Source organism: Lynx rufus, unplaced genomic scaffold (genome assembly GCF_022079265.1).
Source record: "Lynx rufus isolate CCGP_SWC_20201006 ecotype Redwood Valley unplaced genomic scaffold, mLynRuf1.p SCAF_4, whole genome shotgun sequence".
In the NCBI taxonomy this organism is placed as follows: domain Eukaryota; kingdom Metazoa; phylum Chordata; class Mammalia; order Carnivora; family Felidae; genus Lynx; species Lynx rufus.
Genome location: NW_025814856.1, coordinates 5,461,907 through 5,600,931, shown reverse-complemented (window position 1 = coordinate 5,600,931; position 139,025 = coordinate 5,461,907). Strand labels below are relative to the sequence as shown.

The following is a 139,025-nucleotide window of genomic DNA, read 5'->3' as shown; positions in this document are numbered from 1 at the left end:
CTCCGGTTCTGAGCCCTGCAGTCACCTCCCGATCATCCATTTAACAAATGTTTATTGAGCATCTACTAGGTGCCAAGCTGAGTGTATCCACCTCCTACCTGCTACGGTGACAAATCACCATGAACTTGGTAGCTCAAAACAACACATTTATTATCATACGGTTCTGGGGGGTCGTAAGTCCAAAACTGTCTGGCTAAACAAAAATCAAGGTTCCTCTTCCTTCTGGAGGCTCTAGGAGAAAATCCTTTTCTTTGCCTTTCCGCTTCTAGAGGCCGCCTTATGCATCCCAGCAACGTCAAGCCAAGTCCTTCTCCCGCTGCCTTCTCTCTGGTTTTCTCTCCCCGGCCTCCCTCCTCCACATTTAAGGACACTTGTGATCACACTGGGATTACACAGATAATCCAGGATAATCTCCCCATCTCCGGGTCAGCCGATTAACAACCTTAATGCCCCTCGCCATGCAATCTCACATATTCAGAGTTCCAGGGATGAGGAAGGGAACATCTTTGGACGAGCTCTTATCTTGCCTGCTGCGTGGCGGATGTGGCCTTAAGTAAAACAAACAAGATCTCTGCCCTCGTTTAGAGAGGTGACAGTCGAGTGGTAGAAAACCAGCCATGAACACGCTGGGGGGGGGGGGGGGTGGGCGGCGGTTGGGCCGGGAGGGCGGGAGTTACCATAAAGATAATTGCAGGTAACAATGAGCGCTGTGAACAAAATCAAACAGCAGGATCTGATAGGAACGAAAATACTACACGCCGGAGAGTCGCGGAAGAGCCCCGTGTGCCACGCTCCGTCTGACCCGGCGTCGTCTTTGCCTTCTGGGCCAGTGGAGGCTTCTCCCTTCGCATTGCACAGGCCCAAATAATCCGGGGAGCCCCCTGCCACTCACCGCCAGGCCCGAGAAGATGCTCTCAGTTCTCCGTGCAGCCTCCATCCGGCAACTGAACACTTCTCCCCAAGTCCTCGGTCCCCATCCTAGTTCACTCTGTCATTGCTCAGCGGGACTAGCACAGTCCACCCTGGTACCCACACGGCCCCCCTTTCCCCCTGCACCCTCCATCCCCCTTCTTGAACCCCACGGGTTGCCCTCCCTGAAGACGCCACCAGAGGGCGCCGGTGAGCACCCAAGTCAGGTCCCCCAGGGCTCCCACCTTGGGAGTGGGGGGGAAGGGGTCTGAGTCCTCTGGCTCACTCCGTTCCAAACACACACACACACACACACACACACGCACACCTTCCTCCCTGTTCCTCCAACACACCAGACCCAGCGCTGCCCCAGGGCCTTTGCACAGGGCTGTGCCCTCTGCCTAGAACACTCTTCCCACAGATACCCACCTGGCCCCCTCCCTTCTGACCTCTGCTCAAACGTTCACTTCGGCGACAACTTCTCTGACCACCCTGTTTTAAAATCTGCATCACACCCTCACCCCCAGGGATCTCTGTCACCCTCTCTCTCTCTCTCTCTCCCCCCTGTAGTTATCACCACCTGAGTTTGCTATCGGTTGTGTCTTTACATCATTTGCTGCCTGGATTTCAACCATAAACTACAGGAAGGCCGGTGTCCTGTGCCGGGCACCGCTAATCCCAGAGCCTAGTAGGTGAGTTGGAGTATTTGTGCCTGGGGGATGGACGGTTTCTGTCCTAAGACCAGGCTGGCTGTTGGTGGAGAATGCACTACGGGGCAAGAGTGGAATGGTGGGTCAAATGGTGTAGCCGCCGTGGAAAACAGTCTGGACGCTCCTCAGAACTTAAACACAGAGGTAACGTAGGATCCACAGCAATCCACTTCTGGGATCCAGAAGGATCGAGGATTTATCTGCACACCCATGTTCATAGCAGGCGTCAAATGTCTGTCAGGAGGTGAACGGACAAACAAAACGTGGCCCATTCATACAATGGAATATTTTGTTAATGTTTATTTTATTTTTGAGAGAGAGAGAGAGAGAGAGAGGGAGTGCAAGCAGGGAAGGGTCAGGCAGGGAGGGAGACGCAGAATCCGAAGCAGGCTCCAGGCTCCGAGCTGTCAGCAGAGAGCCCGACGCGGGGCTCGAACTCACGAGCTGTGAGATCGTGACCTGAGCCGAAGTCGGACGCTCCACCGACTGGGCCACCCAGGCGCCCGTCATGCGATGGAATATCAATCAGCCTTGAAAAGGAAGCTCGTTCTGACACCTTATACAGCAGGGTGAACCTGGAGGAGGACATTGGGCTCAGTGAAACAAGCCCGTCACAGAAGGACAGAGACCACAGGCTTCCGCTCCCAGCAGGTCCCTGAGGAGTCCCGTCCACAGACGCAGAGAGTAGATGGTGGGAGCCAGGGGCCGGGGGGGAAGGGGTGGAGGGCCAGTGTTCCGTGGGGGCAGAGTCTCAGTTGGCGGAGACGAGAAAGTTCTGGGGACGGATGGCGGTGACCTTTGCACCGCCGTGTGAACGTGCACAGTTGAAACGTGCACAGAACCACACAGTTGAAAAGGGTTTGAATGGTGACTTTTCTGTTACGTATATTTTACTGCAAGGCAAAGATGGGAGTAAGCGTAAGTAATTCAAGTGAGGAAAGCATCACTGGGTAAATAAGGGTATGGTGGCAGACCACACGGGGACAGTCGAGGAGGGAAGGGTCCCTAACAAGTACTCTCCCGGAGTTTATAGTGCCCAGGTGCCAGAACCTTGACTCCTCACGAACAGCATCCTACTGTTGGTCCTCTCTTACAGATGGGGAAACCGAGGCACAGAGGTGCAGCCCACAGAGCCGGCCAGTGAGCGAGTGTGGAGGGTAGGTGCCGAACCACCATACCCTGGTCCTTCTTCCCCTTCTCTTCTCCTGCTACTTTCGTTCTAAAATTATCGGAGGCTGGGGTGCCTGGGTGGCTCGGTCCGTTAAGCGTCCGACTTCGGCTCAGGTCACGATCTCACGGTCTGTGAGTTCGAGCCCCGCGTCGGGCTCTGTGCTGACAGCTCAGAGCCTGGAGCCTGCTTGGGATTCTGTGTCTCCCTCTCTCTCTGCCCCTCCCCTGTTCATGCTCTGTCTCTCTCTGTCTCAAAAATAAATAAACGTTAAAAAAAATTAAAATTATCGGAGGCTTCCTACATGCCATGCGTGGGATCAAACCCTTTGCCGGCATTAATATATATATTCCTGCCCATTTCCATATGTGGCGGATATTATCCCCAACCTGCAGATGAGTAAGCTGAGGCCATGGCCTCCCCTGCAGGGGTTCTGGCCTCCTCACCCCCCAGCTGGACACCTCCCGCGGTTCTCCGCTGCCCCCAGGCTGAAATCTGAGCACCCCGTTCAAGGCTCCTGGTAATCTCAGAATCTCATCTTTACCTCTCCCCCCATAGCACAGGCCCCCTTTGCTCTGGCCGTTCCCAACACTCTGCAGCAGGGGGGTGGGGGGGGGAACAGAACAAACTCTTCCAGCCTCAGAGCCTCTGCACGTGCTCTTTCTTCTACCTGCAAAGTTCTGTTTTTCAGCCCAACTCACTCTCCTTTGCCGACTAATGCTAACCTCTTGGGAGGAGACTTCCCCCACCATCCCCGGACCCACAGCTCAGTTTAGGGGACCCTCTTCGCTGTTCTTGCAACCCCAATGCTCCCCCTCCGTCCCGGCAACGTTGTGCACCTCCTTCATTAGCATATCCACTGGGATTGTAAACTAAGAGCAGAGGTGTGAGTGAATTCAGATACTATCAGGTGATAGAAACCCTATTTATTTAGAGAGAGAGTAAGAGAGGGGCAGAGAGAGAGAGAGAGAGAGAGAGAGAGAATTCAAAGCAGGCCCCTCACTGCCAGTGCGGAGCCCGATGCGGGGCTCGAACCCACGAACCGTGAGCTCGTGACCTGAGCTGAAACCAAGAGCCGGATGCTTAACCGATTGAGCCACCCGGGTGCCCCAAAAGGTTGCTTAAATCTTAAGGGATAAGTGCTGTATGATCTCCCTCAGATGTGGAATCAAAAAACAAACAAACAAACTGTTAGAAACAGAATAGAATGGTGATTGCCGGGGGCTGGGTGGGGAAATTGGGAGGGTAACACTGAAGGGCACAACCTTGCAACTCGGTGGATAAACAAGTTCTGGAGATCAGATCAACACGTTGTACACCTTAAATTTACACAATTATGCTTCATTAAAAAGGAAAGGCTTAAGGGGACACAACGTGTCTTGGAACGAGGAAGTTTTGAATACCGGGTGGCTCCAGGGCTCCTAAATTCCGTAGAATCGGAATTCAGATTCTTGCCGTGTTTCCCCCCGTCCGTCCGCAGCCTGTCCAGCGAATGACGATGTTGGGCTCAGTTTGGGGATGTGCTGGGTCTGGGGTGGGGGGGGGGGGGGATACCCAGGAGGAATATCCAGGAGGCAGCTAGATATTAGAGCCCAGGGTGAGGCAGGAGAGTCCGTACGCCACGACAGAGGATGAGCGGCCCCCGGGAGGGTGTGTGGAGTGAGAAGCTGGCTCTGCCTTGGGAGCAGCTTGGTCACTTGCGTTCGTGAAACACCGACCGCAAGGCAGCACTAACTGGGCTCTGGTGATCCGGGTCCCGTGGGGTGGGTTCCAGGCCAAGGATTTGGATGCAAAGATATATTAAAGAGGAGCTCCCATTCTGTGGGGAGCACAGCGCGTGAATCGTGTCTCAGACTTTGTCCTATCTCCACGGAAGGGAGCTGAGCCCTGGACGTCTGTAGCCGTCGGTCGTTAGCTGTGGGCCGTGACGGGTAAGGAGGCGGGGAGGCTTCCAGGCGCTTCGAGCTCTCCTCTGGGGGAGCCAGCGCAGGGCGAAGGGCAGCACTGAAATCCACAGACTTTTTTTTTTTTTTAATTTTTTTTTTCAACGTTTATTTATTTTTGGGACAGAGAGAGACAGAGCATGAACGGGGGAGGGGCAGAGAGAGAGGGAGACACAGAATCGGAAACAGGCTCCAGGCTCTGAGCCATCAGCCCAGAGCCTGACGCGGGGCTCGAACTCACGGACCGCGAGATCGTGACCTGGCTGAAGTCGGACGCTTAACCGACTGCGCCACCCAGGCGCCCCATGAAATCCACAGACGTTTAAAACATCTTTAAAACAGCACCCACCTTGCTGTTTCTGCAAATATTCATTTGCAGAATGAATATTTCTGCAAATATTACTGAGTCTATCGGGTGCTGATGTTGGGTGGGGGGGGGGGGTCCAGAGGTGAACAGAGCGGTTAAAACTTCCTTTTCTCACGCGGCCGTGGAGGGAGACACCCAATAAACAAAATGAGTAATTGACATATACAAAGTCCATTGGGCTGGGATGTACACCATGGAGAAAAATAAAACAGGAATACAGACGTTGCCAGGGAGGTGGTTTAAAGAGTGAAACTTTAAACAGAAAGATCCAGGGTCGCCTGGATGGCTCAGTTCGTTAAGCGTCGGACTTTGGCTCAGGTCTCGATCTCACGGTTCGTGAGTCTGAGCCCCACATCGGGCTCTGTGCTGACAGCTCAGAGCCTGGAGCCTGCTTCGGATTCTGTCTGTCTGTCTGTCTGTCCCTCTCTCTCTCTCTCTCCCCATCCTATGCTCACGCTCTGTCTTTCAAAAAATAAATAAACATAAAAAAAATTTAAATAAGAAGACCCAGAGAGCCTCTGTGATGTGGCCACATCAGTGCAGAGATCGGAAAGGAGTGAGAGAGGGAGCGATGTGGGCATCTAGAGCAAGGGCATTCTAGCAAGAGGGGGCAGTGCAAAGGTCCTGAAGTAGGATGACGCCTGGCTTGTTGGAAGAATGGCAGGAGGCTGGTGTGGCTGAAGCAGGGCCAGAGGCGGCTAAGTTCAGACAGGTAAGAGGTGATGCTCCCAGCCCCTTGTAAGAACTTCACATCTGACTCCTGGGTCTGTGGATTCATTTAATGCGGATTAAATGAGACGAGGCAGGCTATGCACTTAACATACAGCAAATGTCCAGGAAAGATTAGCCGACGACTATTTCTTGAGACCATCAACAGAAAAGAAAGTGGAACCTTCTGTGAATTGCATCGAAAAATGGAACGCATCAACAGTCCCGCTAAAAAATAATTGCCTCCCACCATCACCACCAGGCTATCAACAGCCAACAAAATCCTTAGAACTCAGCCTCAGCCTGACAGTTCTGTGTGGCCTGACCTCTGGTCCAAGGAATGACGCTCTGTCTGAGACCTCAGAGCCCAGTCCCAGCCCAGGAGAACCCAAGGTCAGTATTGAAGTCACATCCTCTGCCCACCCATCAGGCAAGGCCAAAACAAGCAGGCGCCGATTAAACGACTCTATTCTGAGCAGGTTCCTACACCCAGCCTGCCTGGCCCCCCTTCTCTCTCCTCGGCTGAAAAGTGGGAACGTGCTGAATGGCACAGGGGGAAAAAAGGAATAAAATGATCCCAAGTGAGGAATTCGGTCAGTTAGGATAGTCAAGATAAATGCCAAGGCTCCAGTCCCTTCTCACTCATTGATGTCTCTGGACCTCAGTTTCCACATCCGTGAAATGGGCGCTCTGAGTTGATGAAGGATGATTCGGAGACAGCTTCTTCCATCGTGTGTCTCTGCCATCCCAGGAATGTCTGCCCATGTTTGCTGCTGCAATCCTTGAAGAGGGGGAGGAAACAGCCCCACTGTCCATCTGCAGGGGACCAAGTAAATAAGTACTAGAGAACTTTCACGCCGTAGAACAAGGGTTGGTTTTTGTAAATAAAGTTTTTTTGGCACAGAGACCATTGGATCTACAAAAGGTAAATATTTACTCTCTGGCCCTTTAAGAAAAAGTTTGCCAAACACTGCCATAGAATATTATAGAATATAGAATATTATACCACCATGCTACTTTAAAAAATTTTTTTTAATGTTTTTATTTATTTTTGAGACAGAGAGAGACAGAGCATGAACGGGGGAGGGTCAGAGAGAGGGAGACACAGAATCTGAAACAGGCTCCAGGCTCTGAGCTGTCAGCACAGAGCCCGATGCGGGGCTCGAACTCACGGACCTCGAGATCATGACCTGAGCCGAAGTCGGACGCTCAACCGACTGAGCCACCCAGGCGCCCCCCACCATGCTACTTTTGAGTAGCATGCGAGGTCTTGTTTTTCAGATAATGACCTAGAAGGGTGAACATGATCTATTATTATAGCAAAAAAAAAAGTTGCAGAAAATTATGCATAGTATAATTCCATTTTGGCAAAGTACATGGGTATTATTTATTTATTGGAGTATATAAGAAATTATATATACGGATGTGTATGTGTGTTTATTACATTCTGGGAGGCCATACAAATGGTAATTATTGTGGTTGGAATCACTACAGGGACTTCCACATTCTCTATTTTTGTGTTGTTTTTGTTTTGGTTTACAATACGTACTGCTCTTTTCCAATTAAGCAATTAAAAAAAGTTGAGTCGTGTTGTGGCAAAATACACACAACAAAAATGTGCCATCTTGACCATTTTTTTAAATTTTTTTTAACGTTTATTTATTTCTGAGACAGAGAGAGACAGAGAGTGAGTGGGGAAGGGGCAGAGAGAGGGGGAGACACAGAATCCGAAGCAGGCTCCAGGCTCCGAGGTGTCAGCACAGAGCCCGACAAGGGGCTCGAACTCACGAACCACGAGATCACAACCTGAGCCGAAGTCGGACGCTTAACCGACTGAGCCACCCAGACACCCTCTGTTTATTTTTTTTTAATGATTTTTATTTATTTTGGAGAGAGAGAGAGAGAGAGAGAGAGAGCATGCACAAGCAGGGATGGGCAGAGAGAGAGACAGGGGATCCAAAGCGGGTTCTGTGCTGAGAGCTGAGAGCCCGAACCAAGACTCGAACTCATGAATCATGAGATCATGACCTGAGCCAAAGTTGGATCCTTTTTTGTTTTATAATTTTTTATAATGTTTATTTATTTATTTTTGAGCGAGAGAGAGACAGAGCACGAGTGAGATGCCACTCCTCATCTACCAGAATGGCCCAAATTAAAACCAATGACCAGGCCAGGTGCCATCAAGATGCTGGAGGAACTAGAATTCGATACCGCTGACGGGGGCGTGAAATGATAGCGACACCGGGGAAGCAGTTTGGTGGTTTCCTGAGAAATCGCAGGTGCACTTCCCATACCAGCCAGCCTTTGCATTCCTGAGTATTCGCCCAGAAGACGGGAACGCCCGCGCCCACGTCCACGTGCAGATCTGAACGGAACGTCCACCGCTCTTTCTGTAACCTCCAGAAAACGGAAACAAACCCAACGCCCATTCTCAGGAGGGCAAATAACGAAGTTATGCTATATCCGCCTGCTGGTGAAACGGAGAACAAACTCTGCACGCACAGGACGACCTGAATGAATCTCAAAATCATCATGTCGAGGGAGATCACATGCTCAGACCAACAAGCAACAACAAAACGAAAAGAAAACGTATCAGTTTTTTTTTAATTGGTGATGTGGGGGCAGGGGTGAGACAGAAGGGAACAATATCAGGGGACAGTAGGAAATTATTTTTTTTTAACATTTATTCATTTTCGAGAGACAGAGAGAGAGCACAGGCAAGGGAAGAACAGAGAGAGAGAGAGGGAGACACAGAATCCGAAGCAGGCTCCAGGCTCTGAGCTGTCAGCACAGAGCCCGACGTGGGGCTGGAACTCACAGTGAGTTCATGAGATCATGACCTGAGCCTAAGTCGAACACTTAACCAACTGAGCCACCGAGACGCCCCATTTATTTATTATTTTGAGAAACAGAGACAGAGCACAAGTGGGGGAGGAGCAGAGAGAGAGAGAGGGAGACAAAATCTGAAGCAGCCTCCAGGCTCTGAGCTGTCAGCACAGAGCCCAACGAGGGGCTCGAATCTACAAACCGCAAGATTATGACCTGAGCCTAAGTCGGACACTTAACCCACTGAGCCACCCATGCACCCCATAAATTTAGGGGTGCATGGGTGCATGATCCTTTTTTTAAATTTTTTTTTAACATTTATTTATTTTTGAGACAGAGAGAGAGAGAGAGAGAGAGCATGAACGGGGGAGGGGCAGAGAGAGAGGGAGACACAGAATCGGAAGCAGGCTCCAGGCTCTGAGCCATCAGCCCAGAGCCTGACGCGGGGCTCGAACTCACCGACCGCGAGATCGTGACCTGAGCCGAAGTCGGACGCTCAACCGACTGAGCCACCCAGGCGCCCCCATACATGATCTTAATTATGATGATGGTCTTACAGGTGTATGAAACGTTAGAACTCATCAGATGTTTTACTTTAAATATGTGCAACGTATCGGGTGTCAGTTTGGCTCTAGGTACTTTTGCCATAAACGTCTTCGCCGCGGACGTTTTCATTGCAAACACTTTCGCCCCTTAACTAATTGGCCATAAGGCAATTTCGCCATAAAAGATTAAAAAAATAACTGGTTAACAGTTTGGTTTCATTTCACCGTTGACACAGCACTCTCATATTCACACTGTATGAATCTTGGCCCTCACAACGGTCTATACAGTGGCACAGTGTTGAGCCCCTGTAACCCACAGAGCTTTGCAACATCTACCAACGGATGGCCGTGTGAAATATGGCAGAAACAAACAACAGTGGAGAAGGCTCTCACGGGGCAATAAAAATCTGTTACAAATATGCAGACAGTATTTGGAAACGGATACATTTCTTTTTTTTTTTTTTTTTAAGGAATCTCTACACCCCACGTGGGACTCGAACCCCAGATCCTGAGATCAACAGTCAGATGCTCTGGCGACTGAGCACAGGACACCTTTCTTAATGAAAGAAGGAATGTTCACGAAAAGAAAGAAAAAGCGGGACACCAAATGAAGAGAAGAATCCACAAGTACGTGCACAACACTATGAACAAAAGGCTTCGGAGACAAGGCCTTAGGTACCGCCCACAAAAGGAAGTCAGTTACTCTCCCAAGTAACTGATTCATTTATTTGCCCACGAATCTACACGGCACGTGTGGAATGCATTCCAATATGTTGTATTTCGCAATAAAGTCTTTCTAATTTTGTTATTCATTTTTCATGTTTCATTATGTCCTTTTCACTGTCCCCTTTCGATTGTTTGTGGTTTTACGGCAAAATTGCCTCGAGGTCAATTAGTCAAGGGGCAGAAATCTTTGCAGCAAAGATGCTTCCAACGAAAATATCGGCCACGATCACTTACACCTCAACAAAGCCACCGAAGATAAAAGCGATGCGGTCCCTTTGAGTCCAAAGTCGTTCTAGGACACACGCACCTGCCGGGTCCCATTCAGGCTCTGCAGACCCTTCCCCTCCCACCTGTGTCCCGCGCGGCGCCTCCTCCCGGACCTCCCAGCTTCCACTCCTGCCCCCTAGAGTCCATTCTCAGCACTGCAGCCCTGGGGCTTTTCTTATCTTCAATACAATACAGTTCACCTGGTGTCCAGGGCTCAGTGGACTGGCAAGGCCCCTCATAGTTGCCCCTGCTGACCTCCCACCACACTCTCTGGCTCCCTATGTTTCAGCCAAATGAAATCTTTCAGCACCACCCATCAGAAAGGCTCTCTTCACTACTGTGTCCCCAGTCCCTGGAACAGGGCTCGGGTCCCTGCAGGCATCTTGGGAATTTATTGTTTCTTCAATAAATATTCATGGAGCCCCCTCTTTTTAAAAAAATTTTTAAATGTTTATTTTTGAGAGAGACAGAGACAGAGACAGAGTGCGAGCTGGGGTGGGGCAGAGAGAGAAGGAGACACAGAATCCCAGGCAGGCTCCAGGCTCTGAGCTGTCAGCACAGAGCCCGGGGCGGGGCTCGAACCCACGAACCGTGAGATCACGACCTGAGCGGAAGTCGGACGCTTAACCGACTGAGCCACCCAGGCACCCCTGGAGCGCCCTCTTTGGGCCAGGTCCTGGAATTGGCACCAGAAAACAGTGGTCTCTGTAAGCCTCCTGGAGCTTACAGTTGAATCAAACAATCCCACAAACGTATTAATATATTACATCATAATACATTATAAATACAATAGATCAATATATTGCTACAAATGTCACTCATCTGTTTGTTCAACTGCGCGTGCCAATAATTACCGCCAATAATCGTTTCTAGCAAACACAGGAGTTTCATCCCTCTGTGGCCGCTGTCTCAACTGGAAAGGACTTCTCCACCCAGAAAACTTCTGTCCATCCATCAAAACACAGCTTAAAGTTTACTTCCTCTGACCCCTCTCCCTCCTACATTTCATGACATGAACACCTCTCTCTACTGTGCTACTGTAGAAATAAACTTCTGAAGCATGCAACTCAAGCGGTCAGTAAAAAAGCAACAAAAGCTGAGAAAGGAATTTGTAATGAGTTTCAAAGACCTTCATCAATTAGAACACACACAAGAAAACACACACACACACACACACACACACACACACACAAAAGGGATTTGGGAACTGAATAGCCAGTTTGTCCAAGAAATAGAAAACAAGCAGTATTCTCTAAAACTAGATCTACTGGGGCTTTTTAAAAAATGTTTTTATTTATTTTTGAGACACAGAGAGAGGGAGAGAGACAGAGCGTGAGTGGGGGCGGAGCAAAGAGAGAGGGAGACACAGAATCCAAAGCAGGCTCCAGGCTCCGAGCTGTCAGCACAGAGCCCAACACAGGGCTCGAACTCACAAACTGTGAGATCATGACCTGAGCCAAAGTCGGTTGCTTAACCAACTGAGCCACCCAGGCAAACTGGGACTTTTTTACAATAAAAGAATACGGCATACAACACTATGCTGAAAAATTTGAAAATCTCCATGGAATTTGAGGTCCCTACACATATATACGTTACCAATATTAACTCAAGAAGGATTAAAACACCAGGGCACCCGGATGGCTCAGTCCCTAGAGCATACAACTCTTGATCTCATGGTTGTGAGTTCGAGCCCCATGTCGGGTGTTAGAGATCGCTTAAAAATAAAAAAAAATTTTTTTAATAAGAGTAGAACATCTGAATGAATCAATAAATAATGATGAAAAAACCGAAAGATATTATCAAAAATAGCCCCTCCAAAAAATGGTCAATTTCAAAGGCTATATCATTATTCCACCTTTAAAAGTTCAAGAAATAGGTAAAAATTTCCAAAATAGATGGAAAACTTTCCAATCATTCTATAAACAGCCCAAACCTGATCCAGCCCTGATGTGAAAATGTAGCAAGTTAGTAACAGAAGGAGGTTTTAATGGTCTAGGAGGGCGACCTAGCTGAGTTCAGTTACGCACGCAGGCTCAGAAGATCTATTACCTGTGTTTAAAATCCTGACTCTTCCATTGGCTGATTTTCTTTGAATTTTCTGAGCTGAAGCTTCTTCCTGAAGAAGGGGCTGTTGTTAGGAATTAAAAGAAACAATCCCTGGAAAAATGCTCAGAAAAGTACCCAGCACATATTAAGAACCCAGTCAATGGTAGCTGTTGCTATTAATTGCCAAATATGAAAAAATAAAGTACTTTCCTAAACTGAAATTGTTTTGTCTCAACAACTCCATCACATTTAATAGGGAAACACAAGCTTTCTTGTTACAGTTAAAGGAAAGAATATGTTGCCATTATTAGTATTCTGATGCCCTAACCATCACAGTAGAACAAGAAAAAATAAGGGGGGAAAATAAGCATCAAGAGAGAAGGAAATCAATTAATATTTCTCTACAGGAAATAACCTTATTCACCCTAGAAAATCTAGCCAAAAAACCATTAGCGTTAATAAGAATTCAGGAAGGCAACGGGGTACAAAATAAAAACATAAATGTGAAGTGACCAGTAAGTACCAGGAAACGTAATGGGTTTATACGGGGTTAACGGGAACAAATCATTAAACTTGTTTTTTCAAAATCGCTACATTTTTAAGGGATAAAAAAACCTAAACAAATAGATATTCCTGGGTGGGAAGAATATTATGAAGATGTCACTATGGTACAGATAACAAAAAAGATAGATCTCTAGAAAAGAACAGAAAATCCTTACACAGATCCAAATAAAGATAATTATTTGGTATTTATAAATGAGCAACTTCAAACCAGAATGCAAACAGCTACTTATTCAAGAAACGGACCTGGGACAAGTGAGTAATCGTTTGGGGGAAAAAAAAAAAAAGTCTGACCCGCACATCAACCCTCATAACCAAATAAATTCCAGATGGACAAAAGAGTAAAATGCAAAAACACTGTGGTAAAACACCACTAGAAGAAAACATGAGATGAATATTTACGAATGGCATAAATAACAAAGGAAAAGACTGGTACATTTGACTAGATAAAAAATTTAAACTTCTAGGGACTAAAAGCCACTTTTAAAGAATTAAAAGAGGGGCGCCTGGGTGGCTCAGTCAGTTGAGCATCCGACTCTTGTGTTTGGCTCAGGCTGTGATCTCATGGTTCATGAGATCAAGCCGCACATCGGGCTCCTGCTGACAGTGAAGAGCCTGCTTGGGATTCTCTGTCTCTCCCTCTCTCTCTGCCCCTCCCCTGCTCAGGCTAGCACCAGGCTGGCTGAGTCGGTGGAGTTTGGAAGCGTGTGACTCTTGATCTCAGGGTCATGAGTTCGAGCCCCATGTTGGGTGTAGAGGTTTTACTTAAATAAATAGGACTTAAAAAATGTTTTTAAATTTTTTTTTCAACGTTTATTTATTTTTGGGACAGAGAGAGACAGAGCATGAACGGGGGGGGGGGGGGCAGAGAGAGAGGGAGACACAGAATCGGAAACAGGCTCCAGGCTCTGAGCCATCAGCCCAGAGCCCGACGCGGGGCTCGAACTCCCGGACCGCGAGATCGTGACCTGGCCGAAGTCGGACGCTTAACCGACTGCGCCACCCAGGCGCCCCCAAAAATGTTTTTAACGTAAAAGAGAAAAGAAAACCTAGAAAAGAATATTTGAGGGGCACCTGGGTGGCTCAGTTGGTTAAGCGTCTGACTCCTGATTTCGGCTGAGGTCATGATCTCAGTTTGTGAGATCGAGCTCCACGTCAGACTCGGCTCTGACAGTTGGGAGCCTGCTTGGGATGCTCTCTCCACTCTCTCTTTCTGCCCATACCCCAGTCAAAAGAGCTCTCTCTCTCTCTCTCTCTCTCAAAATAAAAAACAAAAACTTTTTTTTTTAAATCCTTTAAAAAATATTTGAAACACATTTGCAAAAGGATACTTTTTTATTTTTTTTAATTTTTAAATTTATTTATTTATTTTGAGAGAGACAGAGACAGCACAAGTGAGGGAGGGGCAGAGAGAGAGAGGAAGAGAGAGAGTCCCAATCAGGCTCCTCACTGCCAATGCAGAGGGGGTCAAACCCACAAACCGTGAGATCATGACCTGAGCTGAAACCAAGAGTCAGATGCTTAACCAACTAAGCCACCCAGGTGCCCCACAAAAGATGACCTTTTATGTAAGAAATCTTAGAAATTGGGGCTCCTGGGTAGCTCAGTCGGTTAAGCATCCAACTTTGGCTCAGGTCATGATCTCACGGTTCATGAGTTTGAGCCCCAGGTCGGGCTCTGTGCTGACAGCTCAGAGCCTGGAGCCTGCTTCCGATTCTGTGTCCCCCTCTCTCTGCCCCTCCCCTGCTCAGGCTGTCTCTCTCTTTCCCTCAAAAATACATACATACATACTTACATAGGAAGGAAGGAAGGAAGGAAGGAAGGAAGGAAGGAAGGAAGGAAGGAAGGAAGGAATCCTAGAAATCAATATCGGAAATAAGAAAAACACAAGGCCAAGAGAGCCATGAAAAATTCACCTTTTTGGGTATCAGAAGTTTATAAATTCAAATGAGCTGCATTATTTGCCTGTAAGTTTGGCAAAATATCACATCCCATGCCAGTGAGGAGGTGGGGAAACAGAAACAACGAATAAACTCAAAAGAGTGTCATGAATGTAATAAAAAAAAAAAAAATGGAGCCAAGGGATGGAATAGTGAGGTTATGGGGGGGAGGGGGTTCCACTTCAGAGAGGAGATAACATTTGATCCAAGGCCTGGAGAATGAGAAGGTCCCCCACCGTGAAGGTCTCGGAGGGAAGAGACACCAGGCAGAAGTAACAGCAAGTGCAAAGGCCCTGAGGTTGGAGCGGTCTGTCGGAAGACCAGAAAGACAGCCCGTGGGGCGGGAGGGCGGTGAGCTGCAGACAGGAGCCCATTTCTTGGAAGGAGGATATAAAACGGCATTTGTAGCATCTCGGTACCTGGGCCCGGCCCATGCTCAATAAATGTAATAATTGTTATGATGGCTGCAAAGAGCGGGGGTTGGGGCACCTTTGCTGCCCCGGAGGCTGAACTTCCGGATGTGCCCTGGCCTTCAGACCTGGCCGCGGTACAAGTGTGGGCCGTGGGAACCTCGGCAGGGCCTCGCGCAGGAAGGCCCTGACCTGTCCGTGCGTCATCCTCCTTGGGTCCTCAGACACGGCCCTGCCGTCACCCACACCCACCTGCTGGGAACAGGCCTGGAGATTCGGCACCAAGTAACCCCTGTCAGATGCCAAGGACTCCTTTTTTTTTTTTTTTAATATTTTTTAATGTTTATTTATATTTGAGAGAGAGACAGGCGGGGCAGGGGCAGGGGCAGGGGCAGAGAGAGAAGGAGACACAGAATCCGAAACAGGCTCCAGCCTCCGAGCTGTCAGCACAGAGCCCGACGTGGGACTCGAACTCACGAACCGTGAGATCATGACCGGAGCCAAAGTCGGACGCCCAACCGACTGAGCCCCCCAGGTGCCCCAAGGACTCCTTTTTTTTTTTACACAGTAGCTATGCTCAGTGCAGGGTTCCCAAGAAGCCAAAGCCACTGACATTATACTGGATGTTTGTACCCACCAGGGACAGAAAATCCTGAATCATTTGAACTAGGTCCTTCTTCCCGTGGGAAGCACCATGAGCCCCAGGCCCCCTGGTCTTGAGCCTGGAAAGGGATCCTCTGCTCGATCAGATCCGGCCTGGAATCTGGGCTGGTCACGCGACTTCCCGCCCTGGTTTGACTCACAGAGCGTGGCTGGACCATCTGACATCCCACTGGCAATAGCAGAGAGTTCCAGGGGCTCCATAATTGTGCCAACACTTGGTATTGATTGAATTTTCCATTTCGGCCATTCTGGCTGGTGTGCAGTCGGGTCTCTCGCGGTGGTCCCGATTTGCGTTTTCCTGATGAGAAACGACGCTGAGCAGCTTTTCGTGGGCTCCCGGCTAGTCACCCGTTCTGATGTTCTGAAGCATCTGTCAGGTGTTTTTGCACCTGAGACACCTTTTATGTCTCTAAACGTCCAGATGCTTCAGGATCCTATCTGCTTCCCATGACGCTCTCAAAAAGCTTCGCAAGAGTTTCTCAGCCTCGTCTCTGTCGACATTTGGGGTCGTAGCCTCCTTTGCAGGGGGGCGGGGGGCCTTCTGTGCCTTGTAGGATGTAGTGCTGATATCCACGCACTGGATAACAGAAGCGCATCCCCCTGGCTGGTGTGGCAAACAAAAATATCTTCAGACACTGACAGATGTTCCCTAGCCGGGGGGGGGGGGGGGCAGGGGGACTGCCCCTCATTTCAGAGCCACAGGGGTAGAGTCACCCAGGCCTGGGGTCCGTCCTGCCCCTCTGCGTCCCTCTAGCTCAGAAAACGGGGGCCCGATCGATAGTGCCCCTCAAGGCACGCTGACAATTTGGTGCCATAATCTCCCAGACGCACTGCTGGGTACACACCAGCTGGCCAATAGATCAGGTTCATCATCCAGGTCTGTGTCTGGACTTGGCAGGGGAGGCACGGAGCTGGGTCCAGCTGGCAGAACCAGCCTCCGAACAACCCAGCACGTGCGGTCCCAGCCCCTGTCCACGCGCGGTCCCAGCCCCTGTCCGTGCGCGGTCCCAGCTCCTGTCCCTGGGAGCCACTCCGGACAGTTCTGGATTCCTCCCTGGGAATGGCCCAGAGGCCCAGAAGCTGCCAGAAGGAATTTCCTCCACTGCATCCTGGTTCTTTGAAGGCACATTTGGCTTACGGTGGGGAGGCTAGAGGGGCTGGGGTCAAGGCTAGGAGGAGAAGGGAGTCTCCGTGGGCCAAGCTGTTCTCTGGGTCTGACATAGAGCAGTGCTGGGCATCAGGAGATCCTGGGATCAGGCCTAGCCAGGTCTGAAGGCATCTCGGCACCATGCATGGACCCCCCCTTGGACACACCCGTGAGGTACGTACATTAGCAGGTGGGGGACACGCATGTATTCATATGGGCACCTGCACACACGTGTTCAAGCACACGTTTGCACGTCTCTAGCACACAGGCAAGAAGGCATTCAAATACACCCCTGCAAACACACACACAGACAAGCCTGGGTACACGTGGACACCCGCGGGATCCCGCAGTCACGGATATGCTCTAACACACCCCTGCAGGCACGCGCGTGCGCCCCCTGGGCAGACACACCCAGAGAGCCACGTGTGCACAGGCGTACCCGTGCGGGACGGCAAGCAGAGGTGTGCTCAGGACACACAGGGATTCACGTGGACGTGCACACTTAGCTGCAGGTACACGCACAGCCACGCTCAGCCCGCGGGAGCACACGTGTGACGCACACGGAGATGCGGTCGACCCACACACGCAGTGGCTGTGCGTCCTCTGTCTTCGGTATCCTCGGGTGCTCCCGCCTGTATCCCCAGCCCCCAGCGCCGCACACACTTAGCCCCGTGTCCGCCGACGTCTACGGAGCACCTCGTGTACGTGGGGGGCTCTGTGCTCGGCTCCGGGGATCCCACGGGAGCTACTAAAAGCCAGCCCGGGGGCGCCTGGGTGGCTCCGTCCGTTAAGCGCCCAGCTCTTGATTTCGGCTCAGGTCATGACCTCGCTGTTCGCGAGATCGAGCCCCGTGTCTGGGGGTTACTCTCTCTGCCTCGCTCTCTGCCTTTCCCCCCACACACCAGGGGGAACACCAGCTCCTCAAACCCCGCCAGCTGCTGACACAGACCTGAGGGAGAACAAGAGGCTGGCGGGGGAGGGACACCAGCGTGAGGGCGTGGGGCGGGGGTGGGGACTCAAACTCGGCCTAGGGAGTCAGAAAAGGTGGCCTCAGAGTGAGCCCTCCACAGACACCGGCACTCGAGCTCAGGGGCACACACACATTTGCACCCCCCCCTTCCCTTCCCCCCACACTTTCCCCACAAGGCGTTTACCCCCAAAGCAATGCGAAGAAGCCAGGACGACTCACCACGGGAGCTGATGCTTCCCCGGGGGCCACCTCCAGGTCCCTCCCTGGAACTGCAGCTCCAGCCATCTCCCCCACACAGGCGGTGACACCCAGCGTCTGACCTGCCCCTCCCCTCCCCCCGGGACCCCTCCACTTCTCCATCTTCTCCAACACCCTCGGGGCATCCTCACCCACAAGCTTTCTCTCGCCACACAGTCTGTCCAGTCTCCCACTCCACCCAATCTCAAATCTCACCACGTGGCCGGTCTGCAAAATACACCCCGCATTCAACCGCCTTCCCTCCTCCCGCTGCCTCATCTGGTCAGCCCCCTCATCTCCCGCCCCTTCCCCTGGTCCCCCTGCTCCCACCCGCATCCCTACCATCTGTCCTCCCCCCAGTGTCCTCCAAAGGGGAGCCAGGCCCCTCCCTCCTGCCCACGGCCGTCCCGGGCGCCCACCTCCCTCCTGGTAAAAGCCCAACTCATCTCAAGGCACACGAGATTGTGCAGGACCCCATCCTGTCCCCTCCTTGCCCTGGCCCTCTCCCATTCTGCCCTTCACTCACTCTGCTCCAGCCACAGGGGCCTCCTCCCTGCTCCTCCAACATGCCAGGCAGGGTACTACCCCAGGACCTTTGCACCTGCTATTCCATCTGTCCAAACTGCTCTTCCCCCTGATATGCCCACACCTCACTCCTTTGCCCCCTTCGGGTCTTTATTTTTATTTTCGATCCCCTGCCACTTGGAAAGGCCACCCCAAACAGGGACGTCTGTGAGCTTCATCCCCTGCTGGAGTCCCAGTTCCAAATGGCGCAGGCGCACAGTCGGTGTTCCCTTAATATTCCCTAAAGGTTGAGTAAATGTTAGACACTATTGCTGTTATTATCAGCCTATTATTTGTCCCTCGGTCCCCTGTGGTCTCTCTGGGGGCCAGGGCTTTCTCCTTCTGTCAACAAACGTTTATTGAGGACCTACTAGGTGCCTAGCAGCAAAGGAATAGACAAAAATCCCCACTCTCCCCAAATCTGCTTTCAAATGCAGGCTCCAAGTGTGTGAACCAAGAAACGATTTCAGACAACCGCAAGAAAGTACGGACAATAGAGAAAATAAAACGGGAGGTTTGCAGAGCGGCGGGGGTGAGGGCGAGTCCCCCCCCCCCCAAGCAGGTGCTGCTGGAGCAGAGGATGAAGGAGAAGGAGCCAAGCTGCAGGCAGGTGGGGCGGGTGCTTCAAGTTCAGCTCACACTGAAGCTCTCACCCTGCGGCCCTAAGAATAAATGAAGGAACACACAGACGCAGGCACACGTGACCAGATGACCCAGCCCCCCCCATCCCCGCGAGATTCTGAGCTGAGACCCCAGGTTCTGGAGGCTGTTTGGGATTCTGTGACCCCTTTCTCTCAGGTACAGGGATCGGCTTCAGCCATGGTGAGCCATGGTAAGCGACTCAGGGCCTGGAGGCCCGGGGCGAGCAGCACCTGGACCCGGGATTGCGTGACCCCTGAGTCCACGGGGGCATGGGAAGAGAGGCCCCCGTGGCCGAGACACCCTGCCCTTCCTCCGGGGTTCCCAGACGCCCTGACACAGGCTCCCCCGGAGGAAGAGGAAGAGCTTCAGCCGGGGGCAGCCTTGTGGGCCAGCTGCTGGGGTGGGGGGACTTCTTCCCCGCCCTCTTCCTTCCAGGTAACCCGAGAGGCCGCTGGAAAATTCCGGGCACAGGAAATGAAAATGGGCACATGGCGGGAAGCAGGCAGGGACGTCACACCCATAGGTGAGCAGACATTGAGGCCCTCTTGTCCCAAGTGCTGACCCTGGAGCCCCTCCTCCACCCAGGGCACCTCCCCCAGCACCTGTGGACCAGGGAACCGGGCCGAGAGCCAGGAGGCATCCTCGCGCTCGCCACCTCCCGTGTGGACCCAATCAAGCTCGTTCTCCTTCCGAATCCCCCTCAAAACCACCCACTGCTCTCCCTCCCCTGCCTGGGCTAGGCCACCACCCTCTGGCCCAGATAACAGCAGGACCCTTAACCAGCCTTCCGACCTCCAGGAGCGCAGCCCGTTTCCATTCTCTCCCCGCCCAGCCAGAGAGATCTTGCAGAAACAGAGCCCAGCCCTTGCCACCCCCCGCCCTCCCCATACAACCTCCCGTGGCTCCTCACGGAGCGAAACCTAAAGTTCTTTCTAAACCCAGGTCTTGGAACCCAACTCACACCGGCCTCCACCTCTGGCTTCCTCATTAGGGCCCCTCCCCACCCCCACCCGCGCCCCGCCCATTGGCTCTCCTTGCCCCAGACACGTGGAATCGCTTCCGGTCCCCCCTGCAGCCCAGGGCTTGCCACTGGGTGCCCCGGCCTCGCCCATCTTTCGGGCGTCTGCTGAGCCTCACTTCCTGGAAACCCTCCTGGACTCTCAGTCCAAGTTCACCCGGGCTCCCCCCAGGGAGCACAGGCCACACTGCTTCCTACGTACGATTTTGTCTGCCTCCCAAGAGACCCGAGCTCTGCAGTGGCTTCCCACGCCTGCCACGGTGCGTGGTCCCAAACAGATGCGCCGCAGACAGCAGGTGATGTCAGGTGCAGGGGGCGGGTTTCGCCTGACTGTGCCGGGCGGGCGGGGGCAGCGTGCTGTGCTAGGCTGTTCCGCGGCTGGCTGAGGGGGTGGGCGGTTACTTACCGACAGCCCTTCATGGCTCACACTGGGGGGTGGGCACAGCTGATCCCCTCTTCTGCGATCTCAGCCAAGACAAGACTCAGAGCCTGAGAAAGAAACCTTCTTGGGGCGCCCGGTGGCTCCGTCGATTAAGCCTCCGACTTCGGCTCAGGTCATGATCTCAAGCTTTCGTGGGTTCGAGTCCCACGACGGGCTCTGTGCTGACAGCTCAGAGCCTGGAGCCGGCTTCGGATTCTGTGTCTCCCCGTCTCTCAGCCCCTCCCCTGCTCACACTCTGTCTCTCTGTCTCTAAATAATAAATAAATGTTTAAAAAAAATTAAAAATAATAAAAAAAGAAAGCTCTGTGGGGGCCAGGGCAGAATTAGAGTCTAAAAGTTAAAAGCCTGGGCGCCTGGGTGGCTCAATTGGTTAAGCATCTGACTTCAGATTGGGTCATGGTCTTGGGGTTCGTGAGTTCAAGCCCCGCACCGATCCCGCTTCAGATCCTCTGTCCTCCTCTCTCTCTGCCCCTCCCCTGCTCATGCTCGCTTTCTCTCTCTCATTCTCAAAAATAAATAAACATTTAAAAAATAATTTTAGGGGCGCCTGGGTGGCGCAGTCGGTTAAGCGTCCGACTTCAGCCAGGTCACGATCTCGCGGTCCGGGAGTTCGAGCCCCGCGTCAGGCTCTGGGCTGATGGCTCAGAGCCTGGAGCCTGTTTCCGATTCTGTGTCTCCCTCTCTCTCTGCCCCTCCCCCGTTCATGCTCTGTCTCTCTCTGTCCCAAAAATAAATAAACGTTGAAAAAAAAATTTAAAAAAAAAAAATAATAATTTTAAAATAAAAAATAAATTAATTAAAGATAAAAGCCTGACTCTCCCCCGGGGCAGCTGGGTGGCTCACTCGGTTGGACGTCCGACTTCGGCTCAGGTCATGATCTCGTGGTTCATGGGCTCGAGCCCCGCATTGAGCTCTGTGCCAACAGCTCGGAGCCTGGAGCCTGCTTTGGATTCTGGGGTCTCCCTCTCTCTCTGCCCCTCCCCCACTTGCAGACGCACATGTGCACTCTCTCTCTCTCAAAAATAAATAAATGTTAAAAAAAATTTTTTTGAAGAAGAAAAAAAAGCCTGACTCTCCCTAACAGGAGCCTTGGATAACCCTGGTGTCGGGGTGCTCACTACCTCTCACTGGTGATTATCCTGATCATTAGAAGGCAGCATTTGGCTCCATCCATCTCCAGCCTCTGTGTGCCCCCCACCCAGCAGCTGAGAATGACCCCCTTTCCCACGCCAGGCAAGTCCCCAGAGGGAGCTTTGGCTGGAAGAAGAAGCTACCAGACTGGGGGCCAAGAGAGGGGAGACGCTGGTGAAGGACAACAGTGGCTCAGTGTTTTCCAGGAAGGCTGGAGTGCACGAAGAATGCAAAGGTGGGAAAGGAACTGCTGGGGGTGGCCCTGTGTCCCCTGACGTGTCTCCCTTGGGTGCGGTGGTGGGCGGGGGGGGGGCTGTCCACTCCACCAGCCACATGGGTCCCGGCCACCGGCAGAGACGGGCAGGGCCAGCCACAGAGGTGCACGGTCGGCACCTGGCTGCAGTGGCTTTCCAGGGTCTGTCCCTCTCGGCGTGTCCTTAACCAGGCAGACGTTCTAAAGGTTTCTGCACACCGCAGAAAGGGGGAGGGGGGCAGGGCCACGTGACACAGAGCCTCACCTCACTGAGCCCACAGCTTCCTCAGCTGCAAAATGGGACCAATGGAACCCATTTCCCTGGACGGCCGTGAAGGTTTCATGAGAGAAATAAGCCGTTTGGGAAGTTCTCAGAGAGCAGTGACCCCTCCCTTATGATTAACCAGCCCCGGGAGCCGCTTCAGGATGCATCTTGACAATTGGAAATATGGAAAGACACAAGGCTGTGCTGCTGTGGGCATCTCGTTATGAGAACGTTGGTTTCTTGGGTTATATTAAGATGTGGTTTTCCTGTTCAAGCCTCTGAAATCCCCTGTGGGTTCTCTGGGGGTTCAGCAGCAGGGGAAGAGGTAGGTCCCCAACAAGGAGTGGGCAGGAGAAGGAGGTCCGGCTTCCTGCACTTTGGTTGCTGCCTGAACTTGGGAAACCAGCCCCGGGTCCTTGGGGGTTGCCACAAAGGGTCCCTACGCCGGACTCCCACCATTAGCGCATAAAAACATAAGAGGTGCAGTTGTCTGTGTTTTCTCTGGCCATCCCGAGTCTCCGGGTGAGCTAAGGACCTTCTCCTGACAGAATAAATACTATCTCCTCCCTGCGTGTAGGTCTGTTTTGGCTAGGTGGGTAGGTGCTCTTTTGCTTTAAAAATACAAACCGATTGGGGGCCCCTGGGTGGCTCAGCCGGTGAAGCATCCCACTTCGGCTCAGGTCACGATCTCACGGTTCGTGGGTTCGAGCCCCGTGTCGGGCTCTGTGCCGACGGCTCTGAGCCTGGAGCCTGCTTTGGATTCTGTATCTCCCTCCCTCTCTGCCCCTCCCCTGCTCACACTCCGTCTCTATGTCGAAAAATAAATAAACATTAAAAATTTTTAAAGAGAATACAAACCGATTAGAGGCATTAATAAACTCCCCCTGCCTTTCTGCCCATACCCACCCACACACACACACACACACACACACACACGCACACATGCACACACACAGTTATGCAGTTGAAAGGGACCAGAAGAATATTCCAATCGAGGGCACCACAGGTGCCTTTCCCCATCCAGGGATAGCATAAGCCCCAGGGGCAATCAGCAGGGGTTTCTGATGTCATCAAGGGGCCCTAACACAATGAGTTACCCCTCTGCACTAAATAGAATAGCTAAAATGTGTCAATGACAGCCCTGAGTGCTGTCATTGCCGCAGGGAATGCATCGGGGTTTTTTTTCTTTAGCTGAGATAGCAGAGGAGGTGGTTTATGGGACACATGTTACATTCAGCCACAAACGCAAACAGAATTAGTCTCGAAAGTCGCAGGTCCAGGGCAAAGGACCAAAAGGGACTGTTTTGGTACAAGCCAGGTGGGTCTCTCAAAGGTGGTCATTGCCATCACGTGGCGATGGGTGTTCTAGATCCTGTGAGTCAAGTGCTAGAGAGTGGGCGTGCTGCCCAAGAGTTTGTACCAGCGTCCCGGGCCTCGGGCTTTCCTTATTTCTGCTCGTGTGGCCTCTGCAGGTGCACGGGCTAGCGGTTCACTCGGCCCTCTGCCTCATCTTTCTTCTTTTTCAAGAAATGGTACATTTTTAACACCATCTTGGAACGCTTCCCACAGGACCCAGTAAGCCGCTTCTAGATATTTTCCCGAGAAAAATAAAAAGTCGTGTTCCCACGAACGTTTACAGTGGTGTTGTTCGTAATCGCCAACAACTAGATACAGTCTTACATGACCGTCAGTGGGTGACTGGAAAACAGTAGCGGAATAACTTATAATGGAACGTTCCACAGTGATTCGAAGAAAGACACAGAGCAACGTGGATGAATCTGAAATGCATTATGCTGAGCGGAAGAAGTTCAGACTCGAAGGTTAAAAATCTGTATGGTTCCGGGGCGCCTTGGGTGGCTCAGTCGGTTAAGTATCCGACTCCAGCTTGGGTCACGATCTCACAGTCCGTGAGTTCGAGCCCCACGTCAGGCTCTGTGCTGACGGCTCAGAGCCTGGAGCCCGCTTTGGATTCTGTGTCTCCCTCTCTCTCTGCCCCTCCCCTGCTCATGCTCTGTCTCTCTCTGTCTCAAAAATAAATAAAAACATTAAAAAATCTTTTTTTAAAAAAAGAAGACACTGGGGGCTGTGAAGGCTGGGACCGTTTACGGCTTCCCCACGTTAGGGGAAGAGTTTCCAAATACAGACAGTCCCTCACTTAACAAGGGTTCCACTCACAGTTTTTCAACTTTGCAATATGGTGTGAAAGCGATATGCGTCTGGCAGAAACCATACTTCAAATTTTTAAATCAGATCTCAGTCAGCCATGAGATCACAAACTTAAACGATCAATACACTGGCAACCATTCTGGTTTTCATGTTCAATGCAGTATGGAATAAATTGTATGAGCTATTCAGTGTCTCATTATAAAATAGGTTTGTGTTAGATGATTTTGCCCGAGGGTAGGTGAATGGAAGTGTTCTGTGTATGTTCAAGGTAGGCTAAGCCAAGCCGTGATATTTGATAGGTTAGGTGTATTAAATGCACTTGGACTTATGATATTTTCAACTTATGATGTTGGTGTAACCCCTGGATGTAACCCCATCGTAAGTCAAGGAATATCTGTATATGACAATATGCACCACTATTCTTTTCTCTGCATCTCTGCTAGCAGTAAGTGTTATCATTTTTTAAATGTTTTTTATCACTTTTTTATGTGCTTTATGACAACAGCTTGAAATTTTTATTTTTTGATGTTTATTTCTGAGAGAGAGAGAGAGAGAGAGATTGTGAGCAGGGGAGGGGCAAGGAGAGAGGGAGACACAGAATCCGAAGCAGGGTCCAGGCTGTGAACTGTCGGCACAGAGCTCGACGCGGGGCTCGAACTCACGAACCGCGAGATCATGACCTGAGCCGAAGTCAGACGCTTAACTGACTGAGCCACCCGGGCATCCCTATGATAACAGCTTGAAATTTTTACTTCAGTTTTACAAAATACGGGAAGTCATAAATAAATTAAATATGCGGAATTTCACAAATTTTCTGATTTCCACTATAATTTCATCTGCAAAAAGATAGTAATCAGACATACTTTCTCACTCTTTTCTGTTTTTGTTGACACCCTCTTGGGTGTGAAGCAACAGCTCATTGTTACTGAAACTCACACTCTCTGGGTTCCTGAGGACTATATTTTCATATGTTCTTTGGCTTTTGGTTCCGAGAAGTACCTGTTCATGTGATTCCTCAGTTTTCTATTTATGTTGTTTGTCTTTTTTCTTATCCACGTGTAGAAATTCTCTGTATGTGAAGGTCCCAACCCTTCTCAGACAACTTACAGGTTTTGTTTATAACATTTCCCCCTAAATTTGTGTTTATGTATATATAATCAGATATTTCTGTCTTTTTTTTTTTTAATGATTTTATTCGCTTTTGAGAGACAGAGGACTAGCAAGGGAGGAGCAGAGAGAGAGAAAGACACAGAATCCGAAGCAGGCTCCAGGCTCTGAGCTGTCAGCACAGAGCCAGACGCGGGGCTCGAACCCACAAACCGTGAGCTCACGACCTGTGCCAAAGCCAGACGACCAACCGATTGAGCCACCCAGGGACCCCAGATATTTCTGTCTTTTTATTCAAGCCTTCTGAGCTTCCTTTCTTAGTTTAAAAAAAAAAATTTTTTAAAAAGCAGCTTTTCAGCCCAAAGTTGTAGAAATTGCCTTATAAGTTCCTTCTACAATTTCTATTACCTTGAGGTTTTTGTTTTTTTACACCTGCTCTCTAGCCCAGCTGGATTTTTTTTTTTCCTTGCAGCACAGAAACTATCTCAGTCAACCACGTCTCTATCAAAAGTGAGAGGAGGAAAGGGAGACAGCCACCTGTGTCCCAGACCCACGTCCCTCACTGGCTCAGGCTGGGGCCCCGCCCTTCGGTAGTGGGTGTTGAATTCCCAGCCTGGCGTTGGGGTTTTTTTCGGCTCGCTGTGGTCCCAGCTTGTCCAGAGGAGCCCTGGAGAAGCACTCTCCTCTGGTGGTCATTGCAGAGATAGCAGCTACCGTCTGAAGAAAGCCACCTCCTAAAGCTAAAAGCTGAATGGGTTCATTTCCCCCGGCCTAAAACTGGGGAATTCATCTCTTTGAGGGATCCAAACAGATATTTGCACACGCATGCTCATAGCATCATTATTCACGATGGCCAAGGGAAATAAACCAGCTACAAAAGGGGCACCTGGGTGGCTCAGCTGGTTAAGCGTCCGACTTCGCTCAGGTCATGATCTCACAGTCTGTGAGTTCGAGCCCCATGTTGGGCTCCGTGCTGACAGCTCGGAGCCTGGAGCCTGTTTTGGATTCTGTGTCTCCCCCTCTCTCTGCCCCTCACCCGATCACACTCTGTCTCTCTCTGTCTCTCAAAAATAAACATTAAAAAAAAAATTGGAAAAAAAAAAAAACAACCCAGCTACACACGGACAAGAAGTGTTTCGCTCCATTCACGAGGTACCCAGCCCAGGCAAATTCAGGGACACAGAAAGTCAAATACGAGACACCAGCGGCTGGGAAGGGGGTGGGGAGTTTGGTGTTTCATGGGGACAGAGTCTCAATTTGGGAAGGTGAGAAAATTCTGGAGGTGGATGGTGGGGGTGGTTGCAAAAGAATGAAAATGTGCTCGATGCCACCGAGCTGTGCACTTAGAGGTGGTTAGAATCGGCCACACATTTGTGGGTCCGTTTCTGGATTCTCTGTCCTGTTCCGTTGATCTCTGTGTCTTGTTTTGGTGCCGATACCATAGTAAATGTTACTTTATGTATATTTTACCAGCAGAGACAGCAGAAAAGGGTAGTGCAAGCAGAGGGGACCTCCCTGGAGGTGACACAGGGTAGTGGAGGGGCAGGAGAGCCAGGGACACACAGCTGAGGGGTCAGCGTCCAGGAGGCCACCAGGGACCTCAGCAGTGGGAGGAGGGCGGTGACGACGGTGGCCAGCGCAGGGGCGAGGGATCGAGCACTGAGAGTGGGGACAGCTTTCTCTAGCGATTGGACCCACACAGAGAGAGCAGGACAAGGAGGCTGGGAGGGAGAGAGGCCTGAGAGAAGAGCCCAGAAGAAGAAGCAGAGAGACAAGAAGAGAGACAGAGAGACAAGGAGGTGGGGAAGAGACAGGAGCGACAGGGAGACAAGAAGCGAGGCAGGGACAGAGAAAGCAGACCCCTCCCCTCCAGGCAAAGGACTGTAGACCCACCTTCCCTCCTAGGACCACCCAGTGACGGCGTCTGTGTGGGTCTCTGGGGCTCCTGCACCCTCTGAGCCGGCTTGTCCCCAAGCTCCTTTCCCTGCCCCTCCGATGATGCCCGTCCGTCATGCTTACGGTCTGGGGGGGGTCTGAGCACTGCCAGCCTGTGCCCCTCCGGCCCCACGTTGGCCACACAGACACTCGCGACACAGGAAGCTCAGTCCTGCCTCCTAGCCTTTGCCCCTGTGCCTCCTGCCTCGGGGAGTGTCCCTTCCCCAGATCTTCGTTTACATGCCTGGCCCCTTCTGGGCACTCAGGTCTCAGCTCCCGTGGCCTTCCAGACACACCCTGGCTCCTGCAGCCACCTCCGCCACCCACCCCCTGTCCCATCACAATGTCTGCTTCCTTCCACGGCAATCGATGCCATCTGCAATTACCCGGGGGGCAGGGGCGGGTGGGGGGTGTCTGTTTCCTGGTTCACAGTCTGCCTCCGGGGCTCCAGAGCAGAGGGTTGTGCCTGCCTCGTCCCCCGTAATCCCCCGCCTACAAAAAGACCCAGCATACAGTAGGCGCTCAATAAATGCGTGTTGCATTAAGTACACAGTCGATGGCGACAGAACGTGTTGTGCACGTGACTCTGTGTGCTTCCCCGCCTCCTCGTGTCCTGTGTGCGTCTCGTGTTTGTATGTTTCTGCGGACGGTGGCGTGCCGGGTGCGGGGCCCTGGGCCAGCCAGGGTTTGTGTGTTTGGGCTTTGGGGGACTCACCTGGCAACGGGTGTGTGAGTGTCTCCACGGGTGGCCCTCTCCGGCCGTGTCCCCGCAGCATCCACGCTTGTCACCGTGGCCCGGTTCCAGGTGCCAGCATGGCGAGCTCGGGCTTGGAAAGACGCGCACGAGGGCGCGCCACTCTCCAGCATTTTCCCCAGGGAGGCTCGGTCGCCACAAACGACCTCGACGGCCCCGGATGAGAGAGAATAACGAAGCGAGACAATTAGGGAGGGGCTGAATGTCTTCATTTTACTACAGCAAACCCACATGACGTAAAATTTAGCACTTTAACCTTTTTTTCAATGATTTATGTATGTATTTATTTTGAGAGAGGAAGAGCGCGTGAGCGGGGAGGGTCAGAGAGAGAGAGAGAGAATCCCAAGCAGGCTCCGAACTGTCAGCGTGGAGCTGGGTGTGGGGCTCGAACCCACAACCTGTGAGATCGTGACCAGAGCCAAAACCAAGAGTCGGACGCTCAGCCGCCTTCGGCCACCCAGGCGCCCCCACTTTAACCATTTCTAAGCACGCAGTCCAGTGGCCTCAGGCACACGGTACGGTACTGGGTTTGAGTGGTCGGTACTTTCATTCTTAACATGATTTCTGTTATCTGCAAGTTCATATAATTAAATGTTTTAGGATGACAGCAGTTAACAGGCAGCCCGCAAACTTCCAGAACACATAACAAGGGGCTCTGGGAGCCAGTCTCCTCACGGGCCCCTCTCCGGCCTCCGGGTGGGCGCTCCCGCGTGCCGGCACATGGTTCCGCGTGGCCCCTTTCATCATGTTGTGGTCACACCCGTGCATGTGCCCGTGGACCCCCCGGCGTCTGCGTGTAAGAGCCTGGGTGAGCCCTGCGTGCGCCCAGGGGTCTCTGCAGGTGCACTGCTCTCTCTCCACCCCCCACCGAGTCTCCCCGGACCTGCGGGTATCTACACACCCATGCGCGAGGAGGCCCGTGTCTCTGAGGACACCTCGTGCCCGAGTACCCACTCCAGTGACACTCTGGAGCCGTGTCTGAGCCTTTCCTCCCGATTGGACGCTCAGTGCATCAGGTCGGTGTTGAAATCAGCTACGGGGGGGGGGGGCGGTATTTACACCACAGGAGTCAGCACATGCTGCGTACGCATCAGGGCTTCTCTCTCTCCCTCTCTCTCTGCCGGAGAGGTGGTTGTTAAACATTTACCAGAACGCCACGGGGACCCAGGTCGCTCCGTGTGTCCATGTGGCCCCGTGGGTCCCCACGCACGAGCCAGTGCGGGTCCCTGGGGGTCGGAGCACCCGTGTCTCTGTGCACACACGATCCGTGTGCCCTGTGCACCTCTGTGCACCCGTGTGCCCGGGTGAGGCCCTGGCACCCCGTTCCTCTTCGGCAGTTGGTTCCACAGGAAGCCGCTGGGGTGGGGGCGAGGCTGCTGAGACTCCCCGCCCCGCTCCCCACCCCACTTCTCAGGGTGCTCCAGCTGTGCGGCCGGGGAGGCTCCCTGCTTCTAGAACCTGGCCTGGGCTGTCCTCAGACCCCTGCCTCCGCCCAAGGCTGGGGTCCACAGAGGCACCGGGCAGGCGGGCAGGCGGTTGAAAAGAGGAAGCTGAGACAGAGTTGGGTCACCCTGCGGTTCCCGAGGGCCCCGCCAGTGCTCCCCCTGGGCCGCCGGGAAGCCTCAGCCACGGGTCGTGGGGGCCACAGGAGCTGGTAGCCGGGCTGGGTACCCACGGCAGCGAGGACAAGCCTCTCTCTGGTGAGTGACCTTCACGGGGGCCTGGGGGACCGGTGACCAACAGAGACAGGGTGGCAGTGGCGGGGGCGGGGGGGAGGCAGGGTCCTGAGGGGCAGCAGAGACACCACAGGTCGTCTCCCTCCACCTTCCCGCCAGCCTGCTTCCTGAGTGGGCGGGGACGACCGTTTGACCCGCCTGTCTGTTCTGCAGAGGTCTGTGCCCCCGAAAGGTCACCCCCCCCCCGGGCCTGGGGTCCACGACACGTGCAGCCGACAAGACAAGAAGATAGAGCCCCCTTGTAGCCAAAGCCTGCTTAAGGGACACAGACAGGGGGTCAATGACGGTGCTCCCTGGGGCAGAGTCCCCACCCCGGGCGGACTTCGCTGCCTAAACCGGATCGCGGGGACCCCCACGGACCTCCCTGAAGCAGCATCCAAAGATTGGGGCTCCGGCGTCTGACTTTCAAAACAAACGCTGCCTCTTAAGGCCGATGGCAGTCGTTAGCTGGGCCCACCCCAGTCTTCCCGGGTCCTCTGAGGAGGAGGAGGACGCCGCTCCCCGGGACGCCCTCCAGGTCAGAGCTCTGACCCTGGGAGGCGCCCCCTGGCTCCCACCAAGGCCCACCTTGGGGAGCCTCACATCCGCCCGCCTCGGGGTGGGGCCGAGGGGGGAAGAGGGCTGCGGTTCGAGCAGGGCACACCCAGGCCTGCTTCCGCCCAGCCCCGGGGCCGCCCAGCCCGCAGGCGGCTTCAGTCTTCAGGCACCGTGGGGTCGGTCTGGTGGCCCAGGAGAACCGGGAGGGGGTGAACCTGGAGGGGAGAGCTGGGGCCAGGGAGGACGCAGCTGGTGAGTTAGGCTGAGGGCACAAGGGGAAGGCCTTGAATGCCACGCTCAGGGGGCGCATTCCCCAGGGTGTCCCGGGCCTTGCATGTGAATCTTAGCACGGTGCCGGGCGCACAGTAGGAGCTCAGCCTGCCGGACCCAGAGCCTTGTTTTCCTGAGCGGGGCCCGGACAGGTGTGCGTCTAGACACTTTCTAAGTCACGCCTAAAAGAGAGAGACTGATGGGGGACCCCAATGTCTGCCATCTCCGCAGGCTGGGCTCTGGTGAGAGAGGGCCAAGCAGAAATGGCAAACCCGGCCTTGGCCTCCGCCTGAGGCTGGCTGGCCCCTCGGGGGGGGGGGGGGGGGCGGGGCTTCAGCACCCACAGAAAGTCCTCCCACCTGCCCACCCCCCGGAGGTCGGGGAGCCCCGAGAGGCGTCCGCAGCCCGTGCAGGGAAACGTGTGTGGCGGGAGCCGGGGCATTCAAACCGCAGCACGACTCCACGGGCTATTCTCCGGGTTTCCACGGACGAGCCTGGCCGTCTGCGTATAACTGAGTGCGCGTGTGTCCGCCACTGTCCGCGTGTGCTGGAGGGCGCTGGGTGCTGCTGTGCAAAGTGTGGGTGTTTTTGTATCTTTCCGTGAGCGGAAGATGTGCGGTCACCTACTCACACTATGAGAGCTGACCTCCCGAGGGATGTGCAGATGGGGAGGAGGGCACGTGATGGCCAAGGACAGAGTTTAAAGGTCAGACGGAGAGGGGCGCCTGGGTGGCTCAGTCGGTTACGTGTCCGACTTTGGCGCAGGTCACGATCTCACGGTACACGGGTTCTGCACTGACCCTGAGGAACCTGCTTGGGAGTCTGTTTCTCCCCCTCTCTCTCTGCCTCTCCCCCACTTGCACTGTCTCTCTCTCTCTCTCTCTCTCTCTCAAAATAAATAAATAAACTTAAAAATAAAATTTAAAAAAAAGGCCAGACAGAGAAAGGAAGATGGCCAAGGCAGAAGGGAAACTGGAGGACAAACAGGAAGGAGAAGCTTGGGGCGTGGGGTGGGGGAGGGGCGTTCAAGAAAGAAGGGGTCAGGAAAGGTGAGGCTGGAAACTCTCCCATTGGAGTTAGCCCCCAGAGAGATCTAGAAGACTGGAGGGGGTGGAAATAAGACTACAAGGGCTGTGGGCTCAAGCGGGTGTCAGGAGGCAAAGGCAGGCGTGCAGATAACCCTTCGGGAAGGGAGGGGACAGAGGGTCACTGAAGAGAGGAGTGACAGACAGCCTTTTCCTCTGAGGGGGCGGCAGCGGGCCAGGACTCCAGAAAGAAGAAAGCCTTGGTCCTCTCACCAGTGACAGCGGTTTGGGGCTGGGAGGTCACAGAAAGGATCTGGGGAGCCGGGGGAGGGGGTCAGCAGGGAACAAAGGATTTTTCAGACGCAGGGAGCGAGGGTGCAGTAGGGAGGCCCCACCACCAGGGGGCAGCACCGGCACGGCCACGCGCGCTGACCGGAGCCCGCACACCTGACCTCGCACGCAAAGCCCACGCACCCGGCTCACACGTACACAACCGCGCGCGGACACGCAGGAACCCGGGCAGGGACCAGGTAACAGAAGCAGGTTTCCCCAGGTCCCAGGTGAGCCTTGTACATCCAACCCCACAGATACCATCCGGCCTTCAGGCACACACACCGGATCGCAGGGGTTTTTTTTTTTTTAAATATTCAGCTATAAAAAAGGAGGTCCTGCCACTTGGGACAACATGGATGGACTCCGAGGACACTGTGCTAAGTGAGTAAGTCAGACAGAGAAAGGCAAATGCTGTATGATCTCACTTAAACGTGGAATCTGAAAACGGCAACCAAACCCACAGAACAAGAGATTGGATTTCTGGCCTCCAGAGGCAGGGGGTGGGGGTGGGGGGGAGGAATTGGAGGAAGGGGCTCAAAAGGGACCAACTTCCAGTGACAAGATAAGTAAGTCCTGGGGATGTGATGCGCACAGCGTGGTGACCAGCGTTAACGCCGCCGCGTGGTGTGCTGGAAAAGTCGCTAAGAGAGTAGAAACTAAGAGTTCTCATCACAAGGAAAAAAAACTTTTTTTTTTTTTTTTGTATCTAAATGAGGTGATGGAAGTTAGCGACATGTGTTGTGGTCATTCCACAGTATATGAAAGTCCAGTCATTATCCCGTGTGCCTTAAAAGCACACGGTGCCGTGGGTCCATTATATCTCAATAAAACTGGGGGGAAGGGCGCCTGGGGGGCTCAGTCGCTTAAGTGCCCAACTCCTGATTTCGGCTCAGGTCATGATCTCATGGCTCAGGAGTTCAAGCCCCGAGTTGGGCTCTGAACTGATGGCACAGAGCCTGCTTGGGATTCTCTCTCTCTCTCTCTCTCTCTCCGCCCCCCCCCCCCCGACTCACACTCTCTCTCGCTTTCTCTCAAAATAAATAAATAAACTTAAAAAAACAAAACGCTGGGGGGAGAACCACCCAGATGTTCCTATTCACCCCCACATGGGCAACTTGACACCCAAGATTTGCCCTCAAACACACACTCACAGGGGCGCCTGGCTGGCTCGGCTGGAAGAGTGCGTGACTTTGATCTCAGGGTCATGGGTTCGAGCCCCACAGGGGGTGTACAGATTACTTAAATAAATAAAACTTAAACACACACACACACATGCACAGATGTGAAAATACACACTCTGTGTGCAGACTCACAAACGCAGGGTCAAAATCACAGCCAGTGGTGCACGCACACACACACACACACACACACACACGCAGACATTCACACACACCCAAGCTCACCTCAGGACCCAGTCTAAACTTGTCTTCTGAGGACCCCAGTGTCACCACCACTCACAGTGCCATTTTCTTCGGCCCGTCCTGGGAATGTCTAGTCCGGCCAGGGTGAGACGCCTATAGATGGAGGAGGGGTGAGGGGGGCTTGGCCTTCCCCCGCCCCAGGCTGGAGTCCCTGGCCCCCCAGCCCCCCTGCCCCCCTGCCCTGGCCCCAAGCTCCCATCAGCTGATGCATCTGGCCGCCCCTGGCGGCAGTCTCCGCCCCTCTTGCTGGCAGCCCCATCCTGGCAGGGCTTCCCGGCCAAACTCCTGCTTCAGTCCCTGCTGTGCACCCACCACTCTCGCGCGCGTGGGCCCCCATGGCTAACTCAGCGCTCAACCACTCCTGGCCAGCCCTCTCCAAGCGGTGGCTGAAGCGGTGGGCCTTCAAGAGAGGTAAGGGGGCGGGCAGTGGCCAGCAGGCATGTCCCCCCGCCCCCAGCAGGGCTCCCTTGACAGCCTGGAGCCTTTCCTCTGCCTGGGGCACAGGCTCTGCCTGATCCGGCCCCAAATTCCATGATCCCTAGTCCCCCGGGGCCCGACAGAGCATCACAGGCTTGTGGGGTCCTTGTCACTTCAGAGGAACCGTCTCCCCAGGCTCAGCCAGGACCTTGTGTCGGGAGGTAAATTTGCAGAACGAGAGTCCACCCCAGAACTCCCTTGGGGCACCCTGGGGACTGGCTGGGGGTTCCTGCTGCTGTTTGCTCCTGGGCGATGGCAAGATGGAAGCTAGGGAGGCGGCCAAAGAGAGGAGGTTTGAGACTCCGAGGGGTTCTGGGAGACACCTCCCTCAAACACAACACACGAAGGGGGTTGGTGGCGGTCCCCTCCCGGGTCCTGGGGCCTCAGTTTACTTCTGCGGGGGCTGGAGAGGCCCCTTGTATTATATCCCCCGAGGTCTGGGCGAATCGCTTTGGCAAAAAGACGCTTCTCCTTAAATCTCAGGATGAGTTTTCCCTTGAAGATAACCAGCCAGTATCAGGGGCCACAGGGTGTGGGGGACAGTGTGAGAGGAGCCTCCTGGATGTCCTTCCTCCCGTGCCTCCCACCTTTGCCCGACCCTCGCCCACTCCAGGCCACTGCTTAGCCTCCACTGTCACCTGCATGAGCCAAGTGCCTGTCCAGGGTGACCGTGAGTGTTCATGCAGGGGGGAAGCCAGGGAGAAGATTCATTAGCTCATTCATTCCACAGACTGGTTGAGGGCCTAATGTGTACCAGGCACCCTGCTTGGGTCAAGAAGGAGACGGGAGTATCAGAGGACCTGGAGGCTGGGCCCGGGGAGACAGAGGGAGGCCCGGACACTGGGACGCGAGAAAAGAATACCCAGAAAGGTAGAAGTTGCTCGCCGGTTGTTGAACCCTCGTGATGTTGAGAGAGGCTGAGTGACTTTTGCTCGAGGTCACGTAGCAAGCGCATGCTGGAGGGGCCAGGATCTGGAAACAGTTCTGTCCCAGAGCTACCGCTGTGCTGTGTTCTGACTGGTAAACGAAGCTGCCAGTGTGGGCAGCCGGAGGGTCTGGGGAGGGCTTTTAAATCCACCAGTGGATGGCAATACCAGAGAACAAGTGCATCAACCATGGACCCCCGAAGTCCCTGTCTGGGACCCAGATCCTTATGAAGTTCCACCCGCTCCTGGCCTCTCCGCCCAGCCCATCTTCCTGCCCAGGCACATTGAGACTGATTCATAGGCTGGCAGGTGGGGGAGTGAGCTGAGGAAACCAGCAGTCACTCTTACACCCTTTTATGGCTGGGGCTGCAGGGGCTAATGGTGGAACCTGAATCCAGGCTCCTTAGCGAGAAGCATGGTGCTGGGGAGTAGATAGAGTCTTTCCTCACAATGTCCTTCCAGGCTTTAGCCCTGGGAGGAGTAGGGAGATACATAGGAAGAGGGCTTTTTTGTGTGCCCCTCTCAAGCTCTGTAACTGGCCATCTGGACATCTAATGCGACTTCCTGGGAAAATGATAGGGTTGGATTTGGGGAATGAAACAAGGCTGGGGAAAGGGTAGTTAGGACCTGCAGGGAAGTTGCCTCACCGAATCCGTAATGAGTACATTCTGTGCCTTAACTGGGTTTCCCTCTTGCCTGGCTTCTCTGACTCTGTCCTGCCCCCCTTCTATCTACATCTTCCCCCTCCCCCACTCATCCCCTCAGAATGCCATTTCCTTAATGTAACGAATGCCTCACTGTCTCTGGACACTGCCACCCCATCTATCCCGACTATCCATCCATCCACATATCCATGCATCCATCCAACCAGCCAGCTAGCCAACTATCCATCCATGCAACTATGCATCCATCCATGCATACATTCATCTAACCAATGATCTATCCATCCATCTAATCATTCATCCATCCAATCAGCCAGCCACCCAACTACCCGCCCATGCATCCAGGTATTTGTGCATGCATGTATCCAGCCACCCAACCAGCCAGCTAAAAACTATCCATTCATGCCACCATGCATCTATCCATGGATGCATTCACCTAACCATCCACCCATTCGTCCATCCACCTTATCATCCATCCATTCAACTAGCCATCCATCCATCCATCCATCCATCCATCCAACCACATAACCATCCACCTATCTTACCATCTAACCACCCACCCAGCCAACCATCCAGCCAACCAACTATCCATTCATCCAGCTATCCAGCCAGCTAACCAACTATCTAACCATCCGTCCACCTATCCAACAATGTATTCACTCATCCATCCAACCATCCACCCTTCCAATCATTTATTCACTCATCCATACTTTCATCAGCTTACCACAGGATAGCCTGGTGGTTATAAACCCCTGCTTTGGAGGTGGAAATTCCTGGGTTCACATCCAACTCTGCCTCTTACCAGTATGGTATGACCTAGGACAAGTTCTCTAAGCCTCAGTTTCCTCTTTTGTGAAGGAAGCACTCGAGGGCTTATGAGGATAGAAGGACGCAAAATACCTGATAGGCTTAGCACTAGGCAAGGTATACAGGAGCTGATCAATACACATAAGATTTTACCACTTGGGGCTTGGGGATGTGAAAGCGGGTCAGATATAGTACCTGCCCTCATGAACCTCATGGGCTGCAGCAGGGGTCAGCAAGCTTTTTTTCTGAAGTGCCAGAGAGTAAATATTTTTGACTTTGCAGGTCACGTGGTCTCTGATGCAACTATTGAACTCTGCTGTTACAGCATGAAAGCAGTCGTAGATAATACATACACAAATGGGGGTGACTTGTGCTAATAAAACTTTATTTATAAAATCAGGTGTTGAACCAGATATAGCCCATGGAACTCCTGGCTTAGAAGGGAACAAGTAAATGGGGCACCTGGGTGGCTCAGTCGAGTAACCATCTGACTTCGGCTCAGGTCATGATCTCACGGTTTGTGGGTTCAAGCCCCGTGTCGGGCTCTGTGCTAACAGCTCAGAGCCTGGAGCCTGCTTCAGATTCTGTGTCTCCCTCTCTCTCTGCCATTCCCCCACTCACTCTCTGTCTCTCTGTCTCTCTCAAAAATAAACATTAAAAAAAGAGAGAAGGGAACAAGTAAACGAATTACAGTGCAATAGCGGGGTAGAAATTGTGATTGACCATTGTTTGCGTGAGAAAACCCCAACAAGAATTGTGGTTGGGCAGGGAGAGAACGGGGACTGAAATTCAAACAATGGCAGAGAAAAGAAAAGATGATAGAGTGGAGAAATGTCAAGGAGATGAAATTGACGGGGCTTGGTGTCCTGAGGGGTAGTGAGGAGGGAAGGCTGGTCTCCAGGTTTCTGGCCAGGTCACTGGGAAGATAGTACGGTCACCCTGCCACAGGGACATAGGAGGAGGAAAGAAAACAATGAGTTTGGTCTTGGCAGCTGGAGGTTGGAGTATGGATGGGAATACTAGGCAGCAATGACCAGAGGCCCCTGGAGACAATGTCTGGAGTCTGGGGGAAGAGAATCTGCCATCAAAATCAGAGTTCAGTGTGCAACATCAGAGTCAAGGCTCAGTCTGTAAGCAGGGTCAGGATTCAGCTTGTGGCACTAGGATGGAAACTCAGTCTATGACACCAGGATCAGGTCTCAGTCTATGATGTTGAGTGGGGGCTCAGTCCATGACACCAGGATGGGGCTCAGTCTATGATGTTGGGTGGGGGCTCAGTCCATGACACCAGGATGGGGCTCAGTCTATGATGTTGGGTGGGGGCTCAGTTCATGACACCAGGATGGGGCTCAGTCTATGACACCAGGATCAGGACTCAGTCTATGATGTTGGGTGGGGGCTCAGTCCATGATACCAGGATCGGGCTCAGTCTATGATGTTGGGTGGGGGCTCAGTCCATGACACCAGGATGGGGCTCAGTCTATGACACCAGGATCAGGTCTCAGTCTATGATGTTGGGTGGGGGCTCAGTCCATGACACCAGGATCGGACTCAGTCTATGATGTTGGGTGGGGGCTCAGTCCATGACACGAGGATGGGGCTCAGTCTATGATACCAGGATCAGGTCTCAGTCTATGATGTTGGGTGGGGGCTCAGTCCATGACACCAGGATTGGGTTCAGTCCATGACACCAGGATCAGGTCTCAGTCTATGATGTTGGGTGGGGGCTCAGTCCATGACACCAGGATGGGGCTCAGTCCATGACACCAGGATGGGGCTCAGTCTATGACACCAGGATCAGGTCTCAGTCTATGATGTTGGGTGGGGGCTCAGTCCATGACACCAGGATGGGGCTCAGTCTATGACACCAGGATCAGGTCTCAGTCTATGATGTTGGGTGGGGGCTCAGTCCATGACACCAGGATCGGACTCAGTCTATGATGTTGGGTGGGGGCTCAGTCCATGACACGAGGATGGGGCTCAGTCTATGATACCAGGATCAGGTCTCAGTCTATGATGTTGGGTGGGGGCTCAGTCCATGACACCAGGATTGGGTTCAGTCCATGACACCAGGATCAGGTCTCAGTCTATGATGTTGGGTGGGGGCTCAGTCCATGACACCAGGATGGGGCTCAGTCCATGACACCAGGATGGGGCTCAGTCTATGACACCAGGATCAGGTCTCAGTCTATGATGTTGGGTGGGGGCTCAGTCCATGACACCAGGATGGGGCTCAGTCTATGATGTTGGGTGGGGGCTCAGTCCATGACACCAGGATTGGGTTCAGTCCATGACACCAGGATCGGACTCAGTCTATGATGTTGGGTGGGGGCTCAGTCCATGACACCAGGATGGGGCTCAGTCCATGACACCAGGATGGGGCTCAGTCTATGACACCAGAATCAAAGTTCAGTCTATGACCTTTGGCATCAGGACTTATAGTCTGTGACACAAAGATTGGGGTTCAGCATGTTATACCAGGATCAGAGTTGAGTCTGTCATCAAAGTCAAGTCCAGCCTATTCTTGGCTCAGAAGCTTCCATAGAAAAGGTAAACTCATCCCTGGCCTTTCACTTTCGGCCTGTGGATCGCAGAACCCAACGTCTGAGGTTCTGCCTTTGGCCTCTACAGGCTGTCGAGGCCTCAGGCCTCCATGAGGCCCCTGCCCAGTGAAGCAGGCAGACCCTTCAGTCTTTCCTGAGGCCCCCTGGGCATGAGCAGGGGGTGGGACTGACCCCTGGGCCAGCTCCACCTTCCCTCCCAGACTCGCATCAGCCTCCCGGACCACCCCCCCCCACCGCCCCACATCTGGTTTTTCTCCCTCACAGCCTGCTTGTTTTATTCCGACATTTCTCTGAGTCATAGATGCGGCCCTGGCTTCAGGGTGGGGAAGGCGGGAGAGGCGAGACTTAAGGAGGACAGCAGAGCAGAGGCCCTCCGTCAGCCCCGGAGGGCGGCGGGAGCACAGGCGTGGTGGAAGCAGTGACGTCCTCACACACTGTGGCAGGCCCGGAGCATCAAAGGCTCATTCACCTTGAAGGAAATGAAGCAGCAGCCTGCGCGCACCTGCCCCATCAAAGTTCTACAAGGGGCCCCGGGAATGTCATGAGCAACAGTTTCATTGAGATGTAATTCACACACCAGCCGGTTTACCCATCTAACGTGTTTAGTTCGATAACTTTAACTACATCTGCAGTATTACGCAGCCATTGCGACAGCTTTAGAACACGTCCATCACCCCAACAGAAACCACATCTTTCAGCCATCACCCCATAACCCTCTGTTTCCCCCAAAGCCCTAGGCAACCACTAATCAGCCTTCTCTCTCTACAGATTTCACCTCTGCAGGCATTGTATATAAATGCACTCGCGTGGCATGTGGTCTTTGTCGACTGGCTTCTTCGCTTGTGAGGTCTTCAAGGTCAATCCCCACGTTGTAGCAGTGTCCAAACTCCCTTCCCTTTAGTGGCTGAATCCTACTGCTCCGTGCGCCTCTGTCACTCTTGTGTATCTATTCATCCACTGGTGCCTGTTTGGGTTAGGGACATCACCAGCCTTCCCCTGTGCCAGCAGCAATGGTCGCAGGCAAGGTGGCCACAAACGTATCACCCTAGCTAGACCCTTTGGAGAATGACAGCAGATGTTGGCTCGTAATTATCCTGGCTCAGCATTAACTAGGACGGTCCGTGGGGTCACCCAGCCACAGGGGACCCAAGCTGCGGACCTAACTCGGCACTTTCTAAAGGCATCTGACCTCCCACTCCCCACCCCGTCTCGGCCCCACCTGAGACCGCCATTGCTGTCACTTAGGACGCGCTGGTCTCCTCCCTGGTTTTGGCAGAGTCAGGGATGTCTTTGGAGGGGGGTTGGAGCAGGGACGATGTCGAGGCAATGCAAGGAAATGAAACACACATGAGAGAGACACCACAGGTCGGGGGCGGACAGAGATTTCTGGAAGGAACAGGGTGAGGTCTTCAAGCAGGCAGCCTCAGAGCAGGAACGGAAGGGGAGGGTCTCGAGCAGCAGGTCCCGCAGGGGCGGGGACCAGGCACAGAAGGGATATCCCGGTGGACATCAGTGGCCGGGCTAAGAGTCTCAATATTCCTCCTGCGAGCAATCAGGAGCCTCCGCGGGGATTCGAATAGGTAGGGGGACTGTGCTGGCTGCATTATAAAGGGCAGGGGGAGAGAAAAAGTGGGTACACCCCCCTTCCCACAGCAAGGGGCTCAGCCCAAGACCCGACGTCAAGGCAGGGCACCCTCCTGACCTAGAGGGCAAGGAAGGTGGCCAAGACTGGCCAAGTGCCCCAGGACTACGCTCCACACACTAGGGCCCCTGCATCCTCCCCACAGCTCTGAAAGGCAGGCATTGTCACGCCCACCTCCCAGGTGAGGAAACTGAGGCTCAAAGAGGTCCTTTCCCCAAAGGTGTGCAACCATTAGAGGCAAGTCCAGGCAAGGACACAGTCTGGTTGACCCTAAAGTCCTTGTTTTCTCCTCTCTGCCATGGCAACCAGAAAGCCCTGAAACTGCAAATACGACCCAAAGGCAGGGGTAGCCTGGGGTCCCCCCATCAGAGACCCTCCCAACGTGGGCGTTGGGCGCTTGCGCTCGGTCTTAAGGAGCCATTCTATTGAATGAGGGCTTTTGGCCAGAGCAGGTATGACAAATCAATTTCATCTCACGAGTCCGCCCTGAGGACCTCTAAGGAGCTGCTAGAAATGGTCCCGGGGCGGGGGGGTGGGAGTCCGAGGGGCTGAATGATCAGTCAGCAGGAAAGAGCCTCCTGTGTGAATACAAACGTCTGCCACAGTCTCAGGAGGCAGGATGGGGAGGTGACGGCCCGCGTCTTCGCTTCAAGATCTTTGAGACCGTCTCCTTCCACCAGCCCATCTTATAGATGAGGCAACCGAGGCCCCGGGAGAGCCGCAGCAGCTGCAGAACTCAAGAGTCCTCTCCCCTCAGCCCGTCGCACTTGGCCCTGACACCTCGTCCCTCGTTTCTCTACAGGTTCTGAGCCCAAGCCATGTGTCCAGCCCTTTGACTCCGAAGCAGCAGCAGCAGCCGCCGGGAGCAGCGGCGGCCCCTGGAGGCCTGGGCGCCCAGACTTTCCCGCCATGGAGGATGAGCAGGCAGGTGTCTGGTGGCTGAGACGGGCGGGAGCCGACGACAGCAGGGGCGGCACATACACTTTTAGGCGTGCTTTGTACCAGGCGCTCGGCGTGCATTATTTCCGAGAACTCTCATTGAAACCTGGCAAGGTAGCGACCGTCCCGTTTGACCGGCGACGAGGGGGCTGGAATCCTTGCTGGGGCAAGGAGAGGGAGGGAGGGATGTGGAGACGCATGGGTGCACGGAAGAAGGAGGGACGGACAGAGGGATGGGTACACGGGCGGACGGACGGATGGGAAGAAGGAAGGAAGGGTGGGTGGGTAGACAGATGGAGGGAAAAGGAGGAGAAAGCTTCCCCGGGGAGCTCTGGGCCAGAGCAGCCTTGCAGAGTGGTCCCCAGTCAGGCTGACCACACATCTGCTGTGTCCCCACATCAATCAGGCGTGGGCTGTGGGCGGCTCAGGAAGAGGTGTGGCTTCCTGGAAGGGGTCTGACAGCCGACAGTCACCTGCTGACATCCTTCCCAGCATCTGGGTTGACACGTCTTTGCTGCAGGGGGGGTCTGGGCGGCATTTTACACCACCCCCCACACTAAAGGAGGGTCCATCACAGTTAAAGCACACGAGGCGTCCTGTGTATCCGTCCTTTCATTTTGTAGGAGGAGAGACTAGGGCCCAGCAGGATAAGAATCGGCCCAAGTGGGGGGGGGCCTGGGTGGCTCAGTCAGTTAAGCGTCCCAAGTGTCTGAGTGTTGGTTTCGGCCCAGGTCATGTTCTCACGGTTCCTGGGTTCGAGCCCCACATCGGGCTTAGTGCTGCTGGCACGGAGCCTGCTTGCGATTCTCTCTCTCTCTCTCTCTCTCTCTCTCTCTCTCTCAGTCTCTCTCGTTCTCTAGAAAAAAAGACAAGAATCAGCCCAAGGGTCAGCAAGGATCCAGTGTGCACAAAGACAGGAGCAGGACCCAAGTGCAGTTCAGGGCTCTGGACCTCTTCCCATAGGAACTGTCAGCTGCAGGCAGTTGGGCAGATGAGGTGGTAATGGGGGCACCCCTCCCCCGCGTCCCTGTCATTGTCATCTACTTGGTCACCGGAGTTGGAGGCCAGTGGAAGGTACTTCCCTGTCCCTTCCCTCCTGCTCTCTCACCCGAGCCCTGTGAGCGCTGCACCTGCACCCCTGTCCGTGTTTCTCCTTTCTTCTCCGCTGCCCCGGTGGAGGCCACCAGGACCACTCACCCCCCCCCCAGGGGTCCTACTCACTCCACCAGGCTTCCCCTCCCCACTCCCCCCTCCCGGCCCATCTCAACTCTGCATCTTGCACACGATCTTTGATCTTTCCGATCTTTCCGAAGACAAACCACAGTCGCCCCCCACCCCCACCCTGCCTGAACTCCCTACCACCGCTATTTGGAACTTAGAGATTAAGTTCTTAGGTGATCTACCAGGCCTGCTGATCTGGCCCCATCTCCCCCCTCCACACCTCCAGACAGAAGGAACGCCCGTTGTTGGAAGGCAGCGGGATCCCTCAAACCTGCAGGCTGCTGAACATCCTGTCCTTTTGATGCCTGGAGTGACCTCACCTGCGGCCTCTGCCTCACCAACTCTTATTTGTTCCTTCGCTATCACCTCCTCCGGGAAGACCCCCTGATTTCTTTCTTTCTTTCTTTCTTTCTTTCTTTCTTTCTTTCTTTCTTTCTTCTTTCTTTCTCTTTCCTTCTTTCTTTCTTTCTTTCTTTCTTTTTTCTTTCTTTCTTTCTTTTTTCTTTCTTTCTTTCTTTTTCTTCTTCTATTTCTTCTTCTTCTTCTTCTTCTTCTTCTTCTTCTTCTCCTTCTTTTTTACATTTAATAGGACACTTCTTGAAAGTCTCCTGTCTACTAATTGGTAAGATGTAGACCTTTTTAAAATACATGAAACTTGACCAATATGTGAAACTTGACCAGTTCGAGAGATCATTTACATGTCATGTGGACACTATTTTATGTGGTTGGATATAGGGTTTTTTTTTTTTTTTTGGTTTGGAATGAGCTCTGGACAATCTATCTAAAGATTGTCTAAATTTTCCTAATTGGGTTGTACTTAATAGTTTTTTTTATTTTTATTTTTTTACTTTTATTTATTTTTTGAGAGACAGAGCGAGAGCAGAGGAGGGGGGAGACACAGAATCCAAAGCAGGCTCCAGGCTCTGAGCAAGTGTTCAGCACAGAGCCTGATGTGGGGCCTGAACCCACGAACCGTGAGATCATGACCTGAGCCCAAGTCGGACGCTCAACCGACTGAGCCACCCAGGCGCCCCAGGTTTTTTCCCCCCCTTTTTATTGATAACTTCCCAACAGCATCTGTAAACATCGGGTACAAAAATACTCCATTTAACTCTGTTTCCCAAGGTTTCAGCTTGCTCCAAGGAGGTCCTGGGAGGGGCCTGCTGGGCCCTGAGGGTTCACACCTCTGGTGAGGGAAACACAGACCTCATCAGGCTTGCAGCTGAATGGCCCGCCTCCCTCCATCTTGAGCCTTCTACAACTGTCTCAGAAGCCTCCTTGACATACCAACTGGAGACAGCATTCAATACTTTTGTTGGAGGAAAGGGCAGGGAGACCAGAATTAGTAGGTGCAGGGATGGGTTGGGGTGAACTCAGTCCCGACAGTGCTGATCACACACTTTGAGGTGGTCTTGACCAGGGCATCGGGGCAGGGGCCTTCTGGCTCCGGTCTCTGGGAGCCTTTATTTATTTATTTTTTTAATTTTTTTTTAACGTTTATTTATTTTTGAGACAGAGAGAGACAGAGCATGAACGGGGGAGGGTCACAGAGAGAGGGAGACACAGAATCCAAAGCAGGCTCCAGGCTCCGAGCTGTCAGCACAGAGCCCGACGCGGGGCTCGAACCCACGGACCGTGAGATCATGACCTGAGCCGAAGTCGGACGCTTAACCGACCGAGCCACCCAGGCGCCCCTCTGGGAGCCTTTAAATGTTTAGAGCAGACCTCGAGCCTGGCTCTGGAAAAGCTCCCTTATGCCCAGCCCATAACTCCAGCTGAGCTGGTCATCCCCTGGCCTAAAACAACCACTAACATGAGATCGCTTCCACTGATCCAGGGTTTGCGATGTGTCCGCACCACCTCGTACCCACACAGCAAGTAATCCTACAAGAAGGCAGCATTACACCCATTTCACAGAGGAGAGAACTGAGGCCACGAGAGGGGCTGGAACTTGCCCGAGGTCACGCTGAGCTAATACAAGTCATACCAGGGAGGCAACCCTTTGACTAAGGCTTTTCTACTCAGGAGCCATCTGCCCTGCCATTTATTTGCTACTTTGTTTGATGCCCGTCTCCTTTCCTACCTGATGAAATGGAACCGGAGAAACAACACGCTTAAAGTTGCTCTGGCGGGCCGTGGCTTACTAATGATACGAGATAAGGAACTATTCACATGTTGAAGTTTATCCGTGTACGATCCAAATCTGCACCTTGTAAGCCCTTCTGCAGAGTGGGCATTCCGGGGACATCTCGCCTCTGAGTCTGACTGGGGGAGCTCATCCCCCCCCCGACACCCCCCCCCCCCCCGGCGGCCGGAGGCCCAGGCTCCTCAGGGGCCACGAGCAAGAGCCTGGATTTATCGCCTCCTCTCTGGGGCGTCAGGCCCAGCATACACTGTTCAGTCGGATGCCTGGAAAGGCCCCCGTTGGGCTGGCTCCCACCTTTTCTCACCCGGGCAATGTTGGAGGAAAGAGGTTTCGAAGCAAAGGATGAGGCACCCCCCCTCCCCCCCGTCTCCCTCAGGGTACCTGCTGCTGGGAGCTAGGACAGCCTGTGCCACAACTGCCCATCACCCCTGCCACCCCCAGCCCTGGCCACAATCCCACTTCTGCCGCCGGTGAGGGAGGCCAGATGCAGAGGAGGGGGAGGGGGCCCGGCCCAGGCCAAGAGGCTGTCCTGACATGTTTCTGTTTACAGAAGGAGAAAAACCAGAGACACGAGGAAACCTTTCGGGCAGTGGCAGGGGAGATGGGAGTCCGTAGAGGTTGTCCAGCCACCAGGGATGGGACTGGAGTGATTTGGGGAAAGGGGAGACCCGCGAGGAGGTCGCAGGAAGGGGAGGGGCGCCCGGGGCCAGCCGCAGCCAGAGACGGGAGAAGCCGGAGAAGAAGAGGGAGCCTGGCGTATGAAGGACAGAGGGAGGAAGTGGGGGCAGAGAAGGAGCGGCCAGGGAGGGGAGGACAAAGATCAGTGGGTCCAAAGGGAAGGTTCAAGGAAAAGGGAGGCCGTGCGAGCTGTATGGAGGGTGTTCCAGAAGTCAAACCCAGGATACCTCCTGCTCCCAAAAGAATTAAAAGCGGGGAGAGGGGCTCCAACAGGTTCCCCCCCACCCGTGTTCCCAGCAGCATGCCTCACAACAGCCAGATGGTGGAGACAACCGGGTGTCCATCGCGGGATGAATGGGACACAACATGTGGTTTTGCCGATATCCATACAGGGCTGTCCTTCCAGACAATGGAAGGTTTTTGTTTTTTTTTTAAATTTCATTTATTTATTTTGAGAGAGAGAGAGAGAGAGTGCATGCCAGCAGGGGAGGGACAGAGAGAGAGGGAGAGAGAGAGAATCCCAAGCAGGCTCCACACTGTCGGCCCAGGGCCCGACACAGGGGCTCGAACTCACGAACCGTGAGATCACGACCTGAGCCGAAACCAAGAGCTGAATGTGTAACTGACTGAGCCACCCAGGTGCCCCAGACAACAGAATGTTATTCAGCCTTAAAAAGGAATGAAATTCTGATACATGCTAGAATACGGATACACTTGAAAACATTAGGCTAAGTGAAATAAACCAGACACGAAAGGACAAATATTGTACGATTCCACTTACTTGAGGTCCCCAGGCTAGGCAGATTCATAGACAGGCAGCAGATTAGAAGCTACCCGGTACCTTAGTGTCACCGAGCTGCACGCTTAAAAATGATGACAACGGCAAATTTTACGTCATGTCTACCTTACCACAAGAAAAAGAAGAAGGAAGGGGTCAAAACCGTGGAGAGCTCCAGGCAGGCGAGGTCGGCGGGAAAAGCCAGACCCTGCAAAGCTCCTCTTTCCAGGTATTTTCAATTTTGAATTGGAAGCTTCCCCGAAAATACCCCAAACCAGACAATAGCAGGGCCCCCCCTGCTCTCCCTCTCCTGGTAGAGGACTGGCCCTGCCTGACCAAATGGTCCAGAGTTAGGGTTGCAAGACTGAGGAAACCAAATCAGAGGACACCCAGTCAGATTTGAGTGTCAAACATTACGATGCTTTGGAATATACTTATCCTAAAAAAATAGTTGGGGTTTATCTGAGATTGAAATATAACTGAGTGCCTTGTATTTTATGTGGTAATACTATCCTTGGGGACCTCTTCTTTTTAAGCACATCTATTAACATCACCATCCATCTTTTTATTTATTTGTTTGTTTATTTATTTATTTATTTTAAAGTAATCTCTACGCCCAACCTGGGGCTCGAACTCACAACCCCGAGATCAAGAGGCACATGCTTTACCAACTGAGCCAGACGGGCGCCCTCCTGGGGGACTTGTGTGGAGTCCATGAAGGGGGCCGTGTTCCCTCGTGGCCCCTTCAGGCCACCAGCTGGGACAGTGTCTCACAGGCTGCCTGAGACCACATAGATGCCTGGGGCCATGCTCAGCATTGGCTTTGCAGGAGGCAGCGGGGAGAAGCCCACCCATCCACCCACCTACCCACCAAACCCGGTCTGAGGACACTCCTAACAAAAGTCTGGACAAGGAAAGTCTCTGTGCCACAGGTCCTGACAGCCCAGGGGAGAGACGTCTTACGTAGCCTTGAGGAGTCAGGAAGGCAGCCTGAGGACATGCCCAAGCTGGCTTTTGAAGGATGAATAGGAGTTTGCCAGGCCAACCGTAGGTGGGCTAGGAGAACAGGTTTTCCAAGGAGAGGAAAAGGCAAGCTCCCTGGCTGGGGGAAAAAAATGGCAGATAGAATGATTGGGAAGGAGAGAGAGAAGAGAAAAGGGACTGGGGCAAGGAGAGAGAAGCGTAAGAAAGAGCAGAGGGCTTGGATCCAAACAGACCTGAGTTTGACTCCGACTGTGCGTGATCCAGGGCGAGTCTTTGTTCCTCCCTGAGCCTCAGTCTCCTGATCTGGAAAGTGGGACAACAATGCCCCCTGGTGGAGCTGCTGTGGCATTAGTGACAAAGCAGGTTTAGTTCGGTTTGACTGTGTGGGGAGCACTGGCGGCTGGCACATCGTCGTCCACTTCTGTGTATCTTCTGCGTCTCACGGGGGCTGGCACACCGCTGCCTTGCGGGTGGGTGGGTGGCAGCTTGAGGCTGCCGAGGGGGCTGGCCCCAGAGCCTTTTGTAATGTGCCCCCTGGGCTTCTCCCTGTCAGAAAGGGGAAGGTGTTGGCTGGAGCACTCCAGACCCTGAGGGAGCAGGGCCAGAAATAGGGGACGGGAGTGAGGTGAGTCGTACAAGCACAGGGTCCATTACTGTCATGATTTAACATTTTGATCATCTGTTCATCGTGACTCTCTTTGCATGACTCTTGACATTTTATTTATTTTTATTATTTTTATTGTGTATTTATTTTTTGAGACACACACACACACACACACACCGAGTGTGAACAGAGGAGGGGCAGAGAGAGAGAGAGAGAGGGAGACACAGAATCCCAAGCAGGCTCCAGGCTCCGAGCTGTCAGCCCGGAGCCCAACATGGGGCTCGAACCCACGAACCGAGGGATCATGACCTGAGCCGAAGTCAGACGCTGAGCCACCCAGGCGCCCCTGACTCTTGACTTTAAAAATATATATATTATACTAACCTGATTTTTCTGGATTCCTGAGTTTGAGGGCCCCCCCCCGCTTTGATTTTGTGCCTGAGGCAAGGTTCTCACCTGCTGCACCCTAGTCTGGGCCTGGGACGGACACTTGGGGTCCAACAGACCTATGAGGAAATGTACCAAGCACCCCAGGGACAAGGCAGGGAGCCCCAGCGCTGCATGAAATTCTGCCCTTAGCGCCAAGGATGACTTATCTGTGTGCTGCCCTTTTACAAACTGCATTCGAAGACATTAAACAAGGTGGGGGGGGGGGGAGGCAGAGCAGAGATTATTACCCCCTTTTATAAGCCCATGGGAGGGAAACCCAGCGAGCAAGGTGGAGTCAGGGCTAGAGGTCCCGACTTCCAGCCCCCTTTTTGGGATGAGGCCCTGAAGGCCCAGGTTAGACAGATCGCCTGGGGGGACATTCCACCCCACCTGGGGGGGGGGTGATGGGCAGGGGCCTCTGGCACCCGCGGTCAACGCCCTCTTCCCCTCCCACACGGGTCTCCAGGAGGATGGCCTTCTAGGACAGCTCAGCGACAGCGCCGAGGACCTCAGCTTGGACTTGGGGGCCCTTCAGGGCAGCGAGTATCTCCAGGACCTGGGCCTTGGGGCCTTTTTCCACAGCCAGCCTGGGGAGGCCAGGGACAGCGGCCCCCCCAGTGAAGAGGCCGGAGGAGATTCGCCCTTCTCCAGCTCGGCAGAGTCCCAGGGCGGGCCTCGGAGACGCAGCTGGGAAAGGTCTCGGAGCTGCTCCGAGAGCTGGCAGAGGTCAGGCTTCCGTGACGCGCCCCCAGCACAGGGCGGGGCCTCGCCCCTGCAATCTGCAGGGGGGCGGGGCGGTGTCTGCAGTGTCGGAGGCAGCCCCAAAGACCCGCTCCCCGGACACACATGCGTCCCGCACACAGAGCCTGTGAGGGCGGACGAGCCCGCATGCCCGCTGAATAAACACGCACGACCCCGAGACGAAGACCGTAGGCTCGCGCGGCAGGTGCACACACGGGCCCGTGCGCACCGAGCGTACTCGCCTGCAGGCGTCCGTGCTCGCCCCGCTCCAGCCCCTACATAAAAGCCTAAATGTGTGACGTGCCACTGGTCGTGCACGTATGCACCAAGCCACGGATGCACTCGTGATTAGAACACAGACGTGTGCTTGACTCCACACACAGCAGCAGCCCCACACAGTGGAGGGGGGCTTTGACCGCCCCCCCACCCCGCACCTGCCTCCCTCAACCCCTCCCAAGTCACCGCAAACAGACATCCGGTCTGGGTAAACATGATGTGTCCTCGTGCAAAGGTGTGGACCTACCTGCAAAGTCCCCAGCAAGGCTCCCCGACCTCTCCTCCCATATGGGGAGACTGAACACCTTCCTATACCCTGACCACTCCTCCCTGCCCCCCCGGGAAGGATGGCCCACAGGTCCCCCCAAGCCCCTGGATGTGGAGCTGGGGAAACAGCCCTGTGGAGAAGACACACTGAAGCCCTGTCTTCCTCTCTTCTTCCGCCAGGCTCAGCCTCGAGGCCGCGGCTGTGAACGAGGGGCCCTGTCTCCCTCGGACGCTGGCTAGCCTTGCTCTGAACTTGCCGGGAGAGGATCTGCAGGCCTGGACCCAACAGTGTCTGTCTGGGGGTGGGACCCCAGCAGAGCACCCAGGCAAGGTGGGTGCAACCCATGACCACCCTCGGGACCACAGCTCGGGACCCAGGAGCCAGCGCGGCGGGTGGGAGGGAAGAGGTTCCTTACCTGCAGCTAGTGGGACTTACCTGTCACAGCGGGTTGTTCATGGGGCCGCCCATAACCGGCGAGTCACTGAGTCCTGAGATTCCAGCCCAGGCCTGAGCGTTCTTCATTGGGGTGGGGTCCACAGTAGGGGATCCTCGCTCACAAGTCTAACCCACGGTCTGGGAGGCTGGGGGGATGTCTCTGCATCTTTGCAGCTGGCAGGAAGCCCCGTCGGTGACCCGGTGGATCTCGTCTCAGGTCTGGGACTCCAGCCTCGGGGCTGTAGCCTGTGGCTGAGGCACCTTTGGCCAGGACCATGACCTGGGGAGAAATCCCTGATGGGCTGACATCTGGAGCTCAGAGTTCGGGGCTCCAGCCCTCGGCTGCTGCTGCAGGGATCTATCCCTGTGCCCGGTGGTGGAGGCAAGCCCCCGCCCATGGCTGGAGGATGGGGCTAGGGACCCTCCATCTGGGGAGCTGGCCTGCAGTCCGGGCTGCCTCCCTGGCTTATCGAGATGCCTATTCCCCACAGGAATGTGACAGCCCTGAGAAAAGAGTGAGGTCACGGTCGGTTCCCGTGTCCTTTGATGAGATCAGCTCCCTGGAAATCTCTCCGGCTTTGGAGGTGCCCACTCCTGCTGTTCAAGGTAGCCCAGCCTGGGGGGGTTCCCTCATTCAAACCAAGAAGGGTAGGGGGGTTCTGCTGGGGGACTCCCTGGATGGGACCCCAGTTGGGCCTGAGAGTTTGGGAAAGGGCTGCTGGTGGAGGGGGCTTAGGGGCAGGAACTGGGCCCTACTCCTTGTGGGGGGTGGGGCAGAGGGGGAGAGGCCTCCGGCATCTGCCCCATCCTTCTGGGCCTCCAGCCAGAGTGGACCGCACCACCTCAATGCCCTCGCTCACCTAGGGCTCTTCTGTCTCTGCCTCTGTCCCCTCCTTCGTCTCCCTCGTTATCTCTGAATCTCTGTCCTAAGAGCCTGTGTCTCTGGGCTGTCGGATATACCCAAAGCCCAAACCCAAAACTACCACTTTTCTTTTTTTTTAATTTTATTTTTTTTAATGTTTATTTATTTTGGGGAGAGAGACAGAGACAGAGACAGAGAGAGACAGAGCACAAGCAGGGGAGGGGCAGAGAGAGAGGGAGACACAGAAACCGAAGCGGGCTCCAGGCTCTGAGCTGGCAGCACAGAGCCCGACGCGGGGCTCGAACCCACAAACCGCAAGATCTACCGCTTGCTAGAAATCTCTGAGCCCTTGTGGCTTTCTCTGTAAGAAGGGAGCAATGAGCATATCTCCGGGGGGCTACCTGGGGCTTCACTGAGCATACCTGTGCACCGCACTTGGCATACAGTAAGCACTCCTGAGACACGGTGCGGTGCGGGGGCGGGGGGGGGGGGCGGGGAGGGAGGGACAGGGCTGTGCTTCCAACACTGGATCTCTGCCCCCTTGGTGCCTCCCCTCCCCGAGTGGCAAGCCCCCTCTGGACGGTCTCCAGTTCCGCAGGGATGGGTCAGAGGGGGTCCACACAGGGCCGGCCTGCCCCAGAGCCCCCTGACACCTATGCCTCCTGGGGTGGGGGCCGCTTCCAGGCCTGGAGCCGCCGGTGCTGGAGTGCATGGAAAAGGACCACGTGGAACCGGATCACGTGTGAGTGTCTGCCTCGCGGTGGGGAGGGGACCCCCAGGGGACCGCCAAGGGGCCAAGGCGGGGGTCCCTCCCAAGCCCCCCGCGACCTCGGTCTTCTCTCCCACCCCATCCCTCTCCCAGAGGAGAGACCCAGGCCCCTCGGAAAGGTTCTCACTATGGCATCAGGGAAGGAGCTGAGCCTCCCGGGCAGGGGCTGGATGGGGACCTGGGGACCGGCTGGGCAGTCACAGTGCATCTTGGGGGATGTGTCTACAACCAGGGCGACGGTGCGCTGTTTTTACACACTTCCCCCGCCCCCTACCCCAGGCTGATTGTCCAGAAGGTGCTTGAGGAACTTCGCCAGTACCACGGGTGAGTGGGAAGGGGGACACGCGTCAGGGAACGGGGCTGGGAAGACAGACCAGACGTGAAGGACAGCGTGGGGAGAAAGCCTGCAGGGACAGGTGTGGACAAGACGGGGAGATAGGGGAGAAAACAGGGATGGGAGAGGTGGGGGGAGGAATGCACGTGGGAAAGGACAGGGGACATGAGGGGGGCGGGGGGACCCAGCCCAGAAGGTACCTGTGCACAAATGAGAAACGATGCTTCTTTCCCAAGACACTGCCATTTGCTAGAAAGTCTTCCTGACGTGCTGATTTTGTTTGGCCGAGAGGTGTTACCCCCCCCCCCCTCTGCTGGGAAACCAGTCACAGTGACCGTGGATAGAGCCCACAGTGGGAGGGATGGTGGGGTCCTAGATGTGGCTCCAGGGCACCGGAAGGTGGGGGTGGGGGGAGAGGCAGGAGATGGGACATCTGGGGAAGGAGGGGCTGCCGACCCACGCGTCTGTCCCCTCTGACCCTGCAGGGCCCGACAGAGGGCTCGCTTGTCAGTGAGCCCCGGAGAAGCCCACTCAAACCTCACCTGGTTTGAGTTCCTGTCTGAGTAAGTTTGCAAGTGGGAGTCTCGGGCTGGGGCCCCGCCCTGGCTTTGCGCACGTCTACCAGTGGCCCTCTGTGCAGGACCCTAAGCTGGGGGCGGGAGGTGGGGTCCCCCCCGCATCCTCTCACTGGAACTGCCAGGGCAACGATGGAGGTAGGGGCTGGGGAGGCGCCTCATACACCTTGGAGGGCAGAGGAGGACTTCCTGGAGGAGGCGACGGCTTGAGCTGGCTTCCGATGGAAGAGTAGGGGTTCACCAACACATGGGGAGGAGGACGGGGGCAAGAAAGGGGTGCCTTCCCGGGGAACGGAAAGGCCTAAGGAATGGTGTCAGGGTGGGGCTGGGAAGAGGGAAGGTGAGGGAAGTCAGCAGGGGTCAGATCACCTCTGTGACTCTGGAGCACCGCTCTCTGGTGATTGGTAATGGCGAGCACAGACTGGGCTGGGGGGAGGGCAGGGTCTGCAGACTGGAGGTGTGGATCTCCCTCCAGTGGATAGATTCCGCAGGGGCTGGGTTTGTTTGCTGCCGACTCAATAAATAACGTTGATCCTTGAACAACACGGGTTTGAACTGCGCGGGTCCACTTATCTGTGGATTTTTTTCAATAAATACTTGTACAGGACCCTAAATGTATTTTCTCTTCCTTATGATTTTCTTTAAAAAAAAAAAAACGTTTATTTATTTTCGAGAGAGAGAAAGCGAGTGGGGAAGGGCAGAGATAGAGAGGGAGACGGGGAATCCGCGCAGAGCCCCACGCAGGGCTCGAACCCGCGAACCGCAAGATCATGACTTGAACTGAAATCAAGAGTCGGACGCTTAACCGACTGAGCCACCCAGGCGCCCCTCTTCCTTGTGATTTTTGTAGTAACATCTTCTTTTCTCTAGCTTGCCTTATTGTTAGCACACAGTACCTAATACCCATAACACATAAAAAATGTGTTAATTGACAGTTTACGTTTTCAGTAGCTAAGTTGTGGGGGAGTCAGAAGTTATATACGGATTTTTGACTGTGCAGGGGGTTGGCGCCCCAACCTCTGCGTTGTTCAAGGGTCAACTGTATTCATTAAATGAGGGGGTGCCGGTAATCCAGGAGAGGCTTGACAGTGAACTGGGGCTGGGATGTAAGGGGGAAGAGGAGAGCAGGATTTGAGAGATACCCCAAAGGAAGAATGGGCAGGATTTGTAGGCTGATCAGAAGGTGGGGTCGCGGGTGAATAGCAGGGAGGAGGCAGAAATGGACAGAGCCAAGATTTCCAGCCTGGGCCCGCTGAGGGACCCCAAGCTTGAGACCATGTCGCAGTCCCCTCTGTGAACCCGGTACCCCCATCTCCTGGAACTTGGTAACCATCTGTGTTTGTTGAGTGAATAAGTGATTGAGAGGAGGGAGGAGAGAGTGCGGGGACCACAGAAGAAGCGAAACAGGACGAGGGGGCCGCGGGGGACAAATTCCACGTGGGGTCCAGGAGCGACCTGGGCCTGCCGCCCCTCCCTGTTCATCTTTCCACCCCTTAGGAGCGAAGACAGCGCCAGAAGGATTGAGCGGAGTGACAGGAGCACCAGGGTGAAACGCAGACTGAGCTCCCTCCGCTGTAGAGTCACCAGACAGAAGGAGAAGGTCAGGGGGCGCCGGACCGGGGTGGGGGTGGGTACCCCGTCCACCTTCTCCACATTGTCAGGTTGCCCCTGGCCCTGGAACCCTGTGACGCCAGGGAGATCCGAATGCGCGGGGCGTTCTGAGGTTCGCTTCTGTCCCCCACAGGGGAAGAGCCCAGCACAACCAAAGGACAAGGGTCAGGATGCTAGAGAGAGGAAGGAATGCATCCATGGGCACCAGCTGGCCCAGGGGACGTTCGTCGGCCACTCCAGCTGTCCCCTGTGCGGCAAACCCTTCCTGAGCTCTGGTGAGTCCGGTGGCCCCGCCCAACCCTCCGGATGACAGCCGGTCTCTCAACTTTACTGCCTCTAAATCTCTCTCTCTCGTGGCCTCCTGTGCTGGTTACTCCCTCAGCCCACTTCACCCCTGCCAAGTGGAGGCTCCCTGGAGAGCACCGGGGCCCTAGGGGCAGGGACCCTGTGGTTACCTCGGTTTTTTGTCGTTGCAAAAATCCTCTGGCAAAATTCTGACTCAGGCGGTGGGTCAGCTAGGGCTGCCTGACAAAATACCACGATCTGGATGGTTCGAACAAACAGAATTGCACAGCAGACGCTTGAACAACGTGGGGGTTAGGGACGCTGACCATCCCACCCCACCCCCACTCTGCAGAGTCTATATACAACTCTTAGCAGTATTTTGGCACAACAAACTAACTCCTCCTACCCCTCCAGAGGGGGTGAGTAGCCCCCTTCCCCCCCCCCGGACTTTCAGTTTAATTTTCTATTAATTTTTAAACCTTCGTTTATTTTTGAGAGGGAGAGAGTGTGTGTGCGAGCGGGGGAGGATCAGAGAGGGGGACAGAGGATCCGAAGCGGGCTCCGCACTGTCAGCAGAGAGCCCGATGCGGGGCTCGAACTCACGAACCTCTAGATCATGACCTGAGCCTAAGTCCAACGCTCAAGCAACTGAGCCCTCCAGGTGTCCCTAGCCTTTTAATTTTAGAATCACAGAAAAGTGGAGACAGCAGAGAGGGTCGCTTTCTAACTTTTCTCCCGGTTCCTGCCATGTTAGCATCACCTGTGACCACAGTACATTTGTCATAACTTAGGAACCAACATTGGTGCAGTAAGTTTTTAAGTTTTTTTAAAAATGTTTATTTATTTTTGAAAGAGAGAGAGAGAGAGACAGAGCATGAGTGGGGGAGGGGTAGAGAGAGAGGGAGACACAGAATTAGAAGCAGGCTCCGGGCCCTGAGCTGTCAGCACAGAGCCGGATGTGGGGCCTGAACCCATGAACTAGGAGATCATGGCCTGAGCCGAAGTCGGAAGCTTAACCCACTGAGCCACCCGGGCTCCCGGGGGGCAGTATTATTCATCAAACTAGATTTTCCTCAGATTTCACCAGATTTCTTCTTCCACTCAGGTTCTCTCTGTTTCAGGACCCAACTCAGAATACTGTATTATCTTTAGTCATCCTGTCTCCCTAGTTTCTCTGGTCTGTGAAGTTTCCTCAGTCTTTCTGTATTGCTCGTGACCTTCACGGTCTTGAGAAGTATCAGCTGGGTTTCTAGTACGATGTCCCCCATCTGGGTGTGTCCCATGCTTTCTCATAATTAGGGTTATAGGCTCAGGAACCTTCTTGCCTCCTCCTATCAGGGGATAAGTGCTATCGACATAACACCCCTGAGGATATTAACCTTCACCCCCTGGTTAAGGTTACACCTGCCAGGTGACTGTCTTTTCCCTTTCCCTACTCTGTGCTTTGGCAACAAGTAACTCAATGCAACATACTCTCAGGATGGCGGGAATCAAGGTCTGCCTCCTGGAGACAATTTTCAGGACAGATCTTTGAGATCACAGAAGATTCGAGTTTGTGTAAAGGAAAATACGTGGGGTGCCCTTAGCATGGTGCCTGGTACGTAGGGGTACGTAGCGTCCATCATCATCACCCTCTATCGTCGAGTTAAAGCTAGCGTCGAAACCACAGACCCCCAACCATACCCCCATGCCTGTGTAAGGAGGCCTGTGGGGCCACAACGGCCGTGACTCACTCCCAGCAGGCTGAGAGTACCCGCCCCCCCAGGTTTAACGAGCCACAAACCTACCTACCGCTGGAGGCATTCAAAGCCAGATGTTACTATCTGTCCCTTAGAGGAAACAGCTCCACAGGAAGTTCCGCAGAACAGGGAATGAGTCACGCTCCAGGTAATTACGGAGGGCAGGTCGCCAGGGGTAAAGCGGAGATGCTTTCCCAGAGACCAGCCCCGCTGACAGAACACCATTCCGGACAGTCTTGTTAATGGCCTTGACCTCTGAGGTTCCCCATGGTCTGACCCCGCCTACCTCTCCACTTTTGCCCACATACACCACCTGCACCTTGCTCATTCAGTGCTGTTCCCGGAACTCCCTCGGCCGCATAACTCTTACTCACCCTTTAACCCAAAGCCACGGCCACGTCCCCCAGGAGGCCTGGATTGTGGATTAGGCGACTGTATCCGTGTCCGAGTGTCTCTTAGGGCAGTTGCTGTTAGCCGAGAGGACATTGGCAATATCGGGAGGCCTTTTTTTTTTGTCGTCGGAACTGGGGTGCTACTTGCATCTAGTGGATACAGGCCAGGGGTGCTGTTCAACATCCTCCAACACAGAACACCCCCCGACAACAGAGAACCATCCAGCCCCAATTGCCAATAGCTCCAAGACTGAGAAACACTGCCACATGTTCCCAACGTCTCCTTAGCTCTTAGCAGAGTCCCTGGCCCGTGACAGGGACTTAATAAATGCAGAGCGGTTGGATACATACAAGAAAGATAAGAGATACCTCTCCTTTTTGCCAGGCTCTTGAGAAAGTTGGTGTCTACGTTTAGGGGAGAATTGTATCAACCTGAAGGTTTCTATATCCAACGTAGCTATAGAAATAAGGAGCCTGCCACTTTTCCTGCTTAAAATCGTCAATCGCTCCCCATTGCCTTTGGAATAAAGTCCCAAAGTCATAGGAACTCTGAGAGTGAGCATTTACACATCCATTGAGACCTCAAAAGCACCTGTGTCAGGGCTTCTGACCTCTGAGGAAGCACGTCCCTGTGCTTCCGGAACCTCCAATTTCCTGGACGTGTTCCCTCTCTTGACCATGATGCAATGGACTTCAACTGCAGGCAGGTCGCTTGGGAACTCTGCTACCCTGTTTCTGAACTGAGGGCTCTCGACCACAGATTGTGGGTGTTTTGAAGTGGGTTTGGCTTGGAACGATCTCAGCTTGGTTGGCCAGCTTGAACCTTGGGCGAAAGAGGTGCTTGGCTCCTCTCCTGGTTACTGCCCCACTGCCACACCAGGGGTGGGCCTGGGAAGGGGTGGGGCAGCCTCAGAGCCCGGATGTCTGATGGTGCCCGAGGGAGTGCTGACACTGGGGGAGGGGAGGCATCTGGCATTTTTTTCTGTGTGTGTTGGGAGGTCTGGCATGTATTTTAGACTCTGGACACCTGTATGGGGGTATCTGACAGTATCTGTGTCAGAGGTATCTGGTATGTGTTTGGGGGGAGCCTCTAGAACTTTCTGAGTAGGGTTTTTGACACGTTTCTATCTGGGGGTGTCTGATGGCTCCTGGGTGAAGATGTCTGGTACTTTGGGGTAATTTGGCATGTTTTTCAGATTCTGGATCGTTTGGGGGGGGGGTAACTAACAGATCTAGGTAGGGTGTCTGACCTATTTGGGGTACCTGAAAGCATGTTTTGAGTATCTGATGGCACCTGCCTGGGTGTCTAGTATGAGTTTTGGGTATCTGGACAGACCCATGTAGGGGTGTCTGGAACGACTTGAGAGCCATATGACTTTTCCCCAGACTTGTCTAACTTCCTGCAATCCACGCTGCCCCTTCTTCGCAGGTGACAGACCTGTTCGGTCCATTTCTTGTACCCTGTCCTTAGACTCCTCGCCCTGGGCCTCGGTCCCCTGCGACGTCCGCCGGCGCCCGCCGATCCCCGGCTCCAGGCACCCCTGATTCCCTCAAGATATCCCCCCAGCCCCGCTGACCCGCCCCCACAAGGATCGCCCTCACCCTCACCGCAGGGACCCTCCCTGTTCGGTCCCGGGGTCCCCCCTCTCCCTGTTCGGTCCCGGGGTGCCGGCGGAGGACCCTCCCCGCAGCTCCAGGCTCAGCCTGAAGCAAAGCCCGCGCGAGCCACGCCCCCTTCCGGGCCCACGCCCTCTGACCCGCCCCCCGGGGCGGGCACGCGCGTGCGCAGCTCTCCCGCGCGGCTTCCCACTTCCGGCCCCGTGCGGCGGGCTGCGGTGGATCCTAGGAGGCCGGGCGGCGGCGGCGGCGGCGGCGGAGGCGGCGGCGAACGGCCTGCGGGGACCGGGCCAGGTGAGGGCAGCGGGCCGGGCCCGAGGAGAACGGAGCTCGGGAGGGAGGCCTCGGGCCCCGGGAACGCGCCGTCGAGCCCCGGGGGTGGCCTGGGGCTCCGGACCCCCGGGGCTGCTTCAGCCTCGGGTTGGGCCCCCCCGGAGTCTTCCAAACTGGAGGGCGGGTCCTGCCGTTCAGGCTGCCCCTTCAGTGCATGTGGGCTCCAGCTGGCGAAGGCAGAGGTGCAGACGGTGCCCGCCGGCGCCATCCGAGCTCCAGCCCTCGGGCGGTGCAGCCTCCCCCCAGCTCAGGTCTCCGGGGTCCAGGTTCTGGAGCGCCCGGGGCGGGACCGGGGATGTAGTGATAAGCATAAACAGTGACCAGCTCTGTGGTGCTTCAGGCCTCTGTGCAGAACTCCCTCCGTGGAGCGGACGCCCTCCGAGCTAGAGAGCGTCTGGGCAACAAAACTCTACCAAGAGTGTGTGCTTTGGATCATCCTCCAGTTCCTTATGGAAGAATTTTAGATGTTGCGGTGCTGCTTTCTTTGCAGGGATGAACGAGAGGCCCTTGATCTTTGCATGGTCTGTGGTCGTTACCGTCCCCGATCTTTTTTACCTGTTACTCTGTTGGGATGGAAGCCTTAGAAGAGATGGCTGGCGCAGAGCGTAAAAAGTTTTCTTGGTGGGCGGGGGGGGGTGGGGTTCTCTTTAAGTTTTACCTGGAAGTGAAGGACACAGCTCTACCCCCTTCGCTTCATTTGGGGAGAGTGGAACTCCATCCAGCCAAAAGCCTTAAAGGGCCTTTTTCTTGTCGACAAGAGACAGTTCAGGACCTCATGAACAGCCCCATGGCCTCGGGCGATTTGGAGATGATTTTACAGGTGATAACATTGCATATCTGGCTGGGTGAATGGTTAACCCTGAAATTGTGTGGAGAAGTGCCAAGAGCGCAGGCTTGAGTGTCGAGTCAGATCTGGGCTGTGGTCCCAGGGCCGTCACATTTTAGCGCCGTAACGTTGCTAAGCCTCAGTCTCCCCATCTTTAAAATGGGAATAGGGGCGCCTGGGTGGCGCAGTCGGTTAGGCGTCCGACTTCAGCCAGGTCACGATCTCGCGGTCCGGGAGTTCGAGCCCCGCGTCGGGCTCTGGGCTGATGGCTCGGAGCCTGGAGCCTGTTTCTGTTTCTGTGTCTCCCTCTCTCTCTGCCCCTCCCCCGTTCATGCTCTGTCTCTCTCTGTGCCAAAAAAAAATAAATAAACGTTGAAAAAAAAAAATTTTAAAATGGGAATAAGTATTGGTTAGCGATTCGTCCAGACGAGACGGGTAAAGTGCATAGCAGAGTGCCTTGCTTACAGTGAATACTCAGTAAATGTTATTTATGCCGTGTGTATGTGCATGCCCCCAGACTTGTATTTTGAGGTTGACAATAATAAAGAGCCTGGAAAACGCGAGCATCTCAGTTGTTGTTTGGACTGGGTCAAAGTGTACACTTTATCAGTAGTTGGCTATTCTCTGGGTCAAGCCCTTTTGAGAAAAAAGGTTGTTCTAAAGGGAATAGGAGCATAGTGCCAGAAGGCATAATAAATGCAGTTCTTGTAAACATAATTTGGGGGTTTGAATAGCTTATTTCATTTTTAAATGGCATGCACAGAGAAATGGAAAAAGCGATTCTTTGATTCTTTTCTTTCTCTCTCTCTCTCTCTCTTTTTTCCCTAAATTGACTTTACAATGCCCTCACTTTGAAGGCTGAAGTGGCATGTACATTGTTTCTGGTGTAAGCTGTGTTATAATTTTCATTCTTGTCACACAGTAGCAATTACCGCTGGCCGCAGGGCCATTACCCTTGTCACCAGCCCCTGGGACTAGGGCTGTGGTCACCAGCTGTGCCTCCCTGGGTGTTTACCTACCACATGTTTAGCATATTTCTGATCCTTGTGTCAAGGTCTCCTTCTTTCTTCCTCATTCATCCTAAGTCCCGTTTCCGTTTCTTCAAGACTTTGAAAACGTTTTCATCTCGGCTCTCTCAAGTAATTTAAAACTCAAAGACCTTTATGAAGTCCAAATAGTTTGTTTCTTTGTTATTTATTAGTTGGGTTTTACTTCTCCCCTGAAAGCGGTGGAGAGCTGCCTGCCGTGTTTTGAAAACCCTTTCTCCAGGTGCAGAACAATTCCGGTCACAGCTCCGCAGCTGCCCGTAGGAATTTTCTGGAGGAGGAATGTGACTGTTGGGGGGAGGGAGCAAAGTGATTAAAGTAATGTCCTCAGTGGAGGGACCCCTGCTACTGTGCTTCGTGTTTGTTGTTAAAATTGCCCGCGAGTGTAAAACTCAGCCCGCTGGCTTCTCTGCTTTTGCTTAGTTTTCAACTGAGTATAAAGTCGCAGTTGGTTATGTTCAAAGTAGCAAACACACCAGCTGATTTACATCATATCTTGAAACCAATATTCTAAAGATTTAACATACCCTGTGTGGTTACATTTTAAACTCCTATCACTCTTTTTTTTTTAATTTTTTAATGTTTATTTATTTTTTGAGAGAGAGATAACACGAGCAGGGGAGGGGCAGAGAGGGAGACACAAACTCTGAAGCAGGCTCCAGGCTCTGAGTTGTCAGCACAGAGCCTGATGCGGGGCTCGAACTCACACAACCTCGAGATCATGAATTGAGCCAAAGTCAGATGCTTAACTGACTGAGCCACCCTTTTTCTTTATGTAACAGCTTTATTGAGATAGAATTCACCTACCATAAAATTCACCCTTTTAATGTGTGGTAAATTATTTAGTGGTTGTTTTTTTTTTTTTTTTTTAAGTTTATTTTGAGAGAGAAAGAGAGAGTGCACGGGTGAGGGGCAGAGAGAGAGAGAGAGAGAGAGAATCCCAAGCAAGCTCTGCACCATCAGCGTGAAGCCCGTTGTGGGGCTCAAAATTGTGAACCTTGAGATCATGACCTGAGCAGAAATCCAGAGTCGGGTGCTTAACTGACCGAGCCACCCACCCAGGTGCCCCCTTCAGTGATTCTTAGGACTTTCCCAGAATTGTGCAACTGTCACCACTATCTAATTCAGACCGTTTTATCATCTGGTTATTCTTGTGGGTGAGTTTCAGGAGGAGAGAAAGGCAAAAGAAAGAGGTGGCCTACGCAGGGGCTCCGTGACTCCATTGCCACATGGGACAGAGGGAAGGAAGGACCACATCAAATTACTTGGCTGGAATCCAGCATGTTCCTGTGCATAAGGACAACTAGGCACTGTTTACGGATAACTCTTAGTTTGCCGAGATGACCTTGCAGAGCACAAGCGAATTTAGAAAGAATAATAAATCGTGAAGTCGTCCGCAGCAGGGGCCAGTGTGCTCACCGGTCCCCACACAAGACTGAAATGGATAGTAACTGACCGGACATATTGTAGAGCAAAAAAACAGTGGTGGACCGGTGGGTTACGAAGCAGTGAGGGAGTCAGCTCTGTGGCGCTCATGACCCCAGGATATGGTCAGTGACGGTCCTTGCGATCTTTTGCAGTGGCCATTTGGAGGCTTCTCATCAGAGAAATGAAAGAGAGATGAGGAGGTGGAAAAATTGAGACCCTCCTATGTACTGTTGACGGGGCTGTAGAATGGGGCAGCCACTGTGGAAAAACCGTCTAGCGGTTCCTCCAAAAGTCACACAGAGTTACCGTATGATCTCCAAATTCCACCCCTAGGGAATCTGCGCCTAAGGGAGGTGACTGTATAGGCCCGCACAGAACGGGCACACACACTCACAGGAGCGTTATTCACAACAGCCAACCCAAATGGCCGTCCCATGAACGGAAACGTGAAATGTGACCCGTCCATTCAGTGGAGTATTTTTCACCCACAACAAAAGAATGACATTCGGCTACAGGTGACAACACGGATGAGCCTTGAAAACGGCATGCTGAGGGAAAGAAGCCAGTCCCCAAAGGCTGCGTATCTCCTGGTTCCATTTATGTGAACTGTCCAGAATGGGCAACTCCGTAGAGACCAAAGATAGAGTAGTGGTTGCGGGGGGGGGGGGGGGGGGCGGCAAGAGGAGCACCGGGAGTGACAGCCAAGGGGCGCAGGGTTTCTTTCGGGGATGATGAGAATGTTCTAAAACCGTGGTGATAGACACACAATAAAAGGGTGAGTTGTGTGGTACATGAATTCCATCTCAGTAAAGCTGTGGCATAAGAGAAGAAGGAAAAGCCACGGGATGAGAACTAGAAGCACAGTGGAAATAGTCACGGGACAGAATTGTAAGGAGTGGTTTGAGAGTAGGTGGCTAGAAATCCAACGGGGCAGGATCAGAAAACCCTAAAGAAAAAGGGAACATCGCTCCAACACAAATAGCCTGGGTTGGATTGTTGGCGCTAATAGATTCTTGCTTTCCTGAAGTTGATTACAGACCGCTCCCTGTCACTGAGTCCCGTGTGCCATCCGTTGTGACGAGGGTTGAGGCAGAGATGTGGGGTCAGAACGGGCAGGAAAGTCCTCTCTCTCCTGAGGGGCGGGGGTTAGGCCGAGACTCAGCAGCAGTGACAGAGGGGGACGGCGTGTGTGAAAGGCAGAGTCGGGAAAGACGTGCTAGCCAGGAAGCGCTGAGATGGGCATTTTACGGGCTGGGGTGTTACCCTGGAGGACTTTATGGCCCTTGCTTGTCAGTGGGTGGAGGCTGGCTTGGAAGAGTCCAAGGCTGGAGACAGGGAGGCACGTTGGGAAATGACCTTGGCCTAAACAGGGACAGTGGGGAAGAGGTCAGACTTGGATCTGCTCAAAGGTGGGTGTGTCAGGGCTCATGTGGCGGTGTGGGAGAGAGTGTGATGTAGGTGACCAGGCGGGCAGCGGGCCCTGAGGTCATCAGCTAGGGGAACTCTTCTAACGCAGCCGGGGCACCCGAGGCTTGTAGGTGCTGTTGGTATGACAAGTCTGGCCCTCTCTCAAGTTTATCTTGTGCTGGAGAGGGGGAAGCCGTGTGCCCTGCCCTCCTATCAGAGCCTCTCCCCCCCCCCCCATCCACCCCATCCCAAGGCTTCCAGGGTCTAAGGACGGGAAGAAAAGTAGGCCTTGATGGGCATCAGGGGCCCTGAGGCTGCACTGCTGTGAGACGGAGTGGGGGCGGGGCGGGGCAGTACTCACTCCCTCCTCGAGGTTGGAGGTAAGAGGGAGAGAGGCAGACAGCCTGGCAGCTGAGTGATGCGAAACCCATCAGAGATCAAGTGTGACCGGAGAGCCGTGGTCTGGTTAGCGTGCTCGTGGGACCAGAGGTGGAAGCCCTGGGAATTCTGGGGCTTTTCTGTCCGCTCCGAGCAGGAATCAGCCGCCCTCAGCCTCCCCGCGGTACGTTCTGCGTGGAGAGTTGTGGCCTGGGGGACCGGAGGGCCGCCTGCGTCTCTCCTCTGTTAGGTGATTTATAGCCCACCTCTTCCCCCCACGCCGATGTCCCGAAAACGTCCTAGGTGCGGTAGGCAGGACGAGGGCCCCCGGGTCACCCCCGAGATGGCAAATATGTGACCCTCTGTGGCAAAAGGAACTTTGCAGGTGTGACTGAGGATCTGGAGATGGATGAGCCCGGGTTACCCAGGAGGGTCGGGGTGAGAGAAGGAGGTGTGACGGTGGAAGCAGGGGTCAGAGGGAGGTTGGAAGGGCCTCGCTGCTGCCCTGGAAGATGGAGGAGGGGCGGGAAGCCGGGTCGTGCAGGTGCCACTGGAAGCCGGGAACGGGTTCTCCCCTGGAGCCTCCAGAAGGCGGCCGCCCTCCGCCTTCTGCCCTCCAGCGCCCTCGGGGAATAGTTTGTGCTGATCTCCACCAGGCCAGGGTTCCTGGTCCTTTGCTACAGCAGCCGTGGGGGACCCCTACGCCCAGTGTCCATCTCCGTTGCTTGAGAGCCCAAGCTTCTCATTTGACTCGGGACCCGCCCCCAGCCCTTTCCAGCACTTCCTTCTACTATGGAAGTTTCTGGTGCTCCGGGCTTTACTCAGCGTTCTGCAGGCCTCCCTCAGGCCACTCTGGTTTCCACTTCACGTACGCACATGTACACACGTGAGCGCCCAGAGCAGGAGGGTGGCAGCAGAGGGCTCACGTCGGCTTCCGAGGCATCAGAGATGCTCCGTGAACACTCTGATCCTCAGCTCCCTGTCTGTAGAACTAGAAGCTTAACAGCCTCCTTAGTCTGTAGTGTCGGAACTGTCGTGAGGGGCTCCGCAGTGTCTGCGTGTGTTCGTCCGTTCATTCGGTACCAGCTTCCGGGGTGGCAAGAGTGAACACAACTTAGCTCTTTCCTCCTCCCCCTCCTCCCCCTTCTTAATCTTAGAAATATATACACTTCATTAACAGAGTGCAGAAAATACACATAAATAAACAAAAACAATTTTTAAACGTGGAGGGCAGCCACCGCGGCTGGCTCTGGAAGTTTGAGGGTTAATTATAAGTCACATCTTGTAAGTTAGTGCTTTCACTAGTGTCATTAGCTCCACCCGGCTTATTAGCAGGAAGCTAAAACCTCCCTCTTCTAGAATGTTCCCAAAGGTCTGATCCCAGGGAAGGCCCTCTGGTCCCCTGCTTGCTGGGACCTCCCTGCTGTTCACAGAGTCGTCCGTTCTGCTGGCTGCTTTTGAAAACAGGGATATTATAATTCACATACCATAACATACATCCCTTTAATGTGGATGATTCAGTGGTTTTCAGTATATTTACAGAATTGTGCAACCATCACCACTCAGCACCCCAAACATTCTCATCACCCCAAAAGGAAATCAAGTACCTATTAGCTGTCACTCCGCGTTTCCTTTTCCCAAGCCTCTGGCGACCTCGACTCTACTTCCTGTCTCTAGATTTGCCTGTTCTGGGCGTTTCGTATATAAATGTGGTTTTTTTTTCGGGGGGGGGGAGGTTCTTTAATGTTTATTTATTTTTGAGAGAGAAGCAGGGAGACACAGAATCCAAAGCAGCCTCCAGGCTCTGAGCTCTCAGCCCAGAGCCCGATGTGGGGCTCGAACCCACAGACTGCAAGATCACGCCCTGAGCCGAAGTCCCAACGCCCAACCGACTGAGCCACCCAGGCGCCCCTCATATATAAATGTTTTTAAGGCTCATCTATGTGGTAGCCTGAATCTGTTTTTTAATCTGTGGCAACATGAGCATTAGAAGAAGGGTGATATGGGCCACGCCACTGTGTACACAGACTGCCCCAGGGACACTGGCCTGTTTTAATCTGTTGACCTGATGGGAGTGTTTTCTGCCCTGTCTCTGGTGATGTGGTTGGCTCCATGCTCTGGGGGCTTCTTGGCCACTGCCTCCCCATCTGGATCGTCCTTACACTGTCCCATAAATACTTAAGTCAATTGAACAACTGATCTACAGTCAAAATAAGCAGAGACAAGAGGTAAAGTGAAATCTGACGGCCTTCTAGATGGTAAAACTAACCAAACACCGAGTAACTTTGTCCTTGAAGATTTGCCAAAATAGGTAGCTTTCCATTGGTCTAGAAGGTTCACCATGTAGATGGGCCCAAAGACAGGGGCTTCTGGGACTCTATAGTGTGTTTGGTTTTGACCACGACCACAATGAAAACTAACGTTTTACATTGTAACCTCGTAAGCATGTGTAAGCAAGCGCGCACACACACACACATATGTGCATGTGCGACGGGATCCAAAGTTTTACTAAATACTCATCTTTATTAGTCATGATAAACTGGCATATTCTGTTGTTTTATGTTTTTTTGTTTTTATTTCTTTTTACATTTTTTTAATGTTTGTTTATTTTTGAGAGGGAAAGAACAGGGGAGGGAGACACAGAACCCCAAGCAGGCTGTAGGCTCTGAGCTGTCAGCACAGAGCCCAACGCAGGGCTTGAACTCATGGACCATGAGATCATGACCTGAACTGAAGCCTGACGCTCAACCGACTGAGCCGCCCAGGCGCCCCTCCTGTTGTATTTTGCGGGAAGCTGTTTCCCCAGCTCGCTAAGGGGTCGTGATCCTCAGTGTCAGAACGCTGCCTTCAGATCCCAACACATACATACGGTAGGAAAATGTTCAGCAAAGGGTGTAGCACTTGGCGACACAATTAATGGCTGTGACTTTTAAGAACTGTACTAGTTTCTTAGGACCACTGTGACAGATTGCTACAACCTGACTGGCTTACAATAACAGAAGTATATTCTGTCACAGTTCTGGGGGCTAAAACTCTGAGGTCAAGGTGTCTGCAAGGCTGCACTCCCTCTGAAGGCTCTAGGGAAGGGTCCTAGAAGGCTGCCCAGGCGAGACATCCTTGGCTCACGGCTGCATCACACCAGTCTCTGCCTTTATATTCACTTGGCCTTCACCTCTGTGTGTGTTTCTGTGTCTGTGTCTCCCTCTGCATCCAAATCTCCCTCTTTGCCTTGTACAGACTCCAGTCTTTGGATGTAGGGTCCGCCCTTCATCCGGGCTGATGCCACCTCGAGGTCCTTAAGTTAATTACATTTGCAAAGACCCTCTTTCCAAGGGAGAGCACGTTCTGTGAGGTTCTGGGTGGCCATGCATTTTGAGGGGACCATATTCACCCCACCACAGGGCCTCCTATTTCTAGTGACTCGTAAATGAGAGCTACAGGTACTCATTTCTTAGATTCTTTACAACACAGTAACTTCAGGTATCGTAAAGTGAAAAGTTGAACTTCGGCCCACTCTTGGGAACCCAGTAAGTGAAGAGAGGAAATAGGAGATCTTAAGGGGAGCTAGTTTCTTGCTTGAAAAGCTTCCAAATCTGAATCTCCTGCGAATATCATTTGCTATACGGCATAAACAGGTGCCTGAGACTACATTATGTCCACTGTTTGCTTGTGTGCCTGTCTCCATATACCCTCGTCTTTCCCCATGCGTTCAAAAACCACCTGCATCAAATACAAAAGCCTTGTCAATTTGGAGAGGAAAAAACAGTTCCCTCTGCCTGGCCCTGCACCTGGCTGACATAAGTATGTGCGATTGCTTTCTTCCCGACCTTGAGACATGAAATACATTGAAATATATTCAAGCTCACACCGTTGCAGTTCTAAAAGGAATACTAATGAAGGTCTTTGCAAGGTTTTGGAGTTTTCCTAATACACCAGCAGGTTGCTGACTTAACGTTAATAGTTCTAGCCGGCGCTCTTAGCAGCGTGGAGATCTTGAGATGCTCAGAAACCAACCTCGTACCTGTTTGCTACCAGCATAGGCTGCTTCGGGGCTCTGGAATTCAGTAATGACTTCACGCAGTTAATCTGCTTCATTGCTTCCTTTATTCCGTTCCCTTCTGTGTGTCAGGGATTAAAAATGGGTGCTTCTTATGCCACATGAGTGAGCCCTGCTGGGTTGTTGGAATAGGCCTTCCCTTCCAGAACAATCCAAGCAGATAAGGTAGACCGGGGATCAGCAGACTTTAACTCTAAAGAGCCCAATAGTAAATATTTTCGACCGCACAGCTTCTGTCTCGACTGCTCCCGAGCAGCAGGGAGACAAGATGGGCATGGCTACGTTCCAATAAAACTTTATTCACAAACATAGGTGACTGGCCCTCAGGCTGGAGTTTGCCCACTACTGCAGAAGACTCGTGACTTTTACCATTCTGGTTCTAGGGTTGCGACTCTGATTTTGTACATTTGGTGAGGGACACAGGTGAAGGGGACAGGGCATCTTCTCAGCTGCAAGTTTGCACTGGGAACTCCTTCAACACCCCTGACACCATTTCTGTTGTCCTTTTTACAGAGATGCAGTGCCCTTGAATAATTCCCCAAGCCACTGAAAGCAAACAGGTTTTTTCTGGCATGGTATTTGCATGTTTTTCTTTCCTGCCTTCCGCCTTTAACAGAATGCTTTTTATCTGGTGAAAGAGAAACCCACTGGGCCCGGTCCAGTGTTTGATTTCCTCTGCCCTCCTTATAGGCACCTCTGCTAACATTTGTTCTTCATCCCCTGAATAAAAGTGTTTTTTTGTATTTAAATAGCTAATAATAATGTTAGTTATCCAGAAATCTTCTGGAAGATTTCAGAGGTGCAGTGGCAACACCTGAATTAATCTTTTCAAAATCCTTTGTTTTCATTGAAATGTTTTGCAGCCCACGTCATGTTGACTTCTGTACAGTCCGTTGAATTAACGTGATTGTTTAAAACGCCAAAGAGGAAACCAGGCTGCCCTTCCTGGCCAGGCCTGGGGGAGTGGGAGCCATTGTTTTGCTGGGGCCCCTACAGTTCAGCACCTGGCCTTGGACCCAGGTCACAAGAAACACTCACGTGGCACATGGCTTTTCAGGGTCTGAACAGTCACCCGTGGATGATGCCGAAGTTCCACCAAGCAAAGGGGAGCTGGGAGTCGCGCAGGGCATCCTCCCCACATCCTTGGTTTCGCACACTCTTTGTCAGATCTAGTTCTCTCTTTAAGCAGTCACCTTCCAGCCCTGACCCCTCTGTCCGTCTGACCAGATTGGCCCCTCCTCAACCCCACACCGCTCATGTCCAAGTCATCCTTTAGGAGTGATCCTTCCTAGTTCTCTCGTGGTGAAACGTTCCAGACCCACCTGCAGGCAGCTGGCCCCTGTGTACTGGCTAAACTTGTTCATCAGAATGAGTCAGAACACCCGGTGGAGAGGGTTTTTTGTTCCCGCATTTTCATTAACCATCCTCGTTAATTGCGAAGGGCGTTTTGAGGAGTGGGCGCTCAGAGGCAGAGGCGGGCCCCTCCCAGACCCCCCGGGGAGCGCTGCGGAGTCGCCTGCCTACTGGAGCCAGTCTCCTGATGAAGCTAGTAGGTCCTGTCGGGCCAGTAGTGAAAGAGGACAGAAGTTCCTGAGTGCTGCTTTGGGTTTATCTTCTGTCTCGGGGAATGCCAGGTTCCAGGGAGAAAATCTACATCCAGGAGGATTGAGTAGCAGCCGCTCTGAAAGTCAAGTCTTCTGCAGCCCTAGTTGTGCCTTTAAAAAACAAACAACAACAAAACATTTTAACCATTTTCAGTGTCCAGTTCAGTGGCATTCAATACATTCACGTCGTGTTACCATCCGTCTCCAGAACCTGTTCATCTTCCTGAACTGGAACTGTGTCCCTGTTAAACACTGACCCCCACACACGCTCCCAGCCCCTGGCTCCCACCATCTACTTTCTGTCTCTAGGGATGGATTTCTCTAGGGACCTCACAGAGGTGGAGTCAGACACAACCTGTCTCCTCGAGCCGGGTTTATCTCACTGAGCATAATGCCCTCAAGGTTCACCCACGTTGTAGCAGTTGTCGGCACAGCCTTCCTTTTTATTTTACTTTTTATTTGTGAAACCTTATTCATTTGTTTATTCAGTGAGAGGGTGGAGGGAGAGAGGGAGGGAGACAGAATCCCAAGCAGGCTCCACGCCGTCAGCGCAGAGCCCGACGCAAGGCTCGATCTCAGGAACCGTGAGATCATGACCTGAGCAGAAATCAAGAGTCAGACACTTAACCAACTGAACCACCCAGGTGTCCCTTGTTATTTCCTATTTTAAAAAATTAAATCGTCCTATTGCTTCTGAAGTGGCTGCTCGTCGTGGTTCTGATTTGCATGTCCCCGAGGATGAGTGCCGTTGCACATCTTCTCGGGTGACTGTCGACCATCCGCATTATCTTCTTTGGAGAAATGTCTATTCAAGTCCTTTGCTGACTTTTGAATTGGGGTGTTTCCTTCCTCGTTGAGTCTTGAGGGTCCTCTTTGCTCATTGCATCTGACACCGTGGAGCCTTGCACAAACTGAAAAGCCAGCTTCAGTTACCTAACCACCTTTGACATCCTGGGGCCCGCCACCAGAGGGCTGGCATCTGGGAAGGAGGCGGGAACACTGGCATCGCAGGGCCTGCCAGCCGCAGACCAGCCGACTCCCCATCTAAAGGGTGGGTTTATTAAAGAGGCAGCGTGAATCATTAGGAGGAGGTCGGGCCCCATCAACCTCCTTCCCTCTTCTGATGACAGATAGGTAGCCCGGTTGAGCAGGGAGATGAGGGGGAAGGTGTGGAAGCAGGAGGCATCTAAAGCAGGTCCCCCACGATGTTCTTGGGGCAGGATGAGAAGTGCTCGGGGGGGGGGGGGTCAGGGTAATTCTGAGCTAGCCGTCCTGCAGCCAGGCTCATAACTAGCGAGATGAAAGTTCCCAAAGGGTGTTAATTAGAGCACCGCGGTCAGCCTAGAGGGAGGCCACTCCTGGGTTCCATCCTCCGCTCTGCCCTGTCATTTACTGTGTCATTTAGAAAGATAAAGATGTGTAAGGTTTAGTTATCAAAGCTGGAGTTGACAGCTGGAGGGCGGGGGGTGGGGGGGGGCGTCATCACAGTGTCATGGAGTCAGGACCCAGAGATCTCAGCGACGGAAACGAGGTAAAACATGAGCGCGAAGAATGTTTCAGTTCCTGTGCCTGCCTCCTAACATCGCTTCCGGCCTCGGCACTGTGGACATTTGGGGCCCGGTGATTCTCTGTGGTGGGGCCATCCTGTGCTTGGGGGACTCGATGCGAGGAGCAGCCCCGCCATCGTGACCATCGAAAATATTTGCAGACAATGCCCAGTGTCCCCTGGGAAACAACCTCCACCCCACCCCCACCCCAGTTGAGCACCACCAGTCTAAATAAGCAACTACGGAAACAGAAACAGGGTGGGGAATTAGGGCTGAATGACAGCCTAGGTGGACAGCTCAGGGATTTCAGTGGATAGTAATCGTTTGGGCCAACGTTTGTGATACCGCAGTCCTACCTTCTTCTCCCCACCCCCCAAAGGAAACTAATGTAATTAAGTTAGGCCCTTCTGGTACCAAGACAGTCAAAGCCAGGGCCCTAAGACAGTTAATTCCGTGTCTTATCCAAGGAGCTCTGCGAAGCACTCTCCCTAAGCCTGCCTTCAGGTCTCACGCAGATTTCCCTTCCTTGTTCAGACCTCTGTCCTGAGCGCCAGCGTCCTGCGTCAGCTGCCACCTGCCATCACCTTGAGCCCTCGGGGCAGCTTGGGTGACTCCCCACAGAAGGCAAACCCATCACCTCTCCCCGCTCCCGGCCCCCATCTCTGCCCTTCCTGGGTCGCCCGTGTCCAGTCCCGACACCCTTCTCACCCGTCTCCCTGCATCCCCCACCACAGCCACTGCTTCCGGAGGCGAATGTGATGGAAGACTCTGTGCATAAAGCTGCCGGTGGCTTTAGTTTCCAAGATAAAGTATAAACCCCAAGGATCCCAAAGGCCTGGAATGGAACCCTCACACACGAGCCGTCCCCTCCACCTGCCTCTCTGCCTGTTCCATGTCTCATCTCTCCTCTGACCCGCCCCAGACCGTGTCTCCCTCTGCCCCTTCCTTCCGCAAATATTTACTGAGCATCCACCCTGTCCCGGGCCTTGTGCCAACGGTAAACAACAAATAGAGCTCCCCTGGTGTGTGGCGTTTCCTATCTAAGGAAACAGCACAGTTCACTGTTGGTACTGTTGGTGGATTCCATAGTTACAAAGTCACCCACTGACTGAAATTCACCCGTAACCCCCAAGTCGATACTCAGAGTGCTTTCTTGGACGTTAGACAGCACGGGGAGTGGCAAAACAAAGTGCGTATTCCCACGCCGCCTTCTTGTTTGAGCCCATTCTATAAACAGGTGTCCTCTTTACAGTGTATTCAGTGCCACGTTTAAGTGCATTTTTGTGCTTTCTGTTGAAATGGCCCCCAAGCATTGTGTCAAAGTGCCGTGTAGAGTTCCTGAGCACAGGAAGGCCGTGCTGAGCCTTACAGGAGAAAATACGCGTATCAGGCAGACTTCATCCAGACGATGTCTATGGTGCAGCAGTGTTTGTTAAATAAGGTGTCTTCCGACTGAAACACACAGAAGATAGGGTTCTGTATTGATGCGCTGATGAAAATAAAATCAGAATTCCCTAGAATTCTAACTCAGTGTCGACAGCCTTTCTAGATGTACCTGCCACAAATCCAGAGTGTCGGTTGTCCGTAACGCGCGAGACCCTAACGATGTTAGGACTGAGGTGATCTGATCCTTGTGGCTCCCAGGACATGGGAAGGAGAGGAAGTGGAGATCGTGGGGTGTGGGTCTTTTGTGCTTCCCCAAATACCTGTGTCTGGGGGCCTTTCCCAGCACTGGTGATAGACCCCTCAGCTTGGGCTCAGCCCAATTCCCATCACTTCTGCACTGCCCGTGTGTCCTCCCTCCAACCCACACTTGTCCCTGCCCCCCCCCCAATGGCAGCCCATGGAGCCCCATCCCTAGTAAAGGAACGGCCCGTCCCCAGCCTGTCTTGGGAGCACGCCCCAGGACTTCTCTGATCCACCCTCCCCTGAGCCCCTTTTCACTTGAGAACTCAGGGACAGGTTCTAGTCGTGTGTGAACGAGGCACACGGGCAGTCTGGGCAGCGCCCTCTTCTCTGGGTACAGGCTTTTCAACCTGGAGCCTGCCAGGTGGCTTTACCGAGTCAGCGGTTTTTGGACCACGCGTGCTCTAAGGCAGGTGGCTGTCTGCAGGAGTGAGCCCAGCCAGCCCCAGGCCCCGGCTGCAGTCTGTGCACGCTCCGAGATAGTCACCTGACCGAAAAAGGCCAGCAATTTTTAAGTTATAAGCCTTAAATACTTTATTTAACTTAAAGTAGATAAATGTGGTTTTTTTTGAGATTTTTTTTAATTTTTTTTTTAACGTTTATTTATTTTCGAGACAGAGAGAGACAGAGCATGAACGGGGGAGGGGCAGAGAGAGAGGGAGACACAGAATCCGAAGCAGGCTCCAGGCTCTGAGCCATCAGCCCAGAGCCCGACGCGGGGCTTGAACTCACAGACCACGAGATCGTGACCTGAGCTGAAGTCGGACGCTTAACGCTTAACCGACTGAGCCACCCAGGCGCCCCTTGAGATTTTTTAAAAGTTATCTCTCCACCCAACATGGGGCTCAAACTCACGACCATGAAATCAGGAGTCCCCCTACTGAGCCAGCCAGGCGCCCCAATAAATGTACTTTTATTTGTTAATCTTTTGGTGCCCGACAGCCTTTCCTTTGAGAATAGAAATCCCTGTCATCTTTCTTGCTTCAAACCAGGCCTGGAGAGGGATGTGACTGGCTCAGTCCACAGAGCGTGCAACTCTTGATCTCAGGACTGAGGTTCAAGCCCCACATTGGGTATAAAGATTACTTTAAAATCCAAAGAAAACCCGAAGCCTAGATTCTGTGATTGGTTTGATGGGTTTCCCCTCATTTGGGCTGGAGGGTGGCGGTTGTTAGAACGATCACCTTCTCATCAGATGGCATTTTGGTTTGCTTGTTTTTAAAGGACTTGCTTGTAAGTTTTAGGAACACTAATAACTCTTTTGCACTGGTGGTTCAAGAGTTTAAATAGCACTTTGTTGTTAAAGAATGCATCTGTAAAAGCTCCCAGGGGTGCTTGGGTGGCTCAGTTGGTTGAGCGTCCGACTTCTGCTCAGGTCATGGTCTCCCAGTGAGTTCAAGCCCCGCCTCGGGCTCTGTGCTGACAGCTCAGAGCCCAAAGCCTGCTGCGGATTCTGTGTCTCCCCCTCTCTCTGCCCCTCCCCTGCTCATGCTCTGTCTCTCTGTCTCTCAAAAATAAATAAATGTTAAAAAAAAAAAAAAAAACCCTCCGGAAACGACTAGAAATGGCTCTAGTTAAGCAGACATTTGCAGGCAGATGGCCGCAGAGCGTCCCGTCTGCCTCATTTGCCTCGTCCTGAGTTGTGTACCTGGATGGAGAAGAGGTTTCTGTTGTTAGGGTGGACCCGTTAAATGCAACTTGCTTAAGAGTGTTACCTGTTCACCCGGGACGAAGAGCAGACCGCTCGTAGCAAAACGTGGTTTTTACTGAATATCGTTCTTAAGAATCTCTGTCTTCAGCTACTCTCATCTTGTTTTCCCCTTGAACGTTCTGGCTATTTCTACACATGGATTGCCCCTGAGTCCATATTCCCAGGTTTGACTGTCACCCTGGATTTTCAGCTGCCTTCAGGACTCCTGACCTAGTGTCCTGGGGGCATTGACAGCTCCCGCCTTCCTCTCTGCTGCACCTGCTCCGTGGCTTCTTCCAGTCCCAGCCCATGAGGGCACCACCCAGTGGCCCAAACCAGGTGTCTCTGTCTTCCCAGGCTCCTACAGCCACCCCCTGCCCTGGCCTGCCTCCCACCCTCTGCCTGCTGTAAGGACATCGTCACTGGCACGCAGACCGCTGAACTGGTTCCATCCCTCTGCTTCCTCTGGTCGCCCACCATCCTCTCTAGGAATGCACGTCTCGTCCTGCATGTCTTTGAAATACCCTGTGATTCCCCTTCAGGAAGTCACGGGGCCCTGGAGGGACACAGGAAACACCACACGCTCTCATGCCCCCTGCCTGCCCACCCTGCACAGACCCCCACCGCCTCTCCTGCAGTGGCCTTCCCCTTCCCTTCTTTTCTCCTAACGACCTCCTACTCATCCTTCGAAACCCAGGGCAGATGACCCCATAATCTTCCTCCCCTCCCCGCCCCCACCGAGAAGAATGACTCATCTTCCTCTCTGGGACACTCTCAGCTCCCAGCACTAGACATCCCATAATTATTTGCTAACATGTCACCTCCTTGATCACCTGGGCTCCTTGGGGCTGGGGATCTGTCTCACTCAGACACCATTATTCCCGTGGAAAGCTGTGTTTTATGCTTTTTAAACAGATCTGCAAACTTTTTACTATTATTACTTTGTGGGGTGTGACTGTCTGGACAGCGCAGGGCTCTGTGGGAGGAGCCAAGCCCCAGTTTCCCCAGTTGCGGGTGTGTTAAGATTTCGTGCATTCTGGTATCGAGCCCCGTCCCACGGTGTTGTCTGTGTTCAGGAAGATGCTGTCAGTCTTTCTTTAATTAGGTGCTTGGACATTAGGGACAGGCATGAGGCAGCCACCAGCTGGCCTCCTTGCCAGCTACACTCTTCAGATGCATTTCCTCACCGAGTCCTCCCCAGAGCCCTGTGAGGTCGGCGCCATTTACCGTTCTGCACAGATGATCGAGCACCCTCAAGGGCGCTAAGTAATTAGCCAAGATCGCAGCAGCAGTAAGAGCAGGTGACAGAGTCCAGATTCAAACCCCCATTCTTCCTGACTCCAGAACTGATGTTTTGGAAGAGAACAGTCATGTCCCAGAATGTCCCTAATTCTGCAAGCCTACACTTGGGGAAAGAAACTAAAGTGGTGGATCTTACATAACCTAATAGAAGCAGGCGTCAGAAATTGTCACCATCTGCTTTGAGCTTTTTCTCAAACTTGCCTTTTGAAATAAATTTAGATTTATGGAAGAGTTTTAAAGAGAGTGTACAGAGAGTTCCTATATACACCCTGCACCCAGCTTCCTCCTAATGCTGACTTTTCTTTATTATTATGATAAAAGTCACGCGAGCATTGCAGCAAATTTGGAAGCTAGAGAAACGAGGGAAACACCCACACAACTACAGTAAGCCATCCTTCTGTCTCGTCGCCTTCCAGGATTTTCTGTCTCTGTCCGTGATGTCCCGCGAGGTTGTCCTCGGTGGTGCAGTCCTTTGGAAAAGCAGTTTAGTGATACCAATCTAACATCGCAAAACGTATCTAACCTTTGCCTCTTTGAGAACTCTTTGCTGTCTCTTTGAGACACACGTCCAAAATTGGGATGGGTCAAAGGTCTGACCACAGCAAAGTCGGAAAAGTAGAACTTATGAGAACCAGAGCAACATGAGAAAGTGACACGTGTGTCTGATTGCTGTGGTTAATGAACGTGAACGCCCACGTGATACAGGCCAGGGTGCGGAGACACTGGTGAGTGGTGGAGAGAATATTGATTCGTTTCCGTTTTAATTTCTCTCTCTTTTTTTTTTTTTTTTTAAACATTCAAGTTCACTTTCGTACTGTTCATTGAGAGGGATCACCTTCAGGTAACAGTGACATAGGTGACATTTTTCTCATGTGCCCTTATCAGTGTTTCGTGAGGACCGTTTCTCATCAGCCAGGAATCTTTGCAAGTGAAGAGTTCCTACGGCATTCTGTGCCTCCAGACCTTAACATGCAGCCGGCTGGATGTACGCCCCAGCATGTTCTCCTTTGTTCGCTTTTTTTCCTTCCCCTAAGATGACTCACCTGCCTTAGCTCTTATCTTTATTAAACAAGAACCATTTAGAGAAATGCCATCTCAGTATTAGACATTACTTTGCAGAAATGCCTTATTTACCAATAGAATAAATAAGCTGGCGGTTCCCCCCCCCAAAAAAAAAGCCTTTGAAATTAAGTTTATTAAGAATAAGAATTCACCCCCAGCCAATTAACATCTGGCTGTTTGGATCCTAAAACCTAGCTCTCTGCCTGCCTTTCCCGTCTCAGCCTCATTTTCCCTCTTATGCAAAATCAGAGTGACACTCTCCTGCACCTGTCGCAGAAATGATGCTAGACTGAGGGAGCATTAGAGCAGAACAGGCCACTTCTGCCGGGATAGAGGCCTCGCGTTAATATTTCTGGTAAGCGACATACCATGAAGCATCCCTGACTCTTAGACATTCCAGAAGGAGAAGCAGCTTAGACTTGTGGGGTTTCTTTACCATGGACCCTGAGATTTTCTTTAGTGTGCTGGCAAAACACTTTGATCATGGGTCACCTAGCGGTGTTGAAAGGTCCTGAAGAGCCTTCTGCGTCTCAGAGGAACGCAACTCAGAGAAATCCGGGGCTGGAGGAGGCCGAGGGAGATCGGGTCCTGCTTTTGGGGGATTGGGGATAAGAACACCAACCACCCTGCCCTCATTGATCCCTTGACAGGCTGGCGGCCACGAGGCCTGTAACCGTAACCCCGCCTCCAGGCAAATAATATTCTGCCTGGCCTTCCTGCAGACACACGACACGAAAACCCGACAGGAAAGCCCACGTGCTGGGGTCAGGGCCAGGCTCGCCTGTGCAGCACCCGAGGATGAGGACGCTCTGGGTGCCGGGAGGAGGCGGAAGACTGTCCTTGCGAAGTCCGCCAGGGAGCCAGAGTCCCATGGAGACCCAAGGAGAAGAGTGGGCAGGGAAAGGTCCGCTGCAGAGTGTGGGGGGCAGAGGCCCGTGTTGTCGGGGCGGGAGCTCGATCTGCCGAGGCGTCTCTGAGGGTGAAGCAGCACATGAAGTCCCGGAGGCAGAGGAGCCCATTAAGATATGAGCACCGTGGGGACAGTCACTCCCTTCCTGACCGTGTCCTTCCCACCCCTTCCAGCAGAATCCAGGCACCACGCAGCCTGTTATGTGGAGCTTTTTTAAAAATCCCATCAGAGGTAATATCCCGAAGGCAGCAGGCCGCCCTCACCGTGAGATAGCAGGCCTCGCCTTGGGGTGCCCTCCCCCTGCCTCTCCTCTGTCCACCCACTGCCCTCCCCACCTGCGTCCTTCCGGCAGCGATGAGGTCTGCGTACCTGTGCTGGGAGCGGCCTGTCCCAACACATAGATCAAAGCAGTGCTGGCATCCAGAGACAGGTAACACCTGACCCTTGCCCTCCAAGAGGTCAAGGTTCAGTGAGGCATGAGGCAGTGTGTTAAAAGGCATAACCAGCAGTGTGCACAGGGGTAGAGGAAGGGCACAGGAGGGCCTAGGCTGTTGGGGGAGCTGGGAAACGGGGAGGGCGACCCAGAGGGACTCTGGCTGGGCCCCAAAGGCGGCCAGGCTAAGGGGTGCCTGGGCCAAGCCACCCAGGGCTCTGAGGCTTTCCAGTGCCACGTGTCAGCATGGCTGAGGTACAGGAGCTGGCCAGCGGGTCCCAGCCAGGGCCGTGGAGATGCTAACCAGTGTGTGGTGAGACACGCAGCAGGGCGGACAGCGAGGGAGCGGACAGCCGGCCACCCAGAGGGGCTGCAGCTTGGGCCTACTGGTCAGGGAACAGGCATGAGGCCCATTACATAGAAGGCAGGACCAGGGACCCGTTGGACTTGGGGGGTGCAGGAGAAGGCTGTACTGCAGAGACCCCCCCCCCCACTCAGGAGCTGGTGCATGGAGGGAAGGTGTTATGGAGATGAAGGAGGTTCCAGACGAGCGTGGGCAGGGGCATCAGTGAAAATGGAGAGAATCACATACAGAGCAGGGAGGGCGCCTCTCCTGGGAAGTGAGCGTCCCGGTCAAGTTCCCTGGTGGGGCGGTGGGGGGGGGGGGTGACCTGTGCACCAGGAGTGCTCGGTAGGAATCCGTCAAACACATGCTGAAGGATCTGAGGATTGGACCCTCGGCCCCACTTGCAGAGCGCAATCCGGTGCGCTCTCCAGTAAGCTGGAGATACAGTGCTTGGCCAGGCAGACGCTGACTGGCCTGCTCTCAGGAAGCTTCCGGCTGGTGGGGAACACTGACCCCCTGTGCAGTGGCAGGGGTAATGAGACTGAGGAAACATGGGGCAGGGGACCCAGCTGCTAGTACGAATTTAGCCCAAGAACGTATCCAGTGCAGACGAAGTATTTCATGCATGCGTCCGTCAGTTTTAGTTATGAACTCGGTGAGACCTTGGAAGAAACCCAGGAATCGTGCCATTGGAGGAAGCTTGGAAGGAATCGTAAGCAGCTTCTGAAATGTACTTCGCAGTAGAGTGAAATGTTCATGGCATGACCTTGGGCGGAAAGGCAAGATGCAAAACTGTGTCTGCACCCATGTGTTAGGTGGACCCTTCCGTAGGCTGTGAATGGTTGATTATTAGCAAGGGTCCCATTAAACGGAACTAATAGAAATAAGAATGGGATGGAATGTGCTCAAACAGGAGTAGCGGTTTTCTCTGGTTTGTGAAATACTGGGTGGTTGCTCTTTCATTCGTACTTAAAGCTAGAAATTCCTCCCCGGCAGTAACCCCGCCCCTTGTGCTGTGAGCCTCGAGGGAGAGCCTGCTTGCTTCCGGGCCTGCCAGTAGGCCCGCCCTTCCAGAGGACCATCCTTGGGTCGTCTTCTCTGGCCAGTGTCCCCATTCTGACGCTCTTCCTCCCAGGTCGCAGCTGGGATCTCGGTTGTTCAGTCAGCCTCCGGGCGTGCCCCTCCTGGCCGGCGCTTGGCCCGGACGGGCTCCTTGGCCCTCCTGCCTCTGACCCTCCGCGGGACTTGTCAGAATACGGCTTTCCGGATGCCCTCCTGGCCGGCGTCACCACGAGCCACCCACGCACTGAGCTCGGCCTGGGCCTGAGATGAACCCCCCGGCAGGCGTGGCTGGCCAGTGGCTCGGCCCTCATGACTCTTGTCATGACACTGATGTTGATGCGGCCTAAGATGACCCAGCCCTGTGAGCACCACACTGCTGATTTTCTGAGCCTGCTGCTGCCCCCCACCCCAACCGCCTTTGCGGAGTCTCTTGATGTTTCCTTTACTGTAGCCCGTCCAGTTAGTTTTGTGTTAACTCCTCTCCCTGCCTTTGTTTCCACACGTAACTTGAAGCAACTCGTCTACTCCAGGCGACTTTGGTAAGCAAGCCGACTGCGTTCCCATCTCAGGCAAGACGGAGGACGGAGCCAGTGTGCGCTCCGCTGGCGATCCTCTTTCTACCTGAGGTGGGGCCGTTACCAAGCTCGGGTGTGCGTGCTCAGTAAGTTTCAAAGTCGCCCAACCTGTCCTCATCCGGTTCTTCCTTCTCCCTCAGATTTACACGGGCGTCCTGTGGGATCCAGCCGGCACCTTGCTGGTATCCCAGGAGCTGGTGTATGCTCCGTGCCCCTACCGCGGCCAGCACCTGCCAGGACAGGCCACCCACTCACTGTGATGGCTGTAAACACCTCTGTCTGCTCCACGCTTGGGCTGCCCGGATTCCTGGCCTGTTTCTCAGATTCACGGCTCACAGGCCTTTTTCTTTTTTCTTTTTTTTTTGGGGGGGGGCCACAGTTGAACATTGAGTTTTTAAGATTAATTTCTTCTTTTGCCATCCACGGTCGCTTTGCCCTCCTGCCACCTTCGTCGCTTCTGTCCTCCCCAGCTCCCCAGAGTTGCCACACACAGGCACACACAGTCCCACCGCGAACTGTCTTCATGTCTGAGATGAGGTGAACTTCTGATCCGGCGGCTTTAACTTGCGCAGTGTGGCGTTGAGCGGCTGGCATGGGCTGAGCACTGAGCAGCCAAGGTTAGCTACGCGTCCTTCTCTCCCTCCTTTTACCTTCCTTCCTGCCCTTCTACGCACACATCTCTGACCCTTCCCCGTGAAAGGTGGGGTGCTTACATAACAGAAACTCATTTCGCACAATCCTGGAGGCTGGTGGTTCAAGGTCAGGGTGCCAGCAAATTTGGTTTCTGGTGAGCGCTGTCTTTATGCCAAGAGAGGGGGTGGAAGGAGGGAGGCATCTGGCTCTCTGTGTCTCTTCTATGAGGACACTGATGCTACCAAATCGGGGCCTCACCCTTATGTCCCCCCTTTAACTGTGATTACTTTCTTGGAGACGCCGTCTCCAGACACAGCCACACTGGGGTTAGGGCTCCAACAGACACACTTTGGAGGGACACAAACACAAAACATTCAGTCCATAACATGGATGAACCTTGAAAACGTCGTGCTAAGTGAAATAAGCCAGATGCGGAAAGATGAACACTGTGTGATTCCACGTATGTGAGGACAGACCCGTAGAGAGAAGGGAGGAGGGTGGTTTGTTTAGCAGGTACAAGGTTTTTGTTGGGGACAAGTCTTGGCTAGAGACAGTGCCGGTGGTTACACACATTGTGAGTGTGTTTAGTGCTGCTGGATCGTACGCTTACAGATGGTCAAGAAGATAAGTGTTCTGTACGTTTTACCACAGTACAAAATAATGATAGTAATTAGTAAAGAAGAGAAGGAAAACGGGAGCGCCTACAGTCCCAGCCCCCTCGGTTCCAGGAGAGACCCCAAGGCTGGCAAAGGGCAGCACTGCTGTGAGAGGTCAGGTGGGCCCAGGGGTTCTTGGCCACAGGTGTCTTGCACCAGCAGGAGGGGACAGAAGGTGACAGCCCAGACCAAGGTCCTCGGTTGCGAGCCTACTGAGCCGAGCCCAGGCCATCTGGTAACTCTCTCGACCAGGGTCACTCCCTAGGTCCCCGCGTTTGCCGCTTTGTTTTACACGGTGGCCCCCTGGAGGGGCCGCTGCACAAAGTCCCCAGGTTCCCACCCAGGAGGCCTTGCCGGCTGGGCCCAGCTCTCTGTAGGGTGGCCCCACGTCCTGTGGATCACTGACTTTATCTTCTCATGTTTTCTCTTCGAGTTTTAGAACCCGTCACAGCACGTTTGTCTCCCCAGATTAAGGTAATTTGCCGTGAGGCCCTCTGGCCACGTCTCTTTTCCGCAGTAACCCTCTCTGAGTGTTTTGAAGCCGACCTTCTGCTTGGCCATCAGAACTGCTTTCTGAGGTCCTGGTTCCATGGTGTCCGGCACCTTCTCCAGTGATCCTGTCTGGGAGGCCATGCCCTCTGGCCTTCCCTCCGAGAGGTGAGGGGAAGGAAGAGACAGGTGCTTGTTCTTTCTGCCGAGGCATCCGGGGAGCAGTAGGACTTCTATATGTATTCATTGATTTTTATGTTTATTTATCTTTGAGAGAGACGGAGACAGAGAAAGACAGAGAGACAGTGCATGAGCAGGGGAGGGACAGACAGAGAGGGAGACAGAACCCGAAGCAGGCTCCAGGCTCCGAGCTGTCAGCCCAGAGCCCGACGCGGGGCTCGAACCCAGGAGCTGCGAGATCACAACCTGAGCCAAAGTCAGACGCTTTACCGACTGAGCCACCCAGGCGCCCCCAGAGTTCTACATCTAAATGCGTTCTTAGGAAACACGGTTTTATTCGTTGTTGGGTGCCCCGAGCCGCTGAATTGTGTCCCCCCTCAAATTCTCACGCTGAAGCCCTCGCCCCCATAGTGATGGGATCTGGAGGCGGAGCCTTTGGGAGGTAATTAGGTTCAGATGGGGTCACGAGGGTGGGGCCTCCAGGACGAGGTTAAGTCCGTGTAAGAGGAGGGAGGCCCAGAGAGCTTGCTCACCCTGTCCCCACCCCTGGAACACACACGGGAGACCTGGGCTGGCTGACTGCCAGCTGGAGAGAGCGCCCTCCCCCAGGACCTGCATCTCTCCCGTGGCTTGTGAGGAGGAGCACTTTTTCGTGTGCTTTTTTACCATCTGTATATTTTCTTCGATGACGTGCATCTTCAGCTCATTTGCTAATTTTCGAAATGGGTTGTTTGTGTTTTTACTGTGGAGTTTTGACAGCTCGTTATACATTCTGCATGCTAATGCTCCGTGAGCTGGTGGCTTGCGGGTATTTTCTCGCATTCTCTAGCTTAAGGAGCCAAAGTTTCCAACTAGGCTGAGGTCAATTTAGAGATTTTTTTTTCCCCCTGTCTTTTGTGGATCAGACTTTTGGTGTCTTATCAAAGAACTCTTCATGAACCAAGCCCTAGTTCCTGAAGATTGTATCCCTTGTTACCTGTGAAATGTTTCATAGTGTGACGTTTTCCGTTTCAGTCTGGTCCACTTGGAGTTCTTGGGTGTGAAAGTTCAGGTCAAGGTTCATTTTTATTCTCCTGGCACACATAGGCATTATTGTCCTGTTTTTAACTTCCTGAATGATCGACAGAGTAATACAGAATATTTTGTAGTATCATAACCCGCACGTCCTGTATGGTATTCATGCTAAAAGCATATATTTGATATTAACATTCTTTTGCTTTGTGGAAGGGATTTTTTTTAAACATGGATCTTAGGATCAGTTGCTTTTTTTTTTTTTTTTTAGAGAGAGAGAACATGAACAGGGCAAGGGGCAGAGAGAGAGAGACAGACGGACGGAGAGAGAGAATCTTCTCTCCACGCTCAGTGTGGAGCCCAACTTGGGGCTGGATCCCAGAACCCTGGGATCGTGACCGGAGCCAAAATCAAGAGTAGAACGCTTAACCGACTCAGCCACCCAGGCGCCCCATGATCTTACTCACTTTAAACATTATTTCTCAACCATTTTCTATCCAGGAGCAACTCACTGTGGGTGGTGGCATTATGGATTATTTCTACTTTTATGCCTTTTCGTGATTTCTAAGTTTTCTACACACGTAGTCAAGAAGATACCCACAATTTGTTTTAATAGTGTTTGCTAGGTTTGACGTAATTTGGGAGTAGAGGGTTGTGAATTATTTTCATCGGGTAATAATCAGGTTCAGGAAGAGTATTCTTTCTGGCTCACACTTACTTCTAAGCCCCAAGATGCTTGTTTTTTCCCCCCTTTGCCCCTGAGGCACGGGGTTAAGGTTTTCTGTTGTGTTTTGCCTTTTTTTTTTCTTCTATAGGCTTATTCTTTATACTGTCTTACTTGTGTAACATCGAAATGAAGCAGGGCAGAGAAATCAATGAGCTGTCTTGGCATCGATTTAGTTTGATTTAGTCTATTCTCAGGTGGCCGAAGAGCCAGGAACTGTGAACTGAAAACTTCATCTTGTCTCAGATTTTCTTAATTGTCTCTCGAACACTCGCCCAAAGCGCGTGCTTGCTAGAACTCTCCAGAGACAGACGCCAATCTCAGCCTGCAGGGAAAGTCTGCACTGAGACAAAGAGTGGGGGCAGGGACAGGGACGGGACGCAGGACCGCAGTAAAGATGAGAAAAGTGACAGTCATTTTGAAGCCAAGCTTTTGAAACCGCTGTGCAACAGGGGGCGGCTGTTCCTGCCTAATGATGTCACTTGGCTGGTCCCTTTATGCGACCCTTTCCAGAAAACTGGGGGGACTTCTGTGCCAGGGCCCATCTGCCTTCCCAAGCTGTTCCTGGTTGCCTTTGAACAGCTGGAGGGATCTGCTATTGAGAACATAAAATTCGTGCTGGGTGGCTCGAGCTGGTTGAGTGTCCGACTCTTGATTTCGGCTCAGGTCATGATCCCAGGGTCGTGGGATCAAGCCCCACGTCGGGCTTCATGCTGTTAGCAGAGCCTGCTTAGGATTCCCTCTCCCTCTCTCTCTGCCCCTCCCCTGCTCGCTCGCTCACTCACTCTCTCAAAATAAGTAAACTTTTTAAAAAAGGGTTTTTTTTTTCCTTTTTATTTTATTTATATTCAGGTTAGTTAACATGCAGTATAGCCTTGGCTTCAGGAGTAGAACCCAGTGATTCATCGCTTACATATGGGCACCCAGTGCTCATCCCAACAAGGGCCTCCTTAATGCCCCCCACCCACTTAACCCAGCCCCCAGCCCCCCCTCCAGCAACCCCCAGTTTGTTCTCTGTATTTAAGAAAGAGTCTCTTATGGGGGCACCTGGGTGGCTCAGTCAGTTAAGCATCTGACTTCGGCTCAGGTCATGATCTCACGGTTCGTGAGTTCAAGCCCCACATCGGGCTCTGTGCCGACAGTTCAGAGCCTGGACCCTGCTTCCGATTCTGTGTCTCCCTCCCTCTCTGCCTCTCCCCAGCTTGTGCTCTCTCTTTCTCTCTCTCTCAATAATAAATAAACTTAAAAAAAAAAAAAGTTTAAAAAGAAGTACCTTTAGTATTTAAAAAAAAAACAAGAAAGAGTCTCTCATGGTTTGCTTGCTTCCCTTTCTGTTTTTATCTAATTTTTCCTTCCCTTCCCCTGTGTTCATCTGTCAAGTTACTCCAATTCCCCAACTAAAAAAAAGTTTTTAAATTAAGGGATGGGTACTGAATTTTTAGATATAATGCAGTTGCACACTTAATAGTCTACAGCATAGTGTGAACATAGCTTTTATATGCGCTGGGAAACCAGAACACTCATTTGACCCGCTTTATTGTGGTGGGTCTGAAACCGAACGCACAGTATCTCCGAGGTGTGTAAGTAAGTAGGGTCGTGATATCTGTCACACAACTTAGTCGTCTGATTTGCTCACAGAGACCGCTCTTCAAGCCACCAAGACAAAACAGGTTTTAAAAAATAATCATCACGGGGCGCCTAGGTGGCTTAGTCGGTTAAGTGTCCAAGTCTTGATTTCGGCTCGGGTCATGATCTCACGGTTCGCGAGTTCGAGCCCCACATTGGGCTCTCTGCTGTCAGCACAGAGCCTGCCTTGGATCTTCTGTCTCCCTCTCTCTCTCTCTCTCTCTCTCTGCCCCTCGTCTGCTCGCTCGCTCTCTCTCAAAAATAAATAAACATTTAAAAAACAATCATCATGAGAACAGGCTGCAATTTGTTGCTGAGAACAGCATGTATTTTTTTCCTCTGGGCAAAGAACTTTTCACATTTTCCCTATTGGCCTCCTGTTTTTGCCCCTGCCTCTTCCCCAGGTCCCCGCGCACAAACGGCTCTCTGGTACGGTCTCTGCAGCGGGCCCAGTGCACGCCGATCGATGGCCCCTCTCAGCAGTGGGCAGACGGTGCTAATTAGGCCCCGAAGCAGCGGTCGTGGCGGTCGTGGCGGTGTGCAGACAGCGCTAGGCGGCCGGGTGCTCACCTCTGCTCCGTGGCCCCAATCCCAGCACCGCACCGCCGCCCCCTCCGTCCCGCCACGGCTGTCTGGTTTAGGAAGACACGAGGGCAGGACGAACGCACATTCCCGCCTCTCTCTGCCAAGGGCAGAGTGACTGACCCACACCGTCTGTTCTGCTCCTGCAGAAAGATGGCTGTACCTCACCGAGTTTATTGGCTGGTCCAAAGCTTTACGGAAGGGCGTCCGACTCTGGGTTTCAGCCCGTGTCGTGATCTCGCGGTTCATGGGTTCGAGCCCCACATGGGGCTCTGCGCCGACAGCTCGGAGCCTGCTTTGGATTCTCTGTCTCCCTCTCCCTCCGCCCCTCTCCCACTCGTTCTCTTTCTCTCTCTAAATAAATACACTTTAAAAATAAAAAATGAAAGCTTTACTGAGCTATAACTCACGTACCATACAGCTCCCCCACGTAAGTGGGGTCCCAGTCACCACAGTCAGCGTTAGAACCCCACAGAGAAACCGTATACCCCTTAGCTGTCGCCCTCTGTTCTCCCCCAGTCCCACACGGCCGTCAGTCTTTCTGTCTCCATGGCCTTGCCTCTTCTGCCCATTTTCCTGGAGACGGACGCCTACAATATGTGGTCACTTGGGTCTGACCTCTTTCACTCAGCAGATTTTCCAGGTTCATCCAGGATCCAGCCTGAAGCAGGGCCTGGTTCCTTGTAGGGCCGAGTAATAGCCCATCGTGTGAATGGACCCTGTTGTGTTTTTCCAGCCATCAGTCGACGGACCTCTGGGGCCAATTCCGCTTCTGGCTGTTGCGAATAGTGCTGCGTGAACATTTATGTACAAGTGTTTGTGCAGGTACCCGTTGTCGCCTCTTTCGGGCGTGTACCTGGAGCGGATTCCTGGAGGGAGTGGCACCTCCACGTTTAACCGTTTGAAGAAGCACCAGTTTTCCAAAGCGCTCCACCACCTTGCGTTCCCACCAGCAGCCCCGCAGTTTTGCGTGTGTTTGAGAACGTTGGAGGCCCGGGCCCTGGCAGGCACGCCCCCGGGCCCCTGGGTGGCTGGTGTTTTCAGGGTCTGTAGGATTTGTCTGAAGCAGGTATGGGAAGACAGCAGACCTGGAAATGACTGCCATGAGAGAAGTTTGTACTCACGGCCCCCAGGAGCAGGAGGTGGGGCACGCCACACAGGGCCGCAGGGGGCTGCCGGATGCCCCAGGGTCAGTCAGGAGCCAGAGGGCGGGCATGAGTGGAAGATGTGGGCAAGAGCCTTCACTGTGGTTTCCGTGGGGAGGAATGGTCGGGGCGGGGTGAACAGGCTTAAGACTGGCTGGATTGAAAACCCCAGCGGGCTCTGGGGTGCAGGCGCTGGCCCTGGTTATCCGGCCCCGGGCCCTGGGGTAATCGGGGCAGGGGGACGGTGGCCCCGAGTGTGAAAGCCCGACGGACGAGGAGGCTGGAGCGTGGGCTCTGGGTTGCTGGGTGTGCATGTGAAAGGTGCTCTTGCAAGCGAGTCCTTTCCTGTCTCTAGGATCCCGCCAGCCCTGACAGGGGCAGGCTTTCCTGGGTCGGCAAGGTGCCACCTGTCAGATCATCAGAAATACGGAGTAAGGGGCGCCTGGGTGGCTCCGTCGGTTAAGTGTCTGACTTCCGCTCAGGTCGTGATCTTGCGGTTCATGAGTTCGAGGCCCCAGCTCGGAGCCTGGAGCCTGTTTCGGATCCTGTGTCTCCCTCTGTCTCTCTGCCCCTCTGCAGCTTGTGCACATACTCTCTCTCTCTCTCAGAAATAATAAATGAATAAACTTAAAAAAAAAATACAGATTAAAACGACATGATTGAAGCAGCTGGTCTGTCGCAGAGCCCCCCACTCGTGTCTTGATCAGGCACTCATTTCCGTGGCTGCACATGTTCTAGAAAGACTCGATTAGTGATTGTCCACCCCTTACTTTAAAAGTCTTAAGTGGTGTGAGAGGGGCAGTAGTGGTTAGTTCCTCCAGAGGAAAAAGAATGATTTATCTCCAGAGGCCATATTGCTGTCAGATGTACAGCATTCTGTTTTTCTGTAAGAAGTCCCCCCAGCTCGGAGACCTTTGGGGAGTGTGTGTGTAACAAGTCATAAGGAAGTACAAAGAATATCAGAGCTCTCAAGAAATAGCGTGTGTGTCTGAGCAAACAAGGGTGTTCTACAATGTAATAGTAATTTCTCAGTCAACAGTGTTCTTACGTACAGCCTGCCCTCATTTATTCCCGGATTCTGTATTTGCAAACTTAACTTCCTCGCTGAAACGTGTAAGTAACCTGGGGGCGCCTGGGTGGCTCAGTGGGTTAAGCGTGCGACTTCGGCTCAGGTCATGATCTCGCGGTTTGTGAGTTTGAGCCCCGCGTCGGGCTCTGTGCTGACCGCTCGGAGCCTGGAGCCTGCTTTGGATTCTGTGTCGCCCTCTCTCTCTGCCCCTCCCCTGCTCACGTTCTGTCTCTGTCCCTCTCTCAAAAGTAAATAAACATTAAAAAAAAAATCTTACACGTAACTTCCAAATCAGTACCTGTGGGGCGTTCACAGTCACGTGCAGCAGACGTGTCCAGTGAAAATACAAGTCCCCAGCACGCATGTTCCTATCCAACAAGGTGACGTGACCTTCTGCCTCCTTACTTCACCTCGTACTTGAACAAGCATCCTTTTTGCAGTGTGCTTAATGCCATGTTTTTCACATTTTTGTGCTCTCCGTCGGTGATTTGGCTGTTTAAAATGGCCCCCCAGTGGGGCGCCTGGGTGGCTCAGTTGGTTAAGGGTCCCACTCGTGACTTCGGCTCAGGTCATGATCTTGTGGTCTGTGAGTTTGAGCCCCGCGTGGGGCTCTGTGCTGGCAGTGCAGAGCCTGCTTGGGATTCCGTCTCCCTCTCTCTGTCCCTCCCCTGCTTGCTCTCTGTCTCTCTCTCTCAAATAAAAATAAGCTGTAAATACACACATACATACACGCATAAAATGGCCCCCGGGCATCGTGCTGGGGTGCTGTCGGGCATTACTGAGTGCAAAAAGGCTGTGATGCGTCTTTCGGAGGAGGAATTACGTGTGTTAGGTACACTCCGCTCCCTTCAACCATGAGTTGTAGTCCTACTGACCATGAGTTCAATGCTAATAAATCAACAGCATGTATGAAATAAGGTGTCTTTCAAGAGAAACACATATAAAGCAAGGTTGCGTATTGATGGGCTGATGACGGGCGTGGGCAGAAGTTCCCGGGAACCTAGCCTTGTAGCTTCCCCAGGAGCGGCGATTCGGTATTGGCTAAAGCAGGGCTCACTGCAACTTTATGGAACATCACTATGGGGAATAATGAGAGGCCGCTGCAACTTTTTGTCTTGAAATAGCTTAAAATTCACAGGAAGTTGCAAAACTAGTACAGAGTCTCAGGTGTCCTTCACCAAGCATCCCCCAGGGATGGTAATCTGACATGACCTCAGCCCGTGGTCAAAACCAGATCACTGGCATCTGTACAGTATTGTTAACTAGGGGACAGACCCTGTTTGGGTTTTGCCAGTTGTCACCTGCACTCTTTGGTGAGGGAAAGGGAGTGAATAGTTCTAGGACATTTTATCCTTTGTATGTAGAGATCTGAGTAACCCAACTCCACTGTCAAAGGGCAGAAGTGTTCCATCCCAAGGAAACAGTGACTCCTTAAAAAAATAAATAAATAGGGGCGCCTGGGTGGCGCAGTCGGTTAAGCGTCCGACTTCAGCCAGGTCACGATCTCGCAGTCCGTGAGTTCGAGCCCCGCGTCAGGCTCTGGGCTGATGGCTCAGAGCCTGGATCCTGTTTCCGATTCTGTGTCTCCCTCTCTCTCTGCCCCTCCCCTGCTCGTGCTCTGTCTCTCTCTGTCCCAAAAATAAATAAACGTTGAAAAAAAAAATTTTTTTTTTAAAAATAAAAATAAATAAATAAATAAATAAATAAACAAACATAATATTGACCATTTTAACCGTTTAAAAAAAATTTTTTTTAATTTGTTAATGTTTATTTTTGAGAGAGAGACAGCATGAGTGAGGGAAGAGCAGAGGGAGAGGGAGACACAGAATCCGAAGCGGGCTCCAAGCTCTGAGCTGTCAGCACAGAGTCTGACGCGGGGCTCGAACTCACAGACTGCGAGATCATGACCTGAGCTGAAGTCAGACACTTAACCAATTGAGCCACCCAGGCACCCCCGTTTTAGCCATTTTTAAGAGTACATTCCAGCAACATTAGCTACATTCGCACTGTTGTGCAACCACCCCCACCTCTGTCTCCAGAACTTTCTCATCTCCCCAAACTGAGATTCTGTCCCCATGAAACATGGACTCCCAGCCCCTGGCTCCCACCATCTACTCTCTGTCTCTGGACGGGACTCCTCTAGGGACGTCCTGTGAGTGGATTCGGGCAGTATTCATCCTTTTGTGTATGGCTTATTTTGCTTAGCATGATGTCCTCAAGTTTTGTCCGTGCTGTAGCAAGCATCAGGATTTCCTTCCTCTTTATGGCTGAAAAATATTCCATAAAACAATGATTTCTTGACCCGTTTTGTGGGAGGCACTGCCCTCCATTCTACTCGGGAAACAGCGATCAGAATAAATAAGTAAATTGTATCATATGTGAGAGAGACCAGCTTACTGTTCTTTCAGCTGAAATTCTGTCCCTTGTACCCCTTTGAGTACCTGGTGTCCCTAGTCATGACCCTTAGCCGTGAATACCTCAAAGTATCTTCTCAATTATCAAGGGAAGATTTAAGTTACTGTAGATTTAGTGTGTCCATCATTTATTAAACTTCTTGGGGACTAGTGATGCTCAGAAGATGTTTATGGTGACTTTTTCTCCTGCAGACTCTTTGGTTAAAGCAGAATGTGGGACACCTGGGTGGCCCAGTCGGTTAAGCAACCGACTTCGGCTCAGGTCATGATCTCGGCAGTTCACAAGTTCAAGCCTGAGTGCTGACAGCTCAGAGCCTGGAGCCTGCCTCAGATTCCGTGTGTCCCTCTCTCTCTCTCAGAAATAAACATTAAAAATATTTTTTAAAGCAGGATGTATCTCACTTCGGGTAAGATGTCGGGTCACAGGAACAGTTGGTCAGCCAGGCAAAGGACACATTTCAGGGTTGGTCCCATATTTGTATATTTGAATCATAATTGCCTAGGTGGGGTTTACAGTGGTGTCGAAATGGCAGGAAATGCCTGCCCTGGACCACGGAGGCCTCAATTTATGACTTTCACCTTGGTGAATGGGTGTTCATATATGAGAGAGAGCCTCATCACCTTTGTCTCTATGATAATAGCAGTGGTAAGCCACTTAGTATCATGACGCTGGGGTGTCTGGGGTCACTGGGCAAATGTCACCCCCACCATACAGAGCTGTGTTACAGAATGAACGGATACGTGTTCCGCGTGGAATATGGCATCACGCCGCCTAGTGCTTAAGTCTCAGCTGATAAGCTCTGTCCATTGCTCCTGGACCAGTTTTCTCTCCGACATGTGCCCAACTGCATGTTTCCAACCACCCTGAATTTCCACCTAAGTTAAAACTTTCAGAATGCAGAATCCCACTGTGCAGAAAAGCTCTTAAGTACATTTTCCTCTAGTGCTGGTCCCTTAGCCACCCCAAAGGTCATGGTCTGCATGCGGCAGAGAACCACGGTCCCCACTACTTCCCTGTGTGACAAAAAACGAAGCTTCGGGGTGGGGGCGCCTGGGTGGTTCAGTGGGTTTAAGCGTCCAACTCTCAGTTTTGGCTCAGGTCATGATCTCATGGTTCCTGAATTCGGGCCCCACATTGGGCTCCATGCTGACAGTGTGGAGCCTGCTTGGGATTCTCTCTCTCTGTCTCTGCCCTTCCCCTGCTTGCTCGCTCGCTCTCTCTCTCTCTGTCTCAAAAATAAACAAAATAAACTTAAAAAAAAAAACAAAAACAAAAAATGAAGCTTGGGTGCCCGGGGGGACCCAGGAGCCAGGTCAGAAAGGTAGTGGACAGATTTCTTCCTTTTATAAAAAATTTTTTTTTTTTTTTTTTGAGAGAGAGTGCGTGAGCAAACTGGGAGGAACAGAGAGAGAGGGGGACGGGATCTGAAGTGGGCTCTGTGCTGACAGCAGAAAGCCCGACACAGGGCTTGAACTCACAAACTGTGAGATCATGGCTTGAGCCAAAGTCAGATACTCAACTGACTGAGCCACCCAGGCGCCCACAGTCGCCTCCAGATTTCTTCCTAACGTTGCTCTTTGTCCTCGCCTGGAATAGAGCTTTCAGTGTGGTTTTCACCCTGAGAATGAATTAGCCAAGCAGCCCATCTCAGCTCAACTTGATTTGTCAAATAGAAGAGGGTGAGAGTTTGGCCTTCTGAATTTCATCTTTCCATCAGTGGGAAAGGTGACCAGAGAATTACACACATCCTATCATCTCGTTTCCTACATTAACGAGCAGATGAGTGTGAAGAACCCTTTGGAGCCCCTGTCGTGTGTCAGGTTGGTTTGCAGTCGTTGCGTAAAATAGGATTGGCACCTCTCGTCCGTCCGCTCTGCTGCTCAAATTCTATCAGAGTGCTTTTACGGTCAGGGGTGCGTGTGGCCACACATCGTGCCCTGCAGTCTCTGGGTCTCGGAGTCATCCTGACATCCGATCTCGGGTTAATTACAGCCGTGTGTGCGCGTGTGTGTGTGTGTGTGTGTGTGTGTGTGTGTGATGTCGGCACGAGCCACGCCAAGCGCAGAGCTCTTGGTGATTTTAGATTATTTACAGTGAATATAAACTACTCTCCGCCTTTTACCTCCTGCCAAGATGGAAGGGGTGTCGGGGTTTTTTTGTTGTGATTTTACCAAAGGAGAAGATATTGTGCGATTTCCACACTAAATGGTCACAGTGGGGACCAATTTCCTGCCCTCCAGACCCGCTGTCTCAGCCAATACAGTAGGAGAAGACGCGGCTTTACATTTCTAGAAGGATCACACGGAGGCATAAAAGCGACGCAGCCCGGCCTCGCACCGTGCCGGGCCCTGGAGCCCGGACCGTGAACATGGGGAACACGCATTCCAAAAGCAGTGACAGAGACGGCGCGCTCCGTGGCCGCCCCGAGCTGTCTTTCTACAGCTCTTTTCCTCGGAAATGGAGCGAGAACGTCTTTCTGGATAACGAGCTGCTGACCTCCAAGATCCTGTCCGTGCTGCGGCCGCAGTCGGAACGGGGCTTCCGGACGGGCCAGCTCCGCTACCCTGCCCACTTTCTCAGCACCAACTCTGTGTTTGCCTCTGTCGCAGCGTCCTTAAAGGAGCACCCGAGGGCCACCCTCTTGTCCGATGGCAGCCCGGCCCTGTCCAGGAATGTCGGCATGACGGTCTCACAGAAGGGGGGGCCACAGCCAGCACCCAGCCCGGCGGGAACGGGGACGCAGCTCGGGTAAGTCAGGTCCCGTCTCTGCGCCAGGGGCAGCTACAGGTGAAGGGAGGGAGCAGGATGGGACATTCCCCTGGGACCCCGCAGATGGCCTCTCGGAAAGGAGACCCTCAGGTCCGTGTGAATCTGATTGTAGGCCCCCAGCCACACGGTGAAATTCCTATTCACACTTGTACTTGGCCGCTTGCAGCCAGCTGGGTTCATACCCTTGAAGGGCCTTTGGGCGGGGTTTCTGTCCGAGCCTGAGATGATGGTAGAAGTCCCACTGAGGTTGCCGTGGAGGTGGCATCCCGTTACTTACGCCTTAACCCTGTCCTCCGTGGACTCAAGGTGGTTCCCATATTTCTCCGTTCGGCGGTGTTTCGGTTGAAAACGTAATGCTAACAGATGTCATCACGGTGGTCCTTGCATGGGTTGGCGGGGAAGGGGGCTGATTATCTTTTTCCGTTAAGAAGGGTTCTCCACCCTCACCTGTGAGCGTGGCTGTGTCCACCTAACTCTCACTCGAAAGAATTGCAGGGGCTCCGTGGGCTCCAGTGGCCATTAAAGGAAGTGTACAATTCAACTCACCCTGAGAACATACCTGGACATTGAATTGAAGTCAGTTATGATGGGGGGGGCGTCCTAATGTTACGATTTTTACAAACAATCTGTGGGGTGCTTGGGTGACTCCGTCCCGGTTAAGCGTCAGACTCTTGGTTTTGGCTCGGGTCATGGTCTCGCGGTTCGTGGGTTCAAGCCCCATGTCGGGCTCCGCGCTGAGAGTGTAAGGTCTGCGTGGGATCCTCTCTCTCCTTTTCTCTCTGCCCCTCCCCTGCTCACTCACTCTCCCTCCCTCCCTCCTTCTCTCTCTCCCTCTCTCAGTAAACTTCAAAAAAAAAAAAAAGTAAAATCAATTCTTTTAAAAACAAAAAGATCTGTGACAAAGTTTAAGTGCATATAGAAATCTGGAAAGTTCTCAAATAGATTTGCCTTCCTAGAAAGGGTGTGTATGTGTATTTAATTCAGATTTTTTGAATAATGGTTTTTATGATTTTTATTTAGACCAGTCACAGGAGAGATGGATGAAGCCGACTCCGTATTTTTAAAATTTAAGCAGGCAGCTGATGACTCTCTTTCGCTTACATCTTCGAATGCCGAGCCCATTTTTGTAGAAGGTACGGCCCTCTGGCTTCTTTCCCAGGTGCCACGCTGGGAGAGTGCCGGGACCCCTATCCTTGTGTCCACGGGACACGGCCTGGGGCGGCCCAGAGCCAGTGGAGCAGTGGCCGCTTTTTCTTCCCTCAGACCCTTGCACGGCCTCGCTGAGGAGTGAGATCGAGTCGGATGCCCGCGAGTTCGAGGCCGAGTCCTGGAGCCTCTCTGTGGATGCCGCGTATGCAAAGAAACAAAAGAGAGAGGTGGTAAAGAGGCAGGATGTGCTCTATGGTGAGAAGTTCTGCACCGTCACGCTGACCTTCTACTTCCTTCTTTTCCATCTTTGTTTTGATTGATTGCGCCTGGGAGTCTGGGCTCCGCTGGGACCTCCGGCTCCGTCTGCTCCCCCAGGGCAGCCCTGCTCTCCCAGTCAGGGAAGAGGTGACCAGGGAGGGCTTTGTGGGAACGCATCCCTGAGGGCGAGCGTGGCCGAGTGCCCAGTCCTGACTCATCCTGACCCTGCTGGTGACCCTGAGAGAGAAGACTCCCCCAGGCCTGTCCCAGCCATCCCTGGTGACCACAGACAACGCCCCCCCCCAGGGGTTTGGGAGACATGTGACGTAGCACTGGCTCCTGGTTGGGACACCCCTTCCCGCTGGCCATTGGAGGACCCGGCTGTGGACAGCCGCTGTCCTGAGATGGGAGGTTACAGGTCACTGTGCAAAGCGTGGCTCTCAGACAAGAGCCTGTCCCCGGGCCTCTGGACCGCCTATAAGCAGGATGACAAGAGCCCAAGACAGCCACACTGGAATCTGAGGCCCTTCTCTCCCCAAAGCCCTCGCTTGTTCTTAGATTCTCCCTCCATGGGAATCATTCACCAGGACTGACACCGTTATGTCGTCCGAGGAGGCATTTTCTGCCCCTCATCGGCGTTCTGTGAGGAGATTCTGGCACACACGGGTCTTCACTGTTCGCTGGTGTTCTGCGAACTGTTCGCTGGTGGTGGTGTCCACTGACACCTGGGTCCCTCCCGTGTCACACACTGAGCTTTCTTCCCAGGCCGGAGGGGGTTGGGGTGTGGGCAGGAGGGGACCCTGATAGATGCTTCGCCTCAGGACTCCAGAGCAGGGCAGAGATCCTGCAGGGAGGTGCAGAGAGGACCAGTCTGGATGCTTCCATCCAGGCAGCCCTTTGCCACGTTGTCTCACTCTCTGGGCAAACACAGTCTGCGTCCAGCCCCCATGGCCGGCAGCTCTGGGCCGGGCTGTGTTGACCTTTGGTCTCCTAACAGCCTCAAGGCCGTGATTTCAACAACAGGTAAACTCCAACACAGAACCTGATCTTTCTTTGCCTTTTCACAGAGAATTAAATTCCTCACCTGAGCTCTGCTTTCTTGTCAGTTGTAGTCTGGGTCTGGTCAGTGACGTGCACAGACGTGTGAGTTTCACATCCGAAGGAATAGTGTTCATCAGAACAGTCTTCCTGATAGGGCGCCTGGGTGGCTCAAGTTGGTTAAGTGTCCGACTTCGGCTCAGGTCATGATCTCACAGTTCGTGGGTTCGAGCTCCGAGTCGGGCTCTGCACTGACAGCTTCGAGCCTGGAGCCCGCTTTGGATTGTCTCCCTCTCTCTGCCCCTCCCCCGCTCACTCACACTCTCTCTCTCTCAAAAATAAACATTAAAAATCAAATTAAAAAAAAAAAAAGAACAAAGAACAATCTTCCTGCCTAAAACAGCCTTGAAATGTCTTCGGGCATGAAATCCTCCTGTGAATTTGAGGTCCCAGCACACATCCCGGGTCCTCTCTTTCCTGATATCACCCCAGCCCTGGCTGCTTCCTTAAATTAGGACCTCCACAGCGCTGGGCCCCGGGGCGGGGGGAGGGGGGGCCTGCCCCCAGGCGGGGAGACCCCCAGGGCCAGGGCCCCGGTGCCGAGCTGGAAGCGGCCAGCCGGGCACGTGGTGGGCAGGCGGCACGCGTGATGCCATCGTGGGCGCCCTCCCCGGCGCGGGTGAGTCCCCTGGTCCGTGTCCCCGCAGAGCTGGTGCAGACGGAGGTGCACCACGTACGGACGCTCAAGATCATGCTGAAGGTCTACTCCAGGGCCCTGCAGGAGGAGCTACAGTTCAGCAGCCAGGCCGTCAGCCGCCTCTTCCCGGGTGTGGACGACCTGCTGGACTTGCACAGCCACTTCCTGTCTCGGCTGAAGGAGCGCCGCCGGGAGTCCCTGGAGGAGGGCAGTGACCGGAACTACGTCATCCAGAAAATCGGGGACCTCCTGGTGCAGCAGGTGGGCACGGCCGGGCCGGGCCAGTCTCTGCTGACTGAGAGGCCGTGGCCCTGGGCCGTCACGGGTGTGCGTGCAGCTCGTGGTTAGAAGCAGGCGCCTGCGTGCCAAGCACGCTTGTGCGAACACGTCCGCCCTTGCAGGCGGGGCTTTTGTCTGGTTCGCTGGCTGGGTTGTGTTGTGTTGTGTCTTGTTTTCCGGTTTTGACCTCCGTGTCTCCGGCTGTTAGAAGCGTATCTGTGGTAAAGGGCCCCAAGCCTAACCTGACTCCCGAGTCAACTTGTGAGCCTCGGCCAGGATTGACAGAGGGGACCCGTCAGTCCCCGTCCGCCCTCAGGGTGCTCGAAGCATCCCGAGTCCGCGAATCAAGAGCTAATTAGAAGAATACCCCTTTTGCTTTGAAATCTCTCTAACGTGCTGCGGCTCAAATTGATGCTCCCTTCTTGGATTTCAGGAAATGTTACAGCACTGTGATGTAGTAAAGCCCATTAGAAGGTTTTCTCCTTTTGCCTCACTGCACCTTGCATCGAGGCCCCCGTACTGAAGCGTTTCTCTGCCTGCGTGTATGTTAGACAAGAAAGGGGAATCCCAAGTCAATTCGAGGCACATTTTCATGGAATCAACTGAGCCAGACGAGAACACGCCCTGGTGGTTTGCACGCTCCCTCTCAGTAACCTCTCCGTTGTCTTTCTGCAGTTTTCAGGCGAAAATGGGGACAGAATGAAAGAAAAATATGGTGTCTTTTGTAGTGGCCACAACGAGGCGGTCAGTCATTATAAGTTGCTGCTGCAGCAAAACAAGAAATTTCAAAGCTTGATCAAGGTAAAAAAAAAAAAAAAAAAATTTTTTTTTTTTTTTTTAAATTAAAAAACGCATCCTCTTTGCTCTAGAATGTTTTCCACAGGACTGTAATCTTTGAAGAGCTTAAGGTTATAAGGTACCTGTTATAAACCAGGGGTTTTCAAGTTTATTTATTTTGAAAGAGACAGAGATAGTGCAAGTGGGGGAAGGGCAGAGAGAGGGGGAGACAGAGAATCCCAAGCAGGCTCTGCACTGTCAGCTTGGAGCCTGATGAGGGGCTCGAACTCACGAAACCGTGAGATCATGACCTGAGCCGAAACCAAGAGTCGGACGCTTAACCCACTGAGCCACCCAGGCACCCCAAGTTTTTCTTTCATTTTAACCACAAACCTGTTCAGAGCACGTCAGTGAAATCTGGAGAATTGCGAGATGTAAAACAAAGCAAAGCACACCCAGGCCTTTGTTCCTGGCCACACCAGCAGGCCACGGTGTGGAACCTGCTGACCACCACTCCTCCGACTGCTGAGGGGACACAGGTGTCATTCCCTCGTCCTGGGAACCACCCCTCTGGAGCCACCCGTTCCGCCTTCATAACTTACTCCACGCCTTTGCCCCCCCACCTCGCCTCCTTCCCTCTCTGGTCCCCATTTGTCCCTTGAGGCCTGGGAAATGACCCACACCTGCCTTCTGCCTAGTCACGTGCAGGTGCTCACAGCCCAGAACCAAAAATGCAACATCCAACCTGAGTCCCCGGGGAGGGGCAAGCCCCTGTCTCCCACATCCTTGCAAGTGCACCTGGGTTAAGGTCACTTGGCTGTCAGCATGCCTTCTGCAGCTTGGTCCCCGAGGACTTTAGTTGGAAGTGATAGCCAATAACTAGTGGTCTAGAGTTAAGAATGACAGGTTTTGGGGGCACCTGGGTGGCTCAGTCGTTAAGCATCCGTTTCTTGAGTTCTGCTCGCATCACAAGCTCACGACTCATGAGTTCGAGCCCCGAGTCAGGCTCTAAGCTGGCAGTGTGGAGCCTACTTAGGATTTTCTCTCCCTCTGATTCTCTTTCCCTGTCTCTCTGCCCCTCCTTCACATGCTCTCTCTCTCTCTCAAAATAAATAAACTTAAAAAAGAATGACAGGTTTTTAAATTCCGCCCCATTGCAGTTGCAGTGGATGTAGACGGGAAAGGCAGAGGGTCCGTTTGAGGTTGTCCCTGGAACTTTACAAACCCCAGAGTCCTCCTCTGGTCCTCCTCAAAAGTGGCTCCACAATGGCTGCATTCCTGGAGTGCTTGAGTGCCGAGGGAGCAGAGAAGCAGAATGTGTGGTATGCTCTGGAGGGCACCAGAAACCATGCTCCGCCCTGCCAGGAGCTGGCTTCCGGTGACTGCTTCTTGGGTCCTTAGCCAGAGGTGTGCGTCGGGTGCCAGCAGGGGGCTGCCTCAGAGGCACAGGCTCAGGGTAGTTCCAGATGGTTCTGGCAGCCGTCAGTCAGGGTCCTTGTGTGTATATGCACGCATGTGTATGTGGGCATGTGTGATATACAGCTCTCTGGGTGATTCCCTACCGCCCCCTGTATTTTTGAGAGAGAGAGAGCACAGGCGGGGGGGGGGGGTGGAGAGGCAGGGAGAGAAAGGGGGACAGCGGATCCGAAGCAGGCTCCAGGCTCTGTGCTGACAGCAGAGAACCCGAGGCAGGGCTCAGACTCCCGAACCACGAGATCATGACCTGAGCCGAAGTCAGATGCTTTAACCGACGGAGCCACCCAAGTGCCCCTCTTTTTTTTTTTTTTTTTTAAAGTTTATTTATTTATTTTGAGGGACAGAGAGAGAGAAGGAGAGAAAGAGTCCCAAGCAGGCTCTGTGCTTTCAGAGCTCAACGCAGGGCTCGAACTCAGGAACCTTGAGATTATGACCTGAGGCAAAATCAAGAGTTGGATGCTCAACGCACGGAGCCACCCAGGCGCCCTGGTTCTGGTTTCTTCTTCCTGGGTTTTACAGAGGCCCTCCTTTACAAGAGGGAACATTGCTTTTGCTTTCTGCGCACAGCAGATGAGCCCCCCTTTCAAGTACTCAGTGAAGCAACAGAGACAAAAGGCCTTGGCGACCTGAAAAAGGAAGGTGTCCCCAGCTGATTTGGCAGGCGCCAGGGTGCCAGCGGGGCATTTTGTTTCCCATTGCCTAGAAAATCGGCAACTTTTCCATCGTGCGGCGGCTTGGTGTGCAGGAATGTATCCTCCTGGTCACGCAGCGCATAACCAAGTACCCGGTGCTGGTGGAGCGCATTATTCAGAACACGGAAGGTATAGTAGCTCTCCTCGCGGCCTCGCCCACTGCCGCTTGGAGGGGCGATCTCGGTCTTCCTGCCCCGTTTTAGCGGTGGGTTGGAGAAGCGCCCCCTCTGTGCTCCCTCCCTGGTTCTCTGGAGGAGAGACTCTGGAGCCGCGATGGCGGCCCAGCAGTCATTAGCCGAGCTGCCACCATGCCGAATCCACCGTGCTGGGTTGTGGGGTTTCCGACTCAAGAAAGATGGGGTGCCGGTCTTACTTGCCCGCTGTCACCCCGCAGCCCCTGGCACAGGCCGGGCCACAGAAGGCCCTGGGTCGTCATCCAGGGAGTAGATGAATGTTGGTCCCGACAGGCACAGAGATGGCCTTCGTGTCACGTGCCTGGAACCTGGGCGGGCGGAGGAGAAAGGGCCCACGGGCCAGCCCGGGGTTCTCAGAGGCCAGGGCCTGACCACACGAGCCCCACCCCCAGGAGACTCGGGCCCTGCGAGGATGAGCAGATTCTTGGATCACCCAACTCTGGGTGATGGTGGGAGGTGGAGGGAGTCTTCTGGGCAGAGCTGGTGGGCACGGGGTTGGGGGCGGGGGGCGTTCACCGAGGAGGGGCAGGCAGCAGGGCCAGGCAGGGCCGCTTCTGTCTCTCAGTCACGCGTCGGCTTCCACGTTCAGTGGAGGCTGTGTCTCAGCGGGAACCAGATGCCGCCGCCTTTATCTGGAGAAGCATTTACATCCAGGCGCGGGTTGGGAGGTGATTCTTGAGGGTCCTCTGAGCAGTGGCTTCAGGGAGCGCACCTCGTAGAGCCCATAGCACGTCCGCCTCTGTCGTGTTTGTGAACGGGGACACAGGAAGGCGCTAACCCTGCGGTGTGTGGCAGCCGGCAGCGAGGACCACAGAGACCTGAGCCAGGCCCTGAAGCTCATCAGAGACATCATCTCGCAAGTGGACGCCAAGGTCAGCGAGTTCGAGAGAGGCCAGCGCCTCCGGGAGATTGCGGGGAGGGTGGACCTGAAGTCCTCCAGCAAGCTCAAGAACGGCCTGACCTTCCGCAAGGAGGACATGTTACAGCGGCAACTGCATCTGGAGGGCACGCTGTGCTGGAAGACCACGTCGGGGCGCCTGAAAGGTAAGGCTGGGCCCCCGCCTCCGGGGGGCAGCCGCGGAAGGGCCCCCCGCATCCCCGAGCCTCCCGCTCACTGCCCGGGGGGTACTGTGGGCCCCGCCTCCAAAACCCACAGTGTACTTGCAGACCAGAGAGCACGCTGGCCTCTGGCCTGCGTTTCCCCGGGGCCAAACCACGAGCTTCTGGAAACCTCCTAACCTGTCCGTTGACACCAGCATCTTTCAAGATCGCTGGCGGGGAGTGCCTGAGGCGGCCAGGGATCAGATGTGCTTGTTCGTAGCTTGCACGGGCGAGCATCCGGCAGGCAATTTAGCGCCTCCTGGGTGCACGACACCCAGGTGGGTGGTGGGTGGTGGGAGGGCTGTGCCCTCGGGGGCTCCAGCCAGTGGGCAGAAAGGAAGAAAGAAGGAAGGAAGCCAGAAGTAGTGAGAAGTGCAGTAAATGCTTGCAAAGAGGAGCCCGCAGGCCGCAGGCGAGAGGACTCGTGGGGAGAGGCGTCTGGTCTGGGTGTCTGGAGAGGGCACTGCTCCTGCTTTCTGAGACACACGGGCTCTGGCTGGACACTCCGTGCAAGACGTGCCAGGGCTCTGCTGTCAGATGTCCCCGCAGGGACAAGGGGTCTGAGGGCAGGCCACGACGTCCCTGGCTCAAGTCCCCGCTGACCTGGGAGCAGGAGGGGGTGGGGGGGGGGGACACAATTCATGTTTGAGGAATCAGCCAGAGAATCTCAGAGGCCAGGCCTGCAGGTGCCATCACAACAGGGACTGAATGGCAGGTTCAGCAACCTCCAGCCACTGATCTGTGCCAAATGTTGGAACCCAGGAGGCGATGGAGAGCCGTGAGGTGGACGGAAACCCTCAGGCTCCTGCAGAAGCATCATGGCGCCAGGCTGAGCGACCAGCCCCCCTGCCCTGGGGCTAGAGCCTTCCCTGGACGCGTGGGTCTGCCTGGCAGGACCCATGTGGCCCTGCGACCCTGTGAGACATTTCCTTCTGTGCTTTCTCATTAGATGTTCTCGTTGTCCTTCTGACTGATGTGCTTTTGCTGCTACAAGAAAAGGATCAAAAATACGTCTTTGCCTCCGTGGTACGTATCCCATCTCGTCAGACGTTAGGTCCTGCCCTCTGGGACGTTAGGGGGTGGCTGTGAAGCTGAGTCGGAGGGCGGCCGGGAAGACACATCCGAAAGTTCACCCGCTGTCCCACGTCCTCCCAGGGGCCAGGAGGTTCCAACAGGGCAGGAGTAGAATTTTCCGAGACCCAGGGTCCTGTCTGATGGCCTGAGGAGGCCTCAGGGCCTTGGGCTGACATCCTGTCTGGTCTTAGCCTCCTTGTCTCCGTGACTCTTCCTCTCTCAGGGGCTTGGGGGTTCGGGGGTTCCCACATCCTTGCCAGGAGATCCCCTCCTTCCTTCCCTACCAAAGACCCCAGCTCAGGCAGCTGCTCCCTGGGAGCTGTGAGCATCTTGGCCCCACGGCGCTCTGATCCCGGGACACCCTTGTCACGGGAGCCAAGCCTGGCCTGCATAGGCCTGGTTTCTCCTGGGGCCTCTCTCATTGGCTTGCCATCCTCTCCCCGTATCTTCACGTGGCGTCCCCTCCGTGTGACTGTGTGCACCGTCCCCTCTCCTTAGTAGGACCCCAGTCCTACTGGATGGGACCCCCTCCCTTAATGACTTCATCTTACCTTAAGCACCTCTGTAAAGGCCCCACCTCTACAGAATCACATTCTGAGGCGCCAGGAGGGTTAGGGCTTTAACATCAGGATTTGGGGGCACAGTTCAGCCCATCACCGCCAGTTAACGTGCATTTTACCGGGCTGTGTCAGAGCATCGTCTCTCATAGGATCACAGAGAGGAATACTGCTTGGCTGTGGCGGTTTGGGGCACAGAGTCAGGAGGAAGATTCATTTGTGATCATACACTACCTACCCTTGTATCTCTTGGGTTTTGTCCAGTGGCATGCATCACTGGTTATAAAACACGTGTTTAAGCACGATAAACAGAGTATACGAGGAGATCGTTGCAGTCGTGTCTTTTTTCCCCACGTGGCAAAATATCTCTGCTTTCTGTTGTTTGAAAATAGATGGGGCACCTGCCGCCCCCCGTCCCCTCCCCCTCAGACAGGCGCGCGACAGCCATTCAGATACGGCAGGGTGAAGCTACCCCCTCACCACCGCATTGCACCCACACAGGACTCCAAGCGCCCGGTCATCTCATTACAAAAGCTCATCGTGAGGGAAGTGGCCAACGAGGAGAAAGCCATGTTCCTGATCAGCGTCTCCCTGCGAGGCCCGGAGATGTACGAGATCTACACCAGCTCCAAAGAGGAGAGGAACACCTGGATGGCTCACATCAGAAGGGCCGTTGAGAAGTGAGAAGGGCCCGTGTGTGCGCCCCCTCCCGACCCGACCCCCCAGCCGTGTAGCCTTGGGCTTTGACAGCCACCCAGTCAGCTGTGGCCTTGAAGGGCCTGAGAGAGCACTAGAGGTCACAGGTCGGCCGGAGACCCCTCTGCCTTTCCTCTCCCTCATTCCGCCTCGGTGCTTTGTCCATCCCCCTCGTCTAAAAGGGACACGTGGCACCATTCTGGCACCTTCCGACAACAGCCCAACCTGTCGGTTGCTAAAGGGGCCGCGACGTTGCTGGCCGACGGGTGTGGGCCCAGGCGGTTCTAACTTTGGGTGTTGGTGGGATGCGACGAATGACACCCGACAGGGGGCCGGGCCTGTTGGAGCAGGTTGTGGTGTCCCGTCCTTCTTCCTCAGGCCAGGGGACCCCTCAGGACCCAGCCAGCCTGCTGCTCCCTCTCTTTACACCTGGCAGCTTCCCGGACCCTTAGCCTGCCCAGAGCTCCCCCCATACCCGATGCCAGTTCTGCAGGTCCCCCGGAAGTGAGCTGTCCTCAGTCTCCTCCTCTCCCGCGTCGTGACCGGGCACGTAAACCCGTGGCTGGTTACGTGTGGACCCTGAGAGACGGGATGAATGCCGGTGGCTGCCGTTCTCTTCTCCCTCATTTTTCTCCCACACCGTTAGCAAGCTAAGTCACCCACAGAACGAGACGTTCTCGGCAGCCGGTTCTGCAGACAGAGCTCTCAGGGTCCGTCACTGAGGCCAGCCTGCCCGTGAGGCGTTCTCGCCCATCTGCCCATTCTCCCTGCAGCTGTCCCGACGAGGAGGAGGGGCCCTTCAGCGAGGCCGAAGAGGAGAGGAAGGTGGTCGAGGCTCGCGCCCTGAGGCTGAGGGACTTCCAAGGTAAGGGGAGTCAGTCTGGACCTCTGACTCCCACGATGTGTCCCTCGTGTGGTCAGAAGGCTCCACAGCACCGTCTTGAGGCAGTGGGCCAGCGACCATGAGCGGCATCTCTGTTCCTTCCCACTGGGATTGGCCACGGAGTGACTCCCGTGGGCTGTCTCGTGTCCTACAGCTCTGTGGGGCCTTTGCAGTGAGGTTTTGTCATGAGCTGGCGATCGGCAGGAGGGGGTATGAGAAAGGGAGAGGGTGGCGCTCGGGGCCCCTGAGCCACCTCGAGACACTCGCGCTTCGCCACACACACTGCCCTCTCCCTCCGTCCCTGTCCAGGAAGGAGCTCGCTGTGGGTGTCCCAGGTCACGTACACAAAAGCCCCAAGGGGACTTGGAATAGCACGGGACCCCACAGCCTCCTTCTGGAGCCTGGCAGACCGAGACCAGCCCTGGCTTTGTGGTTGGGGACCTCGGCTCCCCCCGCCCTGTTTTAATTTTTTTTCCAGCTACTTTATTGAGACATAATTCACACACTACACAGTTCACCCACTTAAAGCATACCACGCAGTGGCTTCGGGTGTATATCACAAGATTGCGCAACTGTCACCACAATTTCAGACCATTTTCAGCTCTCCACAAAAAAACCCCGCGCCCATTAGCTGTCACTCCCTGCTCCTTCTTCCCTTAGCCCCTGGTAACTTCTGCTCTGCTTTCTGTTTCAATGAATTGGCCTGTCTTGGGGATCTTGTGTATAGAGAGTCCTGCGATCTCTCCCCTCTTGTGTCTGGCTGATTCCACGGACCACGATGCTTCAGGGTTCAGCCGTGTTGTAGGGTGTGGGTTTCCTTCCTTCCTAAGGCTGAATACTGTTGCGTTGTACAGATGCACCTATGTGCTTATCCATTCTTCTCCCGGCTTTAACAGACTCCTGTGGGACTGAAGTGAGGTCACTGCCAACAACGGTTCCCAGTACTCTGTGGTCTCAATCGGCTTCTCTCCTTCCTCTCACTGAGTCACTTATTTTTAAATTAGGTAGCATTTAGACAGTAAGCACGTAAAATTAGGCAGTTTATATTTTATTTCTTTTTGTAGGGAGAGGCATACGTTCGAGGGCACCGATTAATAAAAATGTCCAGAAGAAAGGGGTGGAAAATCCCACTGACCCCGAGAGCACAACGCTAATGCCGTATTCATTCAGACTCTTTATTTCTGCGGGGTGGTTATGTAACACACACCCTGTGCTAGGCACATGTCCGTGGACACACCTCTGTGGATGCCACAGTCCTACAACGATATCTGTTCCTTACACGTTCGTGACAAGATTGCGTTAGAAATAGGTGCTTGCTTTATGGAGATATTCGTTCCCATCTTGGATCAAAAGCTGATCTCATCTTTAACACTGGGACCTCAGGGACACTCCTCAAAATCAGAAGCAAGGCTGGGCCAGCCCCTGTCCCCATTATTGCCTTTATCCTGTAAGCTCCGGCCTGGGTGTAAGGGGAGGAGCAGAAGTCAGATCATGACTGGAAGGGAAGGGACAGAATTGTGTTTCACATGTGACATGATTATTTGCCTAGAAAATCTAACAGAATCAACCAGAAAACTACGGGAGGCTGTGCGATGCAGCTGAACGTGACACGTGTATTCTAGCAGTCACCAGCGAGAGCTTTGCCGTGGCCGCAACTACAAAAAAGGCATAAAACCCAGAGACCTGCAAGGAGTTTGGCCTAAATGCCTGACAGAACACGCTCAGGATAGGAAAACTAAGTCTTGGAACATTCTCACTTTGGCCCAAACTAATAAATCGGCCCGTGAAAGTCCTCGCGTGTACCCCATGGTGTTTAGTTTTTCATAGCTGGGGCGAACAGTCAGAAGGCAGGCCTGTGCCCTCACCTTCCCCGTGGGCTGTTGGAAGGGTGGGCCGCGGGTCAGCCGGGGTCCCCAGAGTCCAGCCCCCCCCCTTGCAGGGGCCTCCCAGAGCCCACTCCTGGGAGAAATGATCCTGGAAGGCTGACCGCTGCCCCCCCCCCGCCCCCCATCCCTTTGCAGAGCGACTGAACCTGAAAGACCAGCAGATTGCGCAGAGCCTCAGCGAGAAGCAGCAGATCTACCTGGAGATGGCCGAGACAAGCGGGCTGGAAGACGTCGCTCCGTCACGGCTCCTCTTCCGAGGAGGGGACCCCTCCGAGACCGTGCAGGGGGAGCTGATTCTCAAGTCGGCCATGAGTGAGAGTAAGGAGCCGAGCCTGGGGGCCCTCACTGGGCACCCGGCTGCTGCTGCCGCCACAGTTCCACCCGAGGTGGGGGGTGGTTCTCAGGGGGACCCCAGGACGGCACGTGACCCAGTGTGGCCAACTCGCCACCCTGTCTGGGACGCACTTCTGTCTGGCTGGGGCGGGCATTCTCCCAGGAGCAGCGCTGACACCCGGCAGACTCAGCACCTTCTCCCGAGCACACGAGGCACCACGCCAGTCCCCTAGGATCTGAAGTCGACCGAGATGGGTTCCCCACCCTCAAGAGGCCCTCCTCTCTGAGAAGTGGGGCACCAGTGATCTCCCCAGAGATCATGCACATATCCACATTTGGTGGCTCATTTCAGAGGGCTCCTGCCCCTGGGCCTGGAACCCCACCTGTGCGGGGAGGAGGCTTCTGAACACAGCGACCACAGGGGGGTGCTGGCCGGTCTCCTGCCCTCCGTGAGCACTCTGCTGCCAGGCCCGCCTAGTGGAGCCATCAGGGTCCTTGCTAGAGCCCCCGGTGGCCCCCACACAGCTGCTGGGCCAGCTCCGCACGAGGCCCAGCCTGGGTCAGGCCAGCCGGCCAGTGCTCACTGGGTCCAGATGGACAGCTGGCAACTGCTCTCTCAGTGACAAACGAGAGAGACAGCTGCCCTCCAGACCTTTCCTTCAGAGTGAAGGGAACAGAGACCAGGGGGGTCCCTTGTGGACTCCACTTCTGCTCCGCCTCGTGTCCTCCGGCCACACTGACCTTCTGCTTCCTCACATTTCTTCAGGGGCCATTGTTCTTGGCCCCCTGAGGACCCTCTCATATCCTGTGCCTGGGCCTGGAATGTTCTCCCCACCGACTCACTGGCCAAAGCCTGTTTGTCCTAAAGCACTTTGTGTGACCAGACCTGCCCCCAGAGGCCACCCTCCCATGGCCTCCGACCTTCTGTGTGCACCCCTGACACACAAGCGCACACCCGAGTTCTTCCCCGGCCCCTCCCACAGGCTTCCCCGAGGTCCAGCCTGACCTGCAGACGTGCATTGGCCTGTCCTGGCTGCAGTACCTGAAGTTAGGGGAATGCATAGAGCGGGGGGCTGAAGTCCCACAACAGAAATTAGAAGACTGTGATCCAGGCCCTGCAAGCTTCTAGGCCCCGATCCCTGTGCCCCGCGTGGTTCCACAGGGCGACTCGCTTCCTCCCATCTCCTTCCACAGTTGAGGACATCCAGAACCTGCTCTGCAGGCAGCTGGCCAGCGCCAACGGTCAGGCGGAAGATGGGGGAGGCTCCGCGGGCCTGCCCCGCAGGGCAGACACCTTCGGGGGCTGCGACACCCTGAGCAGCCCCGGCAAGAGTGAGTGGGGCTTCTCGGGACAACTTGGAACGTTCCCTTTGCAAAGCCGAGGCATTTATTGCTGGGTGTCTCTGCTGCTGCTTCCCCTCAACAATTATAAACCCTCTGTGGTGAGGTTCTGGAACCTTCAGGGTGTTGTCGGTCATGTTCCAACAGCGGCACACAGACCAGCCCCTCCCTTTCCTGCTGGCGTGTGTCTCCGATGCTGCCATTTTGGCACAAGCCCAAGGGTAGCGGCCTGGCCACAATTTCCCACCTGGGTTCCGGGGTCGTGGGGCCCCGTCCGGACTCCTGGGGGACCTCCAGCCCCCTCACGCACCTGGATTGGGGTTTTCAGATGGCAGTTTTAAGAAGGTCTGCAGCAACGACCCCGGCCCCCGAGACTGGCAAGGCCCGGTGAGCAGCCCAGACTCCAGGCCCGGCGACACCCCGGGGGCCTCTGAGGAGCCACCACCTGTGGTATGTCGCTCCCGTAGCCAGGTCCAGGGCCGCCCAAGCCCTTTTCGTTACCGTTGCCGAGTGTGAACAGCCTGTGCTTGCGTGGTCTAGTTTTTCCGTCTCGCGGCAACACGCTGTCCCTGGGAGTGGCCCACGGTGGCCGGGAGTGGGTTGAGAGAGGGGACAGGCCCAGGGCAGTAGCTGTAGCCGCGTCAGCAGAGGAGAGACCCTGCGGGGCCCGCCAGCGTTGGGTCTGTACAAGTGTCCTGGTGCCCGGAGGCTGGGGCGCACTGGGGCCCGAGCAGGGCTGCGGCTGAGGCTCCCTCTACCGCCCGCTGTGTGACCCGAGCCTCCGCAGGGTGAGCCCACGACAGCCGCCTTCCCGCCTCCAGAAAGGCTGCCCTGTGCGGTCGTTTTCCAGACTCAACGCGAGTCACAGGACCAGGCGGGGCTGGGAGGAGAAGGACCTGTTGGTCACTAAGCAGCAGGTCCTTAGCTCTTCAAGTCTGACGCTGTTGCCTCCACAGGTCACAGTGCCAGGTGCGGAGTCTGGCCCCCGGCTGCCCGCCGTCCTGGAGCTGGAGGTAGGCTCGGGGCTCGTCCATCTCCCCGGGGGTCGGCATGCACGCCCCGCGCCGCTCCGTGCAGGGAGCCCGCGTCTCTCTCCCTCTCCACAGCTCGTGCAGCGGATCCAGACGCTGTCCCAGCTGCTGCTAAGCCTCCAGGTACAGGGGCTGCGCCCGGGCCCTTTTCCTGCCGGAGGCTAGGGTCTGGGGAAGGGCCAGCCGCCTCCTAACATCGGGGCCTCCCCCCACGCCCCGCCTCGCCCCCCGCAGGCCGTCATCGCCCAGCAGGACAGCTACGTGGAGATGCAGAGGGCCGCCCTCCAGGAGCGCGAGAAGCAGCTGCGGCTGCAGTCCACGCGCGGGAACCTGCTGCTGGAGCAGGAGCGCCAGCGCAACTTCGAGAAGCAGCGGGAGGAGCTGGCGGGCGTGCAGAAGCAGCAGGGCCGGCTGCGGCTGGAGCAGCAGCGCTGGGAGCGCGAGCGGGAGCGCCAGCGGCAGGAGCTCGACGTGGCTTCGGCGCGGCTGCGGCAGCGCGAGGAAGAGTCGCTGCAGCTGCAGGAGCGGCTGGGCCAGGAGCGAGAGCAGCTGGAGCGGCAGCGGCGCGCCTACCAGCACGACCTGGAGCGGCTGCGGGAGGCGCAGCGCGCCGTGGAGCGGGAGCGCGAGCAGCTGGAGCAGCAGCGGCGCCTCAAGAAGCAGAACACGGTGCCCGGGGCGCTGCCGCCCGACGCGCTGGCCGAGGTGAGGGGCGGGGCGGGGGCGGCGCAGGCGTGTGAGCCCCGGCGCGTGTCAGCATCAGTGCCGTGCGCGCGGGCGCGACTAAGTGTAACCTTGGGCGCGCGTGCCTGCAGCAGTAAGTGGCGGACCGGGGCGGGGCCGGCGCCGGCCCCGCCCCCAAACAGAACCTCCCAGCCGCGCGCGCTTAGGTGACCCCGGGACCCAGAGGAGGTTGGGTGGGGCAAGCGGGCGAGACCAGCCCTGGACACTGCAGATCTGGGGACAGCGGCTTTGGGGGAGGCGGGGGGGTTGGGGGGTGGGACGTGATCTCCAGCAGGAGGGACACCTCTGGGATGTGGCGTCTGTCCCTCTTTCAGGCCCAGCCCCCAAGCCACGCTCCCAGCTTCAACGGGGAAGGGCTGGAAGGGCCCACCGGCCTCGCCAAAGCGCCAGGACCCCGGGCGAGCCTGCTGCTGTCCAGCTCGGGCCCCGAGTTCCCAGAGCGCCCCGAGGTGGCTCGCCGGGACAGCACCCCGGCGGAGGGTCGGCCGGCCAAGAGCGACGTGCCCATCCAGCTGCTCAGCGCCACCAACCAGATCCAGAGGCAGGCGGCCGTGCAGCAGCAAATCCCCACCAAGCTGGCTGCCTCCACCAAGGGCGGCAAGGACAAGAGCGGCAAGAGCAGGGGCTCCCAGCGCTGGGACAGCTCGGGTGAGCCCGGAGTGGGGGGGCGGAGCTGAGGCCACGGAGTCCTGGCGGGCTCTAGGTGGCGGGTGATCTCGGGTGCCCACCCGGTCCACTCACCACCGTTTGTGAGACCAAAGCGGCTTCTTGGGAGCAAACCAAAATGGGACCCCAGGGCTGTTCCCTGGAAGGGGCACCAGGAGGAAACTGGAAGGCACAGCTGGTGACGCCAGGCTACAGAGACGACCTGTCCCCATGTGGTCTTCCGGCCCAAGAAGCAAAACTAAAACATCAAACCCCATGTCCTTTTCCTACCCCGGCCCTCACACTGGGACTGGGGATGAGGGAACCTCTTGGCAGTTCAGAAAGTGGGGCCCTGCAAAGGGGTGACCAAGGAGGAGAGGTCAGAGAGCCTGGGTCACTGAGGGACATCGAGGCAAGCAGTGCTAACACTCCCACCGAGCCCCCAGCCAGTGCCGACACTAGCACCCACATCTCTACGGGGTCCTCGGTCCACAGAGGGGACACTGAGGTCCTCGCACAGAGCACTCTGCAGCGAGTGGTCCCCGGTAGGGAAAGCCCGGGGGGGCTCCCTCGGGTGCTGTCAGCATGCAGGCTCTGGCTGAGGGGAGCCAGCCCTGGGGTGTTCCCTGAGGAGCAGGGCCTGTGCCCCAGGACTGCTGGGACTCAGGGGTCACGGGGTCTCTCTCCAGCGGCGCACTGTAGTCCGGCCTCGCTGTCCCTGGGGCCGTCCTTGGGCATGGGTGCCGGCGTCCTCCCTCGGCCGTCTGGGGGAAGAGCCAAGGAGGGGTTGGAGGGGGGCTGCTTGTGTGCCTGGAGCGAGGCCAGACACCCCGGGCCGTGCCCTTCTGCCCTCAGCCTCCTTCGACCTGAAGCAGCAGCTGCTTCTCGGCAAGCTCATGGGCAAGGACGAGGGCGCCTCTCGGAACCGCCGCTCGCTGAGCCCCGTCCTGCCAGGCAGCCACGGCTCCACGCCTCTCCCAGGTGAGCCCGGCCCCCCGGGACAGCGGGGCCGCCATGATGCCCGGCAGCTGCCGACACCCGCCACCCCCCCTCTCTTCCAGACCCCTGCGGCTCAGCCCCAGCCGACGTGCCCCCTGAGGGCTCCAAGCCCGGGGGCGCGCCCGTGCCCCCATCCTTCTTGCCACTGCCCACCACGCCACTGGACAAGGAAGAAGCCGGCAAGGAAGACGTCATCTTCTTCTAGAGGGGCTGTGGCTCCAGGTGCAGACCCCTCCCTGTCCTGCTCTCCGGGGAGCAGCCCAGTTGTCCCTCCCCCCTTCCCTAGCAGACCAACACCAGCGACCGCATGGCTGGGGCTGGGGTCTGGGCCGGGGCGGGCCTGTCGTCTCGAGGCTCTTTCTGTAGGATTAGCAATGGTGCCTGGGTAACTTTCTAAACTTCTTTTTTTGATACAGAAAGGAAAGTTTGTAATCGAAGGGTGAGCCAGAGCTGACCTAAGGAGCTGTGTTCAGTTGTAGCACCCCATGTGAGTAGGGAGAGAGCAACTCCACGCCATCATTCCCAGGGACTGCCCAACGCAAGAAGCCTGGTGACAGGCCAGACCCCAGTCTAAGGAGGTGCTGGCCCTGGGCCAGGCTCCGCAGCCCCCAGGAGACGCTGGAACGTGTCATTAGGGCACCAGGAGGGGTGGGTGGTGTCAGCAGAATCAGCTTCCAAAGCAGAAACCTACATGTGTTCACGGTGAACCTCAAGGCCGAGAGCGTGAGCTCAGACCAGGGGTGGCACACAGCCCGCCTGGGGACAGGGGGCCACAGGGCAGGGCGTATGAAGGGGATGGCCAGTGGCACCGTAGACAGGTTCTATAGGTTCTGGAAGGGGCGGGCCATAACTCATTTTAATTTGACAGAGGTTTTTAAAACCTGCTGTTGCTCAACTTTGTGCTTCCCAGAGGAACCTCACCCAGTTGGCATGATTCTGTGGGGTTCAAGGGCACCAGCTGTTCTCAGCCTATCCGGAGAAGGCAAATCGAGAGCTTTAGGCAGGACTAGTGCACTCCTGAGGGTCCCGCTCCTAGCAGAGGGTCCCCAGCCCCCATGAGATGGGCTGGTGTTCCTGGGGCCACAGGGAGGAAGCCCCCGGGACAGGTGTCCCTCACTGAGGGGCAGGTGCTGGTTTAGGGAATGGAGTGGTGGGGCTGCCCTGCCCTGGCAGACAAGGGTGAGATGCTAGAGGGGTCACGTGTGGCCAGGAGACCTTAGGTGGCCAGATGGCCGTGGGTGCCTCATGCCCAGTGAGCCATGCTAGCTTACTGTCCACTTTCCCTGGAGGGCAGCTCCCCCCCACCCCACAGTCCAGCCGCACAGCTGTGGACGGCAGGGGGTGGGGGGGGGTGTTAGATGTCCAGGAACGGTCAGGGGTGGCAAACGGGTCAGAGCCACACTTCAGCTCTGGAGGAACTCTGGGTGCCGGGTGGGTGAGTGGGGGTCCCGCAGCCTTTGCACCCCTGGCCCCGCCACCGAGCCCAGAGCCCAGTCCCTTCCAAGGCATTGGCGGGAGGACTTGGGTCCCTCGCTGACCAAGGAGCGGGGGCGCTGCAGGGTGGAGCGACACAGGCATTCCTGACGGAGGAACCGAAAGCAGCAGTTGTGAACCTCTCCCAAGCACAGGAAATGGTGTGACGTTCCCGGGCCTCTCCGAGAAGCCCCGCCTGCTCCCTCCTCTCCCCTGCTCTCGACTGTGTCCTCCTCCTCGAGGAGCAAGGAAAAGCGGTCTCCCTCGGTCCTGTGACACAGCGGAGCCGACCTGTGCCACGTCTCTAATCAGTGTTCGTGTCGTACCGAGACGTATCGGAGCACTTTAGAAAAGTTGACTTTAGGTCTCTGTCCTGTCGTAAAGAGAACATTCCTGGGCCCTTGTGTTGGGCGATGTGACCGCCAGGTGCCCCTCGCGGTGAGGAGTTTCCGCTCAGCCACGCGGCAGGAGTCGGGGCTCCCCGCCACGGGGCCGAGAGCATTTCTCAGTCGTGCCATGCAGCGGGGCAGTGGCGGTACATGTCTGGCCAGCAGGAGGTCACCCCTGGGTAGAGCCCAGTTCTCCTTGTGTGGTCGGTGGCTGAACAGATACTATTTCTGTGGAATCTGTGCGCGTCTTTGTTAATCGTGACCATAATCTTAGTCCACCTGACAATTGCTTTTACGATGATTGCGTTTCCTCACCGCGGGATCTTTCAGAACCGTCTTAGAACTTAAGACCTGATTCCAGCAATAAAAGCGTCGGAGGTGAGCGGACGGAGTGTTCGTATCGAGGGTTTGGGGTTTTGTTTGAGGATCGTCTGCCCAACGCCGGTGCTGTGATGGTGGATTACGGGGAGACTCCCGTGGCTCCCCTCCCCAGGCGGGGCCCCCCCGCCACACCCCCTGCTGCAGTAGGACCTGGGGGAGGCCTGGACGCCACGCTCAGGGCCCCGCAGACTCCCCTCCGCACGGCCTGCGTGGCCGGGATGCCGTAGGAGCCCCCCCGAGCTGATGTTCCCACCTGCTGCATGCAGGGGTCAGGCCTGTGGAAGAGTGCAGGACACTCCCCTGCCCCGCAGCTGGGGTGGTGACTTCAGGGATGCTGAGGCTCCTCCTGGGCAAGCAACGTGGCCCCACACAGAGGAGCCCAGCCCACAAGCCCGCCCTGGTCCCCTCTGAGGACGCTCCAGATGATGATCACACGGGGTGGCGGCGAGGCCAGGGCGGCCGTGGCCCGGGGAGAAGCAGCCCTCCGCAGGGGACTGAGGTGTGGGAGCACCGCCAGTCCTCCCCGCTCCAGCGCAGCCCCCTTCCGTTCAGCCTGTCGCCGTGGTCTTGGGGCATCAGCCTTCTTGACAAGGAGCCATGGCTGGCCTCTGGGCCATCCTCCAGGCCCACCAGCCTCCCCGCTCCCCAGTTTGCTGCCATGTGTACTCCCTGGGTCCCGAGAGAACCCGCTGAGGCCCAGCTCCTGGGAACGGAGACCTGAAGAGGCTGAGCAGGGAGGTGGGGCTTCTCCTTGACCACCCAGCAGTGTTCCCACACAGCCCGGGCCCACAGGGACACCAGCCTGTTGGGGCAGCCGTGACCTGACACGTTAGCATCCAGGTGCTCACGTGGTTTGCCCACAGACACCCTGCCCTGGGTGCCTTGTATTAACTGAGTCTCCAGGCAGGTGAGTGGGTGCTGCTGTGACCGCCCCCCCCCAATCTCCCTGGTGGCCCCGAGTGCTGGGAAGGGGGCCTCTGCTAAGGGCCCAGAGCCTGGCCCACCCCCCACCTGTGAACCCCAGGGACAGACAGGTGGGGCAGGGTGCTCCAAGGGGGGTCTCTCCTGCGCCCCGTGTCCACCCAAAGTGGCCTCCACCCCAGCTCTTCCCACCACGTCACTTCCTTGGGAAACAAGATGCGGTGGGTGTCCCATGAAGCCCCAGGGGCTGCAAACTGCCATTTTTGTTAGATCTTTCCAGAGGGGCAGCATGATCCCCTCTGCCTTCCCACCAGGACTCCTGTCACGGGGAGGGGCAGGTGTGGGCTGGCCACCACCTGCAGGTGCCTGCCTGAGGCCACACGGGGGCGGTGGCTCTCAAACATCAGCCTGAACAGCGAATGCATCCCATCGCACCCTGATCCCCACGAGGAGGGAGACGGGAGCCTGCGTGGCCCAGCCCCAGCTTGGCGCCCACGACACGCTCAGACCGGCCCTGGGTCCTGGCCGTGTTGGAGCGTGACATGCTTCAGCCGCCACAAGCACCCCAGCGATACCCAGGAGGACAAGACCCAGGCGTGGGGGTGGGAGGCGGCGTCCGTGTGGCCCCTGTGCCTGAGACGGGTGGGAGAGCCGCCCGCCTCGGCCAAGGGCTGCTCGGGGCCGGGTGGGCTGTGCTCACAAAGTCCGAGAGGACCCACTGAGCCAAGCACGTTCCAGGAGGCGGGCTGGGGAGGTGTGGTTTCCAGGCACCCACCACATCCATGCAGCACTTACATGGCTCGGCAAATAAGGCCCAGGGGCCTGTGTGAGCCAGGGGGCCTGCGGGCGGGAGGAGCAGGAGACAGCGAGACAGGAATGAGCTCACACATGGACCTGGCACCAGCACACCCTTTAATTGATCCTCGTTTCCGTTGTCTGAAGGCCCGCCTGGCACACGCCGCCTGGGCTCTCCTGCTCGCCTTGATTGGAACGCAGGACACAGGCCGCGCGAGGGTCTGCTGAGGCTCCTCTGCACGTGAGGCCTGGAGACCCCTACTCTGGACCTGAGAGCAGCCTCCCCCACTGAGCCCGGAAGGCCCTGGCCCTCAGCACTCGGGGGACCTCACCCCTGCCTACATCCTGCCCCACCCTGGCCTTGTCCCCAAGGCTGCTCGAGCGTTCTCTGGGCCGTACCTCCCTACACCTGGCATTGACTCGCTCAATTAAAGACCCAGCCCCAGTGATTTCTGCCTTGTGGGAGGGGGCCCTCCGGTGGGATTCCGGCTGCATCCACACCTCCCGGGCCACGTCAGGGGGCGGTGGCCTCAGTCCAGTCACCGGCCCGGACGGCCTGGTACACACTGAGGAGGGAGGAGACGGTGCCCAGAAGGCCCACCAGCCACGGGGGGAAGCGGCCGGCCCACAGGACGCCCGGAGGCAGCCAGTGCACGGCGTTGGCCAGATCGGCCAGGTTGCTCAGGAGAGTCAGCACCTCCGACTGAACCTGGGCCTCCAAGGCCCTCCTCTTGCTCCGCGGCAGCCGGCTGTGGGAGCAGAGAGAAGGTGCTGGGGACGACCCACGAGTGCCTTCGCTCCCCCAAACAGGCCGGAAGAGGTGACAGCAGAGGGAGGGAAATGTGGGACTGGGTCCCTGTCACACCCCCCGACAGGGAGCTCATGGCACGAAAAGGGCACAGACTGGCAGGAAAAGTCTCAAACCCACACCTCGGTCGTCTGGCCACTGGAGACGGGTGGGGGGACTGGTGGGGGCCCAGCTTCTGGGCCTGCCGGGGTGCGGCTTTGCCCCACATTCCCTCCCAGCCCGGATGAAACATGGACGGTGAGCACAGTCCTCAAGAAACTGTCCCAGATCAGCCTCCCTGCTGGGGGCGCCGCCGTGAAGGCTCAGCCACTTCCTGTCTACAGGGCCTCAAGCAGGCCTCAGTTTCCCCACCTGTGCCAGTCCTTGGAGCTGCCGTAGGCCCCATGATCTAGCACACGCGGCCGCCCCAGCCCAGGCCTGCAGAGGACGAGGCTCATAACTGGTGGAAGCAGCTTCCTGGCTCCCACCCGGGTCCCCAGCGTGCAGGACGAAGTCAGCCTTCTCCCGACCAAACCCCGGATGTCCCTGGATGTCATACCTGGTAAAGGCCACCGCGGGGTCCCTCAGCCTCTGTCTCAGTTTCAGGACCATCCACAATGACCTGCATCAACAGAGGGGGGGATGTGCCACCAGAGGGGCATTCCCATCTGCCGGGAAACGCCAGTATGGGGGGGGGGGGGACGCTCTGCCTGTGTTTTCTGGGCAGAGGACCCTGAACAAACCCACTCAGCAAACTCTCTGTAGAGAGGAAAATGTTTGGGAGGAAACCATTCTTTCACAGTTCTAGAAACGACACGGGTTTCAGAAGCACACAGCCAGACAGGAAACCCCTGGCTGTTTTGTCCGGGGATGTGCGCCGATGACCACGCACACGGAGAGACCGGGTCCAGGCTTGTGGACTTATTCTTCCTGGCTCCGGCGGGAACAATCACGCACGTGCCAAAGATGTCCACATCCTAGTCCCCAGGACCTGTGAGTGTGCTCCCTTACATGCTAAAAAAAAAAAAGACTCTGCAGACGTGACCAAGTTAAGGGTCTTGAAATGGGAGGTGACCGAGGTGGCCCTGAAGAAGGACGCCCGGGGTCGGAGTTAGAGAAGATGTGACAAGGGACACAGGCTGGAGGGACAGGCTCTGAGATGGAAGGAGGGGCCATGAGCTGAGAAGGGCAGTGGCCTCCAGAAGCCGGAAAAGGCAGGAACAAATTGTCCCCTGCAGCCTCCCGATTTCTAGCCCGGGGAGTCCCTACTGGACGTCCGCCCTCCAGCACGGCGAGACAGCGTGTGACGTTTGAAGCCACCGGCTTTGTGGGCATCTGTTAGGGCGGCCGTTGGATGGATCCAGGGAGGGGGCAACAAGAGGAGGACTGTGGGAAGAGGCCAAGACCCTCGCACCTCCAGCCTGTCTGCCCACCGGCCCAGGTCTCGGGGCACCCGTACAGCCTGCCGGCGCGTGCTAACACCACTTGCCTGGCGATGCCCAGCAGCAGGGAGAGGCCCCAGAAGGCCGTGCTCAGTGTCCACCACCGGGCAGAGTCCACACGGAGGATCTTGGCATCGGCAGCCCAGGCGATGTGCTCACAGGGGTAGTAGAGCTGATCCGCCAGGTTGCCCAGGACGGATACGCCGCGGACAAAGAGGTCTTCCTCCTGCAGGACCAGGAGAGAGCGGGGGATGGGCCTGGAGTCAGACCTACCCAGGTCCACTTTAGGGACCCAGACCAGGCCAGGTGGCAGTCACAGGGCAATGTCCGGGCCCAGCAGGCTGGCCCATGGCTGGGCCACTGCAGGAGAAAGGCCTGATTTCTGCTTCCCAACGGTGTGGTCATCGCCCAGTGGAACAGAAGGTGTCGGGAGTCCCCGGGGAGCTTCAAAACCCCCACCTCTAGGGGTGCCTGCGTGGCTCCGTCAGTTTAGCTTCTGACTTCAGCTCAGGTCGTGATCTCACGGTTCGTGAGTTTGAGCCCCACACTGGGCTCTGAGCTGTCAGCACAGCCTGCTTCGGATTGTGTGTCTCCCTCTCTCTCTGGCCCTCCCCTGCTCATGCTTGGTCTCTCTTTGTCTCTCAAAAATAAAAGTAAAACATTAAACAATAAATAAAACAATAATAAACAATAAATTTTAAAAAAGACCCTATCCCCAGGGTTTCTGCCTCACTAGGTCTGGGGTGGGCACTGGCACCAGGAATGTTTTTTATATACATATATATTTATTTTTGAGAGAGAACGTGAGCCAGGGAGGGACAGAGAGAGAGCGACAGGGGATCCGAAGCAGGCTCCGAGCTGACAGCAGAAAGCCCTACTCGGGGCTCAAATCCAGCGGGATCATGGCCTGAGCCAAAGTCGGACGATCAACGGCCTCACCCACACAGGCGCCCCCAGAAATGTCTTTCAAGTTCGCAGATGACTCCCATGAGGGAACCGTGACCCCACAGGCAGGGTGCTACGGTACCACCAGGCTTCCGCACTCAGTGCTGACAGTAAGTGGGCACGAGGCTGCAAGGCTCGGGTCGCCTCCCCAGACGAGAGAGGGGGCACATCCCCACAAACAGGCAAACTGGGGGCGCCTGGGGTGAGCTGCCGCGTGCCCCTTCTCCTACAAGGACAGGCCTCAGGCCTTCAAATAGCAGAACCCAAGCCCTTCAAGCCTGAGTTCTGAGCCACCGCCTGTATCCAATTGAGGCTGCAGGGGCCTGGGCCCCACCCCCCAGGATCCGGGCCCCTGGGGGCCTCCAAGCTGCCTGCCATACCCGCTCCCTCCTCTCCATCTTCCCACGATCCCCCTCATGAGCCCCACCAATGCCCCCTTCCTTCCCACTAGCCAGCTGTGACCCTGCCTCCCTCTGGGTTTCAACCCCACTCCAGCTCCCCTATCCTGCCTGGACCTTCTGGTGTGCTGGCACATTCCACTCCTCCATGAGAACAGAGCCCTCCCCGCCCCTCCTCGCCCCTCCCCGCCCCTCCCCAGTGTGCTCATTCCACAGTGTCTCCAGAGAAGCAGCAAGGTCAAGGCCCTACACCGGGGAGGAGATGCTCACTGGGCAGGGGGCACAGACACAGAAACACTGGGCCCAACAAAGGAGTTCCTGTTCTGGCCAAGGGAGAGACAAGGTGCACAGGGCCCCTGGTCTAGGGACGCAGAGATGTGGGGGGAGGGGTCCTCAGGGGGCACATGGGAAGCATGCCCTAATCAAAGAAGATAGGAGATGGGCGTCAAAACAGGGGGATGGTCCAGGAAAGCACCTGAAGTTGGGGTGACTGGGCCATGGGCACTGGGGTGGAGCGAGGGTGGGAGCGAACATGGAGTGGCTCAGAGAGGGGACGGGAGAAGGGTTGGGCAGGACACCCAGGGAGGGGCATGACTTGGCCAGGATGGCCCCAGGCAGCTTCTGAGCTCATCCCCTGGGGAAATGTCCCCTGGGGGAACAAGATGGCCCCAGGCAAGGGAACACTGCTCTAGATTACGCGCCTTCCCGCAGAACGCTGCAGTCCCCTTATAACAGCCAAACCTCCATGTCCCTCAACAGGGGACCAGCCAACTGCATAGCAAATGCTAGGTGGCCACAACGAAGGAGGGAGCTCTGTTTGGACCTATGTGGAGTGCCCTCCAAGTTGTGCTGTTTAAGCGAAAAAAGCAAGTGGCGGGACAGTGAAAATGGCACACAGCTCATTATATAAACAATGCGTATTTGCCTGTGCGTGTACAGGTCTCATGAAGCAATCACAGAAAGCCGACAACAGCTGCCTCTGAGGAGGAAAACTGGGGAAGGGGGATCAGGAAGGAGGGAGACTTTTTAGTCTACATACAGCCCATATAGCCTTTTTGGAATGTATGAATGTAGAAGCTATTTTTTTAGATTTATTTATTTATTTTGAGAGAGAGCACAGAGCCCGACGCAGGGCTCGATCCCACGAACCATGAGCTCATGACCTGAGCCAAAATCAAGAGTCGGACGCTTAACCGACTGAGCCACCCAGGCGCCCCACTTATTTTTTAATTTAAATTAAAACAAGAACATATGATTATCTCAAAAAAGAAAGCAAAAGTTTTTTTAAAAAAAAACATTAAACTGCCGGGGCTCCTGGGTGGCTCAGTCGGTTGAGCATCTGATCCTTGGTTTCAGCTCAGGTCATGATCTCGAGGTTCATGAGTTCAAGTCCACCATCGGGCTCTGTGCTGACAGTGTGGAGCCTGATTGGGGTTCTCTCTCTCTCTCTCTCTCTCTCTGCCCCTCCCCTGCCCACTCTCCCTCTCTCTCTCAAAATAAATAAACTTTAAAAAACAAAACAAACCAATAAAACTGCCCACACAACAGCCTTCAGACAAGTCCAGAAAACACCAGTTTTTGCCCAGAGTCTGTGCCTCCCTCTCTACGGCCCCTTTACCTCTGCCCCCAGGCCATACTGCTTCGTGTAGATAAACATGGCCATGTCGTCAAAGAGTCGCAGGACAGTCCTACAGTGGCTGAGTTGGGAGGACAGTGTCAGCAGGCGCGTCCCCACTTCTGACCTGGCCGGACACTGCTCCACCAGGACCCCACCAACCAGTTGGCAACAGTACCCCAGCGTTCGGATCTGCAGGACACCAGAAGCAGTCAGCACGGCCGCGCTCCCGGACTAGGCTGGATCAGCCCCCGTGGCCGTGGGTCCCACAGGACAAAGCTGGGGCGGGGGGGGGGGGGTCGGTAGACTAGATCAACAAACTTCCAATAAGAGCTGAACATTTGCTGGCCCATCTTGCACGTGGGCCAAATGGAGAAACATGGCATCCTTGTCCAAAAGTCACTGTGGACACTCGAAGGGAGTGCTGGCTCATGTCACCCTCCCTTTGGAGACAGATGTGATGGGAACAAGAAAATGAAACCATTTCCCAGCAAGCTGGAGGACGAGGCGGACGTGTATATCTGCATCCATCCAGCTGGACCAAAGTCTGTAGCCGGGCTGGGGAGGGGAGAAGTGGGGAGGGGAGAAGTGATCCGGCCTCAGCCCAGTGAGCAAAAGGGTCATATGCTTGAATTACTTCAGTGATCAAAGGAACTCAGTGGCTGACTGGGGCCATTGAGAACTGGGTCGGCTTTATACCTTCTACCTGTGTTTCATCTGGTTTTCAGAAATTGCTTTTTCCTGTTGTTTTATATATTATTGTTACTGATTTCTTTTCAGTCCCTTTTAACAGCAAAACTCTGCAGTGTAAAATGTCCAGCTTGGGAATTGATTAAAACCTGAATGCCCGATCATAAGGGATTTGGTTGGAACCCAACTGCCCAACCACTGGTACATTTCCTGGTACAACCTAAATTCCTACCTATAAAAGAAGGAAGCTTCTATAGGAACACGCAGAGACTCTGCCCTCAAGGGCCTGGATGGACCCTAAATGCCCAACCAGAGGGTATGTGGTAGGAACCTAAACATCCAAACACAGGGAAAGCCCTACAAAAATCCTAAATCCCCGTAGAAGATTGTCAGGGACAACCCAGGGACCAACTGCAGCGGCCTAGTCAGACCCTAAATCTTCAAACGGGGACTTGGTTGCCTTGTAAATGTCCAGCCAGGTTGAATTGGCTGGAACAACCTCAATGCCCAGTTATAGGGGATCTGGTCCTAAATCCTAAGTCCTATGACTGGGACAACCCAGTGACCATCTTCAGTGGTCTGGTCGGACCCCAACCGTCCAAACGTGCGGATCTGGTTGGTACTGAAAATAATCCAGCCATGACGGGTTAGCAGGAACAACCTAACGATCGCCGCTAGGGGACAGGGTCGGAGCCCAGCCCGGGGAGGGCCTCTGCGACGGAGGATCCTGAGCGACCCCGCCCCTCTCCGGCCTCAGTTTCCCGTCTCTGAGCCCTGGCCCTGGCCCGAGACCTCCGAGCGCGCTCCGCCCCAGCCTCACCAGGCGGTCGCGGCCCCTGTAAGACTCCAGCGCCGACGCCAGGCCGCTCAGCGCCGCCATGGCAACTCCGCCGTGACGCCACCGTGACGTGAGCGCGCAGCGCCAGGGGGCGGGGGCGAGGCGCTGTGCGCAGGCGCGACCGCGACCCTTTGTCCCCGGTCCGGCCCTTTGTCTGCATCGGGGAGCGTCGGAGTTGGCAGCTGAGTGACGGCAGCGTGTGCCCCCGGATGGCTCGGAACCCGCTGCCTTCTGCCCCGCGACGGCTGGTCTTTTCCGAGCTAACCAGCTGCCCACAAAAATAATGTCCAAGTTGCCCTGGTTCAAGAAGGGGTTTTTCTTTATAATTTCTGTGCTTCACCCTTTCGCCTGTTGTCTGCTGGTCTATAGCGACCGTGTGCAGCTGGTGTAATATCGGAGAAGCCATTGCTAGAAAGTCAAGGAAACTGCAACCGTTCTAGACAAGGCGATAGTCTGGTGACTGGAGTTGCTCCAAGGGGCGTAATTAACTGCGTGACCGGGAAGAAGGTATTAAATTATTCACATTGTACCAGTTTGTAGCTTTCCTTCCGCCCCCCAGTTTGGTCGACGGCACTGTAGGAGTTGCAGGTGTAGGGCCTAAAGGCCTGAGCCACGGATACAGTGAAATGATTACAGTGAGTTTAGTTAACAGTCGTCTGTAATTGTGTAGCTTTTGAATTTTGTGCGACATGCATGTATAATCTCATCAAAAAGGTGACATTTTTCAAAAACTTAACATGATTCATTTCCTTTGTTTGTTTTTCGAACGAGAGAGTGAGTGGGGAAGAGGGGCAGAGGCAGAGAGAGAGAGGGAGACAGACAGTCCCAAGCAGGCTTCATGCCCAGCTCAGAGCCTGACACAGGATTCGATTGATGGTGAGATCACGACCTGAGCCGAAGTCAAGAGTGGGAGGCTTAACCGACTGAGCCACCCAGGCTTTAATTGAGGTAAAATTCATCTCAGATTCACCATTTTAAGGGGCGCCTGGGTGGCTCAGTCGGTTAAGCCTCGGACTCTTGATTTCGGCTCAGGTCATGATCTCACAGTTCCTGAGATCGAGCCCCTTGTTGGGCTCTGTGATGACAGTGTGGAGCCTGCTTGGGACTCTCTCCTCTCTTTGTCCCTACCCCTCTCAAGCTCTTTCTCTCTCTCTCTCCCTCTCTCTTTCTCTCAAAGTAAGTAAACATGAAAAAAATTTTTTTAAAAAGATTCACCATTTTAAGTGGCATTTAGGACACTCCCATGTTGTACAAACATCACCCCTTTCTAGCTTTAAAATAATTTCATCACCCCCCAGAGGAGACCCTGTAATTCTAGCAAGCGGTTCTTCTGTTCCTCCCTACCCCGGCCCCTAACAACCACCCTCTGCTTTGTCTCTGTGGGTTTACCTATTCTGGATATTTCATATAAGGGAATAATGCGATTTGTGACCATATCTGGTCACATATCTGGCTTCGTTCACTTAGCATAACGTTTTCGAGGTTCATCCAAATTGTAGCTTATATCGATACCTCATTCCTTCCATGGCTGAGTACTATTCCACTGTATGGACTGACCACATTTTGTGTGTCTGTTCAGCCATCGACAGACACTTGGGTTATTTCCACATTTTGGCGGGTTTGCCTTCCTCCTGGTCCTTGAAGTTTACAGTGCACTCCTGCCCCAGGGCCTTTGCATTGGTGTGCCCTCTGCCTGGAATGTTCTCCCTCCAGATTCCCACATGGATCCCTCCCTCACTTCTTCCTCATGTTTACTAGAACATCATCTGTCTTCTCATGGGACCTCCCCTCACACCGTCCTGGGCACTTCCCACCCACATGTCCTGATGCCTTATTTTTCTCCTTAGCTTGTAGTACTGTCTAACATAACTATATTGTGTCTTTGTCTGGCTGTCTAGTTATTTGTGCCTCAAAAGAGTGTGAGAAATTTGTCTCTCTTGGTCACAGCTACGTCCCCACAGCCTGGCACAAAATAGGTTCTGAATAAGTGCCATAGCTTGCAGGGCTCAGCTCCCTGCCCAAAGCTCTGTGTGTGTTCCATCCACACTATCCCGGGAAACCTTGTCCACTCCCACGAGTTCCCTGGCCACCTCTCCCTCGTGACTCGTTATTTTTTTTTTTTATTTTTAAAAATAATTTTTTAAATTAATTTTTTGAGAGACAGAGCACAAGTGGGGGAGGGGCAGAGAGAGAAGGAGACAGAGAATTCGAAGAAGGCTCCAGGCTCTGAGCCATCAGCACAGAGCCCGATGTGGGGCTCGAACTCCCAAACCGTGAGATGGTGACCTGAGCCGAAGTCAGATGCTTAACCGACTGAGCCACCCAGGCGCCCCCCCTCCTCATGCCTCTTTAATCCTGACCTGATCCTGTTCCCACCTGCCCCGTGGACAATGTCCCTACTCATCCCACAACCCCCATCCCCACGCTCAGCAAGTCCCAGACCGACTGTAGCATCATCCCCTAACGTCTTGCTCTCCGTGTCCCCATCTCAGGGCTCCCCCGCCAGCCACTGAGCCACCCAGTCACAGACCGGTCATCACTGTCTCCTCTTTCTCCCCCCACACATCCCTCCCACGTCCCAACAGTCACCAAAGTATCACTTCCTCCCGGCCCACGGCCCCCTCCATAGGCAGCCCTCCTTCTCTCTGGACCCCAAGCCCCGCCTCCCCCGATCTGCCTTCCCCGACAACATCTCAGGACACTCTTTAACCCCCACATCTGACCACAGCCCTCCTTGCTTAGAACTCGGGACACTGTTCCTGCTGCAGACAAAAGCCAAGCCAAGCCCAAAGCCTGCAGAGGGACGAGGATCTTGGGCTATAGAGCCTGCTGCTGAATGAGTGGTTACGTCCCTTCTCTTGAGCGCAGGCTGTCCCTGACTGCTTCGTGACAGCACAGTGCGTTTCCCCGAGTGCCTGCTGGGTGGCCGGCCCCGTGCCAGGCCCCAAGCACGCAGCAGAGAGTCTTTGGCCAGGGCCAACCCTCCCAGCATCCTCCGCCATCAGTTAGGGCCGAGCTTGACCTTTGAGAGAGGGAAGGGAGCTGGACTGGCATTCACAGCTGGCCTTGTGGTCGCTAGGAGCTGGCCGGGCAGCCCCAGCTAGGCCCTGGTGCGCTCCTGCGAGACATAAATAATTGCACAGAACGCGGGTGTTGGACAAGGCCACTCCGTGACCGTGGTGGGACGAGACAAAACAAGCTGAAGGCAGGCAAAACATGAGCATTGTCCAAACCACAGCCACAACCAGGCGTTCGCTCTTCCTGGAGAGTCTGACCGCTGCCGTTCTTTCCCGAGACTTTCTGCGGAAAAACTAAGATCCTCAACGACAGAATTATCTCTCCCCCCGCCCCTGCTTTCTGACGGCATCCAGGATTCACCTCCTCCTTTTCCCAGCAGACAGAAGGACGAGGCGGAAACTGTATTTGCATCAGCCTGGCGGGTGCCCAACGCCCTACCCTCGGGGCGGGGGAGCGGTGATGGGGCCTCACCCCAGAGGACAACGCAACAATTTGCTTCAATTTAGTGAGAAGAAACCCACTCAGGGAATAAGTCCTGGGGAGGTATTACCTAATGTTACATTGACAATCATATTGCAATATAAATGTATCAAATCAATATGTTGTGTCTCAAACATAGGCAATGTTATATGTCAACTGTATCTCAAGAAGAGAGGTGGGGGGAGAGGGAGAAAGAGAAAGAAGGAAGGAGGAAGGAAAGAGCCTATTTAGTAGCTGATTCGGGGTCATGAACTTTATTTATATAAACATATTTATGTTTACATATATTTATTTATATGTATATACATGTATATGTTTATATAAATTTACATATTTATATAAATATATTTATACATTTATTTCATTTTATTTTTAATTTATTTTTTGAGAGAGCAGGCGGAGGGAGAGGGGCAGAGAGAGAGGGAGACAGAATTTCAAGCAGGCTCTGCCCTGTCAGGGCAGAGCCGATGCAGGGCTCGAACTCACCAGCTGTGAGATCATGCCCTGAGCTGAAATCCAAAGTCAGATGCTCAACGGACTGAAACACCCAGGCGCCCCTTCATCTGCTTTGTTTGTTTTTTTAAGAAATTGTTTTTCCATTTAAAAAATGTTTTATATTGAGGGGCGTCTGGGTGGCTCAGTCGGTTGAGCGCCCGACTTCAGCTCAGGTCATGATCTCACAGTTGGTGGGTTCGAGCCCCGCGTCGGGCTCTGTGCTGACAGCTCGGAGCCTGGAGCCTGCTTGGGATTCTGTGTCTCCCTCTCTCTGCCCCTCCCCCACTCGCACTCTGCCTCTCTCTCTCTCTCTCTCTCTCTCTCTCTCTCTCTCTCAAAATAAACATTAAAAAAAGTTTGTTTTAATTTTTAAATGTTATTCATTGTGGTAAAATACACATGACATAAAATCGAGCATCTTAACCATTTTTAGATGTTCTGCACAGTGGCATTAAGCACATTCACACTGTCATGAGACTGTCCTCACTGTCCTCTTTCAGAACTTTTCAGCTGCCCAAACCGAACCTCTGTCCCCATGAGACCGACTCCCCATTTCCCTCTTTCCTATTGTTTTGTATGTTATTTTCATTTGTCAGGTCATCTCAACAAAGAAAGCCAAACCTCCCAGCAGTAAAAACCTGCAACGCGAACCCCCATTGCCTCGAACCTCCCAGAAGCAGGGACACAAACCCAGGTGAAGACAAGCCCGTCTCAGCTCATACCCACAGCTCCCCGGAGGGTGTGCTCTCGCTCGCGGTCACAAGTAACAAGCTTGGATTTGGTCAGCCTCGGGTGTGTTCCTGACGGTCTTTGGGCTGGGGGTGCACTGGTGTCCCTAAGGGCACCTCGGAGGTCTGCGAGCCCTGGAGTGTCATTAAGCAGTGCAGTGACTCAACGACCAAAGACGTTGGCTCGTCCTGCGTGGGGAGTGCTGAGAAGCAGACAAGCAGGAAAATTCTGGAAAATGATAATAATGAACATACTGCCTCCAATCCTCACTGCTGCTTTCTGAAGCCCCATTTTCCAGATGGCAAAACTGAGGCTTCGAGAAGTCAAGTCACTTGCCTAGCTCTCTTGAGCTCTCCGGAGGCAGGATCCTCTGGCCTCACTCCCGTTCTTCTTCCCAGCTGCCCTCAGAGTGGCTGGGGACCATTGTGACAACGCTGGGTGAGGGAAGCTCTTTGGTCACAATGGGCAGAACTGGACCACGCGGGGACACAGCCTCGGAAGGAACATATGAGCATCTTCCGGGAGACCGGGGACACAGGGAGTCCAGAGGGTCAGGCCGGTGGCCAAGGGCATTTCCTAAGACTCATTAGTCCCCATGCCACCCCTTGAGGTACGTCCCACATGCTCATCCCTGATGTGGAAACTGAAGCTCACAGGAACCCGATTGCTTATTCCGAGGTGACCTTGATTTCAATTGTTAGATTCTCCGTAGACTACTGGAGACTTCTCAGCTCTCAACTATTTCAGGTGCCAAAATGATCAAAGAAGCAAACGGAGACTCTGAACATCTGTGGTTTGGTTAAAATGCTTGACCCCTGTTTTCTAAATACTTTTTTATTGTTGTTTTTAATGTTTATTTTTGAGAGAGGGAGAGACAGAGCGTGAGCAGAGGAGGGGCAGAGAGAGAGGGAGACACAGAATCCGAAGCGGGCTCCGGGCTCTGAGCTGTCAGCCTCGAGCCCATGAGATCATGACCTGAGCCGAAGTCGGTTGCTTAACCGACTGAGCCGGCCAGGCGCCCCATGGGCCCTGTTTCCTAAAGAGGTCGACATGACCAGTTTTGAGCTGACTCGGTCTGGGCGGGGGGTGAGCCTGCGGTACCCCCCCCCACCGGGACTGCTCTCAGAGGGGCTGGGAGCAGGGTCGGGGAGACTCCCCTGCTCAGAGCAAAGGCAAGAATGTCCCGGTCAGCTAAATGGGGGGCCGGGAGCCTGGAGCTGGAGGTCAGAGAAGTGGAGAGAGACGTCTATGCCTCTGAGAGTTTCAGGATAGGAAGAGATCCGGGAGAACAATCAGCACCCAGGACAATTGCAGAGGGCAGGAAGACCCATGGGGGGGGGGGGGGGAGAGACTGTGGCCAGGACTGAGCAGAGATGGAAGATCCCACATACGGAGGGGAGGGCCCTGGCCTTGACCACTACCTGAGGGTGAGGAGAAGGGGCTCCCGTATCAAAGAGACTAGACTGCAGCGCTTGATTCTAGCCCTTCTTGTGGCCCACCCTGCACTGGCCTTGGCACCTGCTGTTCCTTCCGCCTGGAATGTTACTCCCCCCCCCCCCGCCCCTGTCCCCATATGCTCCTCTCCCACATTTTCCAGGTCTTTTCTCAACTGTCATCTCAGTGACACCATCCCATTTAAAACCGCAACCGTCGTCCCCTCACCACCACCCTCCTATGCTGTGTGATGTTTTTAAGCACAGCACTCAGCTCCTTCTACTAACACCGCCGCAATTTGTAGTGTTATATTTTTTCAGCATTGTCTGTCACCCCCATTGTCACCTCCACAAGAGCACTGGCTCTTGGTCTGTTTTGTGACCTGATGTTCCCCCTGCCAAGGACCTAGAACAGGGCCTGGCACACGGTAAGTGCCCAATGAATGCTTTTATCTCTGTGCTCTCTACTTTCCCTGGGGGCAGGCACAGGGGCTAGGCCTGTTTTGTTTGTTTAATTTTTATTCAGAGAGAGAGAGACAGACAGACAGAGTATGAGCAGGGGAGGGGCAGAAAGAGAGGGAGACACAGAACCCGAAGCAGGCTCCAGGCTCCAAACTGTCAGCACAGAGCCGGACACATGGCTCGAACCCACCAACGGCAAGATCATGACCTGAGCCGAAGTCGGATGCCCAACAGACTGAGCCACCCAGGCGCCCCTGAGCCTGTTTTTTTAGGAAGTCCTCAGCCCCACCCCCAATGCCCAGCGCCTGGCGCACAGGAAGGAGTAAAAGCAGCGTTGTCCTCAGGCGGGCACTTGCTCAGTCTCATGATCTCCGCCCTCTCACAGGTGGCGCCTTGTCCCCCGATGGCGATGGCCGCGGTCGCCCTCCTGCCATGCCCGATGTCCCGGCTGGACTTCCTCAGGGCCTCGCACTTTGCACTAGGGCCGGATCCGCGGCTGCACGTGGACGCCATGCAACCCACGTCGCACCGGGACTTCCCGGCCTACCCGGGCGTCACCCGCGCGCTGTCGTGCCAGGAGCCTCCCGTCAGGTCCTTCTTCCGACAGGACACGCGCGCCGCAGGCGCGGAGCTCCAGTCGGAGGCGCACCGCGCGTTCGCGCCCCCGGCGCCGCAGCCGTCCGCGCCGTCGGGGACGCGGGAGCGCACCCTCGCCACGCCGGCCACCAACTTGCGCGTGTACGCGCCCGCGCGCTCCCGTACCGGCCTCTCCACCGCGCGCGCGGACTTTGGCTGGCCGGAGCTGCCGGCGCGCGCCAGAGAGCAGATCCGCAGCGCGCGCCTCATCTTCGACCGCGACTCGGTGCCTCCCGGCGACCGAGCCAAGCTGCGCATCCCGCCCACCACCTACCGGGCGCTTTTCCCGCCCCACGACGCGTGCCCGCGGCCCCGCGCGCCCTGCAGCCACTTCGGTGAGCGCGCCCACGCGCCCCACGCGCGATCTGCCACCCCCTAGGTTCTCCAGGCCCGCGGGGATTCCGCGCCCTGTCCCAGGGGACATTTGGCAAAATCTGGAGATCGTTTTGGTTGTCACGACCCGCGGAGGAGGGTAGTCCTAGCAGGGAATGCATGCAGGCCAAGGATGCTGATGAATATATCCTACCGTGCACGGGACAGCTGGCCCTAGTAAAGAATTACGGGGCCCCAAATGTCAACAGTGCCGAGCCTGAGAGAACCTAGAACTTCCCTGAGCCTCAGTTTCTACATTCACTGAATGGCATAGCTCCTGAATTTTTTCGAGGGGCTGTGCCCTGGGCAGAAGCATGAATGGTGGTTTGGACAAATCTGCTAAGTGCCCCCCCCCCCCACACACACACATCCCAGGCCCGCCACCATAGTAGTTATGTGGGTCTGAGCAAGTCGACATCTCCAAGTCTCGATTTTCCTCCTCTGCAAAATGGGTGCAACAACAGCGCCCCGCTTCATAGGAGCTGGTGAAGCAGAAGAGCCCGGAGTGCATGAGGCACCTGGCGTAGAGTGGGCGCTCAAAAAAGACTAGCTGTCATTTGTGTGATTTTCCAATTCTGTGACTCGGGGACCTGCCGGTGGACATCACTAGGCAAGAGTCCCTCCAAGCTGGAGTCAGGGATTGTCAGATCTGGATTTGACTCAGTTCTGGTTTTGAATTTCGTGACTTCTGGCAAGTGACTTGATTTCTCTGAGCCCCCGGAAGGCTGTAGGGTGGGGAGAATATTACTAACTCTCAAATGAGGTTTGAAGCACTTAGCCTAGATTCCTGGCTCTGGTCAGGTATGTTGGTAGTTATTCTTGTTACCATTATTTGTATTATCTTGGCTGTTTTTCCACAACGGCCCTCAGGGGGGGCTAGTCAGGACTGCCCACCTCCCCTTTCCAGGCAAGGAATCGAACCCCAGTGGGCCTGAGGCTGCGTGGAACCAATGTTGTTCTCTCTCTCCTCTTGCTCCTCCTCAGGGGGCAGCAACGCACTCCAGTGGGACCACAGGAGACGGGACGATGGGACCTCCTACCAGAGACAGTTTCAGGCCCTGCCAGGCCCACCTGCCTCGATGTGTAAGAGGGTAAATCGAGGTGGGGCTGGTGCTGCTGGGGAGGGCAGGGATGGGGGCTGGGTGGTGCCGCCCTCTTCCCACCTGTGTCCACCCACAGGCCTCCTCCAGTGTGGAGCTGGGAGACTCCAAGATTGGCTATGGGCCCGTGTGCTCCGAGCAGAAACAAGCCTACGGGCCCCAGGGTCTGCCCCCAGACAGGTACTGTGGCCTTCCACCAGGATGGAGCAAAGGCCTCTCAGCGACAGGTGGAGTGTACCACCTGAGGCCCTCGAGCCAGTACTGTGGGTGCCCCTCACCTCCAAGCAAGGCCCACTATTGCCCAGATCTCCCACCAGTAGCACCCCACAGCCTGGCCTTTGGGAAGCCTGCCCCTCTCCCATTTCCTGGGAGTTGCAAGGGCCCAGACCAGATCTATCTGATCACAGAGCGGATCCCCCCTTACCTGCAGGTATGACAAGGCCCAGGCCTCGGCCCACATCCACTATGTGAATATTCGTCCTGGAGATGGGCTCTTCCGTGACAGGACCACCGAGGCTGAACACTTCTACCCCCGAGAGCCAGGTGGGAGTCTGCTGCCCACCCTGCCCCTTGCTTCCGCAGCAGCCTCCCAGGTGGGCTCAGCAGCTATTCTGTCACTGGCAGAGCGTTTTGTTCTTCACCACGACCAGACTCCGGCATCGCACATCCTGGAAGGAAATCGGTGCCCCGGCCCGGGCAGCCTCACCACCTCCGTGCACTTCTTCCACGGCCAGGTCAGCAGGAAGGGGGAGAAGGCCACAGGGCTCAGCAGGGACAAGGGTTCCCTAGACGGTACGGATAGCAAGTGCGGAGGCCTTGAGGTGAGAGTGAGCTCGACGTGTGTGTGGGGGTGGGGTGGGGGGGGATCTCCTGGATCTATCTGCGGGATCTAAGGTTAAGTCAGTTAACCACTCCCAGCCTCAGTGGCTCTGTCTGCAAAATGAGATACAATGCCAACTCCCAGTACCAGCACGTGGGGCCCAAGGAGGGTGTGAGCTGTCCAAGGTCGTATAGCAGTCACCTCTTGTCTCCCGCCCGAGTTCTGGGACACCCCGCACATTTGGGAGCTTCCCAGATGCCATGTGGTCCTACAGCCACTGCCCGTGAACAAGCCACCCAGCTGCCACGTGCCTCACGAGAAACTGCAGAGTCACGTGGGCCTAGGGGAGTCCTCGCTGCTCGGACAGTTCTTCCAGACCTCCACTGGCACAGACTACTGCTCCCCGGGCACCATCCAGAAGCCGCAGAGAGCGCCCACTCTCCACTTGCTGCCTAGCAACCTGCCCCAGGGCACCGGCGGTGAGCTCTAACCCCGCCCCCGCCGTTCTCGCCCCGCCCACCGCCCCCCTCTAGCTCCGCCTTCTGAGGAGCTAGATTCCACCTCTTGAACCAAGATCCCAACTCTGCCCCCCCCCCCTCCGACAACCTCGTCCCATCGAGGATCTGATTCTGCCCCCTCCCCCCACCCCATCTCCGCCATGGCACCGCCCCCTGCATGACCATAGTCCCGCCCCTCCCCATATCTGCCCTCACCTGAACCCTGACCCCTGCTCTTCAGTCGGACTCTGGCTCCGCCCCCTGACCAGCTAGACTACCCTTCCTGCCCCCCCTCCCCCGCAACAACTCTGTTTTTGCCCCCGCCCCTGGCTCCTCCCTTCTCCCCGCCTCCTAGTCCTTCCTTCGCTCTAACTTCCCCTTGGGCTCAGGCTTCGCCTGAACTCCTACTCCGTGCTTAATCTCACACGTTCCTGCCCCAGGGCCCTGCCCCTCCTCCCTCAGCCCCTCAGCTCAACTACCCCCACCCAAATCTACAGAAACAGATTTTTTAACCATGAACCAGAAGATGCTGAAGCCGCATAGAACAGCTCCCGCCTCCGTGACTGACGAGATGCTACAGCGGGTGAGGGAGGGGGAAGGGGTATCTCCCTGACCGGTAACCCCCCAAAGCAATGTAGTTTTGTCCCAGGATGATAACGCCGTGACCTCAGGCCCAGAATTAGTGTCAAGTTCGTTCAGGGTCACTCTACGGTGACCCCAGGCACAGGGTCATCTTAATGTCACTCCAGCCTCAAAGTCATCCCTAGCTCATCTCCAGGGTCATTTCAGGGTCAGCTCAAGGACATCTTTATATCACCAGCCACAGGTATACCCTCAGCTGAGGGGTAGCTCAGAGTTGCCTAAGGTCACCACAGCCCTGGGGTCATTCCAGGGGTCCCCCGGTTTCTCTCCAGCTTCCCATCCAGCTCCTGGGGCAGCCCAAACTGGGACACCTTTTGCCTACCTCCTCAGAGCCCAATCATCAGCCTTTGCTGCTCCCAGGGTCATATGGGGACCACGGGGTGGGCCAGGTAGGTCAACCACCCTTCAGGCTGGCCTGCCAGGCTCCCCGCCCTGACTCCACAGTGCAAGTATAACCACATTGAGCCCCCGCTGGGTGGACAACGCTTCTTCTCAACCCAATACGAGGATGAGTTTGCCTTCAAGTTCCAGGGCCCAGCGGTGCTGAGATCGGCCAACCTCCAGGACAGCCATGTGCCCCTGGGCTCCCCCCACCAGTGGGTCTGTGGGGCTGGGAAGGTAGACCCTCAGACCCCCCAGCCCCCTACTTACCCATGCCCTAGCCAGCAATAAACACTGCCTTGGCAACATCTCACCCCTCCTCATCAGTCAGCCATGAAAGATGATGCTTGGTGGGATGGAGACTGTACAGGAGAGAGTGACTCCATCAAAAAAACCCCCAAAAACCTTAACACACACTTCCATGGGCCCTTAAGGTCACCCCACTCTGGGCAGGGAGGCCACTCTAGCTTGTACAAGGGCTTGGCAGTTGGACTCAGTGTAAGGTGTCAGGTGCACCACCAAATCTGAATGATGTGGAGAGAGTGGAGTCATAATGTTGAACCGGGCACAGAGGTGAAGTGTTGAGAACCTAGGCTCCCAGGGCTGAATGGACAGGCTCCAAATCTTAACTCTTCTGTCCTGGATAGTAGTCTTGGGCAGGTCACTTCATCCCTGTGAGCCTCATCTGTTTGCTCATCTGTAACGCGGAGATGCAGGGCAGTCCTCTCGTTAGAATGTTATAAATGAGAAATGTGCACACGTGTCCATGCGTGTGGCTGAGGGTCAAGAAGGGAGAGCACTTCCCTTCTGAGCATGAAGGTGACGAGGAAAGAGGAAGATGAGGGTATGGGAAGGAGCTTTCAATCGTTGAGAGGCTGGGTGGGGCCCAGAGGAGGGACAATGAAGGGGTGGAGAAGCTGAGAGTGGCCCAGCGATTTTCTCCATTGTGGTTCACCCACAATGCCCTGGCTGGCTGGGCAATTGGCCCCCAGGTCAGAGCTGGGTCCGGGGACAAACGAATGAAAACCATCAGGATATGATCAAGTTCAAGGGGGTAGATGTCCAGCCAGGGACAAAATGAAGAGGGTGGAAAGGAGGAGGCTGGGGTGGAGCCCTGAAGCCAGTCCTTGACAGGGCTTGACAAGCAGGTCAACAAATGGTACCTTGGACAGCGCCCCCATCTTGAAGGTCTCGGGTGTGGTGAGATTGCTCTGTCTGGAAAAAAAATGGGCGTTGGTGGCCATGCCCAGGGCCTGCTTCAGTGGGCTGCTGCCAATCTGGTTTTGGGGAATGAACATGGCTCCCTGACTCCGTAGTCACACCTTCAAAGACCAAGGCCTCCCATCCAACGAGCCACTGAGAGCCAACCTCAAGCCCAACCAGGAGCCCTCTCCCCATGGGCAGCAATCCTGTGAGGCCAGGTTGTCATTTACACAGGAAGGGCAGGAGTCCAGCTCTGGGTCCTACAGAATAAGATGGCCCTTTTGGCTGCACTCATATTAGCCATGCAAGGGTCTGCTAGCTGCAAAACACCTCTTCTTGCTTTCACTAAAGATGTACATGACACATTTGTGAATTACCTCCTGATGAACCAGGATTTCTCAAACCCAGTACTATAGACATTTTGGATGGGATAATTTTTTATTGTTAGAGGCCCTCTTGTGCATCGTAGGATGTTTAGCATCATCCCTGACCTCTACCCGCTAAGGGCCAGCAGCATTCTCCCTCTACCCCAGCCAGTTGTGACAACTGAAAATATCTCTGGGCATTGCCAAATGTCTCCTGGGGGGAAGAGTTGTCTTGGTTGACAACCACTGCAATAAACCCAGCCTACAAAGATCCCCAGGACAAAATCAGGCTCTCCTGATGAAGCTGGTCTGTTTGTTGACAAGACTACTCTTTTTTTTTTTTTTTTTTGACTACTCTTAACAAAAAGGCTATTCCTTTTTGCCTTGCCTGCCAGGAAGCTGAGAAAGCTTACTTTGGTATTCCTTTCCATGTAGCTCTGGTTGCAGGATTATTTGTGCTCCCGCCTGGTTCTAGAAGTGGTTAGAAGCAACAACCCAGACACCAGATGAAACATAATGGGTAGGAGTTACAAGGAGGCAGATTTCTGCACAAATTGAAGCATTTTCTACCAATGGAATTGACTAGCCCTGGGATGGGTTGCTGGGAAAGAATGAGAACTCCACTAGAAATATTTTCAGTGCAGAAAGATACTTCATCATGATTTGGGATGTATTTTTGGATTTATGGCTACCCTTCCTGTATTCCACTCACCCCTTCCCACCACCAAAAAAGGCATTTCATATTAACTACAGAAACCCAAAAGGCTGATAAAATAAGATGAATAACATAGGATTGCACCTGGGAGAACAAATTAAATTTTTTTTTGAGAACAGATTAATTTTTAAAGAAAAACATTTCATCACCGAGCAGCAGAATTCAGACCTGCCACTTACCTGCCTGTCTGTCCTTGGGCAAGTGATGGTGTGCTCTGATCCTCACTTCATTTGTAAAATGGGATGGCACTTAATTCTTCCTTCCTAGAATGGGTACAAGGTTGACACAAAATGTGCACGTACCATTCTTAGACCAGGTTGCAGCTGCACAGGTGCCCATATTTTTTTAACGTCTTAGGTCATTTTTGTTGCAAGTGACAGAAACCCAGCTTGCTCCAGTTGAAGAAGAAAGGGATTTTACTGAGGTTGTTAAAAAGAAAGCCACAGGCTCCAAACAGTGTTACTGGGGCCAGGCTAAAGCACCAAACCGGGGCTTAATACCTGACCTAATTGCAGTTTCAACCTCCTCCAGAAATGTAAATTTTAATCTATCGATCAGTAATTTTCTTTCTTTATAAATTTTTTAAATGTCTATTTTTGAGAGAGAGCGTGTGAACAGGGGAGGGGCAGAGAGAGGGAGAGAGAGACAGAATCCGAAGCAGGTTCCAGGCTCTGAGCTGTCAGCACAGAGCCTGACGCGGGGCTCGAACTCAGCAACCATGAGATCATGACTTGAACTGACCGACTCATGACTCAGCTTAACCGACTGAGCCACCCAGGCGCCCCCTATCAGTAATTTTCTGATATGTACCAATAAGGTCATCTGTCACAGAGGCCTTCCCCATCCCCCAACGGAAGGTAATGAGGTAATCTACCCAATAAGATCCACTGCCTTCCCCTAAGGGAAAGTGACTTTGCCTGGGACAACCCTTTTTCTTTTGCTTATAACTTCCTTGCCCTGCCCTCCTTCCTAGAAATACCTTCTATTTTGCACAATTCCTCATAATGCCCCCCTACGCTTTACAAGGGATGCTGCCCCATTCATGAGTCATTTAATAAAACCAATTAGATGTTCAAATTTCTTTGGTTGAATTTTGTTTTTCACAACTTAGAAATAAAATGTGGAATTAGGTCTCACGTGACTATCAGGACTGTTCTCCCTCGCCAGTTCTCGGTCCCGTATCCCTGCAAGTGGTGGCTTGGAACCATTGGGTTCCAAGGACGCTATAAAAAGATGCTATAACCCAAATCCTTTTGATTAAAGCCTCAAAGAAAGAGGGAGGGGTCTTGCCCCCGACTTCTCTTAGTGGAACTTAAGGGACACGCTGATTGGCGCATTTGAGTCACATGCCTAGCCGTGAGCCAATCACTGTGCCCAGAGGGATAGAATGCTATGATTGGATGGCCGGTCCACTAGCCCACCCCTGGGTGATTTGGTTCCCCAAAGCTCACCAGGATCTTTGAGCCCGGAGACCAACCTTTCTGGACCTTGTTTCCTAGCAACAGACCTGTGCCTGCCATCCCCTTAGCATCTATTTTGCTCCAGGTTACAATCCGGAGGGTGGAAAGTCAGCTAATAGGCTCCTCCCAACGGAGAATAATTGTACGTTTATAGACTGGGAGTGTTCGGTGTTAGAGAGTAGCCTGAGGCATCTAATGCGCCCTGGTTCTCCGAGAGTCCCAATCTTATCTCCCACCTCATTACTAACTTCCTCTTCTAGTTTGGGGCAGAGAATTCAGCTCTGGCAATCACAAAATCAAGCAGACGCTAGTCTCTCCTTCAAGAAGTCCACAGAGGCAGCTTGCGTCTGTCGAAGGAGACCTTTCTGAAGACCTTATGAAGGCTCTCACGTATTTCAACATCCTCCATGTTTTTCTCCAAAGACCCTCAAACCACAGTCTCAAGAGACGCGTGTTTAGAGTCCCGAGATAAAATAGGCAGGGTTTTAAGAAGCTATTTTTCTTCCACATAACAGAGATTTCTTGTTTCTCGAGGAAGGCTCTTCTCAGGGCAGATTGTGCACTGTATGAATCTAGGGAGTGCCCTTCACTTTAAAGTGAATACGTATGTGTACGCGGTGGCCCCGGCCCTCTACCTCAACGTTGCTCAGCCAATCCCACGTTTGAAGTCATTTCCCTCAATATCCTTCCCTTTCCAGGTACTAATTATAAATAAGTTAAGACTATCATGGATTCAAGGGACAGAATAGGGGGACAAAACTATCCCAACTGTCTGGGAAATTTGTTGGCTCGTGGTAATGGAAAGGATCAGGGCGTCTGGCTTCAGGTATGGCTCTATCCAGGAGCTCAACCAATATTGCCAGAACTGTCTCTCCGACTTTCACCTGTACATCCTGGTGTAGACTGGCTTCAGTCTGCAGACTGTTCCTCCAGACAACTGCACAAGGTGGCTGCGGGTAAGATGAGGTCCTACATACAGGTGACGGTCCCAGAGAAAGAATGAGACCTTCCAATGTCATGTCCTCAGACCTACTTATTGTGTCCAGGGGATGGAGTTGTCTGATTGGTAAGCTTAGTTCGAATATTACTGGGGCGGGGGGGGGGGGGCTGTGTTAGACTGGAGTAGTGGGGAAGGATCCACAAAGAGAAAGCAAGGTTCTGACTGAGGTACTTAGCAGACGGAAACAACAGCTGTCATTACAAGTATTATTTGTTGGGGCGCCTGGGTGGCTCAGTCGGTTGAGAGTCCGACTTCGGCTCAGGTCACGATCTCGCGGTCCGTGAGTTCGAGCCCCGCGTCGGGCTCTGGGCTGATGGCTCAGAGCCTGGAGCCTGCTTCCGATTCTGTGTCTCCCTCTCTCTCTGCCCCTCCCCCGTTCATGCTCTGTCTCTCTCTGTCTCAAAAATAAAAATAAAAATAAACAAAAAAACTAGTATTATTTGTTATGGGATCTTCTGGGAGGCGACGGGGTGAGGAACCAGTGACATAATCCAATTTCAGTCTCAAACCTCTCAGATCTTCTTGTGGGCTTTCCCGCAGAAACGTGGAGAGCAAGTTTCAGACCATAAGGTCAGCACAGATCTAGAAGGTTCACGACAGGAGAGAGAAGACTCCTGGAGGCCTGATGTACTTGAGGTTGTCTTCAAGGGTAGGTGGTGCCAAAATTAACCGGCCAACGACCATCAGAAATACACCTGTCATCAAAAAAAAAAAAAAAAAAATTTTTTTTTAGCTTGCTCCAGCGGGAAAGATCACATAATAGGAACCATGGGGTGCCTCCATAAGAGGGTGTTGTGGGACAGGAGGGCATCTTATGGGATGCAGGCATGTGCTGGGTAGTTTTAAAGACAGCTGAAGACGGTAGAGGCCAAGTCTAAGTTGGTGCTAGCAGGGAGCGGATTGGTGCCTGGGTATTTTGATGATTTTTATCTCAGCAGTGGAAGAATGGACGTGGGGCTATCGTTGGTAAGAAGCAGCAGTCACTTGCGCTGGTCGGGAGAGGAGGGTGTGTATTCATTTTTGTGGTTGCAGCGTGTCCTTGTCTCTGGCTTGGTTCAGACATGGTCACAGAGCGGCCTTGTGTGATCATTGTTTATATTCTGTGACTGTTGTTTATGTTCAGTGAAGAACATCACGGCCCAGCTGCCAGCTGCCGGGGCTGTTTTTCACTCCCTCTTCGCGGGGATCTGTGTCTCCAG

The 139,025-nt window shown here is 54.4% G+C and overlaps 3 protein-coding genes, 2 long non-coding RNA genes and 2 other non-coding genes across 12 annotated transcripts; 4 read left to right on the top strand and 3 right to left on the bottom strand.

Annotated features, from left to right (window-relative positions):
• Positions 1-10,730: 10,730 nt before the first annotated feature.
• TRNAG-UCC (transfer RNA glycine (anticodon UCC)) lies at positions 10,731-10,815 on the bottom strand. Its single transcript has one exon. It is a non-coding gene; the product is annotated as a tRNA-Gly (tRNA).
• Positions 10,816-20,577: 9,762 nt separating this feature from the next.
• Positions 20,578-24,320, top strand: LOC124523304 (uncharacterized). 3 transcript variants are annotated; one of them, XR_006964974.1, is made up of 3 exons: positions 20,578-20,663; positions 21,894-22,175; positions 24,201-24,320. It is a non-coding gene; the product is annotated as an uncharacterized LOC124523304 (long non-coding RNA). The 3 variants fall into 3 exon arrangements; XR_006964973.1 differs by lacking the exon at positions 24,201-24,320 and adding an exon at positions 23,931-24,184; XR_006964975.1 differs by lacking the exon at positions 24,201-24,320 and adding an exon at positions 22,475-23,134.
• A 5,442-nt stretch (positions 24,321-29,762) lies between these two features.
• ARHGEF18 (Rho/Rac guanine nucleotide exchange factor 18) lies at positions 29,763-113,588 on the top strand. 4 transcript variants are annotated; one of them, XM_047095128.1, is made up of 30 exons: positions 29,763-30,120; positions 30,310-30,673; positions 41,623-41,744; positions 49,066-49,325; positions 50,064-50,214; positions 50,811-50,925; positions 51,866-51,923; positions 52,230-52,274; positions 52,770-52,847; positions 54,357-54,459; positions 54,604-54,745; positions 93,335-93,473; positions 94,515-94,627; positions 94,758-94,898; positions 96,647-96,897; positions 97,591-97,716; positions 99,872-99,989; positions 100,850-101,098; positions 102,105-102,181; positions 103,288-103,466; positions 104,256-104,347; positions 106,387-106,569; positions 107,779-107,916; positions 108,254-108,375; positions 108,882-108,938; positions 109,032-109,079; positions 109,191-109,661; positions 110,015-110,348; positions 111,201-111,326; positions 111,407-113,588. In XM_047095128.1, the coding sequence occupies exons 3-30, from the start codon at positions 41,730-41,732 to the stop codon at positions 111,547-111,549; spliced, it is 4,074 nt and encodes a 1,357-aa protein (XP_046951084.1). In that variant the 5' UTR covers positions 29,763-30,120; positions 30,310-30,673; positions 41,623-41,729; the 3' UTR covers positions 111,550-113,588. The 4 variants fall into 4 exon arrangements, with proteins under 4 accessions (XP_046951084.1, XP_046951083.1, XP_046951082.1 ...); XM_047095127.1 differs by lacking the exon at positions 30,310-30,673; XM_047095126.1 differs by lacking the exons at positions 29,763-30,120; positions 30,310-30,673; positions 41,623-41,744 and adding an exon at positions 42,611-42,833.
• On the top strand, positions 43,515-46,189 carry LOC124523305 (uncharacterized). Its single transcript, XR_006964977.1, has 2 exons — positions 43,515-43,602; positions 44,818-46,189. It is a non-coding gene; the product is annotated as an uncharacterized LOC124523305 (long non-coding RNA).
• On the bottom strand, positions 82,357-82,441 carry TRNAQ-UUG (transfer RNA glutamine (anticodon UUG)). The gene has a single exon. It is a non-coding gene; the product is annotated as a tRNA-Gln (tRNA).
• Positions 113,589-115,399: 1,811 nt separating the features above from the next.
• PEX11G (peroxisomal biogenesis factor 11 gamma) lies at positions 115,400-122,071 on the bottom strand. Its single transcript, XM_047095155.1, has 5 exons — positions 122,001-122,071; positions 120,494-120,682; positions 117,580-117,758; positions 116,650-116,712; positions 115,400-116,052 (listed from the first exon to the last, which is right to left on the bottom strand). The coding sequence occupies exons 1-5, from the start codon at positions 122,058-122,060 to the stop codon at positions 115,818-115,820; spliced, it is 726 nt and encodes a 241-aa protein (XP_046951111.1). The 5' UTR covers positions 122,061-122,071; the 3' UTR covers positions 115,400-115,817.
• Positions 122,072-127,335: 5,264 nt separating this feature from the next.
• TEX45 (testis expressed 45) lies at positions 127,336-133,374 on the top strand. The gene is made up of 9 exons (XM_047095138.1): positions 127,336-127,350; positions 129,021-129,606; positions 130,628-130,734; positions 130,823-130,923; positions 131,174-131,286; positions 131,368-131,477; positions 131,838-132,042; positions 132,558-132,643; positions 133,147-133,374. The coding sequence occupies exons 1-9, from the start codon at positions 127,336-127,338 to the stop codon at positions 133,372-133,374; spliced, it is 1,551 nt and encodes a 516-aa protein (XP_046951094.1).
• Positions 133,375-139,025: the final 5,651 nt, after the last annotated feature.

Excerpts from the sequence above, each read along its gene's own strand:
- PEX11G (XM_047095155.1), bottom strand. The coding sequence starts at position 122,060 with ATGGCGGCGCTGAGCGGCCTGGCGTCGGCGCTGGAGTCTTACAGGGGC. Across the intron at positions 116,713-117,579 it reads CTGCTGCTGGGCATCGCCAG|GTCATTGTGGATGGTCCTGA; the intron begins GCAAGTGGTGTT and ends CTGTTGATGCAG. Across the intron at positions 116,053-116,649 it reads CCCGCGGTGGCCTTTACCAG|CCGGCTGCCGCGGAGCAAGA; the intron begins GTATGACATCCA and ends CTGCTCCCACAG.
- ARHGEF18 (XM_047095125.1), top strand. The coding sequence starts at position 46,701 with ATGTCTACCTTACCACAAGAAAAAGAAGAAGGAAGGGGTCAAAACCGT. Across the intron at positions 97,717-99,871 it reads AATTTCAAAGCTTGATCAAG|AAAATCGGCAACTTTTCCAT; the intron begins GTAAAAAAAAAA and ends CCCATTGCCTAG. Across the intron at positions 107,917-108,253 it reads CCTGAGCAGCCCCGGCAAGA|ATGGCAGTTTTAAGAAGGTC; the intron begins GTGAGTGGGGCT and ends TGGGGTTTTCAG.
- TEX45 (XM_047095138.1), top strand. Across the intron at positions 130,735-130,822 it reads CTGCCTCGATGTGTAAGAGG|GCCTCCTCCAGTGTGGAGCT; the intron begins GTAAATCGAGGT and ends GTCCACCCACAG. Across the intron at positions 130,924-131,173 it reads CAGGGTCTGCCCCCAGACAG|GTATGACAAGGCCCAGGCCT; the intron begins GTACTGTGGCCT and ends CCTTACCTGCAG.